Source organism: Anomaloglossus baeobatrachus, chromosome 8 (assembly GCF_048569485.1).
Source record: "Anomaloglossus baeobatrachus isolate aAnoBae1 chromosome 8, aAnoBae1.hap1, whole genome shotgun sequence".
Taxonomy (NCBI): domain Eukaryota; kingdom Metazoa; phylum Chordata; class Amphibia; order Anura; family Aromobatidae; genus Anomaloglossus; species Anomaloglossus baeobatrachus.
The window spans coordinates 76,223,035-76,367,213 of NC_134360.1; the positions used below are offsets into that span (position 1 = coordinate 76,223,035).

Sequence of the window (144,179 nt, forward strand, 5' to 3'; positions counted from 1 at the left end):
ACGGTTTTTATTCATGATAATTTATTGTAGTATTCGTCACTGTGTAGTAGTAATATGGGGTCTTGTCATGGTTTGTTGGTATTTTTCTCTTGTATGTAGTATTTTTTGGTCATTATGTAGTCTGGTCATAGTGTCGTGGTATTTCTCCCTTGTATGTAGTAATATTTGGTTACTATGTAGTCTAATTATAGTGTGGCAGTATTACTCTCTTGTATGTGGTTATGTTTGATCACTATGTCTTGGTAATATGTTATCTGGTCACGGTGTGGCGGCATTTCTATTGTATGGTTGTATTCAGTCCTATGTGGTTGTAATATGTTTGGTCACGGTGTGGCGGTATTTCTCTCTTGTATGTGGCTGTATTCAGTCACTATGTGGTGGTAATATGTTGTCTGGTCATGGTGTGCTGGTATATATCTCTCTTGTGGTTGTATTCTGTTAGGGGTACTTTACACGCTGCGACATCGCTACTGATATATTGTTGGGGTCACGTCGTTAGTGACGCGGGTAGCGACATCACAGCGTGTAACACTAATGAGCAACTATCAACGATCACAAAATCGTTCCAAAACGGTGATCGTTGACACGTCGTTCAATTCCTTAATATCGCTGCTGCCACCAGTACGATGTTGTTCGTCGTTCCTGCGGCATCACACATCGCTATGTGTGACACCGCGGGAGCGACGAACATCTCCTTACCTGCCTCCACCAGCAATGTGGAAGGAAAGAGGTGGGCGGGATGTTACGTCCTGCTCATCTCCGCCCCTCCGCTTCTATTGGCCGGGCGCTTAGTGACGCGGCAGTAACGTCGCTATGACGCCGAATGCACCTCCCCTTGAGGGCGGGATTGTTCGGTGGTCAGAGCGACGTCGCTGTCTAGGTATGTGCGTGTGACGCTGCCGTAGCGATAATGTTCACTAGGGCAGCAATCACACAATATCGCACACACGACGGGGGCAATTGCTAGCGATGTCGCAGCGTGTAAAGTACCCCTTACTGGTGGTGGTAATATTGTACTGCCCCTGAAGCCATCAGGGAGCTACAAGGTGCTGCATCCCCACCAGGATGCAGGCCCTACCCTCTAGGGACCCAGAAGACGAGTGCCGGTAACAACCAAACACTCCAGATAATCCCTGTTTTTCCCCAATTCCCCCATAGAATGGTACCAGGCTAGGGTTGGACCAATGGATGGCCGCCTAGAGGTGGAGCCTATCCAGTCCACTAGATGACCAGGTGGGAGGGGCAGACAGTGGACAGAGAGGCAGTAGAGAGTGAGTCGGTGACAGTAAAAAGAAAGGAAGGACTGTCAAGAGTGTAACAGTGACCTGAGGGCTCAGGCGGTTAGTTGCCGGTGGAGTACGGTGGAGTACTCCCGGAACTACGCACCAACAGGGTACAGAATCCTAGGTCAGGAAAACGCTCCAGGCAGACCTGATAAAATCTGCACAGTGAAGGGGCCATCTAGGACCTCACTGACCTTGAAGTTTGGGACACAGTAACAATGGGAGAACCGGGGACAGGACCAGAGACTACAACCCCACAGGGTTCACGCTACCGTCATATGGACTACTGTAAAAGACAATCAGGAGGGGACCCCCAGCCGCTCCAAGCCACGGGGACCCACCAACCAAAGACAGGTGCAGGGGAAAGAAGCCACCAGGTCACTAAATCGGAACTGGGACGAGGGGACCTGTGGTTAAGGCCAGCCAGCCTCGGGTGACCAGTTACCAGCTTACGGTGAGTAAAGGAACCAGTTACACTGCAACCCCTTGTGTGGCCTACCTTCTTTCAACACCCATCTACCTCATCTATCCTCTGGGGTCTAGCCCTGCTTGCGGAGGGCCTAACATCCAGGTTGCCACTAACACCAGCCCCAGTAGTGAAAACTGTGCAGCGGCAACTCCATTCACATAGCCACAAAACCACAAGTGGCGTCACATGTGAACTTTATTCAAAAATCCCCTATAAACATTCCCCTTTTAAAAAGCACCCAGGGCACGGAAGCGGGCAATGGCCACCAAAGTGACATTTTTCCCCAGTTATACCGCCTGGAACCGAGTACCCCATAACCCTGGGCGACACATATGTTGTTTGGTCACGGTGTGGCGGTATTTCTCTCTTGTATGTAGTTGTATTTGGTCACTATGTGGTGGTAATATGTTGTCTGGTGGTATGTGGTGGTATTTCTCCCTTGTATGTGGTATTATTGGTCTTGTATAGTGGATTGTGTTGTGTAAGGAGGACTCTTTTTCTCTCTGATATCAATATGGGGAAGATTTTTTATTTCCAATGTGACGCCCTGGCCTATCAGGTTGTCACAGGGTATTGTGCAATCTGCCCTTCTGCACAGTATCCAATCTTCCTTGGTTAAGGATCCTTGTCCTTTGGTGTTGCTAAGAGTCAAAACCCTAGGAACACTTTACACCATACCCACCAGACACACCATTGGGGGGCCTGAAGGGAATAGGGCTGCCCACTTGGGGGGTTGGTAGGGGAAAGTGAAAAAGTGAAAGGAGTGTTGTGTTGTGTTAGAGGTGAAAGAGAGAGGAAGTCAGGAGCAGGGCTCCTTGAGTCTACTAGGTGGCAGACGTTGGTCTGGGCCTGGTAGGAGCTAGAACCCCGGTCACAGGGGATCGTGTCAAGGGGCACGGATTGCCGAGGAGGGCAGCCGGCGGCCTTGAGCCATCTCCGGGCAGGGGTCAGGGCACTAGGCCGGGAAGTAGCTTCAAGCGTCCTGGTAATTTACCCGATGGGGGTGAAGCCTTCAAGATTTATCCCTCACCCACTCCAAAATCGGGGTACTAGCGCACCGATGGGATAGGACTTTCCCTACAAAACACAGTCCAAAAAATCCCAAGCGTGAACCCTGAGAGTAAGCTCTCTCCATTAGCCATACGGGTGAGTGGGACCCGACTAGTTCCACACTATAAAGTCCAAACAGTGAACAAGGTGCCACGGGAAAGGCCACAGGCTAACAAGCAACACCAAGGGCACGGATCCAAGCGTGCTCCCTCCTTGCTGCAGCGGTGCTCAGAATTCTGGTTTACAAGCTGTCGGTGTCAGTATTCTTGGACTGAGTGAGTACGCAGAAACCCTTCCTTTTCCCAACGGCACCCCACTCCTGCACCACCAGTGTGACGCCCTGGACTAGCCAGGTAGCCACAGGTAGAGCCCCGCACAACACCTGTTCCCTAAAAAGGTGTCATCAGCCAACCATTAAAACCTAGTCACCCCCCTCAGGGCTTGATGGGCAAACCAGGGGGCAGAGCCAGGCAGTTGGCCCCGCCCTACAAGGAGTCAAGAGAGCCTGAGGCGGGAAAAGAAGTCAGTGTGACGGGGTGTACAGCAGAGCAAGGAGGGACAACAGGCCAAGGAACAATCCAAAGGGCTTTATTGGAACTACAAAGATAAAGCACCAAAACATAAATATAGTTCCTTAAAGTCTGCAAGGAGTCCACAACAAAAATAAAGATCCAGGGGCACCACCTGGTATTCCAATGCCAGGGAAAATAGGGCAATGGTCCTTATATGAGTTCCTTGAGTCCAACAGGTGAACAACAAAACGCAATCCCACGTGGCCACTGATCTCCAGTCTGTAACTGTCCATACACCGGCTATAGGATCCAGCCTCAGCTATTCCCTCCCAGAGGATCAATCTTCTTTCTTCAAGTTTCACACAGATTGACTGAATCTCCCAGGTAAGCAGAGAGTTTACACTAGTTGGACTCTAGGCCCACCTCCCCCTACTCCCAGGGATGGAAGTGCCTCAAGAGGCTACAACCTTGCACTATAGGGGGTGATTACCTACAACAATAGAATGTACACAGAATTAGTTCAAATAAGACAATGAACCAAGCTTGAAATAGGAATCTGTACAGCAAGATACACCTCCCCCATATCCCACCATCACAACCTGTCCCCCCTTTTTAATAAGTGAGTATGCCACGAGGTCTACACAGACCTCTGGCCATCTCACTTACGTCCATGTTGCTCAGCTGTGAATAGTCTATGGTTCTTCTTGCTGGGACAGTCCATCAGCATTCTGGTGTTGGCGTGCACACTTGTATTGGATGGAAAAGCTGTAGGTAATCCCTTGTAGAGCGATAGGGTTGGAAGGACAAGGTTCCTTTTGTGTCCTCCCTCACTGAAACTCGGCTTTCTGCACCCACAAATCGGCATTGTATATCTCCCACATCATTGCCTAGGAGAATGTCTGCAGGAAGGCTGCTCATCACACCGATTATGCATTGTTTTGCCCCAAAGCCATAATCCAGGGTTACACTTGCTCTTGGAATATATCTCTGAGTACCTCCAGCCAATTCAATGGCAATTCCTGGTCCCTTTTGAATTGCTTCTGGTTGAATTACTCGGGGATCTGCTATGGTGAGAAAAGCCCCAGTGTCACGAAAGCCAACAACGTTTTGGCCATCTAGCACAACCTCCTGTAGATGTTTATGCCGAAGATCATAAGAACGGGTGGCTGTAGCTCACACTCCATAGTCTCCTGGTAGGGAAGTCAACATATCAGAGTCACTTGGCAAATCATCAGGGCCAGAATCCAGCTCTTCTCCTGTTGAGGGTGTCTGTAATTAATGGACAGGCAAAGGTGGTCTGCAGCTGTTCTGCCTCCGAACACCTGGACAGTAGCTTGCAGATGACCAGGCTGCCCACATTGATAACATCTGCGCTGCGTCTCACTCTTTCCAGTTTGCCTTCTGGAGAAGTAGGTAGTGTAAGGGGTGGGTAGACCCCTCACCAGGAAGTCTAGTTAACCCGGAAACGTTATTAATAAAAATGTTTTATATTGTATTCATGTATGCTGTTGTCAGGGTACCCTCTAGTGGCTGGGTGGGACGGCTGTCACCACAGTAGGGAGGAGGAGCCGGCAGTTTAGGAGGCAGGAAAGTGTGTGAGGGAGGGAGTTGTCTCTGGGACAGGAAAGAAGAATGAACAGCCAGGGGCAGAGTGTGGCAGCTGAAGTACAGGGGAGCCGGAGAAGACAGGAGCGGGCGGAACCTCGTAGGGTGAAGCAGTCCGGTGTGGGTCCGGGCTGCGGGTAGCCAGAAGTGGGAGCCGGGCGAAGTGAAGTAGTCAGGCACGTCGCCCACTTGAGGGAACGCTATAGTAGACTCCCCCTCAGCTGAAGGAAGCGCCATAGCATTGTGCTTTATTACTGCCAAGTGTGAAGAACTGTGAAGAATAAAAGATGTTTGTTGTTTGCATTGACCCACGCCTGAAGAGTATTTGTGCGCCGGACAACACCTGCACCACCACACTCTGCCCCACAAAGGCACCTCCTGTCCCCCCAGTGACGGCGACGCCAGGGGTAAGCCTGTCAGCAAGGGCCACGACTACAAGGCCGGAGGCACCCATGGCACCCCGTTACAATTGGCGTAGTCGGCAGGATCCGGATCATATGCAAGGGGACCCGCTCCAAGAAGATGGAGACCAAGTGGTGCCAAGGGCCCCTGACCCGGACTCTCAGCGAAGATTTACAGTCCCATGGTGGGAAGAAGAAACAGTGCCTGAGGTGAAGGACCGGGCACAAGATGGCGGCAAGGTGGCCGTCGTCTGTGAAGAAACAGAAAGCGCGCGAAGTATTGGCGCCAAAAGAAGAGCCTGGGGCTGGCCGGTGCCGAAAAAGAAGTTCGGAGTACTCCGCCCAAAGAGGGGAGGTGCCGGTCCCAGGGCACGAACAGAGACATGTACAGTGGGCGGCGTTGTAAGAAGAAAGAAGTGCCGTCGCAGAGGGGTCGAGCTGTGGTGCGAGGCTAAGGGTGGAGTATCCTCAAGAGCGGGAAAAGTGAGCCCGCCTCCACTTCCTCTAGTCTCGCCACTGACCCAGACGCCATTACTGAGTACTAGTGTTGCCGAGAACATGGAGAAATTGGACGAGAGCCGTCTGAAGCAGGTGGTGTCTGCGGAGGGATTCCCTACCTACTTGCCGGCTGTACCCGGAGGACCGGGGCAAGCCAGTAGGGTGACGTGGCTCACAACATGAGACGCGGAGACCGGTGCGACCACAACCGAGGTCCGGGCGACCTACGCCGCCCAGTTGCCGTCGGGGAGCCGGATGTTGGGAGCCCCATATCCCTGCCCAGAGAGACCCCCGCCAGCTGCGGTGGGGTCTGGAGCACCTAGCCAAACTCCGGCAGAAACCTACGCCCCGAAACTAGAGAGAGACGACTGGGGTTTCTATTGGGACCCGGTGCTGCCGTCTCCCCTACCAACCCGAAGATCCCCGTCACCCGAGCCGGACCCAGTGCAAGAGCGGCTGCTCGTTGAAACCGTCGCCCGGGAGATCATGGCAGGTCCCCACGACGAAGAGCTTGAGCGTCAGTATACCACTGGAGTGGTCGTCAAGTTTAACCAGAGAGAAGGGTACGGCTTCATCCGGGATGGCGAAACCGGCGACGACTACTTTTATAATCGCGTCAACTTGGATACGGAAGGCCTCGCGCAGCGGTTGCATACCCTATACCCGGGAGAAAAAGTACGATTCCTGAGAGAAGTGGGCTGCCGGGGCTTGTTTGCGGTGGGGGTGCACCATACGCCTACTGAGCAGGAGGCTGCCCAATGGCAGCAGGAGGTAGAGTGGGAAGAACACCAGGCCCGGCGACAAGCGCAACGAAGACCGGTGCTGGCTGAAGCCTCCCGACCCCGACATACCGTAGCCGTAGCTCCGGCAGTCATGCCCGTGCAAAGTACCGACCCGAAGAAGGGAACCTCGCCGGTACTGGCGATTAACCAGAACATTATTACTCACCCGACGATTGTTATGGGCAGTCCGCCACCGTCCCGCGCAGCGACCCCCTCACCTCCGTCAGAGCCTGAGGAGCCCAAGCCAGGGGCTGCAGCAGCGGAGCAACTCACCAGTCAGGAGCCTTTCCGGCGGCTGCGCCGACTACCCGGGCAGTCCATTTCGGAATACATCCAGGCGCAGAGGGCTGAGTGGCAACGGGCCTTCCACCCGGAGTGAGTATCGAGACCGGAGGAGGGCGGGACTGTTCTGTTTGAAGCCGGCGTGTTTAAGCCGGAGAAAGTTTGTTGTTTGAGTTGCATATTCCGGAGTGAGCCTGCTTGCTGGACTGAGCCAGGGGCTCCTTCGTGTTATTGAGAAGAAAGCTTCCGTGTTCCTGCGGTGACCGACAAAGACCGGGAGCGCTGCCAAGCCTCCGGGCACATCAAAGACCGGGAGTGCTGCTAAGCCTCCGGGCACACCAAAGACCGGGAGCGCTGCTAAGCCTCCGGGCACTGGACAGGTTCGCAAGTTGATTGAACATGTTTTATGTGGTTTTAACAGTTGTAATTTTAGATTGGAGCCTGGCCGGGAGGCTCAGGTTAAAGAGGGGAGGAGTGTAAGGGGTGGGTAGACCCCTCACCAGGAAGTCTAGTTAACCCGGAAACGTTATTAATAAAAATGTTTTATATTGTATTCATGTATGCTGTTGTCAGGGTACCCTCTAGTGGCCGGGTGGGACGGCTGTCACCACAGTAGGGAGGAGGAGCCGGCAGTTTAGGAGGCAGGAAAGTGTGTTTGGGAGGGAGTTGTCTCTGGGACAGTAAAGAAGAAGGAACAGCCAGGGGCAGAGTGTGGCAGCTGAAGTACAGGGGAGCCGGAGAAGACAGGAGCGGGCGGAACCTCGTAGGGTGAAGCAGTCCGGTGTGGGTCCGGGCTGCGGGTAGCCAGAAGTGGGAGCCGGGCGAAGTGAAGTAGTCAGGCACGTCGCCCACTTGAGGGAACGCTATAGTAGACTCCCCCTCAGCTGAAGGAAGCGCCATAGCATTGTGCTTTATTACTGCCAAGTGTGAAGAACTGTGAAGAATAAAAGATGTTTGTTGTTTGCATTGACCCACGCCTGAAGAGTATTTGTGCGCCGGACAACACCTGCACCACCACACTCTGCCCCACAAAGGCACCTCCTGTCTCCCCAGTGACAGCGACGCCAGGGGTAAGCCTGTCAGCAAGGGCCACGACTACAAGGCCGGAGGCACCCCTGGCACCCCGTTACAGTAGGAGACCTTGGAGACTGATAGGGAGGTGCAGGTGCTGGAGGTGGTTGTCGATTTGGAGGATGACTCCATGGGATAGATGGGCATGTGGCCCGCAGATGCCCGGGATGCCCACAGCTATAACATCTTCGCTCTTCTACTTTCTCTCCTCGTCGCATTCCAGAAAATGTGGTAGAAACAACTGGAGGCTCATACACACGGGTATCCACATGAGGTGGTGATCTAGGAGGTCGAGGAACATTGGGCACTGAAGGACAAGAAACCTCTGCTGTTGGGGAGCTAGTCATTTTTGCTCCCTCTGCTAGCAGCTTCTTCCACTGAGGCTTGATAGTGAGCACCTCATCAGCTAGAGCTGCAGCTTCCTCCACAGTGGCTGGTCTCCTTTCACGCACCCATTCCCGGATCTCAGCAGGGCACTTGAAGTAAAACTGCTCTTTTAGGAGGACCTGGAGGACGGTCTCCAAGGTTAAGGCCTCCTCTGCCTCCAGCCAACGATGCCACAGATGTTTGAGTTTGTGGGCATACATCTTGAAAGACACTTCCTCATCACATGCTAAAGTACGGAACTGAGTCCTGTAAGTGTCTGGCGTTACAGCATAATTTTCTAGAATAGTCTGTTTAATATCCGCATACTCACAGTTCCACCAAGGGTCCATAGCTCTATAGGCTGCGGCAGCTCCACCCTCTAAGAGCCCAACCAGATGCCGGACGCGCTCCCTTTCTGGGACTTCTATTAATCGACACTGATGCTCAATGTCCTGGAAGAAGCCCTCAATGTCACCAGCAGCCTCATTAAACTGCTTGAAGTCTTTGCGGAACACTCTGGGAAGTTCCCTCATGGTGGGTGCTGGGGTTACAGTCTGTCTGGAACCTCTAGCGGCTTCCACAGCGAGCTGCTTATCCAGCAATGCCATCTCCTCCATCCTGCGCTCCTTCTCTTTAGCTCCACACATGACCTCCATCTTATATTCTATGGTGGTCTCCTCTCCCAACAAGGCCATCTCCTCCTTGTACCACACAACCCACTGACGTTTTTGGGTATTTACCTCCGGCTGCCGTCTTTCTTCCGTTTGCTGGGAGGATCCTTCCTCAGCGTCATTTTGCGAGCAAACTCCTTCCAACGCCTCAATCAGCTGCTCCTTGGAGAGTCCCTTGTAGCTGACTCCCAGTTCACGGGCCTTTGTTTGTAGGTTCACCGCAGTCCAGTTCTTGTACTCTGAGGTTCTGGTTCCAGCTGTTGATGGGCCGTTGTCCTCCATTCCTTCTGCTCTGATCCCACCGCTGCCAACCAGTTTGTGACGTTTGTGTACAGCAGAGCAAGGAGGGACAACAGGCCAAGGAACAATCCAAAGGGCTTTATTGGAACCACAAAGATAAAGCACCAAAACATAAATATAGATCCTTAAAGCCTGCAAGGAGTCCACAACAAAACAAAAAATCCAGGGGCACCGCCTGGTATTCCGATGCCAGGGAAAATAGGGCAATAGTCCTTATATGAGTTCCTTGAGTCCAACAGGTGAACAACAAAATGCAATCCCACGTGGCCACTGATCTCCAGTCTGTAACTGTCCATACACCGGCTATAGGATCCAGCCTCAGCTATTCCCTCCCAGAGGATCAATCTTCTTTCTTCAAGTTTCACACGGACTGACTGAATCTCCCAGGTAAGCAGAGAGTTTACACTAGTTGGACTCTAGGCCCACCTCCCCCTACTCCCAGGGATGGAAGTGCCTCAAGAGGCTACAACCTTGCACTATAGGGGGTGATTACCTACAACAATAGAAATGTACACAGGAGTAGTTCAAATAAGACAATGAATCAAGCTTGAAATAGGAATCTGTACAGCAAGATACACCTCCCCCATATCCCACCATCACAGTCAGTTTCTAGTTGGAGTCTGTTAATGAAGGAGAGTGGAAGCAGGCCTGTGCCCAGGTCTGCAGCAGTCTGACAGGTGCCAGGGTTGGAGCCCGGGCACCTTTGGCTAGGAGGCACACGGTAGCCTCAGCCTGCAGGAGCTGGGAAGATGGCTCGGTGGAACCGTGGTGGACAGGGTAGTGGCTCACCGGTACCGACCCGGGGAACCACCTCGGAAACCGGAGCACAAAGGGGGGTACTCAGACCCTGAAACGAGGTCCAGAAGCGACTGGACTGAGTTAATTAACTGATTGCGGTCTGGACTATAGGTCCTTTCCCACCCAAAGTCCCGACTGAAGACAACAGCCCAACGAGGGGGATAGAAAGCCACCACACAGGCAGAGAGATCCCACGGGCCAGCGTCTGCGGGCAAAAGGGCTCTCCGACATCCACAAAGCTGGGGAGCGGACTTCCGACGCTGAAGTGCGGGTAGCCCACAAACACACAACACGGTGCAGGAGAAAGGCAGAGACAACCAACCAGGTGGGGGACCAGACGCAGCCGGCTGCGGGCACCGACCACCATCAACTTGGTTTACCAGAGACTCGTGTAAATTACTAACTGTGAGTATGTGAAGCCCCGCTAGTATGTGTCGGTGCAGTACCTTCAGGGACTCCACGTGGATGGAACAGTCTGGTCACAGGTAGGGAACCTTCTTTTAGGATTGTCGTGACGCCACTCTCAGTATTGCGGTCAGCGGGGACCGCCACTGCAGATTAAGGGATGCCTGGGGCTGATGGTGGGTGCAGTCAGTATATTAGCCCCCTGAGAGTGAGGCAAGCCCCAGGCCCCGGTGTATGTGTGTGGGACCACAGGTCGCAGAATGACTCAAACACAGTCCAAGAAGTCTTTCAACGTGTTTACTCACTGTTTGGAGGTCACGGTGAGATGCCCGGGCGACACTGTGATAACCAGGTTGAACCAGGAATTCCAGGAGGCCGTTCTGAGGGTAGCTGTCCACTCGCCTTCCTTGCACTCTTTCTGTTTTTAGGAGGATCCTTTGCTTGAAGCGTGGTAGGACCCCTCCAGGGAAGCTGTTACCACCCTGCTCCCCTCTCTCTGGCTCGTCTGCCGGCAGCGTGGCCTTGGTGGGATGGCTTCTGGCCCTGTCCCCTTATGGGCCTGGTGATTGCTGCTTGGCTCAAGCTCTGTGTAGTCGTGGTGAGGGCATGAAGTACCCCCCCCCCCACCTGTAGGTTAAGCAGCTCTGGATGATCTGCTGCCTGTACTGGGGACCTAGTTCCCCTTGTGTGCTCGGATACCGGGATCTCCGTACTCAGCCACCCTTCTCTCTGGATGATTTTCAGGCCGACCCACGGTACTCCTTTCTCCCCCGCTTTCAGCTACTGCACTCCTCAGGACCTGTCTGACACGAGAGCTCCTCTGCTCCCTTCCACACACTTCAACTTCTTCCTCCAGACTCCCCTCTTCCTCTCTCTCTCTGCCCTGCTTCCTAGCAACCAGCCCCTGAACACACCCCAAGCTGGGAATTGAAAGTTAACTCCTTCTGGCTACCCAAGGGTCCCCTCTGGTAATGTGGGAGGCCTGGTCACTATATGTTTGTGTGTGCACCTCATCCTGGCCTTTGGAGATTACCTGGAAGCATTGCTCCCGCATGGGTGCAATACTCTGTGGTGCCTGACCGGGTCAGGGGCGCCACATTCCCCCTTAGTTATCATCAGCACGTCCTCGGGCTGCAAAGACAAGAGAAAAGGTAAATACAAACTTTTCCCACACAGGGGCAATTATTTACATTTAAACATACCAGGTACCATTCCACCACCAACCACCCACATGTCCGAACCCCACCCAAAAACCTCCAGGAGGTAGGTCGCCGGTCCTTTTGGTGACCAGGGCTGGGCCATCACATTCCCCAGACCTTTCCTCCAATCTTCCTCTCCTGAGGAGAGTGGTGTAAGGTAGGCCCCATAAACAGGCGTACCCGCTTCCGAGTGTTGGAGGGCAGGCCCCATAAACAGGCGTGCCCCCTTGTTGGTGCAGAGCCATGCCCCTCAACAGGCAGACTCTGTGGTTGATACCAAGGAGGTAACTTTTTACAATGCAAAAGTTTGTGGTTAAATCCAGTTCATAACCAGTGGTCTAACATTTTAAGGAGGTCTCACAATAGTCCTTGTGGGCACATTTCGCTTAAACGTTACTTAACTATAAACAGGTTAAACATTACCTTTCACACCGTCACTTTGAACTAAACTGTACTTTCTCTATAGCGTAATGGGAGCTGACCAAAGTTGCTGCGGGTTGATCTACGCAGTACTATACTGTCATCTGTCTGAGGTTGTGTCCTCCCACCCGATGTATGTGTCTCGATGTGAATAATAGGTGTACTAGGTATTGATACCAGTGCATGGTCTTCTGCTTCAGCTACATTTGGCTCTTCCAGGTTCTGGACAGGTTCTTCTGGTTCTCTTACTTCTCTAGATTGAGGGAATGTAATGACTGGAATAACTACTGCTCCATTGTATTGAGGCCAACTTGCTGGGAAATCTCCAAGTACAGTATGGATCATCTTTTCTTTTGGTTCTTGAACTGGCAAAGGGTTGGGAATTTCTTCAGGGATTCTTAGTTGTTCAGGACATTTCTTTAAGCGATCTCTAGAAACGACAGCTGTTGTTTTTCCTCCATCTTTGCTGATAAGGCATGTCTTTTCACTGCTAAGCGTCGATGGTAACACAGTATAGGGTTCTTCTTCCCAGTGATTGTCAAGTTTATGACGTCTTCTCTTTCTTTTGAGAACTGTATCTCCTGGCATCAAAGGAACAGCAGGTGCTTTTCGATTGTAGGCCTTTTCTTGTTTCTCACGCTGCTGAGTCAGGCTTCGCTCCACACACTCTTGTACTTTCTTGTATTGGGCTTGGCGGTTGGAATCCCAATCAGCACCTTGTAGATGGTCTTCAGGGGTCTCAACTCCCATTTCCAGATCTACTGGCAATCTCCCTGGTCTGGCCCTCATCAGGTATGCCGGTGTGCAGTTCGTGGAACTCACAGGGATGTTGTTATACATGTCCACTAGATCGGGCAGTTTTTCTGGCCACTGACTTCGTTCTTCTAATGGGAGAGTCTTCAGAAGGTCGAGAATGATGTGGTTCATTTTCTCACACATGCCATTGGTCTGAGGATGGTAAGGCGTAGTACGGATCTTCTGGCAGCCGTATAGGTTACAAAACTCCTTAAACACTTCAGCTTCAAAGGCTGGTCCTTGGTCAGTGAGCACTTGATCTGGATAGCCATGTGGTCGACAGAAGTGTGTCTGGAAAGCTTTGGCTGCAGTTTGACCTGTCAAGTCCTTGACTGGTACTACCACCAGGAATCTGGAGTAGTGGTCAACCATAGTGAGAGCGTAGTTGTAGCCTTGTCTGCTGGGTGCCAACTTTACATGGTCCAGGGCCACGATCTCCAGGGGCCGTTTAGTTTGGATTGGCTGGAGTGGTGCTCTCTGGCTGTGCTGGTCTTTTCTTCTAAGATTGCAGGGCCCGCAGTTTCGACACCACTTCTCTAGGGCAGATCTCATGCCCACCCAGTAGAATCTTACTTTAAGTAGGGCCTCCAGTTTCTTCCAACCAAAGTGGCCTGCACCATTGTGATAGGCTTCTAGCACCATCCTCGTATCCTTCTGTGGTACAATCACTTGCCACACCTTCTCATGCGTCCTCGGGTCAATGATGCTCCTGTAAAGTTTGTCTTGATAGATGAATAATCGACCCCTCTCCTTCCATAGGTACTGTGCCTCAGGTGGGGCTCCTTTGTCAAGGCTGGCGCCAGGCTGGTTGATCAGTTTCTTTACCAAGCCTATCGCTGGATCATTTTCCTGGGTCTCCTTCCAGTTGTAGTGAGGTAGTGGGTTCAGGGTCACCTCTTGGCGGTTGGCACGCAACTGCCGGCACTGTTTTGCTCCATGGCGATGGAACGCTGGCAGCTCAATCTCTTCAAGATCATCTACATCTTCACCCTCGTCTGCTAGGTGAGGCATCCTGGACAGAGCATCTGCGTTGCCGTTCTTGCGGCCAGCTCGATACTTGACAGTAAAGTCATAATTCGCCAGTCGGGCTACCCAACGCTGCTCCATGGCACCCAATTTAGCAGTATCCAAGTGGGTCAGGGGGTTGTTGTCCGTGAAGACAGTGAATTTGGTGGCTGCCAGGTAGTGCTTGAACCGCTCTGTGATAGCCCATACCATGGCCAGGAACTCTAGCTTGAATGAGCTATAATTCTCTGGGTTTCTTTCAGTAGGCCTGAGCTTCCTGCTGGCGTAAGCAATCACATGCTCTTTGCCTCCCTGCACCTGTGAAAGCACTGCTCCCAGTCCCACATTACTGGCATCGGTGTACAGTACGAATGGCAGACCGTAGTCAGGGTAGGCTAGGATCTCTTCACCCGTCAAGGCCCCTTTCATTTGTCTGAAGGAGTGTTCTTCTGCTTCTCCCCAGTGAAATGGCGGGCCGGAGATCTTTCCTTTCTTCTTTGGGTGGCCTACCAGGAGCTCTTGCAAAGGCGCTGCCATTTTCGTGTAGCCCTTGATGAACCTTCTGTAGTAGCCTACCAAGCCAAGGAACTGACGTACCTCCCGGACGGTAGTAGGTGTGGGCCATTCCTGGATGACTGTGACCTTCTCTGGGTCCGGTGCTACTCCTTCTGCACTGACCACGTGACCTAGGTACTGGACCTTTGGCTTCAGTAGATGGCACTTGGATGGTTTCAACTTCATTCCATATCGGGATAGTGCTTCAAAGACTTCAGCCAGGTGTTTCAGGTGGTCCTCGTAGGTCTTGGAGTACACGATGACATCATCCAGGTAGAGCAGGACGGTTTCAAAGTTGAGGTGCCCTAGGCAGCATTCCATAAGCCTCTGGAAGGTCCCTGGGGCATTGCAGAGTCCAAATGGCATGCTGTTGAACTCACAGAGGCCCATTGGGGTGGTGAAGGCCGTCTTCTCCCGATCTTCTTCTGCTACAGATACTTGCCAGTAGCCACTAGTAAGATCTAGGGTAGAAAAGTAGTTAGAGGCTTTCAAGGCAGCGAGGGATTCCTCTATCCTTGGCAAAGGGTAGGCATCCTTGTGTGTTATCTGATTTATCCGTCTGTAATCCACACACATCCTCATCGTGCCATCCTTCTTTCTTACCAGGACCAGGGGAGCCGCCCAGGGGCTACAACTGTCCCTTATGACGCCTGCCTCCTTCATGTCTTTCAGCATGTCCTTTGTGCGCTGGTAATGGGCTGGTGGAATAGGCCTATGTCTTTCCTTAATGGGAGGATGACTGCCTGTGGGTATGTGATGTTGCACCCCTTTGATCCTACCAAAGTCTAGTGGGTTCTTACTAAAGACCTGCTCGTATTCCTGCACGACCCTGTAAACCCCATGTTTCTGGTAGTCGGGTGTAGAGTCAGTCCCCACGTGTAGTTTCTGGCACCAATCCTCTAACTGCTTTTGGGAGGTCTCGCCCTCTTTTGAGTCAGCTTGTGTCAGGGGACCTACAGGTGTTATGGCGTCATCTGAGCATGTAAACAGTTTGGCTATGGTAGCGTACCTTGGTAGTCTGGCTTCCTCCTCCCCACAGTTCAACACTCGTACAGGCACTCGTCCCTTGTGTACATCAACTACCCCCCTGGCTGTCAGAATCGTGGGCCAGTGGTCTGAATGAGTGGGCTCTAGTACAGCCTGGTAATCTTGTCCTCTGAGACCTACCGCTGCTCTACACCACATCATCATTTCACTCCGTGGGGGTATCACAATGGGGTTTGCATCCATCACCCGTACACTACCAATCTCACCGCCAGTCTGTTTTACCTGTTGCTTCCTCAGAATGATTCGGATCTCCTTTTGCAAGGCTCTTTGCGACCTGCCCTCAGCACCTTCAACAATCTGGTGAAGCAACAACAACACTTCCCCTAGGCAATTTTCTATGACATTAGTGCCTAAAATCATTTGCGGGTTCCTGTCTCTAATATCAGTGTCCACAACAATCAGTCCTTGTCCCTTCATTTCCTGCCTTCCCACCTTTATGGTTACCTCTTTGACCCCGATCTGGTCTATAGGTTGTCCGTTGGCAGCATAGATGGTGAGGGAGGGGTCCGGTGGTCGGAGATCGTCGTCCGACCAAAACCTCCGATAAAGGACATACGGGATCGTGGTGACCTGAGAGCCGGTGTCCAATAATGCCGGGGTAGGGATCCCGTCCAGGACAATGGACAGGACAGGACGTCCACCCACGTACTGATCACAGCAGCGACCTGGGCCTGATCTTCTTAATCCTGAGGACTGGCCCCCGGCCCCAGGTTTGGCTCGTTTAAAGGACAGGCCCTTGCATAGTGTCCTGCCTCCTGGCAACGACGACAGATGGGTTGTCCAGATGAGTCATAGCGATCACTGCTCCTACCTCGGGTCGCAGGACCTCTTCTCCTCCGCATCCACGGGACGTCCTCTGGGCTGTCAGCTAGCAGGATCCGATGAGGGACTTTGGTGTCTGAGGGCAACTGCATTGCTTTCAGGATTTGTGCGACGTCCTTAGTGAGCTGTTGCACCTGGGAGGATAGTGTATTTATGGTCTCTGCTGGCGTGTTGAGTCCTGTTGCAGTTATCAGGGCCTGCGAGGAGGATTCCGCTCCTGCAGCCGTGGAACTGGCAGGCCATGCGGGTGCGATGGGGTCTGTGTCCACAGGAGGTTGGAGTGCTTTCACTGCCCTGTCTTTCAGAATGGCAAAGTCCACGTCAGGGTGTTCCAGGGACCACAGCTTCATCTGCTTCCCATCCTCAGGAGAGCGCAGGCCCCGCAAGAATTGTTCCTTCATCATCCGGTTTCCTTCCTGATCACTGACAGGGTCCACCAGCTTGAGAGCCCGTAGTGCAGCCTGCAGCCTGAGGGCATAGTCTCTTATACTATCTTGGGGCTTCTGACGGCAGTTATAGAAGTCCGTCCTCAGTTCTCCATCTGTGCGGTGTTCAAAAGCAGCTGCTAGTTTGGCAAAGATGGTCTCAACAGAGCCCCGGTCATCATTGGTCCAGGACTCAGCCTCCAATTCTGCTGCTTCAGTCAATTGTCCCAGCACCACAGCGGCCCTCTGCTTACCAGTCATCGCGTGCATGTCTAGCAGGGTGTTGATCTTCTTCTTAAACCCGGTCAGCGTGTCTATTTTACCGGCGTATTGGGGCAGCCATTGCGCTCCTGGGACATACAGCAAGGAAACTGGCATTATGGGGGAGATTTCAGCCGGCGCGGCTGCGACCGCGGCACCGGCACCAGGCGCTGCTGCGTCCAGCGCGACGGGGGCTGGCATCGCTTGGGCTGCGTCGCCCTGACCAGGAGCATTACCTCCTGCAGCGTCCATTTTTCTTCAAAAATCTCCGCGCCCCCTTTCCACTTCCGGGGTCAGTACGCTCTCCGAATTGTGGGGATTCTGGGGCGGCCACACCTCTTCGTGGGCGGTGCGCTTCTCCCTCGCGCGGGCTGCAGCGCGCGCTTTTGAAGATGGCAATATGGCGGCGGTTCAATTTTTTTGCGGTCGGACCTCTGAGGCACACGGTCACCTGTCTGAACAGGTCTAGTCCTTATCCTGTTCGTGACGCCAGAAGTTGTGAAGCCCCGCTAGTATGTGTCGGTGCAGTACCTTCAGGGACTCCACGTGGATGGAACAGTCTGGTCACAGGTAGGGAACCTTCTTTTAGGATTGTCGTGACGCCACTCTCAGTATTGCGGTCAGCGGGGACCGCCACTGCAGATTAAGGGATGCCTGGGGCTGATGGTGGGTGCAGTCAGTATATTAGCCCCCTGAGAGTGAGGCAAGCCCCAGGCCCCGGTGTATGTGTGTGGGACCACAGGTCGCAGAATGACTCAAACACAGTCCAAGAAGTCTTTCAACGTGTTTACTCACTGTTTGGAGGTCACGGTGAGATGCCCGGGCGACACTGTGATAACCAGGTTGAACCAGGAATTCCAGGAGGCCGTTCTGAGGGTAGCTGTCCACTCGCCTTCCTTGCACTCTTTCTGTTTTTAGGAGGATCCTTTGCTTGAAGCGTGGTAGGACCCCTCCAGGGAAGCTGTTACCACCCTGCTCCCCTCTCTCTGGCTCGTCTGCCGGCAGCGTGGCCTTGGTGGGATGGCTTCTGGCCCTGTCCCCTTATGGGCCTGGTGATTGCTGCTTGGCTCAAGCTCTGTGTAGTCGTGGTGAGGGCATGAAGTACCCCCCCCACCTGTAGGTTAAGCAGCTCTGGATGATCTGCTGCCTGTACTGGGGACCTAGTTCCCCTTGTGTGCTCGGATACCGGGATCTCCGTACTCAGCCACCCTTCTCTCTGGATGATTTTCAGGCCGACCCACGGTACTCCTTTCTCCCCCGCTTTCAGCTACTGCACTCCTCAGGACCTGTCTGACACGAGAGCTCCTCTGCTCCCTTCCACACACTTCAACTTCTTCCTCCAGACTCCCCTCTTCCTCTCTCTCTCTGCCCTGCTTCCTAGCAACCAGCCCCTGAACACACCCCCAGCTGGGAATTGAAAGTTAACTCCTTCTGGCTACCCAAGGGTCCCCTCTGGTAATGTGGGAGGCCTGGTCACTATATGTTTGTGTGTGCACCTCATCCTGGCCTTTGGAGATTACCTGGAAGCATTGCTCCCGCATGGGTGCAATACTCTGTGGTGCCTGACCGGGTCAGGGGCGCCACAAGTACAACAGTGCCCTCCGGCCTCGCACCTCCCTGCACCGCCCGACTACTACTATCCCAACGGGTCCCGGGGCCACCATCCCTGCCCACGGAGGGGTTAACAACTTGCTGCATAACATCTCCCCCGGGTGCCCCGTAACTGCAGCGGTGGTGCCTACCTTCACCACATCCCGTGGGTGGCGTCACAAACTCAAACACGGCTCCGGCCGTACACCTACGTCCCCCTAAAAGCGCCAGCCCCCCACTTTCAGATCGAAGTGGACCACGGGACCCCCAGGTCCGGAGATGCTTGAGCCACCCACCAGCGAGCGTGGATCCGAGTGGCTCGGTTGCCGCCGAGCACGGGGCGGTACACCAACACCGGGCCCCGGGGCACAAACCCCCTACCCGCGGAGGGGGTTAACACTAGAAGTCCCAGAGAGAGGAGATTTAACATTTCTACCTTTGGAACCCAGAGACGGGTCAAATGACCTGAAGGATGTTAGCTAACATCCTATAATTACCGTCTTTTGTTCTGTAATTAAGGCCATTACTGTCGCACCACAGGAGGTTGTTGTTTTCCATTGAGTTTAGCCATTTAGTTTCTAGTTAGGGTACCCACACATCTGCGTTTTTCTGCCGCACTCGCAGATCCGGCATAAGGGCAGTACAGTACTTTACAGTTCACAGAGAGTGCGGTAAGCCCCGGTCACATGCTGTCACATGCTCCGGTCACATGAACCTATGTGCCCGGAGCTTGCCAGTGAACTGTAAAGTACTGTACTGCCCTTATGCCGGATCTGCGAGTGCGGCAGAAAAACGCTGATGTGTGGGTACCCTTAGTTCTATTCAGTTTGGACTAAGGGTCATTTAACCCTCTTTCGGGACTTCAGGGGGGAGCTCGAAATTTCTGGGACTTCTAGTGTTAAACACCTTGCTGCCATACCATCGCCACCGGGCTCCCCCTTACCCAACAGCAGTGGTGGTATTCCACCTTACAACGCACAGTGGGTGGTGTCATGAACTTCTAACTCCCCTGTACATATTCCCCTTTTCAAACTCGAGTGTCCACGCGAACCCCCGGGTCCGGAGATCTCTCGAGCCACCGTGGTTCTGGATCCGAGCGGCTTGGCCGTTGGCACGGGGGTGGTACACCAGTAGTTTAAATATTTGAATGTTTAACCCCTCCCTGTCCTGTGACTATTGCACTGCAGCAAATATGCACTTACAGAGGTTCTCCGTTGAAAACAAATAATCACCTCTACTAAGGCCACGTGTATTTGGTGAGGTTTTTTACTTCAGTATTTGAAGCCAAAACCAGGAATGGTAAAATCAGAGAAAAAGTATAATAGAAATACGGGCACCACTGCTGCATTTTTCACCCACTCCTGGTTTTGGCTACAAATAACATACTGCCCAAATACTGAACGTGTGAACATGGCCTAAGGATAGTGATAACTTATTCATCAGTGGGGTCTGAATACTGGGACCAGTGTACCGCCCCGCAGCCTCGGCTGCGGCCGCCGAGCCGCTCGGATCCATGCTCGTGTACTGCGGGTGGTGGTTCGAGCCTCTCACAGACCCAGGGGTCACGTCGCTCTGAAAGGAGCAGTGGCGGTGCACGCAGGGGTTTGGGTGATTGTTTGGTGGAATTGGTAAAGTTCATGACGCCACCCACAGGTTGTGGTGATTGTATGGTGGACACCACCGCTGCCGTTGACTAGGCCTCCCGGGGACGGTGTTATGCAGCTCGGTGTCAACCCCTCCGTGAGCAGGGGGCGATGGTCCCGGGGGGCCCGCGGGATGTTGAGGACCGGGGTGCAGGGCGCAGGGTCGCGGTGTAGCGCGGTGCGGTGCCTGATGGCACTGATGTACTCACTCTGACACAAGATAACGGAGTCTCTGGTAAACCAAACGGTAGAATGGACGGGGCCCACAGCCGGCTGCGGTGTTCTCCCTGGACGGGTTGGGGGCGGCTGTCTTTCCCCTCGCACTGATGTTATGTTGTGAATAACTCCTGTGCCTGGACACTGGTAGTCCACTCCCCGGCGTGTAAGTGTCGTAGGAGCCCGTTTGCCCGCAGGTGCTGGCCCTTTGGATCCCTTGCCTTTGGCGGTGGCACTTATCCGGGATGGTTAGGCTGTTGCCGTCAATCGGGACTTGGGTGGGAATGAACCCCTGAGGTCCAAACCGCAATCAGTAAATTTGACTATCAGGGCGGCTTCTAGCCTAGTCGGGGTCTGAGTACCCTGCCTGGTGCTTGGCTCCAATCGGCTCCCCGGTTCGGTACCTGCGGGCCACCGCCCGACCCCGTTCCTACAGTTCCACTGACCGTACACCAACTCCTGCAGACGGCCACCACCGTCTGGCGACCTTGCTGGAGGTGCCTGGGCTCCAACCCAGACACCTAAACAGTCCGTGGCAAGCCTGGTCCCAGGTCTGCCCTTGACCTTCCCTCCTCACTCCTGAGCTCCACTCCACTCACTCACTGACTGACTGTTTGTGCTTTCCCGCCTCCAGGCCTGTGAACTCCTCGGTGGGCGGAGTCAACTGCCTGGCTCCGCCCCACCTGGTCTGGACATCAGACCCTGGAGTGTGGCAACAAGGATTTTAGTGTGACTGTTGTCACCTGTCCGGGGAAGGGGTGTGTGGTGTTGTGTCTGTGACTACCTGGCTAGGCCAGGGCGTCACACCAGCACTGATCGGCAAAATGTGCAACTTTTATTCCCATTACAGTGGAGCTTGTGTCCGACTCAACCCCTGATCCATTCATTCCCTCAGTGGCTGCCGTGTGCTGTACTTAGTTTAGTATAGATCACAGAGGGAAGCGGGTTTATGCCGCGCTAAAAACCACTGATGCCGGCATATTAAAAATTTATTTTTTATTTCACAATCCTAGCTTTTTCTAGATCCTGTCACCCCATATAGTATTTTCCTTTTCAGCAGTGGCAAATATTCACTCTGAGTCCATTTGAAACAACGACAGTACAAACTACCCGAACAGAGTAATGGATAAATGCGACTTTCTCTATCCCAGCCCAAACTTCATGGGTTCGCATACAAATGTCCCCCTTCCCCCCCCCCCCCCCCCTCACCTTTTTTTCTTCTGTTGCTCATGCAAATATTTAAAACAAGGTTTGTTCCAAAAATCAAATGCATAACACTTAATCTGTTTATTTATATATTCCTTTATGGTTTCAATGTTTGGAATTTCCTTCATATGCAGTGTTGTAAAGTCTTCTTCTTTCCTTTTTTTCTTCGATGACGTTGTATCTTTCCATGTGTCTATGAGTCACTGTGAAGCCCCACAGGTGTGTAGTGTCGGTGCATTACCTTCAGGGACTCCACTCGGCTGGATCTCGTCACAGGTAGGGAATCTTCTATTGTCGTGACGCCACTCTCAGTATTGCGGTCAGTGGGGACCGCCACTGCAGGTTGAGGGACGCCTGGGGCTGATGGTGAGTGCAGTTAGTTGGAATAGCCTCCTGAGAGTGAGGCAAGCCCCAGGGCCCTGTGTAGGTGCGTAGAACCACAAGGCGCAGAATAACTCCAGGCAGGATGTCTTTCAGGGTTTTTACTCACTTCAGGTGGCAGGGTGAGTAACCCGGGCGTAGCTGGGATGAACCAGGTGGGAACCAGGTATCCTTCAGGCTGACTTCTGATGGTGACTACCAACTCGCCTTCCTTAGCCCTTGGTGGTTTGGGGTAACCCCGACTTTTAGTCCCTATGGGGGTCACCCAGGGAAGTTGCTGAAGCCTCACTCCCCTTCGTTTGCCGTTTGCTTGTTGCCTGGGCCAGATCACTCCAGCTGCTTGCCTCCTGTGAGCTATGGGCCCTAACTGTGGCTACGTGGCTGCGGCTGTTGTGGTGTTGTGGCGTGGGCTTTGAGAGCCCCACACCGGCAGGTTTAGCAAAAGAAAGCTGGATCTATCTCCGCTTCGGGATCTGCCGCCCGTTTGGGCCTGGTACTCCCTAGCAGTCTCCTTACTTCCCACTCCGTGCTCTCTCTCTAGCTGAGATGGGTTTCGGGTAGCACTCCTAGTTGACCGTTCTCCCCCGTCGGTAGCCACTGCGCGGACGCTGTCAGACTACAGCAGCCCAGGGGAAGGGGTCAGCTCTCCTCGGAGCTCCCTGGACTCTGCACTGAACCGGCTCACATCTGGGACCTTCACTTCTCCTCCTGTCGGTAGCCACTGCGCGGACGCTGTCAGACTACAGCAGCCCAGGGGAAGGGGTCAGCTCTCCTCGGAGCTCCCTGGACTCTGCTCTGAACCGGCTCACTTGAGGGACCTGCACTTCTCCTCCTGTCTGAGCTCCACTTCATGCTCCTCACTCCTCCACACTCTGCTGCAGACTGTTTACTCCTCCTTCTCTTTTCCCTTTTGTGCCTGCCTACGCCACCTAGCAACCAGGCTCTCTTACCACACCCCTTGAGAGGAGATGGAGGCTTTTGGCCCCCTCCACTATTCCAGTGGAGGTGAAGGCTTTTCCCCCTCCTGGGATCCCCAGGGGTCCTCTCATAGGTACATGTGTGAGACCTGATCACTATGCGCCTGTGTAGTCACACCTCGGTCAGCCTTCTGGATTACCTGTATTGTACTGTCCCCAGCATGGGTGCAGTACTCAGTGGTTCCTGACCAGGTCAGGGGCGCCACATTCCCCCTTAGTTATCACCAGCACGTCCTCGGGCTGCAAGACAACATTTTTAAAATGCATAAAACATTAAAACATGTAAAACATTTTTAAAGCACCAGGTACCATACATCACCACCCTCCACCCACAAGTCCGTTAACCCACCCAAAACCCTCTCACGTTGGCCGCGCCTTCAGCCACTTCTGGCAGGATGTAGAGGCGGCTTTCATGGGCTGGTGGTTTCAGGGTATACCTGGCCTGGTGGATCCGCGCCTTCAGCCTCTTCTGGCAGGATGTAGAGGCGGCTTTCACAGTTGGTGCTGACCAGGTACCCTCTTTGTGGTGGAGAGCCAGGCCCCATAAACAGGCATGCTCTCTGGTTGCAGGTGAGCCAAGGCCCTATATACGGACGTGCCCCCTGGTTGCAGACGAGCCAAGCCCCTAAACAGGCTGACTCTGGTGGTGGTGGTGCCCTCTGGTGTAACTATTTACACTGCGAGAGTTTGTGGCTATAGCCAGTTCATAGCCTTAAGGTTCATTTCTCACATTAGTTTATGTGGGCACATACTTAAACTTTAAAACGTTGCAAAAACTTCAAACTGGTAACTTGCTGTATTTCTTATGTTATTTACATGGATTCCTCCTCACCAGGGCTTGGGCCTGTAGGGCTGCGGCACCTGCTGCTTTCTCGCTCTCTTTCATCATCCGTGGTAGTCTCATCAGTAGGTTCCTTGTCTTTTCTTTCTCTGTCTTCATCTGTTTCTTTATCTTGTAGCATGGGATGGCTGTGGGGTTTGCTGGTACATGGTGCTACATCGAGCGCATACCACCCTCTTTCTCCTTGATGCATTGTAAATTGCACTGAATCTCCCATCTTTAAGTTTCTTCCAGGATGTCCTCTGGGCAAATGAGCCCTAACGTCTCTTCTATTGACGAAGATACCTTCCTTTATACCAGGTGCAACGATGAATCCGTATCCTGACTTCAGGCTAAAGTCTTCCACAATTCCTCTACAAAGGGGTCCTCTGACCTGGGCTTTGGCTCTTCTCAGGAACCGTTTCTCCTCTAGGTCTCTGGCCGTTATTTCATCTTTCTGTTCTGGAGATGGCGGGGCAGGTGACAACTGGGTTCTGCTACGGCGCCGTGTCTTGCGGGCTGGATTCTGCGAGGTACAGCTTACAAGCTCCCAGGTGAGGCTTTGGGGCAGATCTTCTTCAGCAGAGGGTGTTAGGTCTTCCTCATCCCAGCGGGAATATGGCAACATCTCCGGCTCTGGGTATGGATCCAGTGTGGATGGCTCTGGAGTCAGCTTCTCAGCTTCCTGGCCTCCCCTCCCCCTTAGTTCTTCTGAGCACTCCTTTGGTGGCAGTGCTGGGGATGGGCTTTCTTCAGCAAGCTCAGGCGGGGGACTCTTTGGCGTGGTTACTGCAGGGGTTGCCGGAATCCTCTTGGGGGTATGCGGGGGTAGCATGTACCGGTCCACCATCCATTGTGGAAACTTGGCCTCCATGTCAGCCTTCAGCTGCCAGTATGCGGGGTCCTCCCCCAGCGTGGGCTTTCCAGCAGGTGCCTCTTTGGACTGGGGAGCGGTGTCTGCTCTGGCCTTGCAGGCCGGGGAAAATGGTGATGCAATCTCTTGGCGGGCCGCGCCTGGCATGGCGGCGGCCTGGTCTTGGCGGGCCGCGCCCTGTATGGCGGCGGCCTGGTCTTGGCGGGCCGCGCCCTGTATGGCGGCGGCCTGGATGGGCACTTCTGGCGCAGCTTGGATCGGCGTCGCAGCTGCGATGGGGTCTTTGCAGGCTGGGCTGGGCGTCGCTGCAGCGATCGGAGCTTGGCGGGCCGCACCGGACGTGGCTGCGGCCTGGTTCAGCACCTCACTTGCGGCGCGGACGAGCGTTGCGGCTGCGGTAGGGTCTTGGCGGGCCGGGCCTAGCAGGGCGGCGGCCTGGGTCAGCGTTACGCCTGCGGCGCGGATGAGGGTCGCGGTGGCAGCCGGTTCTCTGCGGGCCGGACTGGGCGTCGCTGCAGGGACCGGGTCTTGGTGGGCCGAGCAGGGCATCGCTGCGGCGGCCTGAGCTTGGCGGGCTGCACCTGGCGTGGCTGCGGCCTGGCTCAGCGTCGCCGCGCCGGGCGCCTCTTCAGGGACCGCGGGCGTGGCAGCAGGGGTCGGGGCATCCGGGCCGGCAGGGGTAATACTGGACTCACCCATCGGTGGCAGCATCGGGGTCTGAGTCGTTGCCACTCGGTCTGGCGCTCGGCGCGCGGCTCTCCCTTCATAGGCCTGAACCGCGGCAGCCATCTCCAGAAGTTCCATGCGTTCTTCTCTGATCTGCTCCACGACCCGGGTCTCCAGTCGGTCGCAGAACTGGGCCAGCTCCCGATACCACCAGGCAGCGGAGCCCGGTTCTGGGTTTCTGCGGTCAGACGCCATTTCTTCTGCGCCCTCTTCTGTACGATTTCCCAGCAGTGGACTCATCGTTGCCTCTAGTAGCAAGCTGTTCAGTTTCCGCTCTGCCTCTTTCAGCAGCTCCTCTCCCAGCAGCAGGCTTCTGGCTCCCTTTCTGTCCCGACGTCTCTGGACGCTTCCGCTCTCTTCACAAGCGAGGTCAGAACTCTGCAGGGGATCTCTGGGTAGCCACACCTCTTCGTGGGCGGTAACTTCTCCCAGCGCGGGCTGCTGTTGTTTTTCAGCGCGCTTTTCATGGTGGCAATATGGCGGCGCTTCCAATTTTTCAAGCGGACCGCCCAGGCACATGGTCACCTGTCTGAACAGGTCTAGTCCTTATCCTGTTCGTGACGCCAGATGTGAAGCCCCACAGGTGTGTAGTGTCGGTGCATTACCTTCAGGGACTCCACTCGGCTGGATCTCGTCACAGGTAGGGAATCTTCTATTGTCGTGACGCCACTCTCAGTATTGCGGTCAGTGGGGACCGCCACTGCAGGTTGAGGGACGCCTGGGGCTGATGGTGAGTGCAGTTAGTTGGAATAGCCTCCTGAGAGTGAGGCAAGCCCCAGGGCCCTGTGTAGGTGCGTAGAACCACAAGGCGCAGAATAACTCCACACAGGCAGGATGTCTTTCAGGGTTTTTACTCACTTCAGGTGGCAGGGTGAGTAACCCGGGCGTAGCTGGGATGAACCAGGCGGGAACCAGGTATCCTTCAGGCTGACTTCTGATGGTGACTACCAACTCGCCTTCCTTAGCCCTTGGTGGTTTGGGGTAACCCCGACTTTTAGTCCCTATGGGGGTCACCCAGGGAAGTTGCTGAAGCCTCACTCCCCTTCGTTTGCCGTTTGCTTGTTGCCTGGGCCAGATCACTCCAGCTGCTTGCCTCCTGTGAGCTATGGGCCCTAACTGTGGCTACGTGGCTGCGGCTGTTGTGGTGTTGTGGCGTGGGCTTTGAGAGCCCCACACCGGCAGGTTTAGCAAAAGAAAGCTGGATCTATCTCCGCTTCGGGATCTGCCGCCCGTTTGGGCCTGGTACTCCCTAGCAGTCTCCTTACTTCCCACTCCGTGCTCTCTCTCTAGCTGAGATGGGTTTCGGGTAGCACTCCTAGTTGACCGTTCTCCCCCGTCGGTAGCCACTGCGCGGACGCTGTCAGACTACAGCAGCCCAGGGGAAGGGGTCAGCTGTCCTCGGAGCTCCCTGGACTCTTACTGAACCGGCTCACATCTGGGACCTTCACTTCTCCTCCTGTCGGTAGCCACTGCGCGGACGCTGTCAGACTACAGCAGCCCAGGGGAAGGGGTCAGCTCTCCTCGGAGCTCCCTGGACTCTGCTCTGAACCGGCTCACTTGAGGGACCTGCACTTCTCCTCCTGTCTGAGCTCCACTTCATGCTCCTCACTCCTCCACACTCTGCTGCAGACTGTTTACTCCTCCTTCTCTTTTCCCTTTTGTGCCTGCCTACGCCACCTAGCAACCAGGCTCTCTTACCACACCCCTTGAGAGGAGATGGAGGCTTTTGGCCCCCTCCACTATTCCAGTGGAGGTGAAGGCTTTTCCCCCTCCTGGGATCCCCAGGGGTCCTCTCATAGGTACATGTGTGAGACCTGATCACTATGCGCCTGTGTAGTCACACCTCGGTCAGCCTTCTGGATTACCTGTATTGTACTGTACCCAGCATGGGTGCAGTACTCAGTGGTGCCTGACCAGGTCAGGGGCGCCACATCACCACTCTGAACCATATGGGTGGATGAGATCATAGCTGTAAATGTGGCAGTATGGATTCCTTTATAAGGAACCAGGCCAGTAGTACTTGCATGATTTATTTTTCCTGACGAAGGAGACGGGCAATGTCTCTGAAACGCATAGGATTGTGAAATAAAAAATACATTTTTAATATACCGGCATCAGTGTTTTTTATCGCGGCATAAACCCGCTTCCCTCTGTGATCTATACTAAACCACGTTATCCACGGGGCCGCTGCTGAAGCACGCGGACACTCACACACGTGTATAAGGGGTTGTGACTGGCACGACCAAACCAGGTGAGTGTACCTTTTCTCTGCATTACCAACCATCATACCGGGTAAAACCCTATTGCGCCCTTTTTTCCCATCTCCAGCAGTTACAAGTGTGCTGTACTTGGCGTTTTCTGACCGCCCCAAAGAAGATGAGTGGAGCTGCGGTCACACATCCTAGCTGCCGCTGCATTATATAATGGGGATAGAAGGGCCATGTCAGGGATAAAAGTTCCCAATCTTCCGATTGGTGCGGTTTCCACTGGTCTGGTTCGACCAATCAATAAGTTATCACCAACCTAACCTGTGGATCGGTCATAACTTGTCACCAAAGACCCTCTACTGCAAACTACTGTAATTGTACATCAGTTATGGTGCACAGGAGATGTGCAGGAGCCGCCTGTGCTTTACAGTCAGTGCACCACTATAACGGGGTTTGTGGCTAATGTAGATACTTGCAGGTAGCTGTCCAATTCCCCTGGTGGGCCCCAGCCACCCCAGTCCGACCCTGTCTGGGAGACTTCAGCACCACAGACAGCAGGCGCGGGGACAGGTGAGTTCATCTCCATGTGCTATCACGGATCACAGATCAAGGATTGCACATGTAGAACACACGTGTGCCGTGATTCACGGCACACGGAGGGACATATGTGTTTTTATCACTTCAGTTAAAAATGTCTGTGTTTTTCACTGATGTGTGAAACAAGCCTTAGGGGTACTTTGCACGCTGCGACATCGCTAGCCGATGCTAGCGATGCCGAGCGCGATAGTACTCGCCCCCGTTGCAGATGCGATATCTTGTGATAGCTGCCGTAGTGAACATTATCGCTACGGCAGCTTCACACGGACTTACCTGCCCTGCGACGTCGCTCTGGCCGGCGACCCGCCTCCTTCCAAAGGGGGCGGGTCGTGCAGCGTCACAGCGACGTCACACGGCAGCCGTCCAATAGAAGCGGAGGGGCGGAGATGAGCAGGACGTAAACATCCCGCATTGGCGGTGGAGGTAGGTAAGGAGATGTTCCTCGCTCCTGCGTCTTCACACACAGCGATGTGTGCTGCCACAGGAACGAGGAACAACATCGTATCTCCTATTGGTGCGACATTATGGAAAAGTCCGAACTACACAGATCACCGATTTACAACGCTTTTGCGATTGTTTATCGGCGCATCTAGGCTTTACACGTTGCGACGTCGTTACTGGCTCTAGATGTGCGTCACTTTCGATTTGACCTCGGCGATATCGCAGTAGCGATGTCGCAACGTGCAAAGTACCCCTTAGGATAAGATCTTGGAGATGGGAATAACCCTTTAATAGCTAGTTGTCGTAACCATGGATATCTAAGGTCCTGCAATGCCCTGCACATAATGTAAGTGACAAAATGAATCAGGAGAACTATACTACATTTATAATTAAAGATATTTGCTATTATTATTATTACACCTACTACATATTAGGATAGGATCTTGAAGATGGGATTAACACTTTAATTGCTACTGGTCGTAACCATGGATACATAAGGTCCTACAATGCCCTGCAAGTGAGGTAAGCGACATAGTGAAACAGGAGAACTATATTACATTTCTAATTGGAGGTATTTGCTAATATTATTATTACACCTACTACATATTGAGCCAGGATCTTGGCGAAGGGAATACTCCTTTAATGCTCAGCATTGATCATTCTTTCAGGGGTTTTGTGTTAACATCTGATGCCGATATTGAGACATACTCCTTCGCATACCTATTTCCTTTCATTAGACAAACAGATGAAACTCCATCTGACCTCCTTTCTGGCGGGCTGATTTTTTGGGAAGGACACAATAGCATAGTCTACCACATCCAGAAAGGAGACCAGGCACAGTCCAAAGTTTCATTTTTTGGACTCCATTTGCTTTATTAAGCTGGATGGACACAGAAAAGGCCATGGATCACAACTGTTTTTCTGTATCTGAACATATCTCCCTGAAGAAATGGTGATTGTAGAGCACTAATGTAAAAGCCCCGTTACAAGCAACGTCGTATCTAACGATATATCACCGGGGTCACGGATTCCGTGACGCACATCCGGCAAAGTTAGCGACGTCATTGCATGTGACACCAACGAGCAGCCGTTAACGATGGAAAATACTCACCAAATCATCCGTCGTTCATTTTCAAAAAATCGCTGATTGTTGAGGACGCAGGTTGTTCGTCGTTCCCGAGGCAGCACACATCGCTATGTGTGACAGCTCGGAAATTATGAACTACAGCTTACCTGCAGCCGCTGGCAATGAGGGAGGACGGACGTGGGCGGGATGTTACGGCCGCTCATCTCCACCCCTCCGCTTCTATTGGGCGGCCGCTTAGTTACCCCGCTGTGACACCGCACAAACCGCCCCCTTAGAAAGGAATCGACTCGCTGGCCACAGCGATGTCGCTACGCAGGTAAGTCCGTGTGACGACTCCTAACTATATTGTGCGCCACGGGCAGCGATATGCCCGTGATGCACAAACAACGAGGGCGGGTACGCTCGCAAGCGATATCGCTGCATGTAATGTCCCCTTAAGTTTAGCCTTACAGACTCTGGAAGATGGTTAGTCATCAGCCAACCCATGAGTTGGCATCCAACATGGCTCCAATCTTTCCATAGGATTAACTTTCCTTGTTCTCAGTATGTTTTACCTTGAAGGCTTGAATGGAGAAAAGACAACCAGGTGTGGGACACAAAAGACCGGAGGAGAGAAGGGGAAATTTTAATTGCTTATTGACGTCAATTAAACAAGACCAAGAAAATGCAAATTTAAACGCTCCAAACATAATTACGTGAGGATAACCATGGCCAAGATCTAATCTACTGTATGTAACATCACAAAGGCTATAATACAAATAGTTATACAATGGAGACATGGTGATTGAAGTAGACAGTCTGAATACATTAAGACAGATTGTGTGAAAAAGAAGAGACGAGAAAGGGACTCGGAAAGAGGGAGGGATGGAAAGAATGTGAGAGGAGGAGGGAGCAGAAGAGAATGCTCACTAGAGAAAGAGGAAGATGAAACAAGTACAGCAGCTTAGACAGAAGGTAAGAAGGGGAAAATCTGCTATATGCACATTACGAAGAAGGGAACGTTCACGAGCCACAATGCATATGGCTTGATGGCCACTAGAGAGTCGGAAATTCGTCCACACAGGTTCGTTTTCATGTATTACATGCAAAAATCACATTATCCAGGAGCAAACATCTGCACATCATGAGGATATGCCGCACTGATATACAGATATATTAGCACAGTATCAAGAAGAGCGATATATGCTGTATATTGACTATGAATCTGTATGTTATCTGCTTAAGTAAGCATCTCTATAAAGTATATACCTGCTCCCTGCTCCTAGGAATGAACAATACTTATATCTGTAAATTATAATGTCATGTAATGTTATGTTATACTGTATAGTAGAAAATGTCTCACATTCTACTCATATATTGCATCGTAGAATACACTTTAAAACACACACTTTAATAAGAGATGTTACACTATACATGTACAGTATATGTAGAAGGAGTTGTATTATCAGAAGTATTAATGCACTATAGAAATATAGGACTGACAGGTGGACGTGCGGTCAGTAGAGCTGGAATTGCCAGTGCAGCAGAGCACACTTTGGCTTTTGGTGCAAAGTATAGTGAAATAACAGTGATTTATTTGTTGTAGGTACATCAGCTCTGCTACATCTTTTGGGTTTTGTTTTGGGGTTTTTTGCATTTATGGTAACTGCTTAGAGGAAGAAATGTGTACAGTCATAGAAAAAATGCTAATATATAATAAGAATATCTTACTGGGTGTGTAATCATGTTCAATTTATTCATTGTTTTCACTAAATATGTCATTTTTTTTCCACAACGGTGGGGAAGAGAGATAGGTAGTGTTCATATACAGACAGATAGCTAGCTAGATAGATAGATGATAGATAGATAGATAGATAGATAGATAGATAGATAGATAGATAGATCGATAGATACATAGATAGATAGATACTGTAGATTATAGATAGATAGATAGATAGATCGATAGATACATAGATAGATAGATACTGTAGATTATAGATAGATAGATAGATAGATAGATAGATAGATAGATAGATAAAAAAAATAGAAACATAGATAGATATGTCATAGATAGATTTAAAAAAAAAAAAAAGATAGGAACAGCATATAAAACTATGACGGGTGAAAAGTCACCAGCAAACCTTAAATCCTTTGGCAATAACATAAGCAACAAAAGGAGGCAGCACTCCAAACATAAAGTGAAAAAGTGGACTTCATTGGCCACTATAGGAGCTAATGTAGTCCTCTTTTTCACTTTATGTTTGGAGTGCTGCCTCATTTTGTTGCATAGATAGATTGATGGATAGATGGATAGATAGATAGATAGATAGATAGATAGATGGATAGATAAAGGATAAGAGATTGATAGACTGATATATAGTTATTAGATAGATGATAGATAGATAGATAGATAATAGCAGATAGATAGACTGATAGATCAATAGATAGATAAATAAAAACATAGATAGATAGACTGATAGAATAGTTATTAGATACATAGATGGATGATAGGAGATAGATAATAGATTGATAGATAGATAGATGGATAGATAAATAGATAGATGCTAGATAGATGATAGATAGAGAGATAGATAGATAGACAGATAGATAGAATCATAGATAGAGGGATAGATAGATAATGGATAGATAGATAATGGATAGATAGATAATAGATTGATAGATAGATAGATAGATAGATGATAGATAGAGAGATAGATAGATAGAGGGATAGATAAATAGATAATGGATAGATAGAGGGATAGATAGATAATAGATTGATAGGTAGATAGATAGACAGATAAATAGATAGATAGATGATAGATAATAGATATATAGATAGATAATAGCTAGATAGATGATAGATAATAGCTAGATAGATGATAGATAATAGATAGATAGATGATATATAATAGATAGATGATATATAATAGACAGATAGATGATAGATAATAGATAGATGATAGATAATAGATAGATAGATGATAGATAATAGATAGATGATAGATAATAGATAGATAGATGATAGATAATAGATAGATAGATGATAGATAATAGATAGATGATAGATAGATGATAGATAATGATAGATAGATGATAGATAGATACAGTGATCATTTTTCTTAGTTATTGATGAGGTAAATTATTGCAATGTGTTCTGTTATTTATTAATCTCTTTTTTCGTTCTTCTGCTTTTCTTCTCCGCAGGGTGGTGAATGATTCAGAGCAATGTCTCAGGCATGGAACGGATCAGTCTCATCATCAGAACTGCCCCCCGGGGGAATCATCGTACCCGTGGTCTTTTCCTTGATATTTGCTCTGGGCACTGTGGGGAATGGTTTAGTTTTGGTTGTGTTGCTAAGAAATGGCCAAACCAAGTACAACACCACAAACCTGTTTATTCTAAACCTGGGGGTGGCTGACTTGTGCTTCATACTACTATGTGTGCCATTCCAAGCGACTATCTACACCCTGGATGGATGGTTATTTGGGGCGTTCCTCTGCAAAGCTGTTCACTTCTCCATATACCTGTCCATGTATGCCAGTAGTTTCACATTGGCCGCCGTCTCAGTTGACAGGTAAAAAGAAAATCATATTCCATATATTGCTGGGAAAATTTCGATCTATTCAACTGCTCTACCTCCAGAATCCATTCCCCTCCCCCATCTGTCTTACTGCCTTCTTGCCCCTCTTATCCACCTGCGTGGCCCATCCTTGGTGATTATCCCTTGTGCTTGTGCCTATCTACGTTTGTCCATCGTGCTTTTATAAATCTTTAATATTATTTAATTAATTATTCATTGATTTACATAAACTGGTCCATTCTTGCAGACTAAACCAGTGTACAAAATTTAGTCATCTCTTTTCCATTTCACTTATTCCCATATTCTTATCATAGGTTGCTTTATTTTTTCTTTTACTGTTTATTTTCTATTTTTTTTCATGTCCTCTGCTTCTTTCCAGGGGTGATATATTACCATGAATACATTTAGCAATCAAGTACATTTGTGCTCATTTGATTTCCCACGTATTCTGCCATATACTCACCTCCTCAATCACGTCCCATTGATTTCCATATGTCAGATCTACTCCTGTTTTCTATGTAGATTTGTTGGCCATCGAAATCAGTATTCAATATTTTTCTGCCGGCCATAATGTTATTATATACTATATACAAGGAATGACTAATTATAACACAACCAATATAAAATAACGTAAAAAAAAAATAACATGCTCATATCCATGATATCATTAAACCATATGAGCAAATGATTTCATTTCCATAATTGACCTTTAATCAGACAGATCAATGCTTTGTTGGTGCAGATTTGAAGGGATTATGCAGCCATTGAAATAAAAAAAACAAACACCCAGAATGCTATAAAAAAAATTAAAGTTAATCTGTCAGGTGATTTTGTAGTACAATACTAATGTTATCTTTAAATAGGACTAAAGGAGACCTTTCAGGATCAGTAAGATTTATTGCTCTACCTTATCCTGTTATCTTGTTGTCAGCTCAATAGAATTCAGTGTCTCCTGCCTCTAGTCAAGTGTATGAAAATACAACTTACATAGTCACTGCTCCCCCCACCCACCTCCCAGTGCATTCACTATCACTGCTGATAGATAAGAGGGTGTATGGGTGGGGGAAGCAGTGAAAATTCAGTTCAGATTTGCTATCACTGTTGCCAGCACTGAGACGTGGGTGGGGGAGCAGGACATATACAGTTTGTATTTAAATATGCTTGACTAGTTACTATGTCACACTGAATTCTATGGAGCTTACAACAGGATAACAGGAAGAGGTAGAGCTATCAAAGTTACTGATTCTGAAAGGTCTCCTTAAGCCTGATTTAAAGATAAAATTAGTATTGTACTACTAAATCACCTGACAGATTTAAATAAGTAATGCTCACCTTACCTATCTCCCACCCATAGCTTCAGTTCCAATTCTGCCTAAGTTCCCACCGGTCTCTCGACTTCCTGTTTGGTTTGCTTGGGCATGTAACTCCTTCAGCCAATCACTGGCTGAGTAGTGATGAGCATGTCACATTGGTTGCAGAAGTGATATGTTCATCAGCACAAGAGAGGATGTACACTGCTCGTTTCTGTACCTCCTGCTACATCTGTATGAATTATCCCTAGGACTGACCAACTTGTCCGCACTACAGTCAATACATGCCAAACAAAAATTACTGAGACCGACAAGAGAACCAGGCAGATTTACAACGGGATCTGTAAGATGACTACTACTTATTTTACTATCACACTGCAATCTGGTTGTTTTTGTTTTAATTTAGTAGCTAATCTGCCAATTTAAAGGTACATCTCATTTGAAGTAAATTAAAGAGAATGTGTTATTAGGATCAAGGATGATAAACTATAGGACTGGGCACGAAGGCGCTGTTCTGCTGCTGCTTTAACAAGTACCTTCACTGTTGAAATCTGCAGCATGTTTATTCTTTAATCACCCTTAGAAATGTTGGTGCAATGAGATGTTCATGCTCCGGGGTGTAACTGTGGGTAGCTTCTTCATTAGTGATGAGCGAGCATGCTTGTCACTACTCGGTACTCGCACGAGTATCACTGTACTCGGGCTGCTCGGCGGGGACCGAGTAATCTCGCGATACTCGTGCTTTACTCGTGGTCTTCATTTCTGCATGTTGGCGCTCTTTTGAGAGCCAGCCCTCATGCAGGGATTGGCTGGCAGACCACTGCAATGCCACAGCCCTGTTAGTTGTGGAATTGCAGTGATTGGCCGGCCTGCACAGCGTCACCGAGCCTTTATATCGGCCGGCGCGCTGTGCTCTGCTCACAGCTATTCTGACAGTGAGTGTAGGGAGAGTGTCGCTGATTCAGGGAAAGCTTTGCGGCCCTTTATAGCTTTTTCAGTTGCAGGGCTGCAAACAGTGTGACCAAAAGTCCTTCTCAGGACTATTCTAGTTGTATACAGGCAGGCAGGGTATAGCCAGGTCGGAGTACAGTAGCAGAGTCCTTCTCAGGACTATTGTTGCTATATACAGGCAGGGTATAGCCAGGTCTGAATACAGGCTAGTGACCAAAAGAGTCCTTGTCAGGACTATTGTAGCAGTATACAGGCAGGCAGGCAGGCAGGGTAGTGGTGACCGTATACCAGCCTTCATATCTGGGGCTGGTGTACACAGTGTAAAACAGTCCAGATAGTGTCTGACTTGTCTGTACTGTAATTGTCGCTCCCCAAAAAAACCTGTTAGTAGGTTATTATTGCGTCCGTGCTTGGTTTTTAAAACCGCACGTGTGTGCCTGTTGGTGGCAGCGTACAGGTGCACTGGTGTGCGTTTACCAAACTATTATATAACGCACAAGTGTAGTGTATAATACACGTCAGTCAGCAGTGGCTGATAGTGTCAGAGTTCTTAATTTTTGCTCCTAAAACCTGTGTTAGGTTATTATTGCGTCCGTGCTTGGTTTTTAAAACCGCACGTGTGTGCCTGTTGGTGGCAGCGTACAGGTGCACTGGTGTGCGTTTACCAAACTATTATATAACGCACAAGTGTAGTGTATAATACACGTCAGTCAGCAGTGGCTGATAGTGTCAGAGTTCTTAATTTTTGCTCCTAAAACCTGTGTTAGGTTATTATTGCGTCCGTGCTTGGTTTTTAAAACCGCACGTGTGTGCCTGTTGGTGGCAGCGTACAGGTGCACTGGTGTGCGTTTACCAAACTATTATATAACGCACAAGTGTAGTGTATAATACACGTCAGTCAGCAGTGGCTGATAGTGTCAGAGTTCTTAATTTTTGCTCCTAAAACCTGTGTTAGGTTATTATTGCGTCCGTGCTTGGTTTTTAAAACCGCACGTGTGTGCCTGTTGGTGGCAGCGTACAGGTGCACTGGTGTGCAATTTCCAGAAACTTTGATATAACGCACAAGTAGTGAATATACACGTCAGCAGTGCACAGCATTGCAAAATGCGCAAGGGCATTGGCAAGGAACAAGGAAGTGGACGTGATGGTGGTGCAGGCAGAGGCCGAGGTCGTGGGCAAGCTCTAATTTCGCCACAACAAAGGGCCACATCTAGTCGCTCGCACGTCCTGTCCCAAATTCTTGGGGACCGCAGCAGTACACCGCTCTTGAACCAAGACCAGTGTCAACAGGTTGTTAGTTGGATAGCGGATAATGCTTCCAGTCAGATTGGCACCACCACAAACACTCTGTCTTCCACACGGTCAAGTGTCAGTAGCCGTGATACTGCACCGCACATTTCTGAACCTGATCCTCCTTCCTACCACCAGGCTGAGTACACGTCCTCCTCGGACATTAATGATCCCACACTTGGACACTCGGAAGAGCTGTTCACGTTTCCATTCACACATTCTGGCCTCTCGCCAGCTCATATTGAAGTGGGTCATGAGGAGATCGTCTGTACAGATAGCCAAATATTTGAGCAGCCACGTTCTCACGAAGTTGGCAACGTGTCTCAACAAGTGGTGGACGATGATGAGACACAATTGTCAGCAAGTCAGGAGGAGGAGCAGGGTGCGGAAGAGGAAGACGACGTGGTGGATGATCCAGTAACTGACCCAACCTGGCAGGAGGATATGCAGAGCGAGGACAGCAGTGCACAGGGGGAGGGAGGCGTAGCATCACAACAGGCAGTAAGAAGCAGGGTGGTGGTCCCAGGCAGAAGTCAGGCAACCGTTCCCCGTAACAACACGACGACACAAGGTGCCTGTACAAATGTTAGGTCTTCACGAGTCTGGCAGTTTTTTAAGTTGGATCCAGATGATTCAAAAAAGGCCATTTGCAACACCTGCCGTGCCAGCATCAGCAGGGGTACCAAAACTAGCAGCCTGACCACCACCAGCATGATCAGGCACATGTCAGCCAAGCACCCGACTTTGTGGGAAGTACAACAGAGTCGAGGAGCAGTGCTTGCTGATGTCACTGCTACGTCTTCGCTGGTTGTGCATGCGAGCCAATCCTCTGTCCATGCTGCCTGCGAACAAGCCTCCTCCACTCCTGCACCTGCAGTTGCCTACGCAGAAAGAACACCATCATCAAGCACGTCCTTGTCCCAGCGCAGCGTTCAGTTATCCATTCAGCAAACCTTTGAACGCAGGCGCAAATACACTGCCAACACCCCACATGCCACAGTTCTAAATGCTAACATTTCGCGACTGCTTGCGCTGGAAATGTTGCCTTTTAGGCTGGTGGAGACAGAAGCATTCCGTGACCTGATGGCGGCAGCTGTCCCACGTTACTCGGTCCCCAGCCGCCACTATTTCTCCCGGTGTGCCGTCCCCGCGTTGCATAACCACGTGTCACAAAACATCACACGTGCCCTGAACAACGCTGTTTCACCCAAAGTCCACCTAACCACAGACACGTGGACAAGTGCTTGTGGGCAAGGCCGCTACATCTCGTTGACGGCACACTGGGTTAATATTGTGGAAGCTGGGACCCAGTCTGAGCGAGGGACGGAACACGTCCTTCCCACACCAAGGTTTGCAGGCCCTACCTCAGTCAGTGTTTCACCCACACTCTACAGCTCCGGAATGTCATGCTCTTCAGCCTCCTCCTCCTCCTGCGCATCCTCATCCACTGTGCCCTCCACACCAGTCACAAGCTGGAAGCACTGCAGCACTGCCTCGGCGAAGCGGCAACAGGCTGTGCTGAAGCTAATCTGCATAGGTGACAAACCCCACAATGCAGAAGAGCTGTGGACAGCTCTGAAACAGCAGGCAGATCACTGGCTCACACCTCTGAACCTAAAGCCAGGAAAGGTCGTTTGTGACAATGGCCGGAACCTGGTGGCGGCTTTGAGGCGAGGCCAGCTGACACATGTTCCATGCGTGGCCCATGTGCTCAACCTCGTGGTTCAGCGGTTTATAAAGTCATACCCAGAGCTGTCTGATCTGCTGGTAAAAGTTCGCCGCCTGTCTGCACATTTTCGAAAGTCACCTACTGCTTCAGCCGGCCTTGCCGGCTTTCAGCGCCGTTTGCATCTTCCGGCTCACAGACTGGTGTGTGATGTCCCCACGCGTTGGAATTCAACTCTGCACATGTTGGTCAGGATATGTGAGCAGAAGAGGGCAGTTGTTGAGTACCTGCATCACCTAAGCCGTCGGGAAATGGGTCAAACTCCACACATAACACCTGAGGAGTGGAGATGGATGTCAGACCTATGTACCATCCTCCAAAACTTTGAGGACTCCACCAAGATGGTGAGTGGTGATGACGCCATTATTAGCGTCACCATACCGCTACTCTGCCTTCTAAAACGGTCCCTTTTGAAAAACAAACATGATGCATTGCAGGCGGAGCGCGATGAGTTGCAGCAAGAAACAGTAGTGGGTGTGGGTGATAACACACAGCCCAGCCTCGTCTCATCACAACGTGCAGTGGAGGACTATGACGAGGAGGAGGATGAAGACATGGAGCAACTCTCCGGCCAAATTGAGGATATGACATGCACACCAGTCATATCCTCGATTCAGCGTGGCTGGCCAGAGGACAGGGTAGATGAGGAGGAGGAGGAGGAGGAGGAGGAGGAGGACAGCATGTTCAGTCATCTTGTTGGTCAGGCTACTGAAGTCCTGGCTGTTAAGAGTCTGGCGCACATGGCTGACTTTATGGTAAGCTGCCTGTCTCGTGACCCTCGCGTTAAGAACATCTTGGCCGACAATCATTACTGGTTGGTAACACTGTTAGACCCACGCTACAAGGAGAACTTTTTGTCTCTTATTCCCGTGGATGAGAGGTCAACCAAAATGCAGCAGTTTCGGAAGGCCATACTCACGGAAGTAGGCAAAGCATTCCCCTCACAAAACGCTAGCGGCATAGGTCAGGAATCAGTGGACAACCGAGGCGTACAGCCGAGAGAGGCACAAGTCCAATCCGCCAGAGGTAGGGGAACAGTCTTTAAGATGTGGGACAGTTTTCTCAGCCCCTCACGTACCACAGCCCCTGAGGTGCGGGGTAGTGCCACAAGAAATCCTAAGTTTGCCCAGATGCTGAAGGAGTACCTTGCAGATCGAACAACTGTACTCCGACATTCCTCTGTGCCTTACAATTATTGGGTATCCAAGCTGGACACGTGGCATGAATTGGCTCTCTACGCCTTGGAAGTCCTGGCCTGCCCTGCTGCTAGCGTTTTGTCAGAGCGTGTTTTTAGTGCCGCAGGTGGAATCATTACAGATAAACGCACCCGCCTGTCAACTGAAAATGCTGACAGGCTGACTCTGATAAAGATGAACAAGGGTTGGATTGGGCCAGACTTCACCACACCACCAGCAAATGAGAGCGGAATTTAAAGTTTGCCATGTACCTCCACTCACCCATGGGTACACTTCTCGACTTTGGATAATCGCTGGACTGCTCCTCCTTCTCCTCATGCGCCATCATGATGACCGTTACAATAGTTAGGTCTTTGTTTCAGGTATACCCCCAGTGGTAAATTTTTTCGCCCATTCTTTGCAGAATGGACATTACAACGACAGGAGACCCGCTCCTTTGCAATGGGAACAATGTTTTGAGGCCCTCATGCACGTCTCTACCCAGGGACAACGTGGAGCCTCCCAATTTTTGGCTGCCCTGCCTAAGGGCTATACTGAAATACACCCACTTCCTTAAAATGGACACTTAATGTTTTGAGGCCCTCATGCACGTCTCTACCCAGGGACAATGTGGAGCCTCCCAATTTTTGGCTGCCCTGGCAAAGGGCTATACTGAAATAGACCCACTTCCTTACAATGGGCACTTCAGGTTTAAAGGCCATCATGCACGTCTCTACCCAGGGACAATGTGGAGCCTCCCAATTTTTGGCTGCCCTGCCTAAGGGCTATACTATAATACACCCACTTCCTGACAATGGACACTTAATGTTTTGAGGCCCTCATGCACGTCTCTACCCAGGGACAATGTGGAGCCTCCCAATTTTTGGCTGCCCTGGCAAAGGGCTATACTGAAATAGACCCACTTCCTTACAATGGGCACTTCAGGTTTAAAGGCCATCATGCACGTCTCTACCCAGGGACAATGTGGAGCCTCCCAATTTTTGGCTGCCCTGCCTAAGGGCTATACTATAATACACCCACTTCCTGACAATGGACACTTAATGTTTTGAGGCCCTCATGCACGTCTCTACCCAGGGACAATGTGGAGCCTCCCAATTTTTGGCTGCCCTGGCAAAGGGCTATACTGAAATAGACCCACTTCCTTACAATGGGCACTTCAGGTTTAAAGGCCATCATGCACGTCTCTACCCAGGGACAATGTGGAGCCTCCCAATTTTTGGCTGCCCTGCCTAAGGGCTATACTATAATACACCCACTTCCTGACAATGGACACTTAATGTTTTGAGGCCCTCATGCACGTCTCTACCCAGGGACAATGTGGAGCCTCCCAATTTTTGGCTGCCCTGGCAAAGGGCTATACTGAAATAGACCCACTTCCTTACAATGGGCACTTCAGGTTTAAAGGCCATCATGCACGTCTCTACCCAGGGACAATGTGGAGCCTCCCAATTTTTGGCTGCCCTGCCTAAGGGCTATACTATAATACACCCACTTCCTGACAATGGACACTTAATGTTTTGAGGCCCTCATGCACGTCTCTACCCAGGGACAATGTGGAGCCTCCCAATTTTTGGCTGCCCTGGCAAAGGGCTATACTGAAATAGACCCACTTCCTTACAATGGGCACTTCAGGTTTAAAGGCCATCATGCACGTCTCTACCCAGGGACAATGTGGAGCCTCCCAATTTTTGGCTGCCCTGCCTAAGGGCTATACTATAATACACCCACTTCCTGACAATGGACACTTAATGTTTTGAGGCCCTCATGCACGTCTCTACCCAGGGACAATGTGGAGCCTCCCAATTTTTGGCTGCCCTGGCAAAGGGCTATACTGAAATAGACCCACTTCCTTACAATGGGCACTTCAGGTTTAAAGGCCATCATGCACGTCTCTACCCAGGGACAATGTGGAGCCTCCCAATTTTTGGCTGCCCTGCCTAAGGGCTATACTATAATACACCCACTTCCTGACAATGGACACTTAATGTTTTGAGGCCCTCATGCACGTCTCTACCCAGGGACAATGTGGAGCCTCCCAATTTTTGGCTGCCCTGGCAAAGGGCTATACTGAAATAGACCCACTTCCTTACAATGGGCACTTCAGGTTTAAAGGCCATCATGCACGTCTCTACCCAGGGACAATGTGGAGCCTCCCAATTTTTGGCTGCCCTGCCTAAGGGCTATACTATAATACACCCACTTCCTGACAATGGACACTTAATGTTTTGAGGCCCTCATGCACGTCTCTACCCAGGGACAATGTGGAGCCTCCCAATTTTTGGCTGCCCTGGCAAAGGGCTATACTGAAATAGACCCACTTCCTTACAATGGGCACTTCAGGTTTAAAGGCCATCATGCACGTCTCTACCCAGGGACAATGTGGAGCCTCCCAATTTTTGGCTGCCCTGCCTAAGGGCTATACTATAATACACCCACTTCCTGACAATGGACACTTAATGTTTTGAGGCCCTCATGCACGTCTGTATGCAGGGGCATTGGTGAACCTCACAATTTAGGACTGCCCTGGCAAAGGAAAATACTACAAAGACTCACTTCCTCAAAATGGGCACATTAGACTCAAGAGGCCTTCATGTACGTCTCTTCTCAGGGACATCGGAGTGCCACACAATGTTTTCACGTAAAATCTTTCATGTATTGATCTCAAAAAGTAACATACACCAGATCTATCTCACTATTGGGTATGTGCCCTTAACATTTCCGCCATGAAAAATCATTTTGGGGTCATTTTGGAAGGTTTTCTGGTGAGTCCGTAAAAATGGCGTAAAACGCGGACAAAATTGTTCACAGCTGTGACTTTTGAGTGATAAATGCTTCAAGGGGTCTTCCCCATGCTGTTGCCATGTCATTTGAGCACTCTTCTGAGACTTTTGTGACATTTTTAGGGTTTCTCCATGCTGCCGGGAGGTCATTTCACAAAAATACTCGGGTCTCCCATAGGATAACATTGGGCTCGTTGCTCGGGCCGAGTACACGAGTATCTTGGGAGGCTCGGCCCGAGCTTCGAGCACCCGAGCTTTTTAGTACTCGCTCATCACTATTCTTCATCTTTGCTACCATTGCCTCTGGTGTAAGTATCTTCATGCTGTTTAAAATTCTGCACCGGCACCTACCTCAGCCATGGGCAGCTCATGCGCAGATCAAACTATTTGTAGGCTTCACTAAAATAGCGCCATTGTCAGGGCATGCACACATTAACCTCCCGGCAGGCTTCAGGAAAATGACGTTGGCGCATGCGCAATTGAGATCTTGACTCAATGACGAGCCGAGATCTCAGTCTGCGCATTCGTCTCCACAGGTTCTCTTTAAGGGGCTTGATCTCAATAACCTGCACAATCTGCTCCAGCTCCGAATAATAATCACAGATGCTTCCAGTTTTTCTCATAATGGATGCTTTCTAAAAATTCCTATGCATTTCCAGACCTTTTGCGAATTTGTTGCCAGTTAGCAGTCTAAAGGGGGCTTTACACGCAACGACATCGCTAACGAGATGTTGTTGGGGTCACGGAATTCGTGATGCACATCCGGCCTCGTTAGCGACGTCGTGGCGTGTGACATGTACGAGCGATCGCTAACGATGCAAAATACTCACCAAATCATTGATTGTTGACACATCGTTCATTTCCCAAATGTCGTTGCTGGTGTTGGATGCCGGTTGTTCGTCGTTCCTGAGGCAGCACACATCGCTATCGCCACGTGTGACACCCCAGGAACGACAAACAACACCGTACCTGCATCCTCCGGCAACGAGGTGGGCGTGACTTTCATGTGGCTGCTCTCCGCCCCTCCGTTTCTATTGGACGCCTGCCGTGTGACGACGCTGTGACGCCGCACGAACCGCCCCCTTAGAAAAGAGGTTTTTCGCTGGCCACAGCGACGTTGCTAGGAAGGTAAGTATGTGTGATGGGTACTAGCGATTTTGTACACCACGGGCAGCGATTTGCCCGTGACGCACAAACGATGGGGGCGGGTGCTTTCACGAGCAACATCGCTAGCGATGTTGCTGTGTGTAAAGCAGCCTTTACTCTATTGTGTTTCTTTAAAACTGTGCAGGTTCTGCATTATGGATTACCGCCGCAGACAATCATGCACACTGACATGCGTTGTGTCAAATAGATGCTCGGGCCCACTAGGTCCTTTGCACTCCTATTCAGAATTAGCTGATCCACCTTCTTAAAGGCCTCTTTCACACGTTCGTGAAAAAGCACGCACGTTTTTCACGGACGTGTCAAAGGTGCGTATTGCCCTCGGTGTGCCGTGTATATGGCACACATGTGTTCTCCGTGTGTTATCCGTGATAACACACGGAGAATGGGAACTTTCTACTCACCTGTCCCTGGCGTCACTGTCTGTGGTGCTGATCTTTGGTATCCGGTTCTGCCGACTCCCCGCTGCTGCTGCTTCCGGCCGCAGTGAAGTGAATATTCAATGAGCATAATGAGCGGCAGTCGGCAGCAAGTGACAGCAGCGGCAGAGACTGCAGGGCTGGAGAAGGTGAGTAAAGGTCTGGGGTTTTTTTCACAGACACATGTCTTTTCTCTGGTGCGTGTCACACGGAACATATCCGTGTGGTCCGTTTGCATTACGTGTGACACGTTTGCGTTCTGTGTGACACCTGTGATGCTGGAGAGAAAACGGACATATCGGCGTGAGAAACACACGGACACACGTAAGTACGGAATGGATACACGTTCCGTGCGCAAATACTTGCATGTGTCCAAAACCATAGGAATACCTAGGTCTATGTGTGTACGTGTCTCCGGTATGTGAGAAAACTGCCAAACACATACCGGAAGCGTGAACGTGTGAAAGAGGCCAAAGGGAAAGGGATTCTTCTATTGGGGCAACCCCTAATGGAGGTTATCCATTATCTGGACAATTCCTTTTTAAACTAAGTAGTTAGGCTATGTAGCGTTTTTGCTACTTTTTTTTTTTTTTTGCATGTTTTTTACTTGGTTTTATGCAAATAAATGCAAATAAAAAGTTGCTTTTTACAGTACCAGCAAAAGCAATGAGATTCCAGAAATCTCATGCACATACAGACACACGATTCCTTTTTTTTCCTGACTGAAATGAAAAACAGTTGCATTTTTGAAAGAAACAGCATGTCAATTCTATCAGCATTTTTTTGCTGCTTTTTTCACAACTGAGAGTGCAAAAACACAAACCGCTTTTTTTTTTGCTGTTTTTATTGTTGCTGCATTTTTGCTGCTTTTGTGGTGCATGAAACTATTTTTCTTTAAAGATGTACTGTAGATAAATGACACCAAAAAACTCAGTATAAAAGGAGCAAAAAAGCAGCTTTTTTACTGCCAAGAGCTCAGATTTTGCCGCAGAAAAAAGCAGCAAAAACGCAACATGTGAACATAGCCTTAAGGGTGCTTTACACGCTGCGACATCGCTAGCGATTGTTAGCGATGTCGCATGTGATTGCACCCGCCTTCGTCGTTGTAGCGATATGTGGTGATCGCTGCCGTAGCGAACATTATCGCTACGGCAGCTTCACACGAACATACCTGTACAGCGACGTCGCTGTGACCGCCGAACAAACCCTCCCTCAAGGGGGAGGTGCGTTCGGCGTCACAGTTATGTCACCATGATGTCACCACGACGTCACCACCAAGCAGCCAGCCAATAGAAGTGGAGGGGCCGAGATGAGCGGGACGTAACATCCCGCCCACGTCCTTCCTTCCGCATTGCCGGTGGAGGCAGGTAAGGAGATGTTCGTCGTTCCTGCGGCGTCACACACAGCGATGTGTGCTGCTGCAGGAACGACGAACAACATCGTACCTGCAGCAACGATATTAAGGAAATGAGCGATGTGTCAACGAGCAACAATTTTTTGTGCTCGTTGATCGTCGCTAATTTGTGTTACATGCTGCGATGTCGGTAACGGCGCCAGATGTGCGTCACTACCGACGTGACCCCGACGATATATCGTTACCGATATCGCAGTGTGTAAAGCACCCTTTACTCTTGCAAAACAAAAATACTCACCACCTGCACCCGCACCATTCCAGTGATATCGACACCAGGTCTCTTGGGGCATGTTTGACATTATGTCACTTGAGCCCTGCAGCCAATCAATGAATGCCGTTGGACTGCTGCGCTATCTCTTCCCTTTGACAAACCTCAGACAAGTGAAAATAGAGATAGTGGCCACTGATTGGCTGCAGCGCTCACGTGGCTTAACAGTGTCCTGTGAGCCCACATAAGATCCAACGCCGCCATCATTGGAATGGTGCTGGTGCAGGAGTCAAGTATGTGTTATTTTTATTTTACAAGGGGAACTATTTATTTTAAAAAACAGGTTGTCAAGGTAATGGACACCCCCTCTAGGCATATTTTGTTATACATGATGCTGCCAGTTTCAGATGTGGGGTCCAAAGGAGCATTTATGTTGGAATCCAATACAAAAGAAGGCTCGCCCCAGTGAAATCTGTAAATTGTAATCTCTAGAGGCTAGAATAATGTTAACATAGCACAATAAAGTGAGGTGCTTGTCACAAGCCCAACAGCTTTTTTTTACTAACCCATTAGAACATTATAGACTGTTTTATGATCACATCTACCATATACAAACCATGCGTGTCCCATATACACTGCCGTAAATAGCTTTCTGTGGAAACCTCAGGAAATGTACAATTCCCCTGACTCTTGCTGTTCTACTTTTGCATAGCATTAATTATAGGGAATCTGTCACCAGATATTTACTATGTATTCTGAGCAAAATGTAGAGACGGAGACCCTGCTTGCTGCAGTTTTGATACAGTCACAGTTTTATTTGATACAGAACTACCACTTTTCTGAATGTTGAGCTCTGTATAACCCTGCCCACACCACTGATTGACAGCTTTCTGTATATGTACCGCCCCGCGATCGGCCGCAGCTGAGCCGCTCGGTTCCGGGCTCGTTTCTGGTGGGTGGCTCGAACTCCTCCCGGACCCAGGGGGGGTCACGTCGCTCTGAAAGGGGTTTGGCGCTAAGTGAGGGGTGGTGTTCGGTGGAGAGGGCCACGGCCGGGGCCGCGGCTGTTTGGGGGATTAAGTTTGTGACGCCACCCACAGGTTGTGGCGAATGGATGGACACCACCGCTGCCATTGACTAGGCTCCCGTGGACGGTGTTGCGCAGCTTAGTGTTGACCCCTCCGTGGGTAGGGGAATGATGGTTCCGGGGCCCGAGGGAGGTGCTGAGGCGGGGGAATGGATGCGGGCTGGCGTGTCGATACGGTGCGGTGCGGTGTGCGGCCCAAGGGCACTGTTGTACTCACTATTACAGACACGCTGGAGTCTCTGGTAAACCAAACAAGATGGTGGACGGTGCCCGCAGCCGGCTGCGCTTTTCCTCTTTTCAGGTTGGTGGTTTCCGCCTTTCTCCTGCACCTCACTTTTGGTAGAAATGATGACTCCTATGCCTGAGCAACGGTAGTCCACTCCCCAGCCTTGTGTGTGTGCCGGTAGAGCCCAGGTGCCCACAGACGCTGGCCCGTGGGATCTCAATGCCTGGGCGGTGGCTTTCTATAACTATGGTTGGGCTGTTGTCTTCAGTCGGGTCTTAGGTGGGAAAGGACCTAAAGTCCAGTCCTCAATCAGTGGATTCGACTCGGTCCAGTGGTTTCTGCGCCTCGTACTGGGTCTCAGTACCCCTCCTGGTGCTCCGGTTTCCAATCGGTTCCCTGGTTCGGTACCGGCGGGCCACCACCCGATCCCGGTCGCTTACGGTTCCACCGGCTGTAATCCCAGCTCCTGCAGGCGGTCACCACCGTCTGCCTCCTTGCCAGAGGTGACTGGGCTCCGACCCAGACACCTGGTGTTAGACAGTGGCAGACCTGGACACAGGTCTGCACTTGAACTCCACTCCACTACACTGTCAAAACTAATCTAATCTGTTTTTCCTGCCGCAGGGCCTGTGTACTCCTCGGTGGGGGTGGCCAACCACCTGGCTCCGCCCCCTGGTGTGAACATCAAACCCTGAGGGAGGTGACAAGGTTTTGTAGGTTGGCTGCTGTCACCTTATTAAGGGGTGGGAGGTATTTGTGTAAGGGCCTACCTGTGACTACTTGGCTAGTCACATTCCCCCTTGGTTTAATGCAGACCGTCTGCGGGCTGCCCGTCCACCACCGGTTTATTTTTGTTGATTTTAACTGAAAGAAATAGATAAAACATATTTACAAGCATAATAAACTTTGTACAATTCAAGCATGTTTTTAAATCTTCCCTTACGGGAGGCACATTCTTTAAACGTTGCAAACATAAAACATATTTATTAATAACGGGAACGGTACCGGGTCCTTCTGTTTGCCCACCCAAACAAACCTAGCCTTGATGCTGCCCCTAAGAAACGGGCAGCACCCCTTTTCCTCAGTCCAGGAACAGGCCCAGGTTGTGCTTTACGGGACGGGTACAGTGTTCCACACTCGGCTGTCTTTCAGGGGCCCCACGGACCCGGAGGATCGCCACCGGTTGCATTGGTGACGGGGCCTCGGCCATCACTTTCCCGCAGGCCCATCCTCCAATCCGCCTCTGCTGGAGGTTGTGAAGCGGAACAGGCCGATCTAGGAATTATTTACAAATGGGACTTTGCTGCCGACGCAGCCTCTTCCAGTCACTTTCCCTCAGTCCACCACAGGGAAGCACGGGTCCCCAATGCCACTTCACTCACGGGTGACTGTTACATCTCGTGGCTCTCCTCTTGCAAGGAATGAGGTGGTCTCCCATTCCTTGTCTGCCGCGAGCCCTCCTGCTTAGCAGCGCCAAAGGTCTGGGAGACTGCAGGAGTTTCCTCCTCCTAGATGCAGCAGAAGGGTGACACCTAGTGGTTTCCTCCTTGTAAGTAATGGAGTGGTCTCCCATCCCTTGCCTGCCACGTGCCCTCCTGCTCGGCATCGCAGAGGGTCGGAGTGGTTGCACAGTGTGCAAAGGATAGATGCTCAGGGAAGCAGCAAGACTTCCCTTAGCTCTGCACCTTGTGAAACCGAAGATCCCGCCTTTATGACCCAGAGGCAGGAGGTTGAGCATGTGCCCCACGTGACGTCTTCTGATTCGCTCACTGGTATCACACGCCCAGATAACGAGGCTGGTGATGTGCTGAATCCTGACTGGCCGGGCCAGGACGTCACAGATCATGATTGGGTCACATCCGTCTCGCGCCCGCCCTTGGCTGCAGCTACATCTCCTTAAAAACCCCTCCTGCCATCATGGCGGCGCGTGACCGTCCTTCTATGTTTGGATGTCTGGCAGTGTTCTGCCATGCCACTGTACAGACGTCATTGTATTTTGCAGGTCTCGCCCCTGCCTTGCTGCTCCGGCAGTATTCCGTTTAACAGGCTGTGTTCCTGTCCCAGGTGAGCTCCTTGAATCTCTGTCGGACTCACCTAGTTTCTGAAGCACACGTGCGTGGGCACCTCTGTGCTACCCTCGTGCCATATTCCTGTGACTCCCGCTGGCACACGTGCGTAGGCACCTCTGTGCGTCCCCGTGCAACAGGTACACCGAGTTGTGAGCCCCGTGCCATACAACCCTCACGGGTTAGGGCGGACAGGTGTACGCAGATCGTCTGTGACATTCCAGACGATCGCTAGCAGCAACCCGCTCACTCTTCTCCCACCATAGCAGCGGTCCCTTACACCGCACAGTGGACCTTGACCGGCGGAAGCTGTCCATATACCATCTTGGCACGCTTGCCCGGGTCCCCCTCGTAACAGGTGACACTGTCCAAAAAAAAAAGGCCCCGTCCTCCACTGCCTGCGGTGCGGGTACGGTGAACCAGGTTCTGATACAGGAACTGTCCTCACTCCTTTAACTCCCTGCCGTCCTGCACCAGGGGCTCCGACCCCTGATGGCGCCCAGTGGGGCTCCAACCGCAGCGGCGTTCAACAAGTCGGGCACCCTTGTGCTGGATTGCGTCTCCCGGGAACATGGGGACGTTCAACAAAGGCAGGAGGTTTTTGCAGAAGCGGGTCTTTTAAAACATTCAAAACTTGTAAAACTTGCAACTTCAGGGCGGCTACCACCGCAGGGGACCGTACTGGCCGACGGTCAGACGATCAATCGGGCTCCCCTTCCACGTGCAATAGGATCCTGGGCTGTAGGCCGCTACCGGGAACGGCGGCGGGGGCAGAGTAGCCGGTACCTCTTCTTCCATGAGCTGTACCATATCGGGTTCGCCTGTTGCAGGGCTGGTGGGCTCCAGCTTCCAACTGATGAGGGACGCCGTGGGGGTCTGCGTGGCCTTTTCTTGGCGTTGTACCGCAGCTGCGAGCCTCTGCTCCCGAGCCCACACCACTGCGACCCTCCTGCGGACCTCTGCTTTCCAGTCGAGCACTTGTAAGCTTTGAGCTCGCACCTTCACGCAGAATCAGCCCAGCTCCCGCTCCAACCACGCTGCTGTTCCAGCAGGGAGCTCACCAGGGCCGCGGTCCTCATTCTCAAAGGCTACTCCACCTCTGCTCCTTCTGGGTCCCGCCGCTCCAGCGGCGGGCGCCTCTCCGCTCCCGCCCGGGAATGCCGACATTTTTCCATGCGCCCCCCCCCCCCCCCGTGGTCTTTTCGGGGCACTCTGCTTTCTTTCTGCACTGCTCTGTTCTCAGGGGGCGGGACTTCACTTTCGCGCCCTTTTCCTTGGAGAAGACGGCTTGAGTGGGAAACTTTGCGCCACAGGACAGTGACAAGATGGCGGATTCTGCAATTTTTCAACGGGACACCACTGACGATAACTTCAAGGCGCACTTCCACAGGTAAATGGATGGGTTCAATCCTGTTTTTGACGCCAGAAGAAGTGGATGTGTACCGCCCCGCGCTCGGCCGCAGCCGAGCTGTTCGGATCCGGGCTCATTTCTGGTGGGTGGCTCGAGCTCCTCCCGGACCCAGGGGGGTCACGTCGCTCTGAAAGGGCTTTGGCGCTACATGAGCGGTGGTGTTCGGTGGAGAGGTCCACGGCCAGGGCCGCGGCTGTTTGGGGGATTAGGTTCGTGACGCCACCCACGGGTTGTGGTGAATGGATGGACACCACTGCTGCCGTTGACTAGGCTCCCGGGGACGGTGTTGCACAGCTTGGTGTTGACCCCTCCGTGGGTAGGGGAATGATCGTCCCGGGGGCCCGAGGAAGGTGCTGAGGCGGGGGAATGGATGCGGGCTGGCGTGTCGATACGGTGCGGCACAGTGCGTGGCCCGAAGGCACTGTTGTACTCACTATTACTGACACGCTGGAGTCTCTGGTAAACCAAACAAGATGGTAGACGGTGCCCGCAGCCGGCTGCGCTTTTCCCCTATTCAGGTTGGTGGTTTCAGCCTTTCTCCTGCACCTCACTTTTGGTAGACATGATGACTCCTATGTCTGAGCAACGGTAGTCCGCTCCCCAGCCTTGTGTGTGTGCCGGTAGAGCCCGTTTGCCCGCAGACGCTGGCCCATGGAATCTCGATGCCTGGGCGATGGCTTTCTATAACTATGGTTGGGCTGTTGTCTTCAGTCGGGTCTTAGGTGGAAAAGGACCTAAAGTCCAGTCCTCAATCAGTGGATTCGACTTGGTCCAGTGGTCGTACTGGGTCTGAGTACCCCTCCTGGTGCTCCGGTTTCCAATCGGTTCCCCGGTTCAGTACCGGCGGGCCACCACCCGATCCCTTTCCCTTACGGTTCCACCGGCTGTAATCCCAGCTCCTGCAGGCGGCCACCACCGTCTGCCTCCTTGCCAGAGGTGACTGGGCTCCGACCCAGACACCTGGTGTTAGACTGTGGCAGACCTGGACACAGGTCTGCACTTGAACTCCACTCCACTTCACTGTCAAAACTAATCTAATCTGTTTTTCCTGCCTCAGGGCCTGTGTACTCCTCGGTGGGCGTGGCCAACCGCCTTGCCCCGCCCCCTGGTGTGAACATCAAACCCTGAGGGAGGTGATAAGGTTTTGTAGGTTGGCTGCTGTCATCTTATTAAGGGGGGGAAGGTGTTTGTGTAAGGGCCTACCTGTGACTACCTGGCTAGTCCAGAGCATCACATGTACACTGTGAATAGGAAGAAATCTGCCAGTCAATGGAGACAGCGAGGTTATATAAAGTAGGAGGACTAGATGGCATGAGACAACTAGTCCTTTAGTGATAATCTCCTGCTGATAAAACATTGATTGTATTGAAACTAGAAAAAGCAGGTCAGTAAGTGATACATTGCTGGAATCAGGATCTCTGCCTCTACATCATGCTGCTCTCAGATTAAATATAAAAAGCCCGCTGACAGACTCTTTTTGAGTCTCTTCACTAGACTTTGGAACACATACACAGTTGCAAATGTCAACCATTTACGCCAATTGAAAAAAGTATACTGAACAATGTTTTTTTTTCCACACAGTTTTTGTTACTGTTGAGGTAAAGGTATACCAGCATATACCATGCAAGCAAAGAGACACTGCTGCCATATCTTTTGGCTAATGATAGTGTGACGCCCTGGCCTAGCAGGTCGTCACAGAGTATTGTGCAATCTGCCCTTCTGCACAGTATCCACCCTCCTTGGTTACGGATCCTGGTCCTTTGGTGTTGCTAACAGCTTGGCCAATCAAAATCCTAGGAACACTTCCCACTTGAACCTACCAGACACACCATTGGGGGGCCTGAAGGGAATACGGCTGCCCACATGGGGGGTTGGTGAGGAGAAAGTGGGGATAGTGACAGTTGAGAGTTCAGAGTGAAGGAGAGAGGAGGTGAAGTGGCTCTCGTGAGGAGAGGCCACGAAGGAGAGCTCCTGTGTACTAGGTGGCAGACGTTGCTCTGGGCCTGGTAGGAGCTGGAACCCGGTCGCAGGGGACAGTGTCAAGGGGCACGGACAGCCGAGGAGGGCAGCCAGCGGCCTTGAGCTATCACCGGGCAGGGGCCAGGACACAACGGGGTACGTGGACCCCAAGCCGGAAAGTAGCTTCACGCATTCCGGTAATTTACCCGACGGGAGTGAAGACTTCCAGTGTCATCCCCAACCTGCTCCAAAATTCGGGTACTAGCACACCGATGGGATAGAACTTTCCCACTACAGTCCAGAGAAATCCTACGCATGAACCCTGAGAGCAAGCTAACTCCGTTAGCCATACGGGTGAGCAGGACCCAGAGAGTTTCATACCAACAGGTCCAATCGAGACTAAGGTGCCAGGGACAGGGCCACAGACCAACAGCAACACCAAGGGCACGGATCCAGGCGTGCTCCCCGCAGGCTGCAGTGGTGCTCAGAATTCTGGTTTTCAAGCTGTCGGTGTGGTTATTCTGGGACTGAGTGAGTACATTGAAAACCCCTGTTCCTATCCCCCAACGGCACCCAAACACCATCCATCATCAACGGGCCCCGGGACACAAAACCCCTACATTAGGCTGCCACACCATCGTCACCGGGCTCCCCTACGGCAGCGGTGGTCCCTCGCCTTACCACACACCGTGGGTGGCGTCACAAACTTTCGAAAAAAACCCTGTACATACCACCTTTTTTTTAATCGAGTGGCCGCGCGACCCCCGGGTCCGGAGACCCCTCGAGCCACCGCGGATCCGAGCAGCAGCAGCCTGGCTGCTTGCACGGGGGCGGTACAATAGTCTATGGGTACATTAGATAAATGCAGTATGTGGTACCCCAAAGTAGGGTGCAACAGAATGTTTACTGTTATATTTTGGCACTAATGCCTGTACATGACCAGCTATTGCAGTGTGTAGTACTTGGTACAGTTCACATGCCAGAATGCAGATACCTATACTGTCATGTACAGAGCCGCAATCAGGGCATTACTGCCCTTACTGCTGTATGGGGCACGGTGAAAAGGGGCGCCCAGGCCCCAGGGTAAATACTTAGCTTTACTAAGCCCTGGGCCCCAGTCATAGCCTGCAGTATGGCCCCAAAAGATGGAGCTGGTCGTGTTGCTTCAGCCACTTTACACTGAGTGAGTGAGTGCTACCACATGGCTAATTTGCATGTGAGCACTTCAAGTGCATCAAGTGCAAATTAGATATGTGGTAGCACCAGAGGCGGTGGGGCAGAGCAGTGTACCTCATCCTCAGCCGATGTGCAGCAGCGTGATGAAGTCATCATGCTACGAATTCATCACACTGCTAGGGGCAACACAGACCCGCGGAGGTGGCAAGTACATAGCGAGAAATGACAAGCACTCCATGGAGGAGCTGAAGATTATATGTCCTGACATTTGCTGGGGAGGGGAGGGAAGGAAGTATGGGGCAAAGTGTTACTGTCAGTTGTGACATGAGATAAAAAAGCTGCATAGTAAAATTTGTGCATACCCAGCTATTTATGTATAAACATATAAGGCTTACAAAAACAAAGGTTAAAATCATGATTAACAAAAGAAAAAGAATGGATGAAATAGGGAGATGGATATAATAATCCTGTACTTATCCCCAATGAAGTATCATTGCACTGATAATAGAATGCAGAATAAGTATATAAACAAGGCAGTGTCTGCAGATGAAATATATAATCCCAAAACACACAATACCTGACTGTAGAGCCTAACCTTAAAGGTAATGTGGTAGTAAGTTAATAGAGGGTATCGATAAAATGTCCTGCAGTTTCTTATTGTATTATATACTTTACATTGATAAATCTCATTGCATGTGTTGTATTTACTCTGTAAGTCTTACTATTCATTTTTTTATACCCTCTATTGACTTACTGCAACATTACCTTTAAGGTTAACTTAACCAGATTGGTAAATAGTGTAAGGAGAAAAGACTTTGAAACACCAAAATTAAAGTAAACATTGCAATAAAAGGCAATGAAAACACAGCCTACTGGACCAAAAGATTAAAAGGTTACAAGTCTTGGAAAATGGCGACAAACAAAATATTTTATTTATAAATTTCAGAATTTATTTTCACCACTTAAAAAAAAACTTTGCATGTTTGCTACAAATGCTACAAGTGCATCTCAATAAATTAGAATATCATCAAAAAGTTATTATATTTCAGTAACTCAATACAAAAAGGGAAACACATTATATATAGTCATTACACAGAGTGATCTATTTCATGTGGTTATTTCTGTTAATCTTGATGATTATGGCTTACAGCCAATGAAAACCCAAAAGTCATTATCTCAGAAAATTAGAATAATTACCACAAAACACCTGCAAAGGCTTCCTAAGTGTATAAAATGGTGCCTTAAGGGGGCTTTACACGCTGCGACATCGCTAATGCGAAGTCGTTGGGGTCACAGAATGTGTGACGCACATCCGGCTGCATTAGCGATGCCGTTGCGTGTGACACCTATGAGAGATTTTGCATCGTCGCAAAAACGTGCAAAATCGCTCATCGGTGACATGGGGGTCCATTCTCAAATATTGTTACTGTAGCAGTAACGAAGTTGTTCCTCGTTCCTGCGGCAGCACACATCACTCCGTGTGACACCGCAGGAACGAGGAAGCTCTCCTTACCTGCCTCCCGGCCACAATGCGGAAGGAAGGAGGTGGTCGGGATGTTCGTCCCGCTCATCTCCGCCCCTCCACTTCTATTAAGCGGCGATTCAGAGACGCTGCTGTGAGGTCGCCGTGACGCTGAACAAACCGCCCCCTTAGAAAGGAGGTGGTTCGCCGGTCACAGGGACGTCGCTAGGCAGGTAAGTATGTGTGACAGGTCTGGGCGATGTTGTGCAACACGGGCAGCGATTTGCCCGTGTCGCACAACCGATGGGGGCGGGAACGCACGCTAGCAATATCGGTACCGATATCGCAGTGTGTAAAGCGGCCTTAAGTCTGGTTCAGTAGGCTACACAATCATGGGGAAGACTGCTGACTTGACAGATGTCCTGAAGGCAGTAATTGACACACACGAAAGGAGGGTAAGCCACAAAAGGTCATTGCTAAAGACGATGGCTGTTCACAGAGTGCTGTATCCAAGCATATTAATGAAAAGTTTTTTTTTTTTTTTTTTTGTATTCAGTACAAACAGGGAGTGGCCCCCTTCTCAGCGAGCTGGACATTTCATTCTGTGAATCCCCCTGACTGTGTGTGTCCTGTTGGGACCCGGTCGCTCTCAGCCCTTAGCCACATTAAGGCCTATTTTAGACCCATGGTAAGGTTTTAATATTAGAGAGTGTAGGTACTATCCCAACTGGGTACACCTTGGCGTTGGTGGGATAGCTTTATGCTTTTTTTGATCAAAAACAGTGTTTACTAAGTACCCTATGTTTATATGCACTATGCTTTTATTTATTTACAGCAGGGTATGTTTTCACAATTTTTTCCTTGGTTTCTCTTTGTCTCATGGCCAGTGTGAACATGGTCTCACAAGTTCCATGTATACCATCTCATACTCCGGCTCACTTTTTTGTTTTTTTTGTTTTTTTGTTTTTTTGTTTTTAAGTATGTGTGACAGGTCTGGGCGATGTTGTGCAACACGGGCAGCGATTTGCCCGTGTCGCACAACCGATGGGGGCGGGAACGCACGCTAGCAATATCGGTACCGATATCGCAGTGTGTAAAGCGGCCTTAAGTCTGGTTCAGTAGGCTACACAATCATGGGGAAGACTGCTGACTTGACAGATGTCCTGAAGGCAGTAATTGACACACACGAAAGGAGGGTAAGCCACAAAAGGTCATTGCTAAAGACGATGGCTGTTCACAGAGTGCTGTATCCAAGCATATTAATGAAAAGTTGGGTGGAAGGAAAATGTGTGGTAGAAAAAGGTGCACAGGCAACCGGGATATCCGCAGCCTTGATAGGATTGTTAAGAAAAGGCCATTAAAAAATTTGGGGGAGATTTAAAAGTAGTGGACTGCTGCTGGAGTCAGTGCTTCAAGAGCCACCACACACAGACGTATCCAGGACATGGGCTACAAGTGTCGCATTCCTTGTGTCAAGCCACTTATAACCAATAGACAACACCAGAAGCGTCTTACCTGGGCCAAGGATAAAAAGAACTGGACTGTTGCTCAGTGGTCCAAAGTGTTGTTTTCAGAGGAAAGTACATTTTGCATTTAATTTGGAAATCGCGGTCCCAGAGTCTGGAGGAAGAGTGGAGAGGCCACAATCCAAGCTGCTTGAGGTCTAGTGTGAAGTTTCCACAATCAGTGATTGTTTGGGGAGCCATGTCATCTGCTGGTGTAGGTCCACTGTGTTTTATCAAGACCAAAGTAAGTGCAGCCAGATACCACGAAATTTTAAAGTACCTCATGCTTCTCTCTGCCGACAAGCTTTTGGGAGATGGAAATTAATTTTCCAGCAGGACTTGGCACCTGTCCACACTGCCAAAAGTACCAATACCTGGTTTAATAACCACATTATCACTGTGTTTGATTTTCCAGCAAACGCGCCTGACCTAAACCCCATAGAGACTCTATGGAGTATTGTCAACAGGAAGATGAGAGACATCAGACCCCACAAAGCAGACGAGCTGAAGGATGCTATCAAAGCAACCTGGGCTTCCATAACACCTCAGCAGTGCCACAGGCTGATCGCCTCCATGCCACGCTGCATTGATGCAGTAATTCATGCAAAAGAAGCCTCGACCAAGTATTGAGGCATTTACTCTACAGATTTTTCAGTAGGCGCCAACATTTCTGAGCTAATAATTTTTTCAGTTGGTCTTATATAATATTATAATTTTGTGAGAAAATGACTTTTGGGTTTTCATTGGCTGTAAGCCATAATCATCAACATTAACAGAAATAAACACTTGAAATAGATCAATCTGTGTCAAGAACATAGTTTGAATTTATCCTTATACATTTCCCATTCTTTTTTTTTTCTTTTTTTGTTTTTCTACTTTACTGTTTATCCCCAATAATAGGTGCTCCATGGACAATGCTACCAGGTGTGTATCTTGTCAGATGTATGCATGCCTTGAGCAGCCGTTCGAGGGTGAATATGTCTGCACTCGATGCAAGCATGTTGCGTATTTGGAAGCCAAGGTAACTAATCTAAATAAGCAGCTTGCAACACTCAGGGGCATTGCAAACCTGGAGAGGAGTTTAGAGCTCACTGAGCTTTCTCTGGCTGGGCCCAGTGATATGGAGGAGGGTGGAGGTGGGGAAGATCAGGACCCAGAGGTAGGTAGCTGGGTAACAGTTAGAAGAAGAGGTAGGGGGAAAAGTGTCAGGGAGCCTAGTCCTGACCTGGCACAACCTAGTAAATATGCCTGTTTGGCTGATATTAGGAATGAAGGGCCAGGACTAGGGTCACTACAGCAGGTTGTTGCTCCTAGCAACCAGGAAAACAACTGCTGTAGAAAGGAGGGAAATAGGAGTGCAGCAAAGGACAGACAGATGTTGGTGGTAGGGGACTCTATAATTAGGCGGACAGACAGGGTCATCTGTCGCTGAGATGGTGAATGCCAAACAGTGTGTTGTCTGCCAGGTGCTCGGGTTCGGCATATTGCGGATCGGATAGACAGATTGCTGGGTGGGGCTGGGGAAAACCCAGCGGTCATGGTGCACATTGGTACTAATGACAAAGTAAGAGGCAGGTGGAAGGTCCTTAAAAATGATTACAGGGAACTAGAAGAGAAGCTGAAGTCCAGGACCTCCAAGGTGGTGTTTTCAGAAATACTACCAGTTCCACGAGCGTCACTAGAAAGACAGCGGGAGCTTAGGGAGATAAATACGTGGCTTAGAAATTGATGCAGGGAGGAAGGGTTCGGGTTCATGGAGAACTGGGCCGACTTCTCAGTCGGCTACAGGCTCTACGGTAGGGACAGGCTGCACCTCAATGGGGAAGGTGCAGATGTGCTGGGGGAGAAAATGGTCAGACGGATGGAGGAGCTTTCAAACTAAGATCTGGGGGGAGGGAGGATAGTGGAGCAAAAAAGGGGAAAGATAGAGCAGATAGAGACAGTGAGACAGTAGGAGTCAATGAAGGATTATGGGTGGATGGGACATGCAAGGAACATAGGGAGGCTAGGAGTAATAAAAGTGTTAATAGTATTAAATGTCTACTGGCAAATGCAAGAAGTCTTGCAAACAAAATGAATGAATTGGAGACTCTTATGTTAACCATGGATTATGATGTGGTGGGCATTACGGAAACCTGGCTGGATGAAAGCCATGACTGGGTGACAAACATACAGGGTTATAGTACATTTAACAGGGACAGGAAAGACAAAAAAGGTGGTGGGGTGTGCATATTTATCAAATCTAACCTAAAACCTGTGTTGAATGATGACATTGTCCGGAACTGCAACAATGTAGAGTCAGTATGGGTAAATGTACATGGGGAGGGGAATAATGGAAAAATGCTAATTGGAGTTTGCTATAAGCCTCCTAACATACCTGAACAAATAGAGGGTGAAATGCTGGAACAAATTGAAAAGGCAGCTAATAATAATAATCGGGTTCTTATTATGGGGGTTTCAACTATCCAGACATACAGTGGGACATAGAATCTTCTGGTTCTGCTAAAAGCTGTAAATTCTTATCTACTATTCAAGACAATTTCCTCTCTTAGATGAACCGACCAGGGGAGATAATTTGCTAGATATGGTCCTGTCAAATAGACCAGATACAATTTCAGATCTATAGGTCCGGGAGCACTTGGGCAAGCAACAGCGATCATAATATGGTAAGCTTCAAAGTAATATTCAATAGAATATGTCAAGGGTGAAATGCTAAAACCTGGAATTTTAGGAAAGTTGATTTCAACAAATTAAGGGAAGAGCTTAAATGTGTAGATTGGGACAAAGTCATGGTAACTGGGGATACTGAACATAAATGGGGAAAGTTTAAGGATATACTGCTAGAGTCCTGTAAAAAACTTATACCCTCTGGTAATAAAATGTCCAGGAATAAAAAGAAACCACTATGGATAAATAAGACTGTACAAAGTATAATAAAACAAAAAAAAGAGCGTTTAAAATCTTAAAGGCTGAGAATACAGAAATAGCATTTCAGAAGTATAAAGATATCAATAGGAAATGCAAAAAATAAATCAAACAAGCAAAACTAGCTACTGAAAAAAAAATCGCCAATGACATTAAAATAAATCCCAAAATCTTTTATAAATACATTAATGCCAAAAGGAAAACAAAGGATAGTTTTGGCCCCTTAAAATATAATAACAAGTTAGTTATAGCGGACAAACAAAAGACTGAGATATTAAATAAGCATTTCTCATCTGTGTTCAACAAGGAACTGACTGCACCACGGATCATTCAACAAGTGAAAAATCAAAGTTCACCATTCGATATAGTTAATTTAACACAAGAAGAAGTACGCCTGCGTCTGAGTAAATTAAACATTGACAAATCCCCATGGCCAGATGGAATTCATCCACAAATATTGAGGGAATTGAGCTCCGTAATTGATAGACCGCTGTATCTCATCTTTTTAGGCTCGCTTGTAACAGGTTGGTGCCTCAGGATAGGAGGATTGCTGATGTGGTACCGATATTTAAGAAAGGTAAGAGGGTAGATCTTGGCAACTACCGTCCAGTGAGCCTGACATCAGTAGTATGCAAAGTTTTTGAGGGCATTTTAAGGGATGACATGTAAAAATATATTGCAGAAAAGAATATAATAACTGACAGACGGGAATGTATTCATGAAAGATAAGTCATGTCTAACCAACCTGTTGGGGTTCTATGATGGGGTAAGTGCAAACCTGGTGGTACGTCACCGCCAGAGTCTGCTCCAGGGACTTCTGCTCCGATCGCCAGGCGACACCGTGTTCCTGCCGTGGATGGTGCTGGTGATGGGAGATGAGTCGATGCCAACAGCACCGGTGGGCGCAGGCTCCGGTCATCCACTGGGCTGGGTTATCTTGGGATCTGCAGTACCGCTGGCTGACTGTAGGTGGCGGGTGTCTCCCAGCTGAAGTACCATCATTCAGCTACAGATAATGGGAAGACACCACACCCTTCTTATTCCCCCTCCTGTCTGCTGGACTCTGCCAGAGATAGTTCTGATTCTGGCTCATGTACTGTTTTTTTTTTGTGATTCCTGTGCGCTGACTTGCTTGTTGTTGACTACCCTTCTGCCTGCTGTTTTGTACCTCGCTGCCTGACCCGGATCTGACCACTGCTACGTTTTCTGTTTACGCCTTTGCCTGCCGATTCTGTCCCTGTTCTGCTGTTCCTGGTTTGACCCTGCCTGACGACTACTTTCATCGGACTGCAGCCTTCCACGGGTAGAGATCTCCAGTGCCTTGTGTAATTCCAAATCCCTGTATAGGGGTTAAAGGGTTTCAGGGTTCTGGGGTCCTGCTTGGTGAGGGGCTTCCCTTTAGTCTGTCCATTACATCCTACCTGAGTCTGTTTATCCAGGCAGGCGTTACACCTGGATATTGGTAAGGCAGCTGATGTGATTTATTTGGACTTTGCAAAGGCATTTGATACTGTACCACATAATAGCCTTACAGTATACTAAAGTTCCAGAAGCAAGGACTAGGGGAAACTATATGCAACTGGGTAAGGAATTGGCTAAAGGATAGGAAACAAAGAGTAGTCATAAATGGTACATTCTCTAAATGATCTATAGTAAACAGTGGGGGCCGCAGGGATCTGTGCTAAGACCGATTCTTTTTAATCTCTTTACTAATGACCTTGTGGATGGGATTGATAGTAAAGTGTCAGTCTTTGCTGATGACACCAAACTATGTAGGATATTTAAAACTGACCCTGATAGTACAATATTACAAAAAGATCTGGATAAGATGTCAGAATTGGCAGATACTTGGCAAAAGAGATTTAATGTTGATAAATATAAAGTAATGCACCTAGGACGGAGTAATCCTATAACTGCGTATACATTAAATGGAAGTAAACTCGGGACTACAGAACAAGAGAAGGACTTGGGTATTCTCATTACAAATAAGCTCAGCAGCAGCACTCAATGTCAGGCAGCAGCACTGCGAGTGGAAGAAATGCGATTCCGACAGCTAAATAGGGAATGGTTCTTTACAGTTAGAGCAGTCAGACTGGAATGCCGACCACAAGAGGTAGTAATGGCAGATACTATAACAGTTTTAAAAAAACGGCTGGATGATTTCCTCAGTACACAAAACATTGTTGGTTATAAATGACTTAGTGACCAAATGTAGAACTGGTGGAGGAAGGTTGAACTAGATGGACCTAGGTCTTTTTTCAACCTATGTAACTATGTAATGATTCTATATAATATATGCACTTCTTTTTTGTATTGAATTACTGAAATAAATTAACTTTTTGATGATATTCTAATTTATCGAGAAGCACTTGTAGAAAACGTGACTATAGTGAAAGACAGTTCTGCACTCATAACCACTGTGTTGGAATGGAGAAAACAATCCTCAGCACAGAACCTCTGGAATCTCGTACTGTTACCTCGTCTGCCATTTGTAATCATGGGTCACAGCTGAGGTCAGACATTTGGCTCGACTACAAATGCTCCCTTTAGGATTTATTCATCATACCAGGTTTACACAATGGATTAGCACCTCCAGGACTGGGGGCCTCAGGAGATTGGCACAGTACATCTCGATCCCGCTCTCAATCAGGATTGGGGGCACACAACTGCTAACAAGGAATGGTTTCACGGATTGTCAGAGATTGTGTACAGCAGCCTGCAGCTTAGCAGCCCTGATATTATTATATCCCTCGGAAAGCACATTAGAATATAATGTAGGATTGTTGATGCTGCTCGGAGACTTTATGACTAACAGTTGTATATTTTTTTTCTCACATTTGTGTCCATTGCCTTTAAATATCCTGAGTAGAGCTAATCGAACGCCCAAAAAACCGGCACCGGCGGATCACTGCCAGATTTTAAAAAGAGTCCGATCCGCTCCGGAATCCCTTATAAGTCAATGGGGACCGGAATCCAGAGATTAAAAATATTTGTGGAGGGGATAGGGGGGGTAGGAGCGAGCTCGGCATACTCACCGAGGCGCTGTCATGGCGGCACACTCCTTCCGGGTCACGCTTTTACCTTCCGGAGCCAACAATTCAATATTCATTGTTTTTCCCGCCCACCGGCGCGTGTAATTGGTTGCAGCTAGACGCGCCCACACCCTGAGTGGCAGCATGTCAGCTGACTACAAGCAATCACAGACACCAGGAAAAAATAAACAATCGGTAGCACAGATATAGCTTGCGGCTGCAGCCTCAGCTGTCGGGCTGTATCTGTGCTGTGTATCCAGTCACATGTGTGAGGCTTTACCGGGTGATGCCATGGCAGACTCGCGCGAGTTCCTCGCATGTGTGATTAGATGTGACAATCCCAGTGCGATACCGGCTCTTCCCGGTGGCCTGGTGCGGTGCCAATCGGGGTAATGAGAGGTTAATAACAGCGCACAGCTGCTACTAAACCCTAGGTTTGTGATGGCACAGGCGTCTATCAGATACCTGCATCAAACAAACCTGTGATAACAGTAAATAAACAAGACACAGAGAAAAATCCTTTATTTAGAATAAAATACAAACACCCCCTCCTTCACCACTTTATTAACCCCCAACACAACCGTCCAGGTCCGGCGTAATCCACTGGAGGCCTCACGCCGCTTCAGCTCTGCTACATCTGAATATCACAGAGAGAGACCATAGAGCAGGACCGCTCTCTGTGAGCTCCAGAGAATCAATGAGCGATGACGTTACTCAGGTCACTTGCAGTCACAACTGGAGGTTCCCATGGCCTTTCACCTGTGATCGCAGGTAACCTGACCTCAGGTGGAGGTCGCTGAGTTCACACACCTGCATCTCCTAGCAGAAAAATCGCAGTTTTTTGGGCCAAGAGATGCAGATTTTGTGCTGAAATTTTTACACCATATTTCTGCATCCAATCTACACCTCCTGGCAAAAAAATGCAGTTTTTTTGACGCATTTGTTTTTGCTGCGTTTTTTTGCCGCATTTTTATTCGCGATTTTTGCCGTGTTTTTTTGCCAGGAGGTGCACATTTGGTGCTGAAATTGTCTGCACCAGCTTTCAGCACCAAATTTCCACCTGCTGACAGATTTTTTTTTTTTTACAGCCTGCCGTTCTCTGAACATAAGCGTGCATGTACCTAGAAACACGTGCACTCTCCTGTCAGAAGAGTGCTGCTGTGTCGGTGATGTCAGACTTTTGCGGGTCTGCCAAGCATGACATCACCCGACACAGTCTGTCATTGTCTGAGCATGAGCGTGCATGTACCTAGAAACACATGCATGCTCCTGTCAGAAGTGTGCGGCTGTGCTGCGATGTCAGACTCGCGGAAGTCCCTCACAAGTGTGACTGCAGCTTAAGAAAAACTGCATGCGGCTTTTTTTTTTATTTAAATAAAAAAATTTTAAAAAAAATCCGACATCCCCCCCAGTTTTTATCCCCAGCCATGATAATGCCGGCTGGGGGCTGGTAAATTCTCAGCCCGCAGCTGCCCAGGATTGCCCCATCTATTAGATGTGACAATCCTGGTGCAATACCGTCTCTTCCCGGTGGCCTGATGCGGAGCCAATTGAGGTAATAGCAGGGGTTAATACCAGCTCACAGCTGCTACTAAACCCTAGGTTTGTGATGGCACAGGCGTCTATCAGAGACCTGCATCACAAACCTGTAAGTGAATGTAATTAAACAAGACACAGAGAAAAATCGTTTATATGAAATAAAGTACAAAACACGTTCTCCTTCACCACTTTATTAACCCCCAACAGACCCCTCTAGGTCCGGCATAATCCACACGACGTCCCACTTTTACAGTCCGGATCCGCTCAGCCCTAATCCTGAGAACAAAGTACGAACATGACTGAACAAACATTAATTATATGTATACTATCTATGATTAAATACTAAATATAGCAATGAGTTAAAAAAAAACCAGAAATATAACTAATTTCAATAGTTTCTGCAGGATTCCAAAATAAGCAGTCTAATAAGCTTCTGGATGGAGAGATGGGGGAAGGTTTCTGCTCTATGCTGCCAGCGAAATATCTATTGCCGCATGTCTGATGCCAAATAACAAAAAATTGATTACTTCTGTATGAAGCAGGGGTGTCAAACTCATTTTTACCAAGGGCTACATCAGCATTATAAAATCTCCATGCAACATGGTACGAGCATACTGGGTAGTAGTGTGCCGCCCCCGTGCCAGCAGCCGTGCTGCTCGGATCCGGGTCTGCAGTATGGCTCGAGGGACTCTACCGGACTCGGGGGTCAAATGGACACTTCGAATCAAAAAGGGAGGACGTAATTGTACGGGATTTGTTAGAAACTGTCTGTGACGCCACCCACGGTGTGTGGTGAGATGTAGCACCACCACTGCTGCTGTGGGACTCCCGGGGGCGATGGGCTGGCAGCTGGATGTTAACCCCTCCGTGGGCAGGGATGGCTTCCCCGGGGCCCAATGTCTCTGTGCAGGGGATGATAACGGCAGGGGCCGGCGCACCCGGTCAAACCGGGGATGTTACTCAAAGTTGAATAAATCCCACAAGTCCTTTGGTAAACCAAGGTGATGGTTGCCGCAGAAGAGTGTATCTGGTCCCACACCCGGGCCGGTGGTCAATGGCCCTTTCCTCTACACTTTGTGTTTTCTGTGGTGGACTTCCCGATGTGTAACGCAGGAGTCCATTCCCGGTCCTTTGGTTGGGAGCCGTGCCCATCAGACGCTGACCCATGGGATCTATCGGGCCCTGGCGGATGCCCTATCCCTCTCTTTGGGTGGTTGTCTACTTTTCGGGACTTACAGTAGGTTGGGACAGGACCTAAAATCCTGCCCTTAATTGGTTAATTAGCTAGGCCGTTGGTGCCGGTCCTGGCTTCAGGGTCCAAGTACCCCCTTTGTGCACGGTTTCCGGGTCGGTTCACCGGTGTCGCTACCGGCGGGCTACAACCCTGCCCCGGTCCACCTCGGATCTCCGGCAGCCGTCTCTCCATCTCCTGCTGGCGCTGACCACTATTTGCCACCTAGCCAAGGTGTCAGGGCTCCGACCCTGGCACCTGTCAGCTTCTACTCCAGGCCTTGACAGCGTGAGCTCCACTTCCACTCAACTCCAAACTTAACTCCCAACTTCACTGACTCTCCACTAGACTTCATCTAGACTTCAATTAACTCTTTTCCCACCCCGGGCTCTCCAGACCCCTAGATGGGTGTTCTCCTTCCGCCTGGTCCCGCCCACTGGTGTGTCTGTCCTTCCCTGAGGGGGTGACTAGGGTTTTTTCGGCTGGTTTAACCCTGTGTGGGAGAGGTGTTATGCGGGGGCCTAAAACTGTGACTACCTGGTTTTGCCCAGGGCATCACAATAATGTTATATGAGAGCTGTCCCTGGGTAGTAGGGTTATGCGACAGCTGTCCCTGGGTAGTAGGGTTATGCGACAGCTGTCCCTGGGTAGTAAGATTATACGAGAGCTGTCCTTGGTTAGTAGGATTATACGAGAGCTGTCCCTGTGTAGTAGTGCTCTAACAGAGCTGTCCCTGGGTAGTAGGGCTATATGAGTGCTGTCCCTGGTTAGTAGGATTATACGAGAGATGTCCCTGGTTAGTAGGGTTATAAAAGAGCTGTGACTGGGTAGTAGTGCTATAAGAAAGCTGTCCCTGGGTATTAGAGCTATATAAGAGCTTTCCCTGGGTAGTAGGGTTATACGAGAGCTGTCCCTGGGTAGTAGTGCTATAAGAGAGCTTTCCCTGGGTAGTAGGGCTATACGAGAGCTGTCCCTGGGTAGTAGGGCTATAAGAGAGCTGTCCCTGGGTATTAGGGCTATATAAGAGCTGTCCCTGGGTAGTAGGGTTATACGAGAGCTGTCCGTGGGTAGTAGTGCTATAAGAGAGCTATCCCTAGGTAGTAGTGCTATAAGAGAGCTGTCCCAGGGTAGTAAGGTTATACGAGAGCTGTCCCTGGGTTGTAGAGCTATAAGAGAGCAGTCCCTGTTTAGTAGGGCTTAAGGCACTGTCCCTGGGTTATAGGGCTAAGGGCGCTCTCCTTGGGTTGTAGAGCTGAGGTCACTGTATCTGGGATGTAGGGCTAAGGGTGCTGTCTCTGCGTAGTAGGGCTATGGGCGCTGTCCCTGGGTTGTATGGCTGAGGTAGCTGTATCTGAATTGTAGGGCTAAGGGCACTGTCCCTGAGTAGTAGGGCTATGGGCGCTGTCCCTGGGTTGTATGGCTGAGGTCACTGTATCTGGGTTGTAAGGCTAAGGATGCTGTCCCTGGATAGTAGGGCTTAGGGCACTGTCCCTGGGTTATAGAGCTAAGGGCACTCTCCCTGGGTTGTAGGGCTGAGGTTGCTGCATCTGGGTTGTAGGGCTGTGGGACAGCCGTCCCTAGGTAGTAGGGCTAAAGGGAGCTGTCATGGACCTCAGAGTCCAAGATAAACTGCTCCATATGCTAAGTATTGGCTGCATCTGCCTTAAATCAAAGATGGAACCTGCTCCCTTTGCTTTTGCCAGACCCTTTACTAAGCACTGGCTGCTTCTGGGCTGATTTAAGGGTTCAAAGATGGAACCCGCTCCAGGTGCTTATGACACCCCCTTTAAGTGCCTGCTGACTATATCCCCTTGATTTCAAAGATGGCATCCTCTTCTTTTGTTGGAGCTGCCCCCTCTAGTGGCTTTAACTGTTCAGATTCCAAGATGGCACCAGCTCGCTTTTGCTGGCTCCGCCCCTCTGTTAATTCCTGGCTATGTCGACGTAAAATGAAGCCAGTATGTTGTAGAGGAGGTGTCGCAGCACAGGGTGCGGGTGCTATGTTGGATTTTGAGTATCAGCACACACTTTCAAACTGCTCTTTAACGACAACCTGTCAACAGCATTTTACTAAGTAAAGTAAAGAGAGAGCCATATTGGCACTTGATACTGATTAAAATGATATCTGAGATGAAGAAATCCGTTTTATAGATATTCTTTAACCTATGTTTTAAGTTTTCTTATATTCACTTATTGGTGTGGGACTAGTAGAAGGGTCTGTAGCTCTGTTTCGGCTGCTCCGCTGCCTCTGGGTGTATTTGTCGCGGGCGGGGAAGGACGCCGATGCACTGCGCTCGCTAACTCTCGGGTCCGGCGCTGATGCGACGGCTGCTCGGTGGCTCGAGCGGTGGGCCAGATCCGGGGACTCGAGCGGCGCTCCTCGCCCGTGAGTGAAAGGGGGTAGTTTGGTTTGGGGATTTGGTCCGTGACGCCACCCACGGGTTGTGGTGAGGTTGGGCACCACCGCTGCTGGTGACGGGGATCCCGGGAGCGATGGCAGGGAGCAGCTGGGATGTTGTTTTACCCCTCCGTGGGTAGGGGTTGGTGGTCCCGGGGCCCGGTGAGATGACAGGGAGGCAGGGTTGGATGAGTGCAGGGTCGCCTGGACTGCGCAGCGCGGTGCCAGACGGCACGGTAGTACTCACTCAGCCACAAAGGTACGCAAAGTCTCTGGTAAACCAAACGGCTGGATGGACGGGTCCCGCAGCCGGCTGCTGTGGCTTCTCCTGGATGGTTAGTGGTGGCTGCCTTTCCCTGCACCTTTGTGTATGTTCGGTCCCGATGGATTCCCACCGGTAACCCGCTCCCAAGCGTATATATGTGCCGGAGGAGCCCTTTTGACCGCAGGCTCTGGCCCTTGGAATTCTAGCTGTGGTGGTAGCTGTATTTCCTTTTGCTGGTCGGACAGTTGCCTTCAATCGGGTCTTGGCTGTTAGGAAACCCCTGGGGTTCCGGTCACTGACGGATTTGACCTCTAATGGCGACTCCAAGCCTGGTCGGGGTCCGTAGGCCCTGCCTGTGTGTGCTGGCTTCACTTCGCTCCCCGGTTCGGTACCGGCGGGCCACCGCCCATCCCCGGTCTTACGGTTCCGCATTGATTTGCCTCTCCTGCAGACGGCCACCACCGTCTGCCAACCTTGCTCTTGGTGCCCGGGCCACACACCCGGACACGGTCAGTTTGCCCCTCACCACTTCTTCACATCTTACTCCACTTCCCTAACTACTCTGACTTCCTTTTCCCGCCTCCAGGACTGTGAACTCCTCAGTGGTTGGGGCCAACCGCCTGGCTCCACCCCACCTGGTGTGGACATCAGCCCCTGGAGGGAGGCAACAAGGATTTTGTGTCTGGCTGATGTGCCTGTCTCAGGGTGGGGGTGTATGTTGTAGTACCTGTGACGACCTGGCTAGTCCAGGGCACCACATTCCCCCTTGGTTAAATGCAGACCGTCCGCGGGCTGCCCGTCCATCACCGGTTTTATTTTTCTTTTCAACTGTAAAATAATAAATAACATGTAATGGTAAACATTAAGCATACTTCAGGTCATCTTGAACGTTGCAAAAACACATAGATATTTACATTTTTAATAACAACGGACGGCTTCCACTCTCCCACCCAAGCAACCTGGCCGTAATGCTGCCCCTAAGAAAATGGGCAGCACCCCTTGACGTCAGTCCAGATCCAGGCTGCCCGAGCGGGAACGGGTACGGTGCCTCGCACCCAGCTGTCACTTTAGGGGACCCCACGTCCATGGGGGACCCCTGACCCCCGGAGGATTGCCACCGGTTGCGGTAGTGGCGGGTCTGGGCCATCTCTTTCCTCCAGGCCCATCCTCCAAATCAGCTTCTCCGGAGGCGGCAACGGAAACATGCCCCAACCTATTTACAATCCCACCAGTTCATGGGTGCCCTGCAAGTTCTCAGGCATGTCCATGAAGAGTTCCTCATGCAACGGTACAAAGGGTCCCCACGGGGACAACTTGCCGGCAACGGCCGGGTCAATCACGGTGCCAATCAGGTTACTTTCTCGGTTGATTCATTCATTTACTCATTTACACATTCAACAGATAACACCCCTAAATGGTAGTTTCCCTGTACCTAAGCGGGGTTCGGCCTAGGTTGGGGCGTGTGGACCTTCGAGGCCCAATGTCAGTGGTGACAGGCAGTGGGGCAGAGGAAACAACTGGTTCCTCTTCCCGTCTATCGTGTGGGGCAGGCGGAGACATAGGGGAACTGGGTACAGGTGCATCCCTGGGCACTGGTTCATTGGCGGCCACTTCCATCTCTTTTTCCTCCACGGGTTGTGGGAACAGTATCACTGGAAGAATCACTGCGCCGTTCTGCATAGGCCAATCTGCCGGGAAATCGCCCATCATGGTGTGGATTACCCTTTTTTCTTTCTCCCCAGCCGGTCTGGGGGCCGGGACTTCAGTTGCCACTCTCAACGGTGGTGGGCACCTCTTCAGGTGGTCCCTGGAAACTGTGGCCAAAGTCTTCCCCTGGTCACGACTGATCTGGTAGGCTTTCCCATTCTCCCATTCAGTGGGTTGTATAACATACGGGGTCTTCTCCCATTGATCATCCAGCTTATGGATTCTTCTCTTTCGCTTCAGTACTATATCCCCAGGCTGAAAGGGCCCAGCAGGGGCCTTCCTGTTGAAGCACTGTTGTTGCTGCCCCCGACTCCGGCACAAGTTCTTTTCTACGTATTCTTGGACCTGTCGGTACTGCGCCCTCTGCCGGGCGTCCCAGTCAGCAGTGGAAGGAAGGGCCTCTGGAGCCTCCAGATCCATTTCTAGGTCCACCGGCAACCGGCCTGGTCGGGCTCTCATTAGGTACACGGGCGTGCACTTGGTTGAGCTGCTAGGAATATTATTGTACATGTCTACCAGATCGGGCAGCTTTTCCGGCCATAAGTTCCTCTCTTCCAACGGCAGGGTCTTAAGGAGGTCCAAGACCAGATGGTTCATCTTTTCACACATGCCGTTAGTCTGGGCGTGGTACGGGGTGGTCCGGATCTTTTTACAGCCGTATAACTGGCAGAATTCCTGAAACACTTCTGCTTCGAAAGCTGGACCCTGGTCGGTCAGCACCCTCTCCGGGTACCCATGTGGTCGACAAAAGTAGGCCTGGAAGGCTCTGGCTGCAGTATGCCCGGTCAGATCTTTAACTGGGACAACCACCATGAATCTCGAATAGTGGTCTACCATGGTCAGAGCGTAGGTGTACCCACTTCAGCTAGGGGTGAGCTTCACATGGTCGAGGGCGACCAGCTCCAGCGGTTGATGGGTAATTATTGGGCGTAGGGGGGCCTTCTGGTTAGCTTCGTCCCTTCTTCTCAGCGTGCAGGGACCACACTCCCGGCACCAGGCCTCTACCGACTCCCGCATCCCACTCCAATAGAACCGTTCCCTCAACAGCATCTCCAGCTTCTTCCACCCAAAGTGCCCGGCACCGTCATGGTATGCTTGCAGAACAGTGGGCACGTTAGCCTGGGGAACCACCAGCTGGCGAACCTTCTCATGGGTCTTCGGGTTGATCAATTCCCGATACAGCTTCCCCTGGTGCAGGTACAGCCGGGCTCGTTCTCTCCACAATAGTTGGGCCTTGGCGGGGGCGGCAGGGTCTATTCTGGCAGACCCTTGTTCCACCAGGGTCTTGACCAAGCGGACAGCAGGTGCTTGGACCTGGGCTTCTTGCCACCTTTGGCTGGGCAGCGGATCTAAGTTCACTTGTTGTTGCTGTACATGCAACTTCTCGGCTGGCGGCTGATGGAATGCAGGCAACTCGATTTCTTCGAGGTCGTCATCGTCCGGCCCCTCTCCCAACAGGTGGGGCATCCTGGAGAGTGCGTCTGCGTTAGCATTTTTACGGCCGGCTCGGTACTTGATGGTGAAGTCATAGTTAGCCAACCTGGCCACCCACCGCTGCTCCAATGCACCCAGCTTAGCTGTATCCAGATGGGTTAGCGGGTTATTGTCCGAATAAGCAGTGAACTTGGCTGCCGCTAGGTAATGGCGGAGTCGCTCGGTGATGGCCCACACCAGTGCTAAGAGCTCAAGCTTGAAAGAGCTGTAGTTCTCAGGGTTCCTTTCTTTAGGTCGGAGTTTCCGGCTAGCATAGGCGATCACCTTCTCCCTTCTGCCCTGGACCTGGGATAAGACTGCTCCCAAACCTACATTACTGGCATTGGTGTAGAGGATGAACGGGAGACTGTAGTCGGGGTACGCCAGGATTTCTTCCCCGGTCAAGGCCGTCTTCAGCTGACGGAAGGACTCTTCATGCTTTTCTTCCCACGCCAACGGGGTTCCAGGGGACCTGCCACCCTTGGTCTGTCCCACGAGGAGCTCTTTCATGGGGGCGGCCATCTTCGTGTACCCCTTAATGAAGCGGCGATAGTAGTCCACCAGACCCAGGAACTGTCTCACCTCTCTCACCATGGTCGGCCTCGGGCAGTCCTGAATGGCAGTGATCTTTTCGGGCTCTGGGGCGACGCCTTCCGCGCCCACCACATGTCCGAGGTACTGCACCCTGGGCTTCAATAGATGGCACTTGGAGGGCTTCAATTTCATCCCGTACTTGGCAAGGGACGCGAAGACCTCAGCTAGGTGCTTCAGGTGGGCTTCATACGTCTGTGAGTATACAATTACATCGTCCAGGTACAGCAAGACGGTCTCAAAATTGAGATGTCCCAGACAGCATTCCATCAGCCGTTGGAAGGTTCCAGGGGCGTTGCACAGCCCGAACGGCATGCTGTTGAATTCACAGAGTCCCATGGGTGTAGCGAAGGCAGTCTTCTCGCGGTCCTCGGGCACCACGGCCACCTGCCAGTACCCACTGGTGAGGTCCAGGGTGGAGAAGTAGTTAGCGGTTCTCAGTGCGGCCAGTGACTCTTCAATACGGGGCAGAGGATAGGCATCTTTTTTTGTTGTCTAGTTAATCTTCCGGTAATCCACACACATCCTCATGGTGCCATCCTTCTTCTTTACCAGCACCAGCGGGGCGGCCCAGGGACTGCAGCTATCCCGAATAACCCCCGCCTCCTTCATGTTCCTCAACATGTCTTTGGCGCATTGGTAGTGTGCAGGGGGGATAGGTCTGTATCTCTCTTTAATGGGGGCATGCTCGCCGGTGGGGATGTGGTGTTGGACCCCTTTAATCCGCCCAAAATCTAGTGAATGTTTGCTGAAAACCTGCTCGTACTCCTGTACCACCCTGTATACCCCTTCTTTGTGGTGTGTGGGGGTATCATCAGTGCCTACATGTAACTCTTGACACCACCCATCTAACCGCTCCGGGGATGGGTGGTGACTGGCAGGAGGCGGTGAGGTCGGGGGAATGGCCTCCTGGATGGTGTGGGGGTCTAGAGTAAGTAGCTTGGCGAGGGTAGCGTATCGGGGAAGCCTAACTTCCTCCTCCCCGCAGTTTAACACCCTTACGGGTACTCTCCCTTTCTTGACGTCTACCACCCCATTACTGTGGGCCAGTGTTCGGAGGGCATGGGCTCTACTATGGCTGGGTAATCCCGTCCCTGGGGACCTACCACTGCCCTGCACCAAATCATCATCTCACTCGTGGGAGGCACAATCAAAGGGGCCTCATCCATCACTCTCACTCCCCCAATCTCCCCTCCTGTTGAGTTCACTTGCTGCCGATACATCAAGGCCCGGATCTCACGCTGCACAGCCCTCTGTCGGCGTCCTGCTGCGGTGGCGGACAGCTGCTGCAGTAGGGTCAACACCTCACTCATGCAGTGCTCCATCACATTAGTCCCTAGCACTACCTTCGGGTTATGGTCGCTGGGTTCATTCATTATCACAATCATTCCCTGGTGCTGCAGTTCAGCCTGTCCTACGGTCGTGGCCACTTCTTTGTTCCCCACTTGGGTCAAGGGGAGTCCGTCGGCTGCGACCAGTGTCACGCTACCGTCTGGAGGGGCAAGTTCATCATTTCCCCAATACCGCTGGTACAGCGTGTAGGGTATCGTGGTTACCTGGGATCCAGTGTCCAGGAGTGCCATCAGCGGGATGCCGTCCACTGCCAGAGGGATGATGGGCCGGGCTCCAATGTACCGGTCCCGCCAGTCTGGGGGGCCACTGGGTTCTACTCCTGAGGATTGGCCCTTGGCCCCAAGGGTTGCTCGTTTAACGGACACCGTCGGGAGTAGTGGCCGGGCTTGCTGCACCTGTAAGAAATTGGAGGTCCATACTGTGAGTCATTGGCCCTTCTCCGCTGCATCCATGGGACGTCCTCCGGGCTGTCGGCGAGCTGCATCCTCCCCGGGGGCTTGGGTCTCGTCGGAGGCTGGAGTGCGGCGAGGATCTTGGCGAGGTCTCCATCCATGCGACGGACCTGGGCAGCCAGCTCCTCCATCATTCCGCCAGGGGCTGCAGGCGCCGAGGGAGCTGGGAGAGAAGGGGCTACCACGATGGGAGCCGTCTCAGCTGGCCATGGGGCCGTTTCAGGGACATCGGATGCTGGGGGCTGCAGGGCTTTGATGGCCCGTTCTTTCAGCACGGCAAAGTCCACATTAGTGTGTTCTAGGGCCCACAGCCGAAGCTGCTTGCGGTCCTCCGGGGATCCCATCCCCTGCACAAACTGCTCAACTAACATTTTGTTGCTGTCCACATCATTAATGGGGTCCACCCGCTTCAGTGTACGGAGGGAAGTTTGCAGGCGCAAGGCATAGTCTCTAATACTATCTGCAGGCCGCTGTCAACATTGATAAAACTGCATCCGCAGTTCGGCTTCGGTGCGGGTCTCGAAGGAAATCTGTAGCTTTTCAAAGATAGTGGCCACGGAGGACCGGTCCCCCTCGGTCCAGGTCTCCGTCTCCTGCTCAGCCGCGCCAGTTAGCTGCCCCAGCACTACCGCTGCACGTTGCTTATCGGTCAGGGGATACAGTTCTAGGACCGGGTTAAGCTTCTTCTGGAAGACCTGTAAAGCATCAGGCCTCCCATCGTACTGCGGCAGCCAGGTAGCTATGGGCACATAGGGCAAGGAGAACGGTGTAACGGGGTGCCAGGGGTGCCTCCAGGGTTGTAGTCGTGGCCCTTGCTATCAGGCTTACCCCTGGCTCCGCCGTCACTATCGGGACGGGAGATGTCTCGGTGGGGCAGAGTGTGGTGGTGCAGATGTCGTCCGACGTATAAACACGTTCCAGGCATGATTCGGTGCAAACAAAAGGCATTCTTTTTTACACAGTTCTTCACACAACCGGCAGTTATAGATGACACTTCACACTTCCTTTAGCTGAGGGAAAGCCTGTCCTGACGTCTCCTCCAGTGGGGATGTGCCCGGCTAATCTGCTTCACCTGGCTCCCACTACGGCTACCCACAGACCGGACCCACACCGGTACTGCTTCGCACTTTGAGGTTCCGCCCGCTCCTTTTCTCTCCGGCTTCCCTTTACATCCAGCTCCCACACTCTGCCCCTGCTCTGCTTCCACTCTTGAGGACACTTCTTCTCTTCTTCCCTTCTTTCTTTCTTTCTTTCTGCCCACTCAGCTCCACACTCTGGCCCTGGCTGTTCCTTCTCCCCGTCCCGGAATCAACTGACTTCAACACACACACACTTCTCTCTCTAAGCTGCCGGCTCCTCCTCTCTCCTGCCCTGTTTCTATGGGGACAGCCGTCCCACCCGGGCTCTAGGGGAAAACCCACTGCACAGTAAAAACATGTTTATTAATAACATCAACAGTAACTACCCCAGAGTGAGGTATCTTCAGGGGGAAACTGCACCTCCTTGTAAGGGGTCTGCCCACCCCTTACATTCCTCCCCTCTTTAAGCCTAAGCCTCCCGGCAAGGCTCGAACCTGTAAAACACAATTTAGCAGCAAGGCAAACTTTGGATAAAACTTTAAAACCTTCATAAACAAAGTCAACCACTGAGCGCCCAAGTTCTGCGCCCGGAGTCCCTCCTGGGAGCTCCCGGTCTTTGTAGGCAGTGTGCCCGGAGGCCTTCAGCAGGCACTCCCGGTCTTTGCTGGTCTTCTGCCCGGAGGCTTTTACAGCACTCCCGGTCTTAGTAGATAGGTAAAAGTACAAAACAGTAAAGTCTCCGTTAACAACACAGAGGGAGCCCCTGGCTCAGTCCAGCATCAGGCTCCTTCCGGGCTCAGTAGCTTAAACATGGTTGCAAACTGTGGAACTTTTCCGGCTCTTGAACAATGCCGGTATTCAACATGAACATGTCCATCACCTCCGGTCATTACGGGTCACTAGGGGTGGTACGCGCGCTGCCATTCGGCCCGCTGAGCCCTCACATAATCAGAAAGGGACTGACCTGGCAAGCGGCGCAGCCTCCAGAATGGTTCGTAGTTGACGGTTGGTTCTGGTGCCTCTGTCTCCGGTCTTGCCTCCTCAACCCCCGACGGGGGTGATGGGGTCGCTGAGTCGGGGGCGTCGGCTTCACCGGCTCCCAAATGCATCCCCACTCGTCCTCTTCTAGCTCCCGGGCATGTCGCTCTTCCGGGGCCGGAACTGCTGCGTGGGTTGGGGATCCCACCTCGTCTGGCGGGAATACCTCCGGACACTGGTGTGGAGTTCCCAGGAATTTGTTCCCCGGATGTAGCTGTGCCTTGTAGGTGGCCCGGACTTCAGTCGAGGTCTCACCGGTCGCGGCATCCCAGGTAGTGACCCAGGTTACTTTTGTGGGCCGCTCCGGTCCTTCTGGCACGGCCGGTAAAGCAAGGGCAAGTCCTTCTGCGTCCGCAGTCTGCTTCGGGCGTCCTCTGCCCAGATTAGTGGCTGCTAGCGCGGCCACCACATCTTGCTGTTGTCTGGAGGTCTCCATCTCGTTTTCAGTCAGCGTCTCTGATAATGGCGGCGGGGTCAGTGGAGAAGCTGGAGGAAGTGGAGGCGGGCCTACTTTTCCCGCTCTTGGGTATACTCCACCCCCAGTCTCACACATCAGGTCGACCCCTCCGCGGCGGTTCTTCTTTTTCCTTGGAACACCGCCCACTTCACATATCTTCATCCGTGCCCTGGGACCGGCACCTCCCCTCTTTGGGCGGAGTACTCCGAACTTCTTTTTCGGCACCGGCCAGCCCCAGGCTCTTCTTTTGGCGCCAATTCTTCGCGCGCTTTCTGTGTTCTCAAAGACGACGGCCATCTTGCCGCCATCTTGTGCCCGGTCCAACGCTTCAAGCACTTCTTTTTCTTCCCACCAAGGGATCGGGACTCTTCTCCAATAATCCGGATCCTGTGCCCTAGGCACCACTTGGTCTCCGTCTTCTTGGGTCGGGACCCCTGGCATACAATCCGCATCCTGCCGACTACGCCACATGTAACGGGGTGCCAGGGGTGCCTCCAGGGTTGTAGTCGTGGCCCTTGCTATCAGGCTTACCCCTGGCTCCGCCGTCACTATCGGGACGGGAGATGTCTCGGTGGGGCAGAGTGTGGTGGTGCAGATGTCGTCCGACGTATTAACACGTTTCAGGCATGATTCGGTGCAAACAAAAGGCATTCTTTATTACACAGTTCTTCACACAACCGGCAGTTATAGATGACACTTCACACTTCCTTTAGCTGAGGGAAAGCCTGTCCTGACGTCTCCTCCAGTGGGGATGTGCTCGGCTAATCTGCTTCACCTGGCTCCCACTACGGCTACCCACAGACCGGACCCACACCGGTACTGCTTCGCACTTTGAGGTTCCGCCCGCTCCTTTTCTCTCCGGCTTCCCTTTACATCCAGCTCCCACACTCTGCCCCTGCTCTGCTTCCACTCTTGAGGACACTTCTTCTCTTCTTCCCTTCTTTCTTTCTTTCTTTCTGCCCACTCAGCTCCACACTCTGGCCCTAGCTGTTCCTTCTCCCCGTCCCGGAATCAACTGACTTCAACACACACACACTTCTCTCTCTAAGCTGCCGGCTCCTCCTCTCTCCTGCCCTGTTTCTATGGGGACAGCCGTCCCACCCGGGCTCTAGGGGAAAACCCACTGCACAGTAAAAACATGTTTATTAATAACATCAACAGTAACTACCCCAGAGTGAGGTATCTTCAGGGGGAAACTGCACCTCCTTGTAAGGGGTCTGCCCACCCCTTACAACGGCATCACCTGATCAATGGCGGGGGCCGCGGCCTCCCCTGCTCGTGCGACCAGAGCACGGGCTGGCTGATTCCCATCCACAGGCGCCGCTGCGGCTGCGACCGCCGCTCCTCCAGCGGCTCCGTCGGGCGCAGACATCTTGTTTCCGACCCCCTTGGTCTTTTCTCGGCACCTCCTCTTCAGGGGCGGGGCTTCGACTTTCGCGCCTCCACTGCTCGAGAAGACGCTCGAGCGGGAAAATCTTCGCGCCCAAGATGGCGGATTCTGATATTTTTCGGCCGGACACCGCCGGCGGGGCACAAGGCGCACTTCTACCAGCCGGCAGAACGGTAAGATCCTGTTCGTGATGCCAAGTTGTCACGGGCGGGGAAGGACGCCGCTGCGCTGCGCTCGCTGCTCGGTGGGCCGGATCCGGGGACTCGAGCGGCGCTCCTCGCCCGTGAGTGAAAGGGGTAGTTTGGTTTGGGGATTTGGTCCGTGACGCCACCCACTGGTTGTGGTGAGGTTGGGCACCACCGCTGCTGGTGACGGGGATCCCAGGAGCAATGGCAGGGAGAAGCTGGGATGTTGTTTTCCCCCTCCGTGGGTAGGGGTTGGTGGTCTCGGGGGCCGGTGAGATGACAGGGAGACAGGGTTGGATGGGTGCAGGGTCGCCTGGACTGTGCAGCGCGGTGCCGGATGGCACGGTAGTACTCACTCAGCCACAAAGGTATGCAAAGTCTCTGGTAAACCAAACGGCTGGATGGACGGGTCCCGCAGCTGGCTGCTGTGGCTTCTCCTGGACGGTTAGTGGTGGCTGCCTTTCCCTGCACCTTTGTGTGTGTTCGGTCCCGATGGATTCCCACCGGTAACCCGCTCCCCAGTGTATATATATGCAGGAGGAGCCCTTTTGCCCGCAGGCTCTGGCCCTTGGAACTCTAGCTGTGGCGGTAGCTGTATTTCCTTTTGCTGGTCGGACGGTTGCCTTCAATCGGGTCTTGGCTATTAGGAAACCCCTGGGGTTCCGGTCACTGACAGATTTGACCTCTAATGGCGACTCCAAGCCTGGTCGGGGTCCGTAGGCCCTGCCTGTGTGTGCTGGCTTCACTTCGCTCCCCGGTTCGGTACCGGCGGGCCACCGCCCGTCCCCGGTCCTACGGTTCCTCGTTGATCTGCCTCTCCTGCAGACGGCCACCACCGTCTGCCAACCTTGCTCTTGGTGCCCGGGCCACACACCCGGACACGGTCAGTTTGCCCCTCACCACTTCTTCACTCCTTACTCCTTCACTTCCCTAACTACTCTGACTTCCTTTTCCCGCCTCCAGGACTGTGAACTCCTAATTGGGTGGTGCCAACCGCCTGGCTCCACCCCACCTGGTGTGGACATCAGCCCCTGGAGGGAGGCAACAAGGATTTTGTGTCTGGCTGATGTGCCTGTCTCAGGGTGGGGGTGTATGTTGTAGTACCTGTGACGACCTGGCTAGTCCAGGGCACCACATATTTTCTTCATTATTATTTAAATTTCTCACTGGTGCCAGCCTAGCCACAGGCGGTACTTGTGCAGATTTGAGAGGAGGAATGTAAGGAAGTCGACAAAGCATAAGACTGACTGCTAATACCTCACAGTGTCTGCAAGCGAGCTTAGCCATCTGCTAGTCAGAAATGGTAGAGAGGAAAAGAAGTAACTTAAGAGTGAAGTATATGTTTCATCAGGGGAAAGGTTGGAAGGGACGCTGAGTCAGGTGACAGGTTGTGGCGTAGTTGCTAAATATAAAAGTCTTGGAAGGGCCTGGAAGGGATGAAGTCAGCACCTGGATCAATGGCAGGAGAGTTGTATGAGCAGTGGAGTGGGCTTACAGCCCCAGACTCTGAGAGAAGATCCAAGACCAGACCCCAGAGAAGACCCGAGACCAGTTCTGAGAGAAGATCCACGATCAGACCTCAGAGAAGACCTGAGAGTAGATCCCAGAGAAGATCTAGGACCAGATTCCAGAGAAGACCCGAGTATAGTTCAGAAAGAAGATCCACGATCAGACCTCAAAGAAGACCCGATACTGTTACATGAAAAGGCCCAGAGAAGATCCGAGACAATATCCCAGAGAAGATCCAGGACCAGATCCCGGAGAAAACCCAAGACCAGTTCCAAGAGAAGATCTATGATCAGACCCCAGGGAAGACCCGAGACCAATTACATGAGAAGACCCAAGACCAGACTCCAGAGAAGATCTGAGGGAAGATCGGAGGGAAGATTCAACCCGATAGAGCCACAGCCAAGAAGGGTACGGCTGATCAGGCTGTAACGGAGGATCATCTGTGTGAGCAGTCGCTTCCTGAGTGAAAATACGATAGTATGCAGTTACTGAGGCCGTGCTTCAGAGAACGAAGGCCGTCAGCGTGCCGAGGGTGCAGAGTAATTCACCATTTTGGACTTGCGGTCTAGAGGGTAGTATTGTTTATCCCATTGCGGTTTGTGTGACATTTTGTGTAGCCTAAGAAGTGACAACAGTGACAAGTACTATGTAACACTGATGTTAACACTGATGTTTCATGGGTTGGGGTGTTAAGGCTGAAACATTAGCCATGGTAACCGTTACTTTATAATTAACATAGAATTATAGTGTCTAAATGGCATTGTGCTAATATACTATTTGCCTTAACTGCTGTATTTTACTTGCTATATAATCTTTTTCTTTGCCATTTTTTGCCCCTTATCCCTGAAACGTAGGCGTCGTGTCTTTGTTTGTGTTAAGGGAATAAACCGTTGTTGGTTCAAGTACCACTGTGTTGTCATTATCTGTGCTGTTGCATTCTTGTACTTGTTAACATATGTCCCTTGCCCTTAGCGATATACTGACCAGCCATTGCCTTCTATTACCGGCACCACTCCAGTAATCTTCTGCTCTTTGTGACCTGCCGGATTGCTGCAGTGTCACTTCTTAATGTCACAAGTAGATGTAGAAACTTGGCACTCAAGATAAATGTGAATAATGTCTTTTATTGAAGAAGAACTTGTAGGACCAGCACAAGCACAGATGTTTCGGTCAAAGACCTTCATCAGTGAGCGTGCGGGGGTCCTCACTCCTCAGACGGTATAGCAAATTGGCAACTGGCGTAGTCAGGTATGACGCAGTGTCCAACATAGACAGCGGTGGACGCCGCTGTGCTTCAGCTGGTTCTACAAGTTCTTCTCAATAAAAGACCACTATTCGTATATATCTTGAGTGCCAAGTTTCTACATCTATTTGAGACGGTTTTGGACCCTACTTGAGCACCAGGCCAGAAGTACCGTGTGTATCACCTCACTTCTTAATGTCAGTCTATAAGAGCCAAAACTGAGCTTGTGACCGTTATCCCTGATTTTTGTTGTCAGGAGTTGCGGTGACAAGATGAAGGAGCAGGTCTGGAGCAACATCGTAGAAGCAGAAGACGGGGGCTGTAATTTTAATTGTGGCAGGGAACATGTGTGACGCCCTGGACTAGTCAGGTCGTCCCAGGTAGTCACACACACACACACCCCTCCCCGAGCAGGTGACAGCAGCCAACCAAGAAACCCTTGTCACCACCCTCCAGGTTTCATGTCCACACCAGGGGCGGCGGAACCAGGCGGTGGGCTCCACCCACCGAGGAGTTCACAGGCCTGGAGGCGGGAAAACACACAGAGAAGTTCAGGTTGTAGAGCAGAGTAGTCTAGAGGAGGTGGAGAGCAGTCAAGTTCACGGGCAGTCCTGTGTCCATGCCTGCCAAGAGACTACCGGGTGGCTGAGTCGGAGCCTAGTCACCATTGGAAAGGAGGCAGATGGTGGTGGCCGCCTGCAGGAGCTGGGATTACAGCCGGTGGAACTGTAGGGACCGGGGTTGGGCGGTGGCTCGCCGGTACCGAACTGGGGAACCGATTGGAAACCGGAGCACCAGGAGGGGTACTCAGACCCAGTACAAAGCCCTGAACCGACAGGGCCGAGTCAAATCAACTGATTGCAGACTGGACTTAAGGACCTATCCCACACAAGTCCCATTAGAAGACAACAGCCCAACCATACAGGGTAAAGCCACCGCCAAGGCATAGAGACCCAAAGGGCCAGCGTCTGCGGGCAAACAGGCTCCTACGGCATATACAAGTCGGGGAGCGAACTACCGGTGTCTAGGCATAGGAGTCAAACATTTACACACAGAGGTGCAGGAGAAAGGTGGAAACCACCAACCTATTCTGGGAGAAGCTGCAGCCGGCTGCGGGCCCCGTTCATCAATCCGTTTGGTTTATCAGAGACTCCGGTGTCTTGTGTCAGTGAGTACACCAGTGCCTTCGGGCCGCGCACTGCACCACACCGCAAAACTTCACCCTGCACCCCGGCCCTCGCCAACCAGGCCCCGGGACCAACACCCCCTACCCACGGAGGGGTCAACACCTAGCTGCGCCATTACACCGCTCCCGGGAGCCCCCATACCTTCACCGCAGCGGTGGTGTCTGCAATCACCACAACCCGTGGGTGGCGTCATGAACTTACATCCCACACCAAACCAACGCGGCCCCGGATGTGGAACTCCTCACCCAAGTCCCCGCGTGTAGCGACAACTCCCTTGCAGAGCGACGTGACCCCCGAGTCCGTGAGAGGCTCGAGCCACCACCCGCAGTACGAGCACGGATCCGAGCGGCTCGGCGGTCGCAGCCGAGCCCGCGGGGTGGTATATATGCATTAGGGATACTACTCTGGTGGTGAAATTAATACAAACACAGGAGTAGTACTTTAAAATCCAGAGAGCATTATACAGATCCACAAAAGAGAGGGATTTATACGCTCAAGTGAACGAGACCCTATAATGAGTATGTACAGTTAGGTCCAGAAATATTTGGACAGTGACACAAGTTTTGTTATTTTAGCTGTTTACAAAAACATGTTCAGAAATACAATTATATATATAATATGGGCTGAAAGTGCACACTTCCAGCTGCAATATGAGAGTTTTCACATCCAAATCAGAGAAAGGGTTTAGGAATCATAGCTCTGTAATGCATAGCCTCCTCTTTTTCAAGGGACCAAAAGTAATTGGACAAGGGACTCTAAGGGCTGCAATTAACTCTGAAGGTGTCTCCCTCGTTAACCTGTAATCAATGAAGTAGTTAAAAGGTCTGGGGTTGATTACAGGTGTGTGGTTTTGCATTTGGAAGCTGTTGCTGTGACCAGACAACATGCGGTCTAAGGAACTCTCAATTGAGGTGAAGCAGAACATCCTGAGGCTGAAAAAAAAGAAAAAATCCATCAGAGAGATAGCAGACATGCTTGGAGTAGCAAAATCAACAGTGGGGTACATTCTGAGAAAAAAGGAATTGACTGGTGAGCTTGGGAACTCAAAAAGGCCTGGGCGTCCACGGATGACAACAGTGGTGGATGATCGCCGCATACTTTCTTTGGTGAAGAAGAACCCATTCACAATATCAACTGAAGTCCAGAACACTCTCAGTGAAGTAGGTGTATCTGTCTCTAAGTCAACAGTAAAGAGAAGACTCCATGAAAGTAAATACAAAGGGTTCACATCTAGATGCAAACCATTCATCAATTCCAAAAATAGACAGGCCAGATTTAAATTTGCTGAAAACACCTCATGAAGACAGCTCAGTTCTGGAAAAGTATTCTATGGACAGATGAGACAAATATCAACCTGTACCAGAATGATGGGAAGAAAAAAGTTTGGAGAAGAAAGGGAACGGCACATGATCCAAGGCACACCACATCCTCTGTAAAACATGGTGGAGGCAACGTGATGGCATGGGTATGAATGGCTTTCAATGGCACTGGGTCACTTGTGTTTATTGATGACATAACAGCAGACAAGAGTAGCCGGATGAATTCTGAAGTGTACCGGGATATACTTTCAGCCCAGATTCAGCCAAATGCCGCCAAGTTGATCGGACGGCGCTTCATAGTACAGATGGACAATGACCCCAAGCATACAGCCAAAGCTACCCAGGAGTTCATTAGTGCAAAAAAGTGGAACATTCTGCAATGGCCAAGTCAATCACCAGATCTTAACCCAATTGAGCATGCATTTCACTTGCTCAAATCCAGACTTAAGACGGAAAGACCCACAAACAAGCAAGACCTGAAGGCTGCGGCTGTAAAGGCCTGGCAAAGCATTAAAAAGGAGGAAACCCAGCGTTTGGTCATGTCCATGGGTTCCAGACTTAAGGCAGTGATTGCCTCCAAAGGATTCGCAACAAAATATTGAAAATAAAAATATTTTGTTTGGGTTTGGTTTATTTGTCCAATTACTTTTGACCTCCTAAAATGTGGAGTGTTTGTAAAGAAATGTGTACAATTCCTACAATTTCTATCAGATATTTTTGTTCAAACCTTCAAATTAAACGTTACAATCTGCACTTGAATTCTGTTGTAGAGGTTTCATTTCAAATCCAATGTGGTGGCATGCAGAGCCCAACTCGCGAAAATTGTGTCACTGTCCAAATATTTCTGGACCTAACTGTAACTACAGTATGTGATCATCACAGTGAAGGATTCCATTAAATCACTGCTAGCTGAGATCTTGAAATCCAAAGGAAAGTGTTTCAGAAAGCATTCCGAAATATTATATAACACATCATCTTGCGCGGAAAAATCTTTATTTTCGGTTATAGTATTTATACATTTCTTATGTTGCTCATGTTGTTTTATGTCGCACATGAAGACAGTTAATAACTGTTAGATATTTCAGAGAGATTTGTGAATATGCCACAATATGTACAGCAACCTTCTACAAAATGTCACTCCTGTCTGAACTCTAACATCAACAGTACAATTGTTCATGTTAACGGTCAGTCTAGAAAATTCTCCAATGTCAGCCTCCTTACGCGTGAAATTGATAGAACTGACTCCAGTTCAAAACCCTATGACCTAAAAAGCCATACACAACCTGTCTCATCCTTACATCTGTGCCCTAGTCTCCCAGTATTTACCTGCATGTAACCTCTGACCCTCACAAAATCTCCTTCTCTGCTCCCCTTTCATCTCCTCTTCCCATCACTGCATCCAAGACTTCTCCCGTGCCTCCCCCATACTCTGGAGTACTCTGCCACAACATATCAGACTCTCGCCCACCTTGACAAGCTTCAAAAGGAACCTGAAGACCCACCTCTTCCGACAAGTCTACAACCTGCCGTAACTCTCAGTCCACTATGGCACCGCATGACCATCTCTACTCTCACCTACTGTATCCTCACCCATCCCTTGTAGACTGTGAGCTCTCTCTCGCAGGGTCCTCTCTCCTTCTGTACCAGTCTGTGCCTTGTTTTGTTTTTAATTATTGTACTTGTCCATGCTATGTATACCCTTTTCACTTGTAAAGCACCATGGAATAAATGGCGCTATAATAATAATGATGAATAATAATAATAATAGAACTGTTAGTTACCAGGAGGATACAAGTTTAGCAATTACATAATGTAAGGAGAGTAACAATTTATTTCCAATTTTTGGTCTATAAGATACAGAGATACCAAAACCATAATGGTTCCATCAGCGATATGCGTTGGAATTCATCACTGGGGTTCACTTTTACTGACTTTGATCCCACATGATGGGTTTGACATATTTAATACCAGAATTAAATGTTACCATGCAGAGTATATAGGTACTTTTTTATTCTTTGTAGATACAGGTACAGTTAGTTCCATAAATATTTGGACACTGACACAATTTATTTTATTTTTTTTTAACCTGTTGACTGAAACATATTCAAGTTATAGCTGTATAATGGACATGGACATAAAGTCATGACTTTTAACTTTCATTTGAGGGTATCCACATTAAAATTTGATGAAGGGTTTAGGAGTTTCAGTTCCTTTCCATGTGTCACCCTGGTTTTAAAGAGCCCAAAAGTAATTGGACAATTGACTCTCCGGCTGTTTCATGGGCCACTGTGGAAAAATACTTTGCTATTTCATTCTCAGCTAAGCACATACAAGGCCTGGTGTTTATTGAGGTTTGGTGCTTGCATTTTTTGCTGAGAAATAAACATGCCGTCAAAGGAGCTCTCCATGCAGGTGAAAAAAGCCTCCTTCATCCGCAAAAACAGAAAAAACCCATGAGAGAAATTGCTACAATATTAGGAGTGGCTAAATCTACAGTTTGGTACATCCTGAGAAATTAAAGAAAGCATTGGTAACCTCAACAGTGCAAAAACACCTGGACACCTACGGAAGACAATAGTGGTGGATGATCGCAGAATAATTACCATGGTGAAGAGAAACACCTTCACAACATCCAACAAAGTTAACAACACTCTCCAGGATATAAGCGAATCAGTATCCAAATCTGCCATAAAGAGAAGACTGCATGAAAGAAAATACAGAGGGTTCACTGCACGGTGCAAGACACTCATAAGCCTCAAGAATAAGAAGGCTAGATTGAACTTTGCTAAAAAAAAGTCTTAAAAAACAAGAACAGATCTGGAAGAACATTTTTTGGATAGATGAAACCAAGATCAACCTCTACCAGAATGATGGAAAGAAAAAAGTATGGTGAAGGCATGGTACAGCTCATGATCCAAAGCGGAACACATCATTCGTAAAATACGGTGAAGGCAGTGTGATGGCCAGGCATGGTACAGCTCATGATCCAAAGCATACCACATCATCTGTAAAACAAGGTGGAGGCAGTGTGATGACTGGGCATGGTAGAGCTCATGATCCAAAGCATACCACATCATCTGTAACAGACGGCAGAGGCAGTGTGATGGCCGGGCATAGTACAGCTCATGATCCAAAGCATACCACAACATCTGTAAAACATGGTGGAGGCAGTGTGATGGCTGGGCATAGTACAGCTCATGATTCAAAGCATACCACATCATCTGTAAAGCACAGTAGAGGCATGTTGATGGCCGGGCATGCATGGCTACCAGCGGTACTGGGTCACTAATGTTTATTGATGATGTGATACATGACAGAAGCAGCCGGATGAATTCTGGGGTTTTCAGAAACATACTGTGCGCTCACATCCATCCAAATACAGGCAAACTGATTGGTCAGTGTTTAATAATAGAGCTGGACAATGACCCAAAACATAAAGCCAAAGTAACCCAGGAGTTTATTAAAGCAAAGAAGCTGAATATTCTTGAATGGCAAAATCATCCCCTGATCTCAACCCAATAGAGCCGCTTGTTAAAGACTAAACTTCAGACAGAAAGACCCACAAACAAACAGCAACTGAAAACCTCTGCAGTAAAGACCTGGAGAGCATTACGCATGAGGAAACCCAGCGTCTGGTGATGGCCATGAGATCAAGACTACAAGCAGTCATTGTCAACTAAGGGTTTTCAACCAAGTATTTGAAATTAACATTTTATTTCCAAATATTTAATTTGTCCAATTACTTTTGAAATAAAAGGAATTGAGTTTAATAAATGCTTTAGTTCCTAACATTTTTATGCAATCATTTGGCTCAACCCATTGAATTAAAGCTGAAAGTCTGAACTTCACCTGCATCTGAATTGTTTTCTTCAAAATCCATTGTGGTGATGTACAGAAGAAAAATGTCTCTGTCCGTATATATATATATGGACCTAACTGTATGTAGTGTAGTGTAGAGATAAAGCTCACTTGGGAGCTTTGAGGTAGGCACAGGAGGCGATATTTACCTCTTCACAACCGGCCAATTTTCCGCTTTCCTTTTTTTTCGCCATTCTTCTTTTTTATTTTTAGTCAATCTGGTCATGTGAGAGCTTGTTTTTTGCAGAATGAACTGTACTTTTAAATAAAAGCATGAGGTTTACTATATAGTGTACTGGAAAACAGCAAAATAATTGTAAATGCAGAAAAATTGCAAAAAAAGTGCGATTTCACTATTGTTTTTGAGATATTTTTTCACTATATGGTAAAACTGATATGTGGGTGGGATGCCTCAGGCCGGTGCGAGTTCGTAGACACTAAACATGAATAGCTTTACTTTTATCTAAGAGGTTAAAAAAAATCAGAAGTTTATCCGAAAAAAGTGTTGTAGTTTTTGTGCTATTTTCCACGACCCGTAGCGTTCTCATTTTTTGAGATCTTTGGCTCAGTGACAGCTTATTTTTTGCATCTTGGGCTGATGTTTTTAATGGTACAATTTTTGCACAAATACTACGTTTTGATCGCCTGTTATTGCATTTTGCCCCAAATATGCGTTGACCAAAAAACGTAATTTCGACGTTTGGAATTTTTTGCTGCTACGCCGTTTACCAATCAGATTAATTTATTTTATATTTTGATAGATCGGGCATTTCTGAACGCGGCGATACCAAATGTGTGTATATTTTTTATTTTTTTAACCCTTTCATTTTCAAAGGGGCAAAAGTGGGGTGATTTGAACTTTTCGTTTTTTTTATAATTAAAAACTTTTTTTTGTTATTTTACTAGTCCACCTAGGGAGCTATAAGGATCAGCTGTGCTCATTCATTTCTCCCGATCAGAGCAGCACCGCTCAGACCGGGAGAAATGATCATCTCCTGTAATAGACAGTACTCGGCTGTTTCTTACAGGACATGAGTCGTGTCAGCTACAGGAGTCATCACATGACCCTGTACTACCATGACAACCACCAGATCCACGTGATCACGTCACGTGACTTCCGGTATCAGGTGGTGAGTAAACTTTCACCTTGATCGCCGTTAATATGGCGCTGTCACATCTTGACAGCACCATTTAAGAGGTTAACAGGTAGGGGTAGATAGCGATTGCACTTGTACCTGCGAGACACACATGTCAGCTGTACAAATCAGCTGACATGTGCGCGGATCCCCTCCTGCAGCCTGCAGCAGCAGGTGCGGATTAATACTATGACCTCAGGGACATAATATTACTGCCTGCAGTTGTTAAGGGGTTAAACAAGGCTGCCAGGCTGCTTTATTAAGACTCCATTAAACTAGGAACAAAACCAGCCAAAATAAACTGCCCTTCTTTGCAAAAACCAGCATTCACAACAATCAATGTACAATTAATTCCTAACAGAGCACACAAGTCCAAGCATGGAGACTTCACACAGGAGGACTGCTTACCTCCACACACAGACACCTAATGACTACACCTGGACTTTCTCATGTCTACCATACCATGCCCTGGGGTGGGGATATGTGAGCAACTAGTGTCACGGGCGGAGGGGCCGCGCTCGCGACGCTCGGGTCCGGGGCTGCTGCTGCTGCGGCTCGGTGGCTCGAGCGGTGGGCCGGACCCGGGGACTCGAGCAGCGCTCCTCGCCCACAAGTGAAAAGGGGGGTGGTTTGTTTGAGGAGATAGTTCGTGACGCCACCCACGGGTCGTGGTGATAATGGGCACCACCGCTGCTGATGGCAGGGAGCAGCTAGGATGTTGGTTCCCCCTCTGTGGGTAGGGGGGTTGGTGATCCCGGGGCCCAGATGGTGGGTACAGGGAGGCAGGAAGATCAGGGAGCAGGGTTGCAGGGGCAGCTCAGCACTGTTGTACTCACTCAGACACAGATTCACAGAGTCTCTGGTAATAAAACGGCTGGATTGACGGGTCCCGCAGCCAGCTGCAGTGTCTTTGCTCTCCCCGGACAGGCTGATGGCGGCTGTCTTTCCCTGCACCGTTGTAGAATGTATTGACTCCGATGGTTTCCCACTGGTAGTCCGCTCCCCGGCGTATATGTACCGAAGGAGCCCGTTTTGCCCGCAGGCGCTGGCCCTTGGATCTCTAGCCTATGGCGGTGGCTTTTTATCCTCACTGTGTGGACGGTTGCCTTCTGTCGGGTCTTGGGTGTTAGGGAACCCTGGGGGTTCCGGTCACTATCTGATTTCGACCGTTGTCGGCGGCTCCAGGCCTGGTCGGGGTCTGATGGCCCTGCCTTTTTGTGCTTGGTACAACTCTGTTCCCCGGTTCGGTACCGGTGGGCCTCCGCCCGTCCCTGGTCCTACGGTTTGCTGACTTGCACCATCTCCTGCAGATGGCCACAACCGTCTGCCGACCTTGCTGACAGTGTCTGGGCTCCTACCCAGACACTCACAATTTCTGTCCTCTCACTTTCAACTCCAACTCGAATCTGTTACTTTTCCCGCCTCCAGGCCTGTGAACTCCTCGGTGGGTGGGGCCAACCGCCTGGCTCCGCCCCACCTGGTGTGGACATCAGACCCTGGAGGGAGGCAACAAGGATTTTGTTTGACTGGTGTTGACTATCCAGGGGAGGGGGTGTGTGTGTGATGTTGTGTCTGTGACTACCTGGCTAGTCCAGGGCGTCACACTTGTCCCACCCATCTCTCTGACTGCTGGTAAATGTTGCCGTTGTAAGCTCTATTAACCCTGTCATTACTATACATACTGGAGCTAGCTTCTAGGTTACATCACAGAGGACAACCACCTCTGTGATGCATTTCTTCCCTCCATGATGTGTCTAGTGGCCATCTTACAGTAGCTATACAAATGTTCTGGAAATGCCTCATATTTTGATGCATGTTTGTAGAATAGATTATAGTCAACAGAGACACAAAAGCTTCTGTGTCACAATGTAAAATTTAACTATTACAAGCAATTTATAGTACTGGTCTCTACATACGGGGCAGATGGACAAATTGGCCCCTCTAAGGGGGGCTTTACACGTTGCGGCATCGCTTCCGAAATATTGTCTTGGTCACGTCATTAGTGACGCACATCCGGCGCCGGTAGCGACATCGCAACGTGTAAATCTTAGGTGCGACGATAAATGATCGCAAAAGGGTCGAAAATCGGTGATCTGTGTAGCGTCGTTCATTTTTATAATGTCGAGTCGACCGCAGGTACGATGCTGTTTTTCACTCCTGCAGCTCCACACATCGCTGTGTGTAAACCCGCAGGAGCGACAAACATCTCCTTACCTGCGTCCCGATGGCAATGCGGAAGGGAGGAGGTGGGCGGGATGTTATGTCCCGCTCATCTCTGCCCCTCCACTTCTATTGGCCGGCCGATTAGTGACGTCGCGGAGACATCGCTGTGACACCGAACGCACCTCCCCTTTGAAGGAGGGATTGTTCGGCAGTCACAGCGACATCGTCGAGCAGGTATATGCGTGTGACGCTGCCGTAGCGAAAATGTTTGCTACGGCAGCAATCACCACATATCGCATGTGCGACGGGGGCGGGTACTATCGCGCTCGGCATCGCTAGCCGATGCTAGCGATGTCGCAATGTGTCAAGTACCCCTAAGTGTTGGAGCTTCCATCCGTTATTCCCCTGCAAAGTCCATTTACTATTAAGAACTGAAGAGCATTAAACTATATTAGAAGAAACTGCCAATTAAGGCCACATAATGGTTCTCTGCCGGTGTGTGAACACAGTGGGTGATCCTGGTGATGGTTGAGAAATTGAAAACACATTTACCGTAGACAGTTAGATTGCATGTTCTTTTCATCAAGCACTTGATCAAAAAAAGACTAAATTGTGCATAAAATTACACAAATCAAATAATGAACGAATTGTGAAAAATAGAACTCGGTTGTCTTTTTTCAGCCGGCGTTGTGCGGTTTCTCCTGGAAGTCGTTCAGAGGTGATCCTGTAATTACTTTATTAGTTCTGCAATATATAATTCCTTTTACATTTATCTAATAAAAGCAGCAATTAAGTACTGCCCATTACTTTCTCTGGAAGCTCGTGGGTAAGCGAGAGGACTCATTACGTGATAAGTGTCCTTAATGAAGTGTATCTTATGTTCAATATATACTGCAATAACACACATTTAATTGTGTTAAAACATTTAGACCTTTAGCATTAAACTTGTTGGTTATGTCATTTTATATAACGCTGGCGCATCTTTATGCAGCAATGGAGGCTTTGGGAACTTGAAAGTACTAATGAAAATGTTACCGCTGCACCCGCTATTGTTAGGTGCATTGAAAAATCCATACTGGGATGTACTTTTTAACTTGCATTTAAAAGGATAGAAAATAGTGATGAGCGAGTACTAAAAAGCTCGGGTGCTCGAAGCTCGGGCCGAGCCTCCCAAGATACTCGTGTACTCGGCCCGAGCAACGAGCCCAATGTTATCCTATGGGAGACCCGAGTATTTTTGTGAAATGACCTCCCGGCAGCATGGAGAAACCCTAAAAATGTCACAAAAGTCTCAGAAGAGTGCTCAAATGACATGGCAACAGCATGGGGAAGACCCCTTGAAGCATTTATCACTCAAAAGTCACAGCTGTGAACAATTTTGTCCGCGTTTTACGCCATTTTTACGGACTCACCAGAAAACCTTCCAAAATGACCCCAAAATGATTTTTCATGGCGGAAATGTTAAGGGCACATACCCAATAGTGAGATAGAGCTGGTGTATGTTACTTTTTGAGATCAATACATGAAAGATTTTACGTGAAAACATTGTGTGGCACTCCGATGTCCCTGAGAAGAGACGTACATGAAGGCCTCTTGAGTCTAATGTGCCCATTTTGAGGAAGTGAGTCTTTGTAGTATTTTCCTTTGCCAGGGCAGTCCTAAATTGTGAGGTTCACCAATGCCCCTGCATACAGACGTGCATGAGGGCCTCAAAACATTAAGTGTCCATTGTCAGGAAGTGGGTGTATTATAGTATAGCCCTTAGGCAGGGCAGCCAAAAATTGGGAGGCTCCACATTGTCCCTGGGTAGAGACGTGCATGAGGGCCTCAAAACATTAAGTGTCCATTTTAAGGAAGTGGGTGTATTTCAGTATAGCCCTTAGGCAGGGCAGCCAAAAATTGGGAGGCTCCACATTGTCCCTGGGTAGAGACGTGCATGATGGCCTTTAAACCTGAAGTGCCCATTGTAAGGAAGTGGGTCTATTTCAGTATAGCCCTTTGCCAGGGCAGCCAAAAATTGGGAGGCTCCACATTGTCCCTGGGTAGAGACGTGCATGAGGGCCTCAAAACATTAAGTGTCCATTGTCAGGAAGTGGGTGTATTATAGTATAGCCCTTAGGCAGGGCAGCCAAAAATTGGGAGGCTCCACATTGTCCCTGGGTAGAGACGTGCATGATGGCCTTTAAACCTGAAGTGCCCATTGTAAGGAAGTGGGTCTATTTCAGTATAGCCCTTTGCCAGGGCAGCCAAAAATTGGGAGGCTCCACATTGTCCCTGGGTAGAGACGTGCATGATGGCCTTTAAACCTGAAGTGCCCATTGTAAGGAAGTGGGTCTATTTCAGTATAGCCCTTTGCCAGGGCAGCCAAAAATTGGGAGGCTCCACATTGTCCCTGGGTAGAGACGTGCATGAGGGCCTCAAAACATTAAGTGTCCATTGTCAGGAAGTGGGTGTATTATAGTATAGCCCTTAGGCAGGGCAGCCAAAAATTGGGAGGCTCCACATTGTCCCTGGGTAGAGACGTGCATGATGGCCTTTAAACCTGAAGTGCCCATTGTAAGGAAGTGGGTCTATTTCAGTATAGCCCTTTGCCAGGGCAGCCAAAAATTGGGAGGCTCCACATTGTCCCTGGGTAGAGACGTGCATGAGGGCCTCAAAACATTAAGTGTCCATTGTCAGGAAGTGGGTGTATTATAGTATAGCCCTTAGGCAGGGCAGCCAAAAATTGGGAGGCTCCACATTGTCCCTGGGTAGAGACGTGCATGATGGCCTTTAAACCTGAAGTGCCCATTGTAAGGAAGTGGGTCTATTTCAGTATAGCCCTTTGCCAGGGCAGCCAAAAATTGGGAGGCTCCACATTGTCCCTGGGTAGAGACGTGCATGAGGGCCTCAAAACATTAAGTGTCCATTTTAAGGAAGTGGGTGTATTTCAGTATAGCCCTTAGGCAGGGCAGCCAAAAATTGGGAGGCTCCACATTGTCCCTGGGTAGAGACGTGCATGAGGGCCTCAAAACATTAAGTGTCCATTTTAAGGAAGTGGGTGTATTTCAGTATAGCCCTTAGGCAGGGCAGCCAAAAATTGGGAGGCTCCACATTGTCCCTGGATAGAGACGTGCATGATGGCCTTTAAACCTGAAGTGCCCATTGTAAGGAAGTGGGTCTATTTCAGTATAGCCCTTTGCCAGGGCAGCCAAAAATTGGGAGGCTCCACATTGTCCCTGGGTAGAGACGTGCATGAGGGCCTCAAAACATTAAGTGTCCATTGTCAGGAAGTGGGTGTATTATAGTATAGCCCTTAGGCAGGGCAGCCAAAAATTGGGAGGCTCCACATTGTCCCTGGGTAGAGACGTGCATGATGGCCTTTAAACCTGAAGTGCCCATTGTAAGGAAGTGGGTCTATTTCAGTATAGCCCTTTGCCAGGGCAGCCAAAAATTGGGAGGCTCCACATTGTCCCTGGGTAGAGACGTGCATGAGGGCCTCAAAACATTAAGTGTCCATTTTAAGGAAGTGGGTGTATTTCAGTATAGCCCTTAGGCAGGGCAGCCAAAAATTGGGAGGCTCCACATTGTCCCTGGGTAGAGACGTGCATGAGGGCCTCAAAACATTAAGTGTCCATTTTAAGGAAGTGGGTGTATTTCAGTATAGCCCTTAGGCAGGGCAGCCAAAAATTGGGAGGCTACACGTTGTCCCTGGGTAGAGACGTGCATGAGGGCCTCAAAACATTGTTCCCATTGCAAAGGAGCGGGTCTCCTGTCGTTGTAATGTCCATTCTGCAAAGAATGGGCGAAAAAATTTACCACTGGGGGTATACCTGAAACAAAGACCTAACTATTGTAACGGTCATCATGATGGCGCATGAGGAGAAGGAGGAGCAGTCCAGCGATTATCCAAAGTCGAGAAGTGTACCCATGGGTGAGTGGAGGTACATGGCAAACTTTAAATTCCGCTCTCATTTGCTGGTGGTGTGGTGAAGTCTGGCCCAATCCAACCCTTGTTCATCTTTATCAGAGTCAGCCTGTCAGCATTTTCAGTTGACAGGCGGGTGCGTTTATCTGTAATGATTCCACCTGCGGCACTAAAAACACGCTCTGACAAAACGCTAGCAGCAGGGCAGGCCAGGACTTCCAAGGCGTAGAGAGCCAATTCATGCCACGTGTCCAGCTTGGATACCCAATAATTGTAAGGCACAGAGGAATGTCGGAGTACAGTTGTTCGATCTGCAAGGTACTCCTTCAGCATCTGGGCAAACTTAGGATTTCTTGTGGCACTACCCCGCACCTCAGGGGCTGTGGTACGTGAGGGGCTGAGAAAACTGTCCCACATCTTAAAGACTGTTCCCCTACCTCTGGCGGATTGGACTTGTGCCTCTCTCGGCTGTACGCCTCGGTTGTCCACTGATTCCTGACCTATGCCGCTAGCGTTTTGTGAGGGGAATGCTTTGCCTACTTCCGTGAGTATGGCCTTCCGAAACTGCTGCATTTTGGTTGACCTCTCATCCACGGGAATAAGAGACAAAAAGTTCTCCTTGTAGCGTGGGTCTAACAGTGTTACCAACCAGTAATGATTGTCGGCCAAGATGTTCTTAACGCGAGGGTCACGAGACAGGCAGCTTACCATAAAGTCAGCCATGTGCGCCAGACTCTTAACAGCCAGGACTTCAGTAGCCTGACCAACAAGATGACTGAACATGCTGTCCTCCTCCTCCTCCTCCTCCTCCTCCTCCTCATCTACCCTGTCCTCTGGCCAGCCACGCTGAATCGAGGATATGACTGGTGTGCATGTCATATCCTCAATTTGGCCGGAGAGTTGCTCCATGTCTTCATCCTCCTCCTCGTCATAGTCCTCCACTGCACGTTGTGATGAGACGAGGCTGGGCTGTGTGTTATCACCCACACCCACTACTGTTTCTTGCTGCAACTCATCGCGCTCCGCCTGCAATGCATCATGTTTGTTTTTCAAAAGGGACCGTTTTAGAAGGCAGAGTAGCGGTATGGTGACGCTAATAATGGCGTCATCACCACTCACCATCTTGGTGGAGTCCTCAAAGTTTTGGAGGATGGTACATAGGTCTGACATCCATCTCCACTCCTCAGGTGTTATGTGTGGAGTTTGACCCATTTCCCGACGGCTTAGGTGATGCAGGTACTCAACAACTGCCCTCTTCTGCTCACATATCCTGACCAACATGTGCAGAGTTGAATTCCAACGCGTGGGGACATCACACACCAGTCTGTGAGCCGGAAGATGCAAACGGCGCTGAAAGCCGGCAAGGCCGGCTGAAGCAGTAGGTGACTTTCGAAAATGTGCAGACAGGCGGCGAACTTTTACCAGCAGATCAGACAGCTCTGGGTATGACTTTATAAACCGCTGAACCACGAGGTTGAGCACATGGGCCACGCATGGAACATGTGTCAGCTGGCCTCGCCTCAAAGCCGCCACCAGGTTCCGGCCATTGTCACAAACGACCTTTCCTGGCTTTAGGTTCAGAGGTGTGAGCCAGTGATCTGCCTGCTGTTTCAGAGCTGTCCACAGCTCTTCTGCATTGTGGGGTTTGTCACCTATGCAGATTAGCTTCAGCACAGCCTGTTGCCGCTTCGCCGAGGCAGTGCTGCAGTGCTTCCAGCTTGTGACTGGTGTGGAGGGCACAGTGGATGAGGATGCGCAGGAGGAGGAGGAGGCTGAAGAGCATGACATTCCGGAGCTGTAGAGTGTGGGTGAAACACTGACTGAGGTAGGGCCTGCAAACCTTGGTGTGGGAAGGACGTGTTCCGTCCCTCGCTCAGACTGGGTCCCAGCTTCCACAATATTAACCCAGTGTGCCGTCAACGAGATGTAGCGGCCTTGCCCACAAGCACTTGTCCACGTGTCTGTGGTTAGGTGGACTTTGGGTGAAACAGCGTTGTTCAGGGCACGTGTGATGTTTTGTGACACGTGGTTATGCAACGCGGGGACGGCACACCGGGAGAAATAGTGGCGGCTGGGGACCGAGTAACGTGGGACAGCTGCCGCCATCAGGTCATGGAATGCTTCTGTCTCCACCAGCCTAAAAGGCAACATTTCCAGCGCAAGCAGTCGCGAAATGTTAGCATTTAGAACTGTGGCATGTGGGGTGTTGGCAGTGTATTTGCGCCTGCGTTCAAAGGTTTGCTGAATGGATAACTGAACGCTGCGCTGGGACAAGGACGTGCTTGATGATGGTGTTCTTTCTGCGTAGGCAACTGCAGGTGCAGGAGTGGAGGAGGCTTGTTCGCAGGCAGCATGGACAGAGGATTGGCTCGCATGCACAACCAGCGAAGACGTAGCAGTGACATCAGCAAGCACTGCTCCTCGACTCTGTTGTACTTCCCACAAAGTCGGGTGCTTGGCTGACATGTGCCTGATCATGCTGGTGGTGGTCAGGCTGCTAGTTTTGGTACCCCTGCTGATGCTGGCACGGCAGGTGTTGCAAATGGCCTTTTTTGAATCATCTGGATCCAACTTAAAAAACTGCCAGACTCGTGAAGACCTAACATTTGTACAGGCACCTTGTGTCGTCGTGTTGTTACGGGGAACGGTTGCCTGACTTCTGCCTGGGACCACCACCCTGCTTCTTACTGCCTGTTGTGATGCTACGCCTCCCTCCCCCTGTGCACTGCTGTCCTCGCTCTGCATATCCTCCTGCCAGGTTGGGTCAGTTACTGGATCATCCACCACGTCGTCTTCCTCTTCCGCACCCTGCTCCTCCTCCTGACTTGCTGACAATTGTGTCTCATCATCGTCCACCACTTGTTGAGACACGTTGCCAACTTCGTGAGAACGTGGCTGCTCAAATATTTGGCTATCTGTACAGACGATCTCCTCATGACCCACTTCAATATGAGCTGGCGAGAGGCCAGAATGTGTGAATGGAAACGTGAACAGCTCTTCCGAGTGTCCAAGTGTGGGATCATTAATGTCCGAGGAGGACGTGTACTCAGCCTGGTGGTAGGAAGGAGGATCAGGTTCAGAAATGTGCGGTGCAGTATCACGGCTACTGACACTTGACCGTGTGGAAGACAGAGTGTTTGTGGTGGTGCCAATCTGACTGGAAGCATTATCCGCTATCCAACTAACAACCTGTTGACACTGGTCTTGGTTCAAGAGCGGTGTACTGCTGCGGTCCCCAAGAATTTGGGACAGGACGTGCGAGCGACTAGATGTGGCCCTTTGTTGTGGCGAAATTAGAGCTTGCCCACGACCTCGGCCTCTGCCTGCACCACCATCACGTCCACTTCCTTGTTCCTTGCCAATGCCCTTGCGCATTTTGCAATGCTGTGCACTGCTGACGTGTATATTCACTACTTGTGCGTTATATCAAAGTTTCTGGAAATTGCACACCAGTGCACCTGTACGCTGCCACCAACAGGCACACACGTGCGGTTTTAAAAACCAAGCACGGACGCAATAATAACCTAACACAGGTTTTAGGAGCAAAAATTAAGAACTCTGACACTATCAGCCACTGCTGACTGACGTGTATTATACACTACACTTGTGCGTTATATAATAGTTTGGTAAACGCACACCAGTGCACCTGTACGCTGCCACCAACAGGCACACACGTGCGGTTTTAAAAACCAAGCACGGACGCAATAATAACCTAACACAGGTTTTAGGAGCAAAAATTAAGAACTCTGACACTATCAGCCACTGCTGACTGACGTGTATTATACACTACACTTGTGCGTTATATAATAGTTTGGTAAACGCACACCAGTGCACCTGTACGCTGCCACCAACAGGCACACACGTGCGGTTTTAAAAACCAAGCACGGACGCAATAATAACCTAACACAGGTTTTAGGAGCAAAAATTAAGAACTCTGACACTATCAGCCACTGCTGACTGACGTGTATTATACACTACACTTGTGCGTTATATAATAGTTTGGTAAACGCACACCAGTGCACCTGTACGCTGCCACCAACAGGCACACACGTGCGGTTTTAAAAACCAAGCACGGACGCAATAATAACCTAACACAGGTTTTAGGAGCAAAAATTAAGAACTCTGACACTATCAGCCACTGCTGACTGACGTGTATTATACACTACACTTGTGCGTTATATAATAGTTTGGTAAACGCACACCAGTGCACCTGTACGCTGCCACCAACAGGCACACACGTGCGGTTTTAAAAACCAAGCACGGACGCAATAATAACCTAACACAGGTTTTAGGAGCAAAAATTAAGAACTCTGACACTATCAGCCACTGCTGACTGACGTGTATTATACACTACACTTGTGCGTTATATAATAGTTTGGTAAACGCACACCAGTGCACCTGTACGCTGCCACCAACAGGCACACACGTGCGGTTTTAAAAACCAAGCACGGACGCAATAATAACCTACTAACAGGTTTTTTTGGGGAGCGACAATTACAGTACAGACAAGTCAGACACTATCTGGACTGTTTTACACTGTGTACACCAGCCCCAGATATGAAGGCTGGTATACGGTCACCACTACCCTGCCTGCCTGCCTGCCTGTATACTGCTACAATAGTCCTGACAAGGACTCTTTTGGTCACTAGCCTGTATTCAGACCTGGCTATACCCTGCCTGTATATAGCAACAATAGTCCTGAGAAGGACTCTGCTACTGTACTCCGACCTGGCTATACCCTGCCTGCCTGTATACAACTAGAATAGTCCTGAGAAGGACTTTTGGTCACACTGTTTGCAGCCCTGCAACTGAAAAAGCTATAAAGGGCCGCAAAGCTTTCCCTGAATCAGCGACACTCTCCCTACACTCACTGTCAGAATAGCTGTGAGCAGAGCACAGCGCGCCGGCCGATATAAAGGCTCGGTGACGCTGTGCAGGCCGGCCAATCACTGCAATTCCACAACTAACAGGGCTGTGGCATTGCAGTGGTCTGCCAGCCAATCCCTGCATGAGGGCTGGCTCTCAAAAGAGCGCCAACATGCAGAAATGAAGACCACGAGTAAAGCACGAGTATCGCGAGATTACTCGGTCCCCGCCGAGCAGCCCGAGTACAGTGATACTCGTGCGAGTACCGAGTAGTGACAAGCATGCTCGCTCATCACTAATAGAAAATTATTATGACTGCTGTATGGGGCCTGGTGAAGAAGGGGGCCCGGCTGGGCCCGGGTTAATTAGTTAGCTTTATTAAGCCCGGGCCCCCCTCTTCAACGGGCCCCAGTCACAGCCGCAGCAGAGGGGGCAAGCCATATCTCTTCCGCCACATAGCTAATTTGCATGCAAAGAACTTCTAGAGCATCGCATGCAAATAAGCCATGTGGCAGAAGCAAAGTCAGTGGAGCAGAGCAAGTGTCAGTGCGTCATCTCGCAGCCCAGCGTGCAGCAGCGTCATGAAGTCATCACTCTGCGACCTCATGACACTGCTGCAGGCATCACAGAGAAGCGGAGATGGCAACGATGCGGCATCCAGCAGGGAAAGGTAGGCACTCTATGAGCTGAAGACAGGAGTGGGATGATCGTGTGACGCCCTGGCCTATCAGGTTGTCACAGGGTATTGTGCAATCTGCCCTTTTGCACAGTAACTACCTCCTCCTTGGTTACGGGTCCCTGACCTTTATTGTTGCCAAGAACAAGCTAATCCTAGGAACACTCTGCACCACACCCACCAGACACACCAGTGGACAACCTGAAGGGAATAGGGTCGCCCACTGGGGGGTTGGTTAAGGGGAAGTCAGGAGTGTCAGGAGACAGTCAGTTGAGGAGTGACTCTCAAGAGGAGAGGTCACAAGTCGGTTGAGCAGTGACTCTCGAGAGGAGAGGTCAGGAGCTGGGCTCCTTGAGACTACTAGGTGGCAAACGTTGGTCTGGGCCTGGTAGGAGCTGGACCCTGGTCGCAGGGGATCGTGACAAGGGGCATGGACTGTCGAGGAGGACAGGTGGCCTTGTGCCATCACCGGGTAAGGGCCAGGGCACGACGGGGTACATGGACCCTAGGCCAGGAAGTAGCTTCAGGCATCCTGGTAATTTACCCGATGAGGACGGAGCCTTCAAGATCCGTTCTCCAACCACTCCAAAATCGGGGTACTAGTGTAACGATGGGTTCATAGGACTTTCCCACTACATAGTCCAGAAAATCGCAAGCGTGAACCCTGAGAGCAAGCTCACCCAGTTAACCACACTGGTGAGCGGGACCCGACTAGTTTTATGCTAAAGGGACCAGTTAGCAGAAAAGGTGCCAAGGAAAAGGTCACAGACTAACAGGCAACACCAACGGGCACGGGATCCAGGCGTGCTCCCTCCAAGCGGCAGCGGTGTCAAGAACTTTGGTTTACCACAGTTGTCGGTTTTAGCGTTATTGGACTGAGTGAGTATATAAGTGACCCTTACCGTCCCAACGGCAACTCCCCGCAGCCCTCATCGAGTCCCGGGGCATTCTTTCTACCCATGGAGGGTTTAAATACCAGACTGCCCCCACCATCGCCACCGGGTACTCCTAACTGCAGTGGTGGTACTCACTCCACCTTACCACACACCACGGGTGGCGTCACGAACTTTCCACATCCTCCCTTCTAAAAATTCCACCTTTTATTCCGAGTGGCCGCGCGACCCCGACCCCCGGGTCCGGAGATCCTCGAGCCACAGCGGATCTGGATCCGAGCAGCCCCGGCTGCTGACGCGGGGGCGGCACAATCGCGGGGGGCCTTGCATCAGCTGGATGTGCGTCGGAGGGCGCACATCCAGCTGAAATGCATTGTGGCTGAAAGAGGATGCCTTGCGACATGTGAGCCAGGGAGGGTGAGTAAAATGTTTTTGTTTGTTTTTTCTTTTTGCGGCAAACAACTATACCAGTAGGGGGATATATATATATATACAAGAAAGAGGACATATTTACCAGGAAGGGGCAAAAAAACAGTTGGGGACATATATACCAGAATGTGCCCAGGAGCCCAGGAAGGGGACATATATGCTTGGAAGAATGTGCCCAGGATGTGACATATATTCCAGGATGGGGACAAATAAACCAGGATGGGGACATAGATACCTGGAAGAAGACATATATGCTAGGAAAGGGACAATAAATCAGAATGGGTACATAGATACCAGGATGGGTCCAGGAGGTGGACATACAGTATATACAAGGAGGGGTTCATAAATACCAGGAGGGGCTCAGGATGGGGACATATACACAAGGATGGGGCCCAGTGGAGGAACATATATACCAGAAGGGGGGACAGTATATACCAGGATAGGGGACAGTACTGAATATTCCAGAATGGGGGACAGTATATACCAGGATGGGGGACATATTTACTAGGATGGGGGTATATATACCAGGATGGGGGCATGTATACCAGGATGGGGGACATGTATACCATGATGGGGAACATATATACCAGGATTGAGGGACATATTTACCAGGAAGTAGCCCAGTATGTGGGACATTTACCAGGATGGAGGACATATTTCCCAGGAAGGAGCCCAGGACGGGAGACATTAGTACAGGATGGGGATACATTTTTACATATTGGGGGGAGTGCAACTCGTATGTCTTTATAGGATTTAGATAGTTAAGGATGGTTGACCTCAGGGAGATCAACATCCAACACCGCGGAGACACCATCACGTATTTCTCAATGCAGTGACACTAGAACAAGGCCCCCTGGGAAAATAAGCAGAAGAAGAATGCCGCGGAGACACCATCACATGTTTCTCAACGCTGGCAGGAAACTAGCCAGGTCTTTCACTGGGAAGGAACAACCACGGGAAGGGCAGTCTCCAGTCAGGGAGACCACCTATGCCAAACATGGCATCCATCCACAGACAGCTGTTTCGGGGTATTTGCCCCCCTTTCTTATAGGATTTAGAACGCTTAATGTATAAATACTTATACAGTACAACTTGTACATCTGACCAACATGTGTGGATGGGGGGCCCAGGTCCAAATTTTCACCGGGGCCCATCAACCTGTAGTTACGCCACTGAAAATATACGGTACATCATCAGTCAAAAGTATTAATGTGCTTATATATAAATTGTTTTTCTTTTAAATTAATATTTTCTACATTTTAGAACAAGGTCATATAATAATGAGGTAGTGTGTAAAGAAGGAATGGATCCCAATATCATATATGACTACCTACAGAAGCTGCTGAGTTCATGCCACAAAAACACGACCACTTTTGTCTTCGCTTCACTTTGCCTTTCAGTTCATGGCCATCTGCATTACATTTTACATTTTTCCCTTCCATTTTCTTTCCTTTCATTGTGATCACTAATTGAGCGGCCTTCAGGTCTCATAGCAACTGCTAAACCTGTTACTCATGAGCACGTGCCATAGATGAAGTCCATGTGGCTGCTTTAGGTTATCTGGAGAGAAGAGAATCAGTCTAAAGATTTATTCCCATCTCCAAGATCCTATCCCAATATGTAGTAGGTGTAATCATATTAATATTAGCAAATACCTCCAAGTAGAAATGTAGTATAGTTCTCCTCATATAGCCATGTCTCTTACCTCATGTGCAGGGCATTACAGATTAGCTATCCACGGTTACGAACACGAGCAACTAACTGTCACTATATGAGTGGACGTGACCATGGGTACCAAAGCTGCAATGCCCTGCACATGATGTAAGAGACCTAGCTACTGTATATCATGAGAACTGTTATAGCAATGTCTGTTACCTCATGTGCAGGGAATTAAAGGGTAGCTATCCACAATTATGACCACAAGCAACTACCTGTCACTATATGAGTGAACGTGACCATGGATACTGAAGCTGCAATGCCCTGCACATGAGGTAAGAGACCTAGCTATATGAGGAAAACTAATATAGACATGTCTATTACCTAATGTGCAGGGAATTACAGGGTAACTATTCATAGTTATGAGCATAAGCAACTAACAAACTAACTGTCACTATATGAGATATAAGCTGCAGTGCCCTGCACATGAGGTAAAAGACCTAGCTATATCAGAAGAACTAATAGACATTGCCTCAAGTGCAGGGCATTACAGGTTAGCTATCCACAGTTACGACCACGGGAAACTAACTGTAACTATATGATTGAACGTGACCATGGATACCGAAGCTGCAATGCCCTGCACGTGAGGTAAGAGACCTAGTTATATCAGGAGAACTGATATAGCCATGTCTCTTACCTCATGTGCAGGGAATTACAGGTTAGCTATCCACAGTTACGACCATGAGCAACTAAGTGTCAGTATATGAGTGGACGTGACTATGGATACCAAAACTGCAATGCCCTGCACATGAGGTAAGAGACATGGCTATATCAGGAGAACTATAGTGCATTTCTTATTGGCGGCATTTGCCAATATTATTAATATTACGCCAACTATATATTGGGATAACATCCTGGAGATAAGAATAATCCTTTAAAGAAGCCCTCTCATGAAGTGTTTATATGCCCCAAACCTGTCCAAATGTATATGCAATGTAGTATTACTTACTGACCTGTGTCTTTTACGGTTTCCAGGGCCGTTCCAGTCCTTTTCTGAGTCACGTGACTTCTATTCCGACTTGCCGGATCACACTAGTGTCCAAGATCACACTGGGGGACCCATTACCAGATCACACTGTTGTCCTGGATCACACTGGGGGTCCCGGATCACACTGGAATCCCGTTCCCGGATCACACTGGAATCCCGTTCCCGGATCACACTGGAATCCCGTTCCCGAATAACACTGGAATCCCGTTCAAGGATCACACTGGAATCCCGTTCCCGGATCACACTGGAATCCCGTTCCCGGATCACATTGGAATCCCGTTCCCGGATCACACTGGAATCCCGTTCCCGGATCACACTGGGGCCTATGTGTCAGGCAGAAGTCATTAGTTTATGAAGATTCCGAACAAGACTACATAGGCCTATATTGTAAAAGAGACTCCCAGCTCACAATTTGACCCCAGTGTAGTCCAGAAAGTCGGAATTAAAGACACATAACCCAGAAGCGGACTAGAGCGCTTGTGGAAATCAAGAAATACACTGATCAGTAACAATATTAACTCACTTACACTACATTACATATACATGTACAAAGGTTTATTACATAAAATGTTTCACGGGGGTCTTCTTTAATAAGTGGTAAAAAGAGGATCTTTGTAAGGCCAAACAATCAGGATGAAACTGATTAGAACTAATACAATTTGATTGGATCATGGTTATAATCAATCTGGTTTAATCTTTTACGTCTCAATTTAAAATGAATGCAACAATGTATGCAGAATAAACTAATATACAGTTAGGTCCAGAAATATTTGGACAGTGACACAAGTTTTGTTATTTTAGCTGTTTACAAAAACATGTTCAGAAATACAATTATATATATAATATGGGCTGAAAGTGCACACTCCCAGCTGCAATATGAGAGTTTTCACATCCAAATCGGAGAAAGGGTTTAGGAATCATAGCTCTGTAATGCATAGCCTCCTCTTTTTCAAGGGACCAAAAGTAATTGGACAAGGGACTCTAAGGGCTGCAATTAACTCTGAAGGCGTCTCTCTCGTTAACCTGTAATCAATGAAGTAGTTAAAAGGTCTGGGGTTGATTACAGGTGTGTGGTTTTGCATTTGGAAGCTGTTGCTGTGACCAGACAACATGCGGTCTAAGGAACTCTCAATTGAGGTGAAGCAGAACATCCTGAGGCTGAAAAAAAAGAAAAAATCCATCAGAGAGATAGCAGACATGCTTGGAGTAGCAAAATCAACAGTCGGGTACATTCTGAGAAAAAAGGAATTGACTGGTGAGCTTGGGAACTCAAAAAGGCCTGGGCGTCCACGGATGACAACAGTGGTGGATGATCGCCGCATACTTTCTTTGGTGAAGAAGAACCCGTTCACAACATCAACTGAAGTCCAGAACACTCTCAGTGAAGTAGGTATATCTGTCTCTAAGTCAACAGTAAAGAGAAGACTCCATGAAAGTAAATACAAAGGGTTCACATCTAGATGCAAACCATTCATCAATTCCAAAAATAGACAGGCCAGAGTTAAATTTGCTGAAAAACACCTCATGAAGCCAGCTCAGTTCTGGAAAAGTATTCTATGGACAGATGAGACCAAGATCAACCTGTACCAGAATGATGGGAAGAAAAAAGTTTGGAGAAGAAAGGGAACGGCACATGATCCAAGGCACACCACATCCTCTGTAAAACATGGTGGAGGCAACGTGATGGCATGGGCATGCATGGCTTTCAATGGCACTGGGTCACTTGTGTTTATTGATGACATAACAGTAGACAAGAGTAGCCGGATGAATTCTGAAGTGTACCGGGATATACTTTCAGCCCAGATTCAGCCAAATGCCGCAAAGTTGATCGGACGGCGCTTCATAGTACAGATGGACAATGACCCCAAGCATACAGCCAAAGCTAACCAGGAGTTCATGAGTGCAAAAAAGTGGAACATTCTGCAATGGCCAAGTCAATCACCAGATCTTAACCCAATTGAGCATGCATTTCACTTGCTCAAATCCAGACTTAAGACGGAAAGACCCACAAACAAGCAAGACCTGAAGGCTGCGGCTGTAAAGGCCTGGCAAAGCATTAAGAAGGAGGAAACCCAGCGTTTGGTGATGTCCATGGGTTCCAGACTTAAGGCAGTGATTGCCTCCAAAGGATTCGCAACAAAATATTGAAAATAAAAATTTTTTTTTTGGGTTTGGTTTATTTGTCCAATTACTTTTGACCTCCTAAAATGTGGAGTGTTTGTAAAGAAATGTGTACAATTCCTACAATTTCTATCAGATATTTTTGTTCAAACCTTCAAATTAAATGTTACAATCTGCACTTGAATTCTGTTGTAGAGGTTTCATTTCAAATCCAATGTGGTGGCATGCAGAGCCCAACTCGCGAAAATTGTGTCACTGTCCAAATATTTCTGGACCTAACTGTATAGCCTTTATATCAAAATGATCTTGAGACACTCACTTGTACATATTGTAATATCTGATAGAGCCATTTACTGCTTTATGTTTTGTCCATTAGCATAATGAATATATTAGGCATTTTAAAGAGGACCAACCACCAGGATTTTCCTATATTAACTAAAGCCAGTGCTATACTGGCGCTATCATGCTGATTCTCTACATACCTTTAGTTGTGAGATCGGATGTATACTTTCTGAAATACAAGCAAGTAAAGTTTGTGAAATTCACTGTTACTTAATTGATAGGTGCTGCAGAATATCTAATAGGTGGGTCGGGTTTTTCTAGTTATTCCCGCCCCTGTCTGCTTGCCTGTCCTTCCTCCGTCCTCCATCCTCCTGTAATAACAGAGACAGGGGGGAGGAAAGACAGGCAGGTAGACAGGGGCGGGAATAACTAGAAAAACCCGACCCACCTATTAGATATTCTGTAGCTGATATCAATTAAATAACAGTGCATTTCACAAAATTTACCTGCCTATATTTCAGAAAGTATACATCCGATCTCACAAAATGTACAGTACAGACCAAACGTTTGGACACACCTTCTCATTCAAACAGTTTTCTTTATTTTCATGACTCTGAAAATTGTAGATTCACATTGAAGGCATCAAAACTATGAATTAACACATGTGGAATGAAATACTTAAGAAAAAAGTGTGAAAGAACTGAAAATATATCTATATATATATACTTATATTCTAGGTTCTTCAAAATAGCCACCTTTTGCTTTGATTACTGCTTTACACATGTGACGCCCTGGGCAAGCCAGGGGTCACAGGTCATAACACCATCACACCCTACACCCCGGATAGGTACACCAAAGCTACACAAAAATCCTTGTTGCCTTCCTCCAGGGGCTGATGTCCACACCAGGGGGTGGGCCAGGTGGTTGGCTCCGCCCACCGAGGAGTTCACAGCCCTGGAGGCGGGAAAACCAGGCAGATAGAGAGTGGAAGTTGAAGTTGAAGGTAGAGGAGCAAGAGAGAGGAGTAAAGGTGGAAGAGAAAGTGACAGTTGAGAAAGCCTGAAGTTGGTCCGGGTGTGTGCCCCGGACTGAGACAGCAAGGTCAGCAGACGGCGGTGACCGTCTGCAGGAGAGGCTGCTTGGAGGTTGCCGAAAGGACCGTGGACAGGTGGTGGCCCGGCGGTACCGGAGCGGTATACGAAGAGAAGCCAGCATCATTGGCAGGGGCCTTCGGATCCCGGCAAGGCTAGGAGTCGCCCTGAATTTACCAAATCCGTCAGTGAAGGGGACCTCTGGGTCTCCCAACAACCAAGTCCCGATTGAAGGCAACAGTCCAACCGTTAGAGAGAGACACCGCCACCGCCAAGGCACCAGTTTCTCAGGGCCAGCGCCTGCGGGCAAAGAGGGGCTCCTCAGGCACATATCCAAGCCGGGGAGCTGGTTACCGGTGGGAACCCATCGCTACCAACATAGACTTAGGTGCAGGAAAAGGGACCGTCACCGTCAACTACCGGGGAAAAGCAACAGCAGCCGTCCGTGGGAACCGTCTTTCCAGCCGTGTGTTTTACCGAGAACTGTGTCACCGTCTCAGGCTGAGTGAGTACCACAGTGCCGTGAGGCACAGCGCTGCCCCCGCGTCCCTGCACCCCACCAAGCCCTGCACCGGCCCTGCCATCCCTCATCCCCCAACTCATCACTGGGCCCCGGGACAACCACCCCCTACCCACGGAGGGGAGAACTAACAACTTTGCTGCTCCCTGTCACCGCTCCCGGGATTCCCATACAGAGCAGCGGTGGTGTCCATACAATCACCACAACCGTGGGTGGCGTCACGGACAATAAACTATTCCAAAAACCAAACTCCTTTCACTCACGGGCGAGGAGCGCCGCTCGAGTCCCCGGGATCCGACCCATCGCTTGAGCCACCGAGCAGCAGCAGGCCGCAGCAGCAGCGGCAGCCGGACCCGAGCAGTGGGAGAGCGCAGCGTCCCCTCCTCCGCCCGCGACAACTTGGCGTCACGAACAGGATCTTACCGCTCTGCCGTTGGGTAGAGGTGCGCCTTGTGACCGCCGGAGGTGTCCGGCCGGAAAATTCCAGAAGCCGCCCTCTTTGGCGCGAAGAGTTCCCGCTCGAGCGTCTTCTCGAGTAGCAGAGGCGCGAAGGCCAAAACCCTGCCCCGATAGAGGAGGGGCCGGAAAGAGGCTAAGGGGGACACGGATGGAGAAATGGCGGCGTCCTCGAATTGGAGTACGGGAATACCCGCCAAGGGAGTACCCAAGCTCTGGGGGAAACGAGGCGGAGTAGCTTTTGAGGACTGCGGCCCGGGTGAGCTTCCCGCCGGGACCACTGCGTGGCTGGAGTGGGAATTGGGCCAGTTCTGCGTGAAGGTAAGGGCGCAGAGCCTTCAGCAGTTGATGGATTGGAAGGCAGAGATGCGCAGAATGGTTGCCGTAGTGGGCGCCCGTGAGCAAGGGGCCGCTGCGGCCGTGCCGCGTCGCGATCAGTCCACCCAAACCCCAGAACCAGCCCTGATTGAGTGGGAGACGGACATCAGCTCCGCAGCCGGGGGTCCGGAGGGGATGCCGTTGATTGAGGAAGAGGTCCCAAGTATGCCGCCTCCGCCGCCATTCCTAACAGCTGTCAGTGGTTCGGGGTTGAACTGCCATTGGAGGGAGAACCCCATGTACCGCTCAGTCCCTGAGTGGGCCAACCCCCTGCGGTGGTAGCCGCTTCCAGGGCAGCGGAGTCCCGCTGCAGTTGTCCCCGTTGGGACCACCACTGTGTGTGTTTAAAAGTTTAAAAGTGATGATAAGAGAAAAATGAAAGTAATCAACCGAAGCCTCAGCTGATTGTCAACCGTGATTGGAATCGGCCGTTGCCGGCATTGTTGTCCCCGTAGGGACCCTTCAAAAAGTTGCATAGGAAACTCTCTATGAACAGGCCCGAGAACTTGCAGGGCAACCACAAACGTTAGTGGCTTGTAAATAAAAACAAAAATGTTTTGTTGCAGCACCGTTACCGCCTCCGGAGAGGCAGGTTGGAGGGAGGGCCCGCAGTAGAGCAGGCTGGGGCCCAGCCACCACAGGAACCGGTGGCTACCCTCTGGAGGGGAAGGACAGATCCCGCTCGGGTAACTGGTTCAGGACTGGGGTCAAGGGGTGCTGCCTGTTTCTTAGAGGCAGCATCAGGGCCAGGTTACTTGGGTGGGAGAGAGTGGCAGCAGCAACCGTTTTAATGTTCCGTAACGTTTAAGAAAAAGTACCTCCCGTTGTGGGATGAAGTTATTATACTTGTTATGTTTTCATCTTTTTTCAGAAAAATAAAACTGGTGTTGGACGGGCAGCCCGCGGACGGTCTGCATTTTGCTAAGGGGGAGTGTGACGCCCTGGGCAAGCCAGGGTCACAGGTCATAACACCATCACACCCTACACCCCGGATAGGTACACCAAAGCTACACAAAAATCCTTGTTGCCTTCCTCCAGGGGCTGATGTCCACACCAGGGGGTGGGCCAGGCGGTTGGCTCCGCCCACCGAGGAGTTCACAGCCCTGGAGGTGGGAAAACCAGGTATATAGAGAGTGGAAGTTGAAGTTGAAGGTAGAGGAGCAAGAGAGAGGAGTAAAGGTGGAAGAGAAAGTGACAGTTGAGAAAGCCTGAAGTTGGTCCGGGTGTGTGCCCCGGACTGAGACAGCAAGGTCAGCAGACGGCGGTGACCGTCTGCAGGAGAGGCTGCTTGGAGGTTGCCGAAAGGACCGTGGACGGGTGGTGTCCCGGCGGTACCGGAGCGGTATACGAAGAGAAGCCAGCATCATTGGCAGGGGCCTTTCGGATCCCGGCAAGGCTAGGAGTCGCCCCTGAATTTGCCAAATCCGTCAGTGAAGGGGACCTCTGGGTCTCCCAACAACCAAGTCCCGATTGAAGGCAACAGTCCAACCGTTAGAGAGAGACACCGCCACCGCCAAGGCACCAGTTTCTCAGGGCCAGCGCCTGCGGGCAAAGAGGGGCTCCTCCGGCACATATCCAAGCCGGGGAGCTGGTTACCGGTGGGAACCCATCGCTACCAACATAGACTTAGGTGCAGGAAAAGGGACCGTCACCGTCAACTACCGGGGAAAAGCAACAGCAGCCGTCCGTGGGAACCGTCTTTCCAGCCGTGTGTTTTTACCGAGAACTGTGTCACCGTCTCAGGCTGAGTGAGTACCACAGTGCCGTGAGGCACAGCGCTGCCCCCGCGTCCCTGCACCCCACCAAGCCCTGCACCGGCCCCGCCATCCCTCATCCCCCAACTCATCACTGGGCCCCCGGACAACCACCCCCTACCCACGGAGGGGAGAACTAACAACTTTGCTGCTCCCTGTCACCGCTCCCGGGATTCCCATACAGAGCAGCGGTGGTGTCCATACAATCACCACAACCGTGGGTGGCGTCACGGACAATAAACTATTCCAAAAACCAAACCCCTTTCTCTAACGGGCGAGGAGCGCCGCTCGAGTCCCCGGGATCCGGCCCATCGCTCGAGCCACCGAGCAGCAGCAGGCCGCAGCAGCAGCGGCAGCCGGACCCGAGCAGTGGGAGAGCGCAGCGTCCCCTCCTCCGCCCACGACACACACTCTTGGCATTCTCTTGATGAGCTTCAAGAGGTGGTCACCGGAAATGGTTTTCACTTCACAGGTGTGGCCTGTCAGGTTTAATTAGTGGGATTTCTTGCTTTATAAATGGGGTTGGGACCATCAGTTGTGTTGTGCAGAAGTCTGGTGGATACACAGCTGTCCTACTGAATAAACTGTTAGAATTTGTATGATGATGTATGGCAAGAAAAAAGCAGCTAAGCAAAGAAAAACGAGTGGCCATCATTACTTTAAGGACATCATTACTTTAAGGAATGAAGGTCAGTCAGTCCGAAAAATTGGGAAAACTTTGAAAGTGTCCCCAAGTGCAGTGGCAAAAAACATCAAACGCTACAAAGAAACTGGCTCACATGAGGCCTGCCCCAGGAAAGGAAGACCAAGAGTCACCTCTGCTGCGGAGGATAAGATTACCAGCCTCAGAAATCGCAGGTTAACAGCAGCTCAGATTAGAGACCAGGTCAATGCCACACAGAGTCCTAGCAGCAGACACATCTCTAGAACAACTGTTAAGAGGAGACTTTGTGCAGCAGGCCTTCATGGTAAAATAGCTGCTAGGAAACCACTGTTAAGGACAGGCAATAAACAGATGAGACTTGTTTGGGCTAAAGAATACAAGGAATGGACATTAGACCAGTGGAAATCTGTGCTTTGGTCTGTTGAGTCCAAATTTGAGATCTTTGGATCCAACCACCGTGTCTTTGTGCGACACAGAAAAGGTGAACGGATGGACTCTACATGCCTGGTTCCCACCGTGAAGCATGGAGGAGGAGGTGTGATGGTGTGGGGGTGCTTTGCTAGTAACACTGTTGGGGATTTATTCAAAATTGAAGGCATACTGAACCAGCATGGCTACCACAGCATCTTGCAGCGGCGTGCTATTCCATCCAGTTTCCGTTTTGTTAGACCATCATTTATTTTTCAACAGGATAATGGCCTCAAACACACCTCCAAGCTGTGTAAGGGCTATTTGACTAAGAAGGAGAGTGATGGGGTGCTACGCAAGATGACCTGGCCTCAACAGTCACCAGACCTGAACCCAAAAGAGATGGTTTGGGGTGAGCTGGACCGCAGAGTGAAGGCAAAAGGGCCAACAAGGGCTAATCATCTTTGGGAACTCCTTCAAGACTGTTGGAAGACCATTTCCGGTGACTACCTCTTGAAGCTCATCAAGAGAATGCGAAGAGTGTGTAAATCAGTAATCAAAGCAAAAGGTGGCTACTTTGAAGAACCTAGAATATAAGACATATTTTCAGTTGTTTCACAATCTTTTGTTAAGCATTTCATTCCACATGTGTTAATTCATAGTTTTGATGCCTTCAATGTGAATCTACAATTTTCAGAGTCATGAAAATAAAGAAAACTCTTTGAATGAGAACGTGTGTCCAAACTTTTGGTCTGTACTGTATGTGTAGAATCAGCATGATAGCGCCTGTATAGCACTGGCTTTAGTTTATATAGGAAAATCCTGGTGGTTGGTCCTCTTTAAAGAACTCAACTGTTATCTAATATTTTTCGATTTATTTGCTAATTCGCTGTTATGAAGCGCTATTTAATGTGTTACTAGCTGAATAATCCATTGACATAGAATTAAATGTTACCCCTTAGAATTATTTACTGTGTTTTAAAACTTGTGATATGATATGTTTTACATTAATGATCTTACTTATTTTTGCTCTAATTTCCCTCTGACTACAGATATTTGGCCATCCGCTACCCTCTGAAATCACGAGACCTCCGTACGGCTAGAAATGCCCTGGCGGCCATTGCAGTTATATGGGCCCTTTCTATCCTGTTTGCGGGCCCTTACCTGAGCTACTATCACATCATCCTTTACAATGAAGTGCCCATTTGTATTCCTAACTGGGAAGATCGTAGAAGGAAGATCATGGACGTATCAACTTTTGTCTTTGGGTACCTTTTACCTGTACTTATTCTTGGATTGTCTTATGCTAGAACCATCTGTTTTCTTTGGACTTCAGTGGATCCCGTGAAGACGGTATCGGAGTCTCGAAAAGCAAAACACAAAGTGACCAAAATGATAGTGATAGTTGCGGTCCTCTTCTGCATCTGTTGGCTTCCTCATCACTTAGTGATCCTGTGCTTCTGGTTTGGACACTTTCCCTTCAACAGGGCTACCTACGCCTTCCGGCTTGTGTCCCATTGTATGTCCTATGCTAACTCATGCTTAAATCCTATTGTTTACGCTCTCATCTCCAAGCACTTTCGAAAACGGTTCAAGCAAGTTTTCACATGTATGCTGACTCAGAAACGGGCACGGAACAAAGTCCACGCGGTGCAGGCGGCAAACACCGTAGCTGGTTTTTATGCCGGACATACAGAGGTCACCCAAGTTCAGGAGGAAAGTGCTAGGAGTGGAAGAACACCAAGAGAAGAAGGTATCGAGATTGGAAGCCCGGAGGAGTCATCAAGCCGAAGGATGGTTGGAGGAAGTTGGGGGACACGATTGCCCAAAACTGTTGGTTTTACAACACAGGCATCATAAAAAGAAACTCTCAAAGGTTGCACCCAACGGTAATATCAAAAGCAGCATCAACAAACAATGCCGAGTCTCCAGATGGGGCTGCAAACTACAATTTCATATCCTACCTCAGGCAACATGAATAAAATATGATATTATCTGAATAAACAATTATTCACCATGCCTGCAACAAAAAGATGCCATGCTGCTAAAAATAATATATATATCCTAGTAATAGATGGAGAATTTCTATTAGACTTAAGCAGTTCCGGATACTTTTCTTGATCTTTACTTTGTACTGCCTGCACTTTGACCTTCATCCATGGGGTGAAGGTATAATTGCTATATTATTCCTGCACTGTATAATGCTGCTAATTTTATCCCATGGCCGCAGGTCTTTTAAGTCCGATTTCTTGGAATTTATCTTCTGAGAGTGGAAGGAGATCTCTTTGTTAATTATGTTCCCTAAGAGCCGCGCTACCATAATGCTCCACCAAAGTGAAAGAAATAAAATACTAAATGTGCTCTGAGCGTGGTGTCCACAATGCCGGGTCTGCCGGTGTCTGCAAAGCTGACATTTAACAGGCAAGAGGAGGAATATATTTCCGTACTGTCGATATATACCCCTGCAGCCTCCAATCACACGAGTAGTATTGACAATATCGTCAATAACAGAGGTTCTGCTGTTCCAATTAGTCCTGCTCCTTCATATTCTGACCTATGAGATCAAAAGCCTCAGTCCTGAAAATAGAACTAGATACTGTAAGACACATTTATATTTAACTCACTGATACCATTTAAAGTTTTAATGTGTGTTAAAGGGACTCTGTTAAGTTTTTGCCACCTAATCCGAGAGCAAACAGAGACCCCGATTCCAGCAATGTGTCACTTACTGGGCTGCTTACTGTAGTTTTGCTAAAATCACTGTTTAATCAGCAGTAGATTATCATTAGAGCACTACTTGGCCTGTAGTTGTACATCGTCCAGGCCAAAAACTAGTACTCTAGCAGAATACAGCTAAGCCCCCACTAGATGGAGGCATCACAGATGCAGGAGGAGCAAATCACACACACTTCCAAAAAATGGAGGGGGCGATTGCTGGTTGGTAAAACTGCACACTGATGGCTTGCATAGAGCACTGTTCACACATGTAGATGCACAGTCACAACCCTGCAGCCTATTAGGTGACGCCCATACTATTAAATCAGGCGGGCTGCCAAGCCGTACTCCATCTGTGCACCATACAGGGACAGGAACTCTAATATGTAAGGCCTAACAGAAAGGGGCCTGGCTGTATCCTGTACAAAAAAATATGCGTTTTTAGTTGGTATTATGGCCATATACTGTAAGTAATGCCTAATTTTTGGAGGATATTTATTCCTCTTTTTGTTGCTATTTTTATATATAAACTACTTGGCCTGTGCCAGATAGTCCAGCATATTCAAGAGCTCTGCATAATCCCACCCACACTACTGATTGGCTGCTTTCTACGTACACTTTATATGGGCAAAAAGCTGCCAATCATTGTTGTGGGCGGGGTTATAAAGCTTCACATGCAAATAACTGTTAGATCTGCAGCAAAGACAACAGTAATTTTATCAAAATGAGAGCATGCAGCCACACAAATGACACATCGCTAGAATTAGGGTCTCTGTCTCTACATTATGCTGCTGTCAGATGGAGGAGCAAAAACTGGTGACGGATTCCCTTTAAATGAGTTCAACAACGATGAATGAAAATTATTTTTTTAATTAAAATGTAACCATTTAGTAGATCTGATACCATTGCCTTTATAAATTGAGTCTTTCCTCATAAAATAACCATTTAAAGCAAGTAGAAGCCCTCAGTGTACTTTTGCCACCCATGCTTCATCATAGTTGTTCAATTTTCCTAGCTCAATTATGCATCTTTCATTTCTAAACCCATAATGTTATTTATTTGTTAAAAAGAATCAATCACCAGATTTTTCCTACACCATCTGAGAGAAGTATGATGTAGGGGCAGAGACCCTGACTCCAGTGTTGTATCACTTACTGCTGGGTTGCGTGCAGTATTTTTGTTAAAATTACAGTTTTATCTGATGCAGATCGATCAGTTCTCTGAATGCCGAGCTCTGTATAACCCCACCACATCACTGATTGGTAGCTTTCTGTGTACACTGTGCATAGGCGGAAAGCTGCCAAGCAGTGGAGTGGGTACATAGAAATGCTGGAAAAACAAAAAGGCGCAAAACAGGGTCTTATCCTGGTAGAACCCGATAAGCATAATGCAAGGAATTTCTTACCTTAAGTAGTTGTGCAAGTCACAACTAGTTTGTAGGGCAAGGAATATGCAAACCGGCCGCTGCAGTCCCAGTTGATAATGATTAGGTGAAACAAAGAGGAAAAAGGGGTTAATTGCACTCTGCCGTGTGTAAAAAGAAGAAGAACAAATGAAGATCAATGACGTGATTTTATTCTTCTATGCGTTTCGGAGTAAGAAACTCCTTCAGGAAAAAATCACTGATGTACATTAGGGTTTTTTACCTAAAGAAGGTGTTCCTTACTCCGAAACGCGTAGAAGAATAAAATCAAGTCATTGATCTTCATTTTATCTTCTTCTTACTCCACACGGCAGGGCGGGATTAACCCCTTTCCCCTTTTTGCTTCAACTAATCTATAGAGGTGGGTGGGGTTATACAAAGCTCTTAAATATCGAGGACTACATGGCAGGAGGTTTACTAGTCCTCTAGTGATAATCTCCTGCTGAAAAAAAATGATTTTATCAAAACTACTGCAAGCAGTTCAATTAGTGACATATCCCTGGAATCAGGGTCTCTGTCTATACAGTTTACTTCTCTCAGATTAGGTGATAAAAACCTGGTGAAAAATTCCCTTTAAAGGGGTTTTAAAAAAAAAGTTCCTGTGCTGAGATAATACAGATGTACTGTGTAATGGCTGTGTCTGACTGTATGACAGTATGGGATCACAGCTGATTCTTCTTGGGAGGTAAAATATTTCCTTGCCTGTTTTTAAAAAAAGGTTTTACCTCAAAGAAAGAATTATTTCTGATCCCATGCTGTAATGTCTGTATACTTTTTTACTTCCTCCCCTCTCCAGGATCTGTGGTATGATCAGACCATGTCCCTGTACGGTCAGACACGGCCATTACACAGTACATAGCAGGGGCACATATATAAGATTATCTCAGCAGAGGAAAACATTTTTTAAACATACCCGATTGTGGAAATTATTATTATTCCAAGATCTGTTAATTAAAATGAACTTTGATTAAAATGAACAATGTCCTTTTTTTGAATGCCGTTGTATTTTACATTATTACTAAAAAGAACGGACAATGTAGATTTTACCTACTCCAAATTCCATTATAGACACAGTAACTTTGGTGTGACCAGCTAACTATGTAACATGAGTAGATGCATCCCCGTTGTCCAGTGATAGCTCATATTGGAGAAAAGCATTGGGCAGCTTAAATTCAAATACTTAATCCCTATTTTCCCAGGGAAGAGAAGCCAATGCTTGAAGAGTCCGACATCCACTCTCCCCATAAAGACACGAGTGGTTGTCTGAGCCAAGCATTCATCTGTGTGGGGGAGTTGCATGAGATAACTGTTGGCTGACGAATATCTAAACTGTTGGCTGAAAAATACCTTTTCTGTAAAGAACCCTTTCCTAGCTTAATGCCCCTTGGTCCTTTGTATAATTATTACAATGAATAAATCACGTGCCTCTCCTTTGTATTGATGACATATACATGCATACCTTAGATCCTTGTATAGAAAAAAAAACCTATTTATTAACCTAGTTGCCTGCCTTTGAGCCCCCTTTACCAGTTGGGGGCTGATTAGATTGTTTTAGCTTTCAGTAATGTGTTGATATAGATTTAATGCAGATTTTGATCATTGTAAAGTAGACAAAAAGACTGACAACAGTTCCAAAACTGCAATGTGAACAGGTGCATAACTGAACATGACATAAAATGACAAAAAAAGAGATAGTTGCACTCTGAAATGTTAAAACATGAAAACCATGAATGTAAGAATATAGATTTGCATTACTGCTAAAGGAAGTCTATGAAAAAATTGAGATATTTAGCATACAATAACAGACATTTTTATATATGCCCAGTAGCCACGTCAAGGCATATGAGGTATCACTTGACGTGGCTACTGGGCAGATATAAAAATGGCCGTTTTTGTATGCTAAATATCTCAATTTTTTTCTTAGATTTCCTTTAGCAGTAATGCAAATCTGTATTCTTACATTCATGGGTTTCATGTTTTAGCATTTCAGAATGCAATTGTCTCTTTTTTTGATCATTGTAAAGACGTTATTGCCTTCTCTTATTTAATACTGGTAACTAATAAAATAAGGTTATACCTACAGTCTACAGCCATTTGACGCATTAGGTAATATCTGTCTCAGATTTCACTGATCCCTATGGGAATTGTTACAGCCTCTCCGCAGTAACATCAGCTTCCTTTATAATATTGCTTGCACTTTCTTTTATTTTCATCTCTCACAATGCCTATTCTGTACTTTGGACCAATTTCGTTCTTTTGTCGTATTACCTTTCTTTTCAAGAGAATATCTTGCTGGTATATTGCAGATTAAATTGAAATGAAATTATTGTGTTGACTTCAATGAAATATTCACAGTAAAAAGAAGACTATTCTTCTTCCCGTGGAATACGTATATACAGGGCCGACATCAGCACTCTACTTAAGCATGATTTTTGCCTAAGGACAAAGAGCAGGTATAATAAAGTATCCTGTGCACTGCAACCTTTGTGCTTTTCAATATACTGTTCAATGCGGAAGAAGTACAGTATGTGTTGCTACAAACAAAGAAAATGACTTACCAGATGTGGGTAATAAGCCATGCAATCTACACAGGAAAATAAATCAAACCATAGATGTCCATAAATTACGTTATGTGTAATAATGATAAATTGAACAGGGAAAAAGTATTAAACACTTGAAGAAAGAAGGGTCAAATATCTATGTCATGACACCAGCTGAATCTATCCGTAATTAGTAAGAAATCTGCTAACAGCTGGCTCAACTAATGGCAAATGAAAAGGTGTTCATTACCAAGGTGCCACACAAGAAACATCTCATGATGGGTAAAAACAGTGAGCTGTCTCAAAATCTTTACAACCTTATTACTGCAAAAACATACTGATGGCATTGGTTGCAAAAAATGTAACAAACTACTAAAGGTTCCAGTAAGCACTGTTGGGGCTATAATCAAGAAGGGAAAAGAACATCATTTCACCATAAACTTGGCATGACCAGGTGCTGCCTGCAAGATTTCTGACAGAGGAGTGAAAAGAATTATCAGAAAAGTTGTCTAAAAATCACTTGTAGAGAGCTACAGTACAGAAAGACCTGGAAATCAGCCGGTACAATTGTTTCAAAGAAAACAAAAAGTAATGTCCTCAACCTCCATGGCCTATATGCACGCTCACCATGCAAGACTCCATGCTGAGCAAAAAGTATGTTCAAGTATATTTATCACTTGCTCAACATTTAGGCGGGCTTTGCACACTACGACATCGCAGGTGCGATGTCGGTGGGGTCAAATCGAAAGTGACGCACATCCGGCGTCACTTGCGATGTCGTAGTGTGTAAATCCTAGATGATACGATGAACGAGCGCAAAATCGTCGTCATCGTATCATCGCTGCAGCCTCCGACATTTCCATAATGCCGGGGGAGCGACAGGTACGATGTTGTTCCTCGCTCCTGCGGCAGTACACATCGCTGTGTGTGAAGCCGCAGGAGCGAGGAACTTCACCTTACCTGCCTCCCGGCTGCAATGAGAAGGACGAAGGTGGGCGGGATGTTTACATCCTGCTCATCTCCGCCCCTCCACTTCAATTGGCCGCCTGCCGTGTGACGCCACTGTGACGCCGCACGACCCGCCCCCTAAGGAAGGAGGCGGGTCGCCGGCCAGAGGGACGTCGCACGGCAGGTATGTGCGTGTAAAGCTGCCGTAGCGATAATAATCGCTACGGCAGCTTTCACTATATATCGAACGTGCGACGGGGGCGGGACTATCGCTGCAGCATCGGTAACACATTGTTACCGATGTCGCAGCGTGCAAAGCCCGCCTTAGACAAGCCTGGGAAATACTGGTCGAATATAGTCTGGTGAGATGAGACCAAAAGTGAAGTCTTTGGATGCCATAATATACACCCTGTTTGGAGGCCAAAAAACATTTCATATCACCCCAAACAGTGAAATATGGAGGTGGGAACATCATGGTGTGGGGCTGTTTTTAAGTATACGGCACAGGCAAACTTCATATAATTGAAGGAAGGATGAATGGACAAATCTACAGAGGCATTCTTTATAAAAATGTGATGCCATCTATCAAAATGATGAAAATGAAATTAGGGTGGATATTTCAGCAAGACAATGATCTCAAACCAACAGGCAAACTGTCAATTGGTTTCATATAAAAAATTAAGCTGCTAGAATGTTCCAGCCAATCACCTGACCTGAATTCAATAGAAAATGTATGAACTAAAGAGTTCATAGAAGGAGCACATAGAAGCTTCAGAATCTGACGAGTGTTTGTGTGAAGAATGGGCCAAAATCACACAAGAGCAATGCATGCAACTAATTTCTAAGGTATCTTGAAGCTGTCATTACCAGCAAAGGCTTTTGTATGAAGTAGTAAATAAATTTAGTGTGTTTTCAACACTTTTTCCCTGTGTCATTTCTTATTATTACACATCACTAAATTTATGGACATCTATGATTTATTATTTTGCCTTTGTGGATTGGAGGGATTGTTATCAACATCTGTTGAGAAATTCTTGTCAGTAGCACCATTACAAATATATTTATGTAGAAAATTGGTGACGTGTTCAGTACTTATTTCACGTGCTGTATGTAAGCAGGTCAGAAATTAGGTATGGCCCTTGACCCTAACCAAGGCTCCCAGCTAAAGGATGATGCAGTGATGGACAGGAGGGTAAACTTGAACAGCTTAAGGGGTACTTTGCACACTACAACATCGCAAGCCGATACTTGCGATGCCGAGCGCTATAGTACCCGCCCCCGTCGCAGCTGCGATATCTTGTGATAGCTGCCGTAGCGAACATTATCGCTACGGCAGCTTCACATGCACTCACCTGCCCTGCGACATCGCTCTGGCCGGCGACCCGCCTCCTTCCTAAGGGTGCGGGTCGTGCGGCGTCACAGCGACGTCACACGGAAGGCGGACAATAGAAGCGGAGGAGCGGAGATGAGCGGGACGTAAACATCCCGCCCACCTCCTTCCTTCCGCAGAGCCGGCGTGAGCCGCGGTGACGCAGGTAAGCTGATGTTCCTCGCTCCTGCGGCTTCTCACACAGCGATGTGTGCTGCCGCAGGGGAACGAGGAACAACATCGTACCGTCGCTGCCGCGCAATTATGAAAATGTCGGACACTACACCGATGATACGATTAGGACACTTTTGCGCTCGTTAATCGTATTAAAAACTCTTTACACACCATGATATCGACAGCAACGCCGGATGTGCGTCACTTTTGATTTGACCCCACAGACATCGCAGCTGCGATGTCGTAGTGTGCAAAGTACCCCTAACTGTATATGGTAGGCAGTTGTACAGTCTCTCAATAAGTGCACAAATTTAAAGAGAATCTGTCAGTAGATTTTTGCTATGTAATCTGAGAGCTACATGATGTAAGGTCTGGAAGCCTGATTTCAGTGATGTCTTACTTACTGGACTGATTAGTGCAGTTTTGATAGAATCCCTGTTTTCTCTGCTGTAGATGTAGCAGAGGTCAGAATGTGAGCTGTGTATAACCCCGCCCACACCTGTGATTGGCAATTTCCTGTCTACACTGTCAATTGTCAGCTAGCTGCTAATCGGTAATGGAGATGGGGTTACAGAGATTAGCTGGACTGGCATGCAAGTGACACCTAGCTATGAAGTGATAATATCCTGCTGATAAAACAGTTTGTTTTGAAACTACAGTTAACAGCCTAGCCCTAGTAAGTGACACAATTTGTATCGGTTACACTTCACAGATGGGGCACTGAGCATGGTGGTTGCAGTACAACAGCAATAGTCTAGCTCAATCCAGCAGTACACAATTTGTGCCAATAACAAACTCAGATTAGCCCACCTTACCTCGTACTGTCTAACAAGCAAAAATCTGCTATAGGCCATATTATCTCCTTAATATCGAATGCCACACAGGGCTGCCACCAAGAATTTCAGGGCCCCATACTGGCAAAATTTTCAGGTCCCCTTGAGTCTCCCCCCAGGCTCCACGCCAGCTCCAAATCCACCCCAAAAACCTTCCACAGTCTCACCGACACTTGGAAACACTGCAGTTCTGTACTGCATCCTCACCAATTACCAATTAACAGTTCCCATCAAACACCATCTACTGGCTGAAAATATTATTTATATAATATAAATATATATTCATGATAGAGGCTGTTGGCTGTGTATATATAAATATATATATATACACAGTCATAGCCAAAAGTGTTAGCATCCTTGAAGTTATTAAAGAAAATTATTTTATTCCTCAGGAAATTAATAATAATAAACCCCCTACACTACCTCACTCCATAATACAGCCTCTACACCGCTCTCTCCATAATATATCTCCCACACTGCCTCTATGTATAATATCCTCCCACACACACTGCCTCTCTGTATAATATCACACACACACACTCTGCCCCACTGTATAATATATCACCCACACACTGCACCTCTGTATCATATCCCCCTACAGACACTGCCCCTTTGTATAATATCTCCCTCCACATACCGCTCTCTCCACAATATCTCTCCCACACTGCCTCTATGTATAATATCCTCCCACACACACTGTCTCTCTGTATAATATCCCACACACACACTCTGCCCCACTGTATAATATCTCTCCCACACACTGCACCTCTGTATAACATCCCCCTACAGACACTGCCCCTTTGTATAATATCTCCCTCCACACACTGCTACACTGCTCCTCTGTATAATATCCCTCACACACTGCCCCTCTGTATAATATCCCCCCACACACAGCCCCTCTGTATAATATCCCACCACACACTACCCCTCTATATAATATTCCACACGAACACTGCTCCTCTGTAAAATGTTCCCCAAACACGCTGCTCCTCTGTATAATATCCCCACACACACACACTGCCCATCTGTATAATATCCCCTACACACACTGCTAGTCACAACACTTTGTTAAGAAAGAAGTAGTGGGGACCACAGGGCAATAAATATAAATAAAGGGAGGGGCAATAACAAAAAATAAATGCAAAAAATGAATTTTAACATGAGATGAAAAAGCTACATTGTAAAAACTGTGCACAACTAGCTATTTATACATTAACAGCTTTTATTGATACAAAACCTATTAAGGCTGACAAAAAAAAGGTTAAAAACATGATTGATAGGAGAAAAAGAATTGATGAAATAAGGGGATGGACAATAACCCTGCACTTATCCCCAATTAAGTATCAGGGCACTGGTTATAGAATGCACAATAAGTATATAAACAAGGCAGTGTCCACAGATAAATAATATAATCCCAAAACACATAATATCTGGCTGTAGAACCTCACCTTAAAAGTAATGTGGTAGTAAGTCAATAGAGGGTATGAAAAATGAAAAATAAGACTTATGAAGTAAATACAACACCGGCAGTAAGATTAAGCAATACATGAAGAAACTGCAGGACATTTTATTGATACCCTCTATTGACTTACTGCCACATTACCTTTTAAGGCCACGTCTCACAAAGTGACATCGCTAGCGACATTGCTGCTGAGTCACGTTTTTTGTGACGCAACAGCGATCTTGCTAGCGATGTTGCTGTGTGTTACATCCAGCAAAGACCTGGCCCCTGCTGTGAGTACGCCGGTCGTTGCTGAATGTCCTGGACCATTTTTTGGTCATTGCTCTCCCGCTGTGAAGCACACATCGCTGTGTTTGACAGCGAGAGAGCAACGATCTGAATGTGCAGGGAGATGGCTTCTGTGGACGCTGGTAACCAAGGTACACATCGGGAAACCAAGCAAAGCGCTTTGCTTAGTTACCCGATATTTACCTTGGTTACCAGCGTCCGCAGCTTCTAGAAGCCGGCTCCCTGCTCCCTGCACACGTAGCCAAGGTACACATCGGGTAACTATAAGCAAAGCGCTTTGCTTAGTCACCCGATGTGTACTATGGTTACCAATCACAGCGTCGTTACACTGGTCGCTGGTGGCTGATCTCTGATCGCTGTGGAAATCTGCCTGATTGACAGCTCACTAGCGACCATGTAGCGATGCTCCAGCGATCCCTGGCAGGTCAGATCACTGGTGGGATCGCTGGAGCGTCGCCTAGTGTGACGGTACCTTAAGGTTAAGCTCTACAGTCATTGTGTGTTTGGGGATTATATAATTTATCTGCGGAAACTGCCTTCTTTATATACTTACTGTGCATCTATTATCACTGCCCTGAAACTTCATTGGGGATAAGTACAGGATTATTATGTCCATCCCCTTATTTCATTCATTCTTTTCCTTTTGTCAATCGTGTTAACCTTTGTTTTTGTTAGTCCTATATATTTTTTATAGATAAAAGCCAAGTTTAAATATAAATATATATGTCCGATGCCTGGTATATATGTCCCCATGCTCGGCCCCACCTGGTATATACAGTACAGACCAAAAATTTGGACACACCTTCTCATTCAAAGAGTTTTCTTTATTTTCATGACTCTAAAAATTGTAGATTCACATTGAAGACATCAAAACCATGAATTAAAACATGTGGAATGAAATACTTAAAAAAGTGTGAAACAACTGAAAATATGTCTTATATCCTAGGTTCTTCAAAGTAGCCACCTTTTGCTTTGATTACTGCTTTGCACACTCTTGGCATTCTCTTGATGAGCTTCAAGAGGTAGTCACCGGAAATGGTTTTCCAACAGTCTTGAAGGAGTTCCCAGAGATACTTAGTACTTGTTAGCCCTTTTGCCTTCACTCTGCGGTCCAGGTCACACCCAAACCATCTCAATTGGGTTCAGGTCTGGTGACTGTGGAGGCCAGGTTATCTGGTGTAGCACCCCATCACTCTCTTTCTTAGTCAAATAGCCCTTACACAGCCTGGAGGTATGTTTGGGGTCATTGTCCTGTGGAAAAATAAATGATGGTCCAACTAAACGCAAATCAGATGGAATAGCACGCCGCTGCAAGATGCTGCGGTAGCCAAGCTGGTTTAGTATGCCTTCAATTTCGAATAAATCCCCAACAGTGTCACCAGCAAAGCACCCCCACACCATCACACCTCCTCCTCCATGCTTTACGGTGGGAACTTCCATCCGTTCACCTTTTCTACAAAGACACGGTGGTTGGATCCAAAGATCTCAAATTTGGACTCATTAGACCAAAGCACAGATATCTACTGGTCTAATGTCCATTCCTTGTGTTCTTTAGCCCAAACAAGTCTCTTCTGCTTGTTGCCTGTCCTTAGCAGTGGTTTCCTAGCAGCTATTTTACCATGAAGGCCTGCTGCACAAAGTCTCCTCTTAATAAGTTATTCTAGAGATGAGAAGGTATGTCCAAACTTTTGGTCTATACTGTATGTCCCTATCCTGGTTTATGTGTTCACCTCCTGGTATATATGAACTCCTCTAGGTCTATCTGTCCTCCTGGTGTACTGTATATGTGTTACGCCCGGGTGGTGGATCCTCTGGGCCGTGCACCGGACTCCCCCAGTGAAGCAACACAGAGCTAACCCCTATACAGGGACTGTCCGGTCACCCCACCAGAGGGCCTAGGTGCACGGTTGCCGGAGCACTAAGCGGGATAAGGTAAGAGTCCTTTCCGGAAGCTGGAATGAGGAAGTCCCTGGGGACAAAGAGTTCCTGGTGCCAGGTGTGATGACGGTGCCCGGGTACCGGTGGCAGGTAGAGACGTCAGACGTGAGCAGAGTCCAACCGGTAGAGGAGGCTGAGGTCACCAGGTGAAGCCGAGGGTAGAAGGCAGGTTCAGACTGCAGAAGATGGTGGCGTCTCAGCTGACAGTCCCCGTAGGACCACTCGGACAGGTTATGGTCAGGACCAGGTTTGCTTGGTAGAACTGGTTCTGTGGAAGACATAAAGTGAGAACGAGACACAGCAAAGGGGACCTGAACTCCTAGCTACAGAACTCGTAGAACAGGCGACGCCCTAGAGGCAGGAAGCTCCTAATATACCTGACCCTGACTGATGCAATATCCTGTTTAGGAGTGCTGGGTCTTTAAGAGGAGGTCAGTGACCGCGCGCGCGCCCTAATGCGCATGCGCGATGCCCGGGTGCCAGAGGCCAGAACAGGGAGCGGTGCCGAGGATGCAGGGGAGACAGACAGGGTGTCCTGGGTCGCAGAGGAGCACCGGGAATGGGAGCCCGGGAGCCTGGAGGGTGCCGAGGAGGACGTGTGGCTGGAGGCAGGGGACCCGGGGACTGGAGCGGTGAGTGGGGAACGGCGTCGGGGCCCGGGGAGCGTGACAGTATGTATGGTACATATGTCCCAACTTGGGCTTTATCCTGGTTTTGTTCTCCTCCTTCTGGTTTATTTGTCTCCGTTCTGGTATATATATCACCATCCTGGGCCCCTCGTGGTATATACTGCATGTCGCTCTCCCGGTATATATGTCCCTCTCCAGGGGCCCCTCCTTGTATATATGTCCACATCCTGGCTAATTTGTCCCTAATCTGGTATACATGTCTGCCTCCAGGGCTCTTCCCAGTATATATGTCGGGCTCCTGGACCAATCCTGCTATATATATCCCCATCCTGTCTTTTTTGTCCCCTTCATGGTATATATGTCCTCCGGGTATATATGTGCCCTTCCTGGGCCTTTTCTGGTGCATATGTCACCATCCTGGTTAATTTGTCTGATACCTTTTATATCTGTCCTCTTCCTGGTATACATCCTGAGTCACTCCTGGTATATATGTCCCCCTTCTGGTATATAAGTACCCCTCCTGGAATATATGTCCCCCTCCTAGTATATATGTCCCTCTCCATGGCCCATCCTAGTATATATGTCCCCATCATGTTTTATTTGTCCCCTTCCTGGTATATATGTCCTCCTCCTGGTATTTATGCCCCCCTCCCAGGCCCCCCCTGGTATATATGTCCCTCTAGTAGTATATATGTCCCCCTCCCAGTATATATGTCCCCTTCCTGGTATATATATTCCCCTCCTGGTATATATGTAACCTTTCTGGGCTCTTCCTTGTATAAATGTAACCCTCCTGGGCTCTTCCTGGTATATAAGTTCCCCTCTCAGGCCCCTCCTAGTATACATATATGTCCCCTCCTGGGTTCTTCGTGGTATATAAAGTGCCTACAAGTAGTATTCAACCCCCTGCAGATTTAGCTGGTTTACACATTCGGAATTAACTTGGCATTGTGACATTTGGACTGTAGATCAGCCTGGAAGTGTGAAATGCACTGCAGCAAAAAAGAATGTCATTTCTTTTTTTATTTTTTTTTTAAATTGTGAAAAGTTTATTCAGAGGGTCATTTATTATTCAACCCCTCAAACCACAAGAATTCTGTTTGGTTCCCCTAAAGTATTAAGAAGTATTTCAGGCACAAAGAACAATGAGCTTCACATGTTTGGATTAATTATCTCTTTTTCCAGCCTTTTCTGACTAATTAAGACCCTCCCCAAACTTGTGAACAGCACTCATACTTGGTCAACATGGGAAAGACAAAAGGAGCATTCCAAGGCCATCAGAGACAAGATCGTGGAGGGTCACAAGGCTGGCAAGGGGTACAAAACCCTTTCCAAGGAGTTGTGCCTACCTGTCTCCACTGTTGGGAGCATCATCCGGAAGTGGAAGGCTTATGGAACTACTGTTAGCCTTCCACGGCCTGGACAGCCTTTGAAACTTTCCACCCGTGCTGAGGCCAGGCTTGTCCGAAGAGTCAAGGCTAACCCAAGGACAACAAGGAAGGAGCTCCGGGAAGATCTCATGGCAGTAGGGACATTGGTTTCAGTCAATACCATAAGTAACGTACTCCACCGCAATGGTCTCCATTCCAGACGAGCCCGTAAGGTACCTTTACTTTCAAAGTGTCATGTCAAGGCTCGTCTACAGTTTGCTCATGATCACTTGGAGGACTCTGAGACAGACTGGTTCAAGGTTCTCTGGTCTGATGAGACCAAGATCGAGATCTTTGGTGCCAACCACACACGTGACATTTGGAGACTGGATGGCACTGCATACGACCCCAAGAATACCATCCCTACAGTCAAGCATGGTGGTGGCAGCATCATGCTGTGGGGCTGTTTCTCAGCCAAGGGGCCTGGCCATCTGGTCCGCATCCATGGGAAGATGGATAGCACGGCCTACCTGGAGATTTTGGCCAAGAACCTGCGCTCCTCCATCAAGGATCTTAAGATGGGTCGTCATTTCATCTTCCAACAAGACAACGACCCAAAGCACACAGCCAAGAAAACCAAGGCCTGGTTCAAGAGGGAAAAAATCAAGGTGTTGCAGTGGCCTAGTCAGTCTCCTGACCTTAACCCAATTGAAAACTTGTGGAAGGAGCTCAAGATTAAAGTCCACATGAGACACCCAAAGAACCTAGATAACTTGGAGAAGATCTGCATGGAGGAGTGGGCCAAGATAACTCCAGAGACCTGTGCCGGCCTGATCAGGTCTTATAAAAGACGATTATTAGCTGTAATTGCAAACAAGGGTTATTCCACAAAATATTAACCTAGGGGTTGAATAATAATTGACCCACACTTTTATGTTGAAAATTTATTAAAATTTAACTGAGCAACATAACTTGTTGGTTTGTAAGATTTATGCATCTGTTAATAAATCCTGCTCTTGTTTGAAGTTTGCAGGCTCTAACTTATTTGCATCTTATCAAACCTGCTAAATCTGCAGGGGGTTGAATACTACTTGTAGGCACTGTATGTCCCCATCCTGATCAATATGCCTCCGTTCTGTCTCTAATGCAAAAACAAAAAAGTAATTTTACTCAACGAAATAGACGGAAAAGGAAAATCCAGCGTAATCCTCAGGGTGTAAAAAAAGTCCAAAAATGTATTTAAAGACTTCCATTAAAAATGTAGCGGTTTAGCAGGTTAGTAACGTTGGTGTATACCCCATTGAACTACGCGTTTCGACACATAGTCTTAGGGTATGTGCACACGTTGCATTCTCTGCAGAAAAGAACGCACCCTCTGGCAGACTGGACACTGCGTTTGTAAAAAAAAAATGCATCCACAACGCATGCATTTTGGATGCTTTTTCCATGCATTTTGCATGCGTTTTGGATGCATTTTTGACGGTGCGATCCCCCGGCAATTCAGCTCTGCTACATGCCGGCTGACAGCCGACACAGACAGAGTCGCGCGATGAGAATGAACTTGGGTGAACTTCACCCGATTTCATTGTCATACCGCGGCTTTGTCTGTGTGTGGCGTCCTGATTAGCGGTCACCCGTGAAAGACTCACACCGGTGACCGCTAATCCCCTGAGTGACTGAAGTGAGTAGCGCGATTAGCGCTGCCATCACTCAGGTTAAGGCTACTTTCACACTTGCGTTGAACAGCATCCGTCACAATGCGTTGTGTAACGCATGTGACGAATGCCTTACAAATAGTGTGATATAAAGGCAACGGACAGTGAAATAACGCGTTGGGTTAAGTTTTCTTTAGCCGAGAGAGAGCCCTCATCTTCACCGCACACATCCCGACATTACCGTCCACATCATCACCGCACACATCCCGACATTGCCGCCTACATCACCGCACACATCCTGACACTACAGCCCTCATCACCGCACACATCCCGACATTACCACCCACATCAACGCACACATCCCGACATTATCGCCTACATCACCGCACACATCCCGACACTACGCCTACATCACCGCACACATCCTGACATTACCGCCTACATCACCGCACACACCCCAACATTACCGCCTACATCACCGCACACATCCCGACATTACCACCTACATTACAGCACAAATCCCGACATTACCGCCTACATCACCGCACACATCCCGACATTACCGCCCACATCACCGCACACATCCCGACATTACCGCCTACTTCACCGCACACATCCCGACATTACCGCCCACATCACCGCACACATCCCGATATTACCACCTACATCACCGCACACATCCTGGCATTACCACCCACATCACCGCACACATCCCGACACTACAGCCCTCATCTTCACCGCACGCATCCCGACATTACCGCCTACATCACCGCACACACCCCGACATTACCGCCTACATCACCGCACACATCCCGACATTACCGCCTATATCACCGCACACATCCCAACATTACCGCCTACATCACCGCACACATCCCGACATTACCGCCTACATTACCGCACACATCCCGACACTACAGCCCTCATCTTCACCGCACACATCCTGACATTACCGCCCACATGACCGCACACACCCCGACATTACCGCCTACATCACCGCACACATCCCGACATTACCACCCACATCACCGCACACATTCCGACATTACCACCCAAATCACCGCACACATCTCGACATTACCGCCTACATCACCGCACACATCCTGACATTACCACCTACATCACCGCACACATCCCGACATTACCACCCACATCACCGCACACATCCCGACATTACCACCCACATCACCGCACACATTCCGATATTACCGCCTACATCACCGCACACATCCCGACATTACCGCCTACATTACCGCACACATCCCGACACTACAGCCCTCATCTTCACCGCACACATCCCGACATTACATCACCGCACACATCCCGACATTACCACCAACATCACCGCACACATTCCGACATTACCACCCAAATCACCGCACACATCCCGACATTACCGCCTACATCACCGCACACATCCTGACATTACCACCTACATCACCGCACACATCCCGACATTACCACCCACATCACCGCACACATCCCGACATTACCACCCACATCACCGCACACATCCCGATATTACCGCCTACATCACCGCACACATCCCGACATTAACGCCTACATCACCGCACACGTCTCAACATTACCACCCACATCACTGCACACATCCCAACACTACAGCCCTCATCTTCACCGCACACATCCCGACATTACTGCCTACATCACCGCACATGAAACGCCCGCGCCGGGGCTTGCAGGGCTCGCACGGTCACCGGGCTGGTGGTATTCGGGGTCAGGCTGTGAGTGGCCCGACCCGGCTTCCGTGATCCCCGGCGGGTTTCAATAAAAGGAAAGTCCCAAAGTCAGTCCGGTGTTACAAGGGGGATGGAAGGAGGGTAACGGGGTTCCGGGAGAGCTTTCAATCGCTCACTCCCAGGAAACAGTACGGGACGGGGACGGGGGCAGTGCCACCCATGGTTTGTGGCCAGGTGTTCAGCCGCCGCTGCACAGTCTCTCTCCGGGGCAGGTGTTACGGGCAGCCGGATGGAATCGCTCCTCACGGGTGGAGCGGGGGAGCCCCAGGAGGTTAATGAGGCCCAGGGCAACAGTTCTCAGGGACACCGGGGGCACAGGGAGGCGGCATTACTCACAGCAGTCATGGAGTGCGGTTCCAGTTCTTTATTAAAAGTCCGTTCCACATCGCACCCGGGTGCTGGTCCTCGCCGCCTGTAACCTCTGGTCAGTTCAGGCAGGTAGGAGGAAGGGGGGTCCGGTGAGGTGTTCTGGGGGTCTGTCCCTTTCGTGTGTGTTAGTGCCGTCTCCGTGGCATGGAGCATCTTGGGAACTCGCTGCCTCTTTGTCTCATCCCGGTAGCGTACAACACCAACCGTCACCGGGTACAACTTTCTCCAGGGATCCCCAGTCCTCAGCTCCATTCCCAACCTCTAGGTGTTATCAGCCTGGTCTCATGGCATCTCCTCAACAGGAGCTGTCCTGTGGACGTCTGCACTCTCTTGCAGCCTCTGATGTTCTGACTAAAACTTCTGTGTGCTCTGCACTAAACTCACTCCTATTCAGGCCCCCCTCCCCTTGAGTTGTCATGGAAACCTGCCTATGTGCAGCCACCTGCTCATTAAGGAGACAGGATGAGTCATTGGCTCAAAACTAATGCTGCAAAAGCTATTAACTCATTCCTGCACCGACCGACTACATCATCACCGCACACATCCCGACACTACCGCACCCATCATCCCCGCACACTACAGCCCTCATCTTCACTGCACACATTCCGACACTACAGCCCTCATCTTCACTGCACACATGCCGACACTACAGCCCTCATCATTCCCGCACACATCCCGACACTACAGTCCTCATCATCACCGCACACACACCGGCACTACCGCACCCATCATCCCCACACACGCAGGCACTACCGCACCCATCATCACCGCACACACACACACCGGCATTACCTCAGTGACGTCCCCGCTGACAGCGCGACTCACTTAACTTGCTGCGTGGACCTCACAGTAGCGGCGGCGTTCTACTGCCGCACCTGTCAGCTTCATGTAGCAGAGCTGGATGGACCTCTGTGGATTACGCCGGACCTGGAGGGGTATTTGGGGATTTTAATAAAGTGGTGAAAGAGGGTGTTTTTTTTGTCTTTTATTCCAAATAAAGGATTTTTTCGTGTGTGTGTGTTTATTTACTTTCACTTACAGGTTAATCATGGAATGTGTCTCATAGACGCCTGCCATGATTAACCTAGGACTTAGTAGCAGCTATGAGCTGCTGCCATTAACTCCTTATTACCTCGCTTGCCACTCACCAGGGCAATTCGGGATGAGCCGGGTAGAGTCCCGGGACTGTCGCATCTAGAAATTAGCAAGTTAGAAATTATTATGGAATCAGTAAAACCGCAGATCTATCAATATTATTTATACCAATTATGGTTATGAATAATTTTTATCTACTATTCTTTCTGTATTGCACTTTATTCACTTGCACTCTTCTTCTTTTACCCTATGTGATTTCCTTATTAGGAACTTTTGTAAAATCGCACACATGATAGTGACAGCCCGGCTGGGGCTTCATAAAGTGAATTACCTTGGGCCCAGGACCCCCTCTTCGCAGGGCCCCATACACCAGTAAAGGCACTAATGCCCTGATGGCAGCCCTGACGTCACATAAGGCTTAAGGTGGCTTTACACGCTACAAGATCGCTAAAACGATCTCGTTGGGGTCACAGGTTTTGTAACGCACATGGGCGGCATGTTCCGGCCGCTCATCTCCTCCCCTCCTTTTCTATTGGGCGGCGGTTCAGTGACGCTGCTGTGACGTCGCTGTGACGCTGAACAAACTGCCCCCATAGAAACGAGGTGGTTCACCGGACACAGCGACATCGCAGAACAGGTATGTGCGTGTGACGCTGCCGTAGCGATAATGTTCGCTACGGCAGCGATCACCACATATCTTGCCACCGACAGGGGCTGGTGCTATCGCACGCGACATCGCTAGCCGATGCTAGCGATGTCACAGCGTGTAAAGCACCCTTAAGAGTTCATTTCCCAGATTGTGCTGTAATGGGAAATGGTAGAATTTATCACCATTTATCATCATTTATCAGGACACGCGTAGGAGAAACCAGCCGGAGGCTCGCCGGCCCAGTCTCACCTTTCCCTATAGTCCCTGGCTTTACAAACTATGTTTTCCCCTAAACGCCTGAATGCTTCATAGATAGTTATACCTCGCTGCTTTCATGCTCTGATTGATGCAGTTTTTGGTATGGGCAACATAAATTGTCTGACAGATTCCCTTTAAGTGCTGCATTTATTCTTCAATTCTCTCCAAGCAACTTGTTAGCAGTCCTCTGCAAGTCCCCCAGCTTTATGATGCTCTAATCATCCAACTGAAATAATCAAGCTACTTTCAAATCCATATTAATAGCATAAATTGGAGAAAAATATCACAAATGTATTCACAGTAGAAGGAGTTAAAGGCCTCCACCACACATCCGTGCCGCCGGTACGTGTTTGGTACGTTTTTGCACGTACCGGCGGCACGGATACACGTACACCTATGCTACCCGATGGTAGCAGGCACACACACGTAAAACCACTCGGAACATGTGTCTGTGTCCGTTTGTACGTGTGTGCGTTTTTCAACACACTGACATGTCCACGTATTCTCCGGCAGCACGGGTGTCACAAGGCCCGCACCTGTACCACACGCATGTAGTGTGGATGTGGTCCCGTGTGACACATGCTGGAGAAAACACACGTGTCAGAGAAAAAACAAAAATCCTAACTCACCTTCTCCTGCCCTCCTGTCTCTGCTGTCACTTACTGCCGACCGCCGCTCTTTATTCTCATTTAATATTCACTTCACTGCGGCGGCAGCAGCAGCAACGGGGAGTCGGCAGGGCTGGAGACCGAAGATCAGCACCACGGACAGCAGGAAGGACCACGTGAGTATGCAAATTACTGGTTCTCCGTGTGTTATCGCGGATAGCACACGGAGAACACACATGGCCCGCATGTACCAGAGACACGTACTTACGGACACGCAACACGCAGGGTAAATACGTGTCTTGTGCCACGTGCGTGATTTTCACATGAGTGTGGCACAGGCCAAAGGGGAATACCCAGCACCAAGATCCTATCCCAATATGTAGTAGGTGTAATAATACAGGTATTTGCTCCTGATTCACTATCTCTTACCTCATTACAGTAGCTTAGGTATCCATGGTCATTCAGAAAAAGGGAGGAATTCCAGGGCACTACTCAGTATTCAACAAGCCTATTTGTCCATTACAAAGAAAGTCCTGTATTCAGAGGCTGGAAGCAAACACCGGGGTGCTTATATCAATAGATAACAAATCTTGCAATGCAAAGTAGAAAAAGTATAGCACTCACCGGTTAAATTGCTGTGCAGAAAAACTGTTTATTTAAACAGCGGAGGTTACATGTGCGGAGAGGGCTGGTGGGGAGAGGGAGTGTGCGCTGTAGCAGACGACGGCCGTTTCGCACCTGTCCGGTGCTTCAGCTGGTCTCAGCTGAAGCACCGGACAGGTGCGAAACGGCCGTCGTCTGCTACAGCGCACACTCCCTCTCCCCACCAGCCCTCTCCGCACATGTAACCTCCGCTGTTTAAATAAACAGTTTTTCTGCACAGCAATTTAACCGGTGAGTGCTATACTTTTTCTACTTTGCATTGCAAGTATCCATGGTCATGACAACGTATATAGATTTTCCCTCTATCCCCTCTTCAGATTTTGTGATATATTGAGCCTGAAGAAGAGACCTGAGTAGTCTCAAAAGCTTGCTATTATTACTATCTTTTCAGTTAGCCATTAAAAGGTATCAACCACTGAGGACTTCAGTTCTTTTAAACAATTTTTATCACATATATAGTGACAGTTAGATACTTGTGGTCATAGCCATGGATGCCTAAGGTCCTGCAATGCCCTGCACATGAGGTAATAGACATAGCGAAGCAGGAGAACTATACTACATTTATAATTGGAGGTATTTCCTAGTATTATTATTACATCTACAACATATTGGGACAGGATCTTGGAGATGGAAATACCCCTTTAATTGCTTGTGGTCGTAACCATGGATACCTAAGGTCCTGCAATGCCCTGCACATGAGGTAATAGACATAGCGAAGCAGGAGAACTATACTACATTTATAATTGGAGGTATTTCCTAGTATTATTATTACATCTACTACATATTGGGACAGGATCTTGGAGATGGAAATACCCCTTTAATTGCTTGTGGTCGTAACCATGGATACCTAAGGTCCTGCAATGCCCTGCACATCAGGTAAGTGACATAGTGAATAAGGAGAACTATACTACATTTCTAATTGGAGCTCCAGCATTCTGAGTTCTCATTGTATTGCGAGCACAAGCTATGGATAAAGAGAGAAAAAATTCTACATTAATTAGACATATATGCATGTAGTTTGGCAATTTGCCATTATTCTGATCTAAAGATTCAACGATAAACACATATGGTGGACAGAACACACGTTCTTTATTTTTATTGCATAAGCTGTTGTTTCCTTGGATCCAAATCAAATATAAACTATATACAGTTAGGTCCAGAAATATTTGGACAGTGACACAATTTTCGCGAGTTGGGCTCTGCATGCCACCACATTGGATTTGAAATGAAACCTCTACAACAGAATTCAAGTGCAGATTGTAACGTTTAATTTGAAGGTTTGAACAAAAATATCTGATAGAAATTGTAGGAATTGTACACATTTCTTTACAAACACTCCACATTTTAGGAGGTCAAAAGTAATTGGACAAATAAACCAAACCCAAACAAATTATTTTTATTTTCAATATTTTGTTGCGAATCCTTTGGAGGCAATCACTGCCTTAAGTCTGGAACCCATGGACATCACCAAACGCTGGGTTTCCTCCTTCTTAATGCTTTGCCAGGCCTTTACAGCCGCAGCCTTCAGGTCTTGCTTGTTTGTGGGTCTTTCCGTCTTAAGTCTGGATTTGAGCAAGTGAAATGCATGCTCAATTGGGTTAAGATCTGGTGATTGACTTGGCCATTGCAGAATGTTCCACTTTTTTGCACTCATGAACTCCTGGGTAGCTTTGGCTGTATGCTTGGGGTCATTGTCCATCTGTACTATGAAGCGCCGTCCGATCAACTTTGCGGCATTTGGCTGAATCTGGGCTGAAAGTATATCCCGGTACACTTCAGAATTCATCCGGCTACTCTTGTCTGCTGTTATGTCATCAAAAAACACAAGTGACCCAGTGCCATTGAAAGCCATGCATGCCAATGCCATCACGTTGCCTCCACCATGTTTTACAGAGGATGTGGTGTGCCTTGGATCATGTGCCGTTCCCTTTCTTCTCCAAACTTTTTTCTTCCCATCATTCTGGTACAGGTTGATCTTTGTCTCATCTGTCCATAGAATACTTTTCCAGAACTGAGCTGGCTTCATGAGGTGTTTTTCAGCAAATTTAACTCTGGCCTGTCTATTTTTGGAATTGATGAATGGTTTGCATCTAGATGTGAACCCTTTGTATTTACTTTCATGGAGTCTTCTCTTTACTGTTGACTTAGAGACAGATACACCTACTTCACTGAGAGTGTTCTGGACTTCAGTTGATGTTGTGAACGGGTTCTTCTTCACCAAAGAAAGTATGTGGCGATCATCCACCACTGTTGTCATCCGTGGACGCCCAGGCCTTTTTGAGTTCCCAAGCTCACCAGTCAATTCCTTTTTTCTCAGAATGTACCCGACTGTTGATTTTGCTACTCCAAGCATGTCTGCTATCTCTCTGATGGATTTTTTCTTTTTTTTCAGCCTCAGGATGTTCTGCTTCACCTCAATTGAGAGTTCCTTAGACCGCATGTTGTCTGGTCACAGCAACAGCTTCCAAATGCAAAACCACACACCTGTAATCAACCCCAGACCTTTTAACTACTTCATTGATTACAGGTTAATGAGGGAGACACCTTTAGAGTTAATTGCAGCCCTTAGAGTCCCTTGTCCAATTACTTTTGGTCCCTTGAAAAAGAGGAGGCTATGCATTACAGAGCTATGATTCCTAAACCCTTTCTCCGATTTGGATGTGAAAACTCTCATATTGCAGCTGGGAGTGTGCACTTTCAGCCCATATTATATATATAATTGTATTTCTGAACATGTTTTTGTAAACAGCTAAAATAACAAAACTTGTGTCACTGTCCAAATATTTCTGGACCTAACTGTAGGTGTGAACAAGACAGGTGGTCTTAGACATAACATACAACATTCGACACTGTGGGGTTCATAGTGATCTAAGAAAATCTTATTTTATTGTCTTTGATCATGGAGGATGGATAATAAACGTAACTTTCTATCGACCAAAAGCTAATAAAAAGATAGCCTTAGACAGGCTATATCTACAACACTACCGTATGTCTCTCTGTAACTGCCGCCCCCGCTGTAGCGCTAAATGCTGCCGTCATCTGAGCACTAATCACTCATTTCACTGAATAACATTAAATGATTATGAAAAGAAAATTACTAATCCTATAAGACAATAAAAATAGCAAAAAAAATAGATGTGTTTCAACCATAATAACAATACATTACATTAATAACAATATTTTTATTTATATAGCGCCAACATATTCTGTAGCACTATACAATTAGAGGGGATATGTACAGATAAAAATAAAACAAAGTACACATAGTTCAATAGTGACAGGATGAGTGAGGGACCTGCTTGCAAGCTGCAATCTATGAGGAAATGGTGGGGACAGAACAGTTAAAGGGAACCTGTCAGGTCCAATATACACCCAGAACTACGAGCAGTTCTGGGTGTATATTAGTAATTCCTGCCTAACTGTCCCTGTATACACTAGCATAGATAAAGAGATCTTTATAAATAGTATTTCTAAAGATCCTTTATGATGTGCTAATGAGGCCAGGGACTAGTCCCCTGGGTGTTAGCTCCCCGACTAGTCTGCCCTCTTATCATGTTAGCATACCCACAGGGGTGTACTAACATGCTATTCAATGCCCAGCATCATCGTCGGTGACGCGCGTACCTGTGTTCATTGTCACCACCTCAGACGCTGGGTTTAGGGTCAGTGCTCATGATCAGAAGTCCCGGCACTTCAGGTCATGCGCACTAGAACTATCTGAAGCTGAGATGCGTACACCCAGCTTCAGAGTGTACATGACCGGAAGTGCCGGGATTTCTGATCATGAGCACTGACCCTAAACCCGGTGTCTGAGGCATGGACAACGGACACAGGTACGGGCATCACTGCCAATGAAGCTGGGCTTTGAATAGCATGTTAGTACGCCCCTGTGGGTGCGCTAAAATTCTAAGAGGGCAGACTAGTCAGGGGATATAACACCCTTGCGACTAGTCCCTGCGCTCATTAGCATATCATAAAGGATCTTTAGAAATACTTTTTCTAAAGATCCCTTTATCTATGCTACTAGATACAGGGACAGTTAGGCAGGGATTAGAAATATGCACCCAGAACTGCTGATGATTCTGGGTATATATCGGACCTGACAGATTCCCTTTACAAAAGTGCATGTCATGTATGGTAGGTTCAGGAGGTTGAATTATTGAGGATTAGTCTTAGATCAGTTATGTAATGGAGGGCACGTGAAGGGTGATAGGCATAGATGAGGCAGGAGATGTATGGTGATGCACAACTGTTCGGAGCTTTGTGGGGGAGAGATATATTTTTATTGTACTCTGTATGGATGGGTAACCAATGCAATAACTGGCACAGCATCGTGTAGAGGCATCTGTATAGCTGCTTTATCATGGGTGCCGTGGACTTTTTTTAGTATATTAGGGATTATTACGACATAAGAGCATCATATGTGTGGTCATTTGTATTCTCATAAATTCGCTAAAGTTTGAACTCTAGAAGAATGTGAAAGTTCACGTCCAGAAAATGATTTTAAAGTTAGTTAGTGCACCCATACAATAACTTATAACTCAGAAATATTTAATAGATTTAGCTAGATAAGAGCACCAGACACTAACTAAAATGTATTTCTGGTATAAATCCTACATATGCATACTAGCTTTTATTTTATTCATTAACTCCTTCCTAACATGGCTAAATTCCGCTTTTGCGTTTTCATTGTTATCCTCCCCTTCTTCCAGGAGCCAAAAGTTTTATATTTTCTATATTTTCCTATCAACATAAATGTATTTGGGCTAGTTTATTTGAGGAACTGGAAAATGGAGAAAAAATGTCGTGTTATAGAATTGCAAAAAAAAAATACGCAATTATGATTTTGTTTTTTGGATATTGTTTTTACTGCATACATTGTGTGGATAAAATGGCCTGGCATCATGATTCTACTAATCAGTATGATTGTGACACTATCAAATTTTTTTTTTAATTATTTTAGCCCCTTCACCCAAAGGCAATTTTCCATTTTTCATTTTCATTTTTTCCTCCCCGTCTTCCAAGAGCCCTAACTTTTTAGTTTGTCTTTCTATTTCAATAAATTTTTAATAAGATTTTACATAATACAGGTTATACACCTCAACAAACATGCGGACAGTTGAAAAATGTGTCCTATAACAGCAGGACAATAAAATTCAAAGTAAAGACAGATAACAGCTGAAAATTCTGCATAGTAGGGTTAGGGCATACAATTTGCAACATAGGAAGCAAGGGTAGGGATGATAGGCAATAAGATAACAGGTCCACCAATCAGGACTGGAAGGACGAGAATTTGGACACCACCCAGGGGGACCAACGATTCATTCCTTATTTTATTTTTGGTAAACAGATCTGAGGTCAGAAGGAGCTCGTATTAGTAATGTTTATTAATTTTTTGGATAATTTCCAATTTAGAGGGAACAATTATTTCTCTCCAGTGGTCTGCCAGACACATACGTGCTGCTATTAGAATGTGTGATACAATTCTCAAATCGCCAGGGAATATATGTAAACCGATCCCCAAAACCACTAGCGGACCGCTCAAACTTCCAGCCAGGCCTGTAACTGAGGTAATAATGTTAGACACTTCTTCCCAAAAAGGCTGGATGAGAGGGCAATCCCACCACACGTGCCCTAGGGAACCAACAACCGAGCAGCACTTCCAGCAGGATTGGAGATAGGAACCACGGAATTTGGAAATCTTCAGCGGGGTATAGTACCAGTCAAAGTGAACTTTCTTAAGCTGCTCAAGATGATTGATACAGGAGGAATATTTCTACAGGTCGCCAGAAGCGGACCACCATTGGTCTGGGCTTGAGGAGAAAGCAAGAGCCCCCTCCCAGGGCCTCATATACGCTTGTTTAGGACCATTATCGGGGGAATTAAACACTTGATATACTACCGAGAGGCCGTGTTTTTGAGAGGAGGAGGAACTAAAAAACCGTTGTATTGGTGAGCAAGCAGCATTATGGCAGGATAAGGGAAATACACATGAATTTAAAAAATGCCGAATTTGCAGATATTGGTAGAAGTTATTTCTGTGAAGGCCAAATTCATCCATTAGGACAGAGAAAGGTTTCAACTCCTGAATTAAGAGGATATCTTTCATGACCATAATACCATTCCTCACCCAATTGCCTAACGTGAGGCCATCCACATGAAGCTCCAAGGCTCTAATATAGATAGACTCAAATTTAATCACCTGACGAGTAGAGACCAGATCCGACCAGTAAGAAAATGCCACTTTCATTGTCTGCAGGGGAAGAGAGGGGGCAAAGGAACTAAGTACTCGCGCCTCCAGTAGAAATCTCAAAGTCCCACGCGGGGCCAAGTATTTCTCCACAAGCACCCATTTGTGAGTACTAGAATCATCATACCACTCCCTTAACGCCTCTAGAACCGCTGCTTTATGGTACAAATAAAAATTCGGGACCCCAGACCACCATGTGAATAACTATAAAATAAGGTAAACATACCAACCCTAGGTTTCTTTCCCGCCCAAATAAATCTGCTCACAATTGCCTGCAGGAGAGAGAGAAACCTCTTAGGAAACCTCAGGGGAAAACAGCGGAATAAATAGATGATTTTAGGTAGGAACATCATCTTAACTATCTGAATGCGAGCTATCCAGGAAAGCGGTAAATGTATTTGGTTGTCTATTGTTGAGGAGGACATTTCCATCAAATACTTAATTAACCTTTGACAAGGGATTGTGGGAAATATGTTGATTTGCCTTACATAATTCAGGTTTCAGATCATACACATGACACAGATTTAAAGATGGCTGCCATTTCCTGTTCTTTACACCTTGCCTGGAATGCAAGTAATGTCCAGATGTAAGAAGACCACCATATATGGAAGGACCCCTGGCCAAGCTAGAGGACCAACCCACATATCAGATGACACCATGGATTCCTGCACTGAAGTCAGACCCACCCATCAACAGCAACACGGATCTCCCCATTGGCTAGCCCATGAACTGTCCCACTAAATGGGTATATCTGAACTTGTGTACGCCCCTAGCCTACAGGACGCATGCTTGTACTTGCTCTGTTCGGTGCCATTTTTACTGTGACCAAGAAGAGATTTCATATCCGACTGTGTCTGGTGTGAATTCTTTTACGCATGCACTTGGTCCATACCAATTCAGCCAGGCAGTAGGCAACTAGTGATCTCTGGTTAAGAGTTCACCTTAACACTATGTCCTTTCAAATGTAATCCAGGGGAGTATTAATTTTTGTTTGACAATATTGGAAAGTTTATAAATCTTTAGCTCTAGGTACGAAAAGCCGTCCTGGTGCCCAAGTATACGGGACAAGTGAGGAGATTCTATCTCTAACAGATGGTGGAACCTTAACTGAAAAAAGAGCCGATTTTACTTCATTTAGCGTGTAATATGAAATCTTAGAAAATTCAAGGAGAGCGCTTTTGATCCCTATCAATGATCTTTCACTAGTGATGAGCGAGTACTAAAAAGCTCGGGTGCTCGAAGCTCAGGCCGAGCCTCCCAAGATACTCGTGTACTCGGCCCGAGCAACGAGCCCAATGTTATCCTATGGGAGACCCGAGTATTTTTGTGAAATGACCACCGGCAGCATGTAGAAACCCTAAAAATGGCACAAAAGTCTCAGAAGAGTGCTCAAATGACATGGCAACAGCATGGGGAAGACCCCTTGAAGCATTTATCACTCAAAAGTCACAGCTGTGAACAATTTTGTCCGCGTTTTACGCCATTTTTACGGACTCACCAGAAAACCTTCCAAAATGACACCAAAATGAATTTTCATGGCGGAAATGTTAAGGGCACATACCCAATAGTGAGATAGAGCTAATGTATGTTACTTTTTGAGATCAATACATGAAAGATTTTACGTAAAACATTGTGTGGCACTCCGATGTCCCTGAGAAGAGACGTACATAAAGGTCTCTGAGTCTAATATGCCCATTTTGAGGAAGTGAGTCTTTGTAGTATTTTCCTTTGCCAGGTCAGTCCAAAATTGTGAGGTTCACCAATGCCCCTGCATAGAGACGTGCATGAGGGCCTGTAAACCTGAAGTGCCCATTGTAAGGAAGTGGGTGTATTATAGTATAGCCCTTTGGCAGGGCAGCCAAAAATTGAGAGGCTCCACATTGTCCCTGGATAGAGACGTGCATGAGGGCCTGTAAACTTGAAGTGCCCATTGTAAGGAAGTGGGTCTATTGTAGTATAGCCCTTTGGCAGGGCAGCCAAAAATTGAGAGGCTCCACGTTGTCCCTGGGTAGAGACGTGCATGAGGGCCTGTAAACTTGAAGTGCCCATTGTAAGGAAGTGGGTCTATTGTAGTATAGCCCTTTGGCAGGGCAGCCAAAAATTGAGAGGCTCCACATTGTCCCTGGATAGAGACGTGCATGAGGGCCTGTAAACTTGAAGTGCTCATTGTAAGGAAGTGGGTGTATTATAGTATAGCCCTGTGGCAGGGCAGCCAAAAATTGAGAGGCTCCACGTTGTCCCTGGGTAGAGACGTGCATGAGGGCCTCAAAACATTAAGTGTCCATTGTCAGGAAGTGGGTGTATTATAGTATAGCCCTTAGGCAGGGCAGCCAAAAATTGGGAGGCTCCACGTTGTCCCTGGGTAGAGACGTGCATGAGGGCCTCAAAACATTAAGTGTCCATTGTCAGGAAGTGGGTGTATTATAGTATAGCCCTTTGGCAGGGCAGCCAAAAATTGGGAGGCTCCACGTTGTCCCTGGGTAGAGACGTGCATGAGGGCCTGTAAACTTGAAGTGCCCATTGTAAGGAAGTGGGTCTATTGTAGTATAGCCCTTTGGCAGGGCAGCCAAAAATTGAGAGGCTCCACATTGTCCCTGGATAGAGACGTGCATGAGGGCCTGTAAACGTGAAGTGCCCATTGTAAGGAAGTGGGTGTATTATAGTATAGCCCTTAGGCAGGGCAGCCAAAAATTGGGAGGCTCCACGTTGTCCCTGGGTAGAGACGTGCATGAGGGCCTCAAAACATTAAGTGTCCATTGTCAGGAAGTGGGTGTATTATAGTATAGCCCTTAGGCAGGGCAGCCAAAAATTGGGAGGCTCCACGTTGTCCCTGGGTAGAGACGTGCATGAGGGCCTCAAAACATTAAGTGTCCATTGTCAGGAAGTGGGTGTATTATAGTATAGCCCTTAGGCAGGGCAGCCAAAAATTGGGAGGCTCCACGTTGTCCCTGGGTAGAGACGTGCATGAGGGCCTCAAAACATTAAGTGTCCATTGTCAGGAAGTGGGTGTATTATAGTATAGCCCTTAGGCAGGGCAGCCAAAAATTGGGAGGCTCCACGTTGTCCCTGGGTAGAGACGTGCATGAGGGCCTCAAAACATTAAGTGTCCATTGTCAGGAAGTGGGTGTATTATAGTATAGCCCTTAGGCAGGGCAGCCAAAAATTGGGAGGCTCCACGTTGTCCCTGGGTAGAGACGTGCATGAGGGCCTCAAAACATTGTTCCCATTGCAAAGGAGCGGGTCTCCTGTCGTTGTAATGTCCATTCTGCAAAGAATGGGCGAAAAAATTTACCACTGGGGGTATACCTGAAACAAAGGCCTAAGTATTGCAATTTGTAACGGTCATCATGGTGGCGCATGAGGAGAAGGAGAAGCAGTCCAGCGATTATCCAAAGTCCAGAAGTGTGTACCCATGGGTGACTGGAGGTACATGGCAAACTTTAAATTCCGCTCTCATTTGCTGGTGGTGTGGTGAAGTCTGGCCCAATCCAACCCTTGTTCATCTTGATCAGAGTCAGCCTGTCAGCATTTTCAGTTGACAGGCGGGTGCGTTTATCTGTAATGATTCCACCTGCGGCACTAAAAACACGCTCTGACAAAACGCTAGCGGCAGGGCAGGCCAGGACTTCCAAGGCGTAGAGAGCCAATTCATGCCACGTGTCCAGCTTGGATACCCAATAATTGTAAGGCACAGAGGAATGTCGGAGTACAGTTGTTCGATCTGCAAGGTACTCCTTCAGCATCTGGGCAAACTTAGGATTTCTTGTGGCACTACCCCGCACCTCAGGGGCTGTGGTACGTGAGGGGCTG

At 48.9% G+C, this 144,179-nt stretch overlaps 1 protein-coding gene across 2 annotated transcripts; it reads left to right on the forward strand.

Moving 5' to 3' along the window:
• Window positions 1-30,666: 30,666 nt before the first annotated feature.
• On the forward strand, window positions 30,667-115,630 carry GALR3 (galanin receptor 3). 2 transcript variants are annotated; one of them, XM_075321802.1, is made up of 3 exons: window positions 30,667-30,741; window positions 32,971-33,341; window positions 112,429-115,630. In XM_075321802.1, the coding sequence occupies exons 2-3, from the start codon at window positions 32,992-32,994 to the stop codon at window positions 113,234-113,236; spliced, it is 1,158 nt and encodes a 385-aa protein (XP_075177917.1). In that variant the 5' UTR covers window positions 30,667-30,741; window positions 32,971-32,991; the 3' UTR covers window positions 113,237-115,630. The 2 variants fall into 2 exon arrangements, with proteins under 2 accessions (XP_075177917.1, XP_075177918.1); XM_075321803.1 differs by lacking the exon at window positions 30,667-30,741 and adding an exon at window positions 30,750-30,850.
• The last annotated feature ends 28,549 nt before the right edge of the window (window positions 115,631-144,179 follow it).

Excerpts from the sequence above, each read along its gene's own strand:
- GALR3 (XM_075321802.1), top strand. The coding sequence starts at position 32,992 with ATGTCTCAGGCATGGAACGGATCAGTCTCATCATCAGAACTGCCCCCC. Across the intron at positions 33,342-112,428 it reads GCCGCCGTCTCAGTTGACAG|ATATTTGGCCATCCGCTACC; the intron begins GTAAAAAGAAAA and ends CTCTGACTACAG.